The sequence below is a fragment of the Colius striatus genome, chromosome 30 (genome assembly GCF_028858725.1).
Source record: "Colius striatus isolate bColStr4 chromosome 30, bColStr4.1.hap1, whole genome shotgun sequence".
Taxonomy (NCBI): Eukaryota; Metazoa; Chordata; class Aves; order Coliiformes; family Coliidae; genus Colius; species Colius striatus.
Window position 1 is genome coordinate 192217 of NC_084788.1, and position 144179 is coordinate 336395.

The 144179-nt window shown below is 36.8% G+C and overlaps 1 protein-coding gene across 1 annotated transcript; it reads left to right on the plus strand.

Moving 5' to 3' along the window:
* The first annotated feature begins 7531 nt into the window (after positions 1-7531).
* On the plus strand, positions 7532-8187 carry CTXN3 (cortexin 3). Its single transcript, XM_010208230.2, has 2 exons — positions 7532-7543; positions 7781-8187. The coding sequence occupies exon 2, from the start codon at positions 7828-7830 to the stop codon at positions 8185-8187; it is 360 nt and encodes a 119-aa protein (XP_010206532.1). The 5' UTR covers positions 7532-7543; positions 7781-7827.
* Positions 8188-144179: the final 135992 nt, after the last annotated feature.

Here is a 144179-nt window from a genome sequence, read left to right on the forward strand (position 1 = left end):
TTGATAGCTCACCCTGCAAAGGACAGGTGCTGAGGGACCTCTGCATGGAGGTTTTTGTGTGACAGCCAGAGGAGGTGCTTTTCTATTTGACTGTCGAATCATAGAATGGTAGTAATTGGAAGGGCCCATTAGAGATGACCTAGTCCAACCCCTGTATAAAGCATGGAAAGATAGACTGTGCACAGGTTCCAGACAGACCACCCATTGAGTGCTTGATGTCTCTGGTTGTCCGCATGGGAGTCCTCAAAATGACCATCTCTGCACTGTGGTAATCTAGGTTGCAGCTTTGCATCATGTCTGTAAGCATGTTTTGTTGTATTTAATGCACAAAACCATGGTCCCAAACTCCACAACATTGACCCTGCCAAGCACAATGCAGTTGGCAGGGTGGGTTTATTTAATTTTTTTTTTTAAATAAGGGATGCTTCCAAGGGAAAATCCTCAAGGGACAGAGAAAGGAAGATAATTTTTGTGAGCTTCAACTCTATTGTCCATACCAGATGGCTTAAATATGAAATATGAGAGGAGAATAATATTCCATATACCTTTTTTTTTCAGTTGATGAAAATATGAGATATTTGAAAACTGAAGTTCCTTGTAAGAGATTAAAACAAACAACATGCCATCACCGCAAAATTGTCTGCAGCCTCTGTGTGTGTATGTGTATGCTTGTGTGTCTACTTGCTTTTATGTAGATACTCTCAGAAAAAACAGAAAGAACTTAAAATTTTTAAATCCAGCTGAGTGACATTCTAAAACTAACTGTTTTTCTCATGGGAAAAGAAAAACAGGAACCTTCTCGCTTCAGTTAGATATTTTCCATCAAAGTAAAAAGCAATTCTATGAAGGGCAGCTGATGAAACAAGTACAACTCTCAGGGACAAAAATCCCTAGATAGGTTCTGAAGTTAAGCAGTGAATCTTACTCACTATGTCCTCTCCCACTGCAAGGTCAGTTTACATTCTAAATAAAGAACACCATTGGTTTTCATATAATCAACTACAGTTTAAGAAGAGTACAGGATTAAGATATTTGACTGAAGACCACAAATTGTAATCGATATTCAGATTGACTGACAAAAGGAGTGTTAATTGGTGTTAAAAGTACAGATTACTGACAGCAATTGGTAGAGGAGAGAAACACTAGCAGATTCTAGGGGTGGTTTTGTAATTGTGTGGGAATACCCTGTGGGATTTTTTGGCTGCAGTTTTTGGTATTTTGTACACCTTTCTAATGTTAATGTTCTGCTACTGATGGTTTGAAAAGAGCTGCAAGACTGCTGTGTTCAGCCAAGCAGACTCCATGAAGCAGAACTGAAATGATATCCCCAATTTAAAAAAAATGACAGCAATGTCAGCTAATTATTTGTGGATTCTGGTGTAAAATTCTAAGCCTTCAAAAAGCAGCTTTTGAACTTGGATATTCATCTGTTGGCAGTCCCCAATCCTTTATGCTTAGAAATACAAGAGAGTGCACATAGCTACCTGTAACAGCTGCAGTGGGAAATGGGTCAAGTTCTCTTTCGACTAGATGAACGTATTTCTTTCACAGAAATTGTCCAATTTTCTTTTTAAATTTAACAAAGCTATAACTTTTATAGGGCTTATACCTGGCTAATATTGTCTGTTATGTCACAAGTACTAACGTTGAGCTTAAAAGTAGGCAATAATTAAATGAACATATACTGATTATATTGTTCTATACTCTCTTTTTACTTTCTGGAAAGCATATTACAGTAGATCTTTAACTGATGACAGGAAGGTTAGTGTAAAATCCATCTCTTGTCATTTTGAGCTGCAAATATTAGGTTTTTTGGCTTTGTGATTGTTAAGAGAACAAATTTTAAGCTTGCTGATTTGTGTAGAGTCCAACCTGTAAGGACTTCAGCCATGCTATTAGTTTTAAAAGCTTTAGCATTTTTGGTTGTCTTTTTACTACTCTGCATTTAAGATGTTCACCGTGGGGAAAGGTTGCAATACTGATGCCTGTATATCTGTACACCCTCTTTTAAAAAGAAGAGTGAAAACAATCTGCTGTGTGGACATTACAAACCTGGATAGCATAAATATATTGATGTGTCATAACTTTGTACTGTCAATATTCACAAATAGTATCTCATAAAGCAGCAATTACTTTAGTAAGTGCAGTGAGTAATTCAAGCCTTTTTAGAATAACTTGGAGCTTCTTTTGTGGATAAATGATTCTCATTCATCTTATATAGAGAAATCAAAAGTATTATGTGCACACCTTAACACACTGAAGGTGAGCTTGCATTTTAGACATTCAATCATGCATTAAGTAAAAGTGAGGTGGATAGTGTTGGAGAGGGTCTACAGAAACAAGAACAGATCCCTTTCTATCATTATTTTATTGCTAAAATTGATCCCATCATCTTGCTTTGACAATGTCATCAGCTGATGGGCACAGGAAAGGGCTCTTTATGCACACAAAGATCTATCCTTAAAAGATGTTGAGAAATGATGAGGATATGTACCTGCAGGGGAAGGGCAATGCAGGATTGATATCAGATTTGTAGGAAGAAAAGAATGAATTACAAGTGAAAAGGACATTGTTCATATATGCATTTAGACTGTGCAGCAAACAACAGTACAGGATACGGTATGATGGAACGTGAGACACATTTAGGTACAAGAGAATGGTGTGTGTAATTAAGTCTGTTAGCCTGGTACTTTTTGTCATTGTTTTGTCTGTTTAAGGTAGACTGAAAATGTCAACCACAGCAACTGAGCTATGAGTGAATGGAAATGTATTTGCTCAAATACTTTGTATACAGATGTTTGAGCCTGAAGAAACTTGCCATGTGTTTTTGTAGCTAAGGAAGTGAGTAATCAGTGAAACTAGTATGGGTGGTATAGGAAAGTCATGCACATGGTCTTGGCACAACTGTGTGCTTGCTACATTCCATGAGATATTTCATAATGGAAAACTGATTGCTCCACTAATATAAGATACTTGCATATCAGGCACAGGTAGCAAAGCACCCAGTGAAGTCACAGCGCCTTACAGATTAGGCCAGTCCATCTCTAGTGGAAAAGAAGTGTAAAAGAAGGTGTTGACTTGAGAGAAGAAAACATCCAGTTTAATGTGCTTAAATGTCTTGATGGTTAATTTCTTAGTGTATTTACTGCTTAATTATAATTTTTATTGAATAAATTTTACTAGGCCGAAAGTGTAAGGGGGCAAGACAGTAACCAAGTCAGCGGAACCACACAGCTAGCTGCAGTAGCAGGAAATTCAGCTTTGTGTCCAGTTAGCAAGGCTGCAAGCCCCTGTGACCCAAATGACTCTCTACTGGTCAGATTCATTCTTTGAAGTTGATTGTTTCAGAGGATTTTCTATTTGTTTTCTGATATTTCCACAGAACTTTGTGCAATTGTATAATCTGTCAAGAAATAACAATAAACAGATGCTGCTATATGGTGTTTCATGGTCAAAGTTTTTGATCAAAGTATTTGCTTTAAATCCATACATACATAGATTGTGTATGTCACAGTTTAGTCTGAATGCGTTAAATAGTTTCCTGAGTTACCAGTTAATCAGTGTTTTGAAAGATGAAAGGCCAATGATGCTAATCTGTGTGTGCTTCCAAGTGTATTGGAATAATTTACAGCAACCGAAGGTCAGCTCTAGAACTTCTGTCTCTTGTGCCATATTGCAGCTGCATGGATGGGATGATAAGCAAGTTTATGAAAAGGTAGGATACAGTAATTGGCAAAATGGATAAAAGTAAGATCCTACTTTGCAAACTGGGAAGTGATTTCCTACAGTCTCTTTGGCTGTGACAACTCACCAAGGTACAAGTCTTTCATGGTAAGAACATAAACATCTGGGTGTTGATACAAAATGCAATGTTTATTGTACATGGTGATAGAGAGAGGGCAGTTTAAATAACAGAACAAAGCCAAATTTAACTGTAAATATGTTGTTTCTAGAGGTGCAGATCTTAAAGCTGCTTTTTCTATTTGTTTTATTGTTCTCAAAGTAAGAAGCTTTAAACTGTGAGCCCTAAGAAAATCCTTTTAAATATACAACAATTTGCAGATAAAGTCAGCTTTAAAAAAAATGAAATGCTGGAAGCACAAAAAAAGATCAATCAAAGGTGCTTTCAACAAGTTTAACTCTTCTGAATCCTGGAAATGTATGTCTTTCATACATATATATAAATAGTTCTATCGAGTAATTAATCCAATGACATTTTATCTTAAAAAATCTTAATGACTTGACCAGGAAAGTTACCTTTTGGTGACATTTGACTGGACTCTATGCTCACAGTTCAGTTACAGGGCTGCAGGCATGCACTTGAAAGTACATGAAGGCTTATAGGGCTTAGGATGTGCCAGGGACTAAACTATCAATCTAATGCCAGCAATGCTAGCCAAGTTTTACCGTTTCTTTATTTCTTTATATACTTAGTATCTTAAACTGTAAACACCACCTCAGGGAGAGCTATAATGGATATGTGCTTGTCTGCAAAGAGAAACTATAACAACCACCTGATGTGGATAGAGTGATGTGCAATGGTGTACCCATTAGCAAAGGATTAGACACATCTGCAAGATCCCATTACAGAAAGTAATTGAAGGGGGCACCTTTGGACAAAAAAGAAAAAAAATCAGGGCTAATAATTTAAGTGTTCTGTTAGTTACAACTTTATCCAAGGTGTGGGAAAAGAAAGAAGCAGGTCTGTAAGTAGAGGAATCTAGTTACATCAGCAATTGTCTAACAACCTTGAGGCTTTTCCACCCATGCTATATCCTGGCTCAGCTCTTGGTGATTGGAACAAGCTGAAAAAGAATGTGTTCCAGTTGAGTTATTATCACAATTACCTGGTTTCTACCACTTATTTTATTATGATCTGCAATTTTTATTTATTTGTTTGGCTGCATGGATACCTTTGTCCTGAAAGGGCAATACCTATAGTATCCATCCCCCATGCTTGCATCTTTGCCTCTTGGTATCTGCATTAGAGTTGGATCCTTGAGCAGAAATCTCCTCCATGCCAAAGGGAAAAGCCTTTCTACCTCTCTTTGTAACTCCTCAGCACCTGCTTCGAGGCTCCTGTCCTCCCTGAGAGCTTTTGATCACTACTATTGATGCGGGATGGACTTCAGGCAGGCTGGAGGAACTCTTGCAAGGAGTGTAGATATTCTCAAAGAAGAAAACAGAATGTTGTCATGTGCAGTCTATATAGTCTCCTAGACAGGTAATGTTTCCACTTGGAAAGAGACTCTGATATACAGCACGAGCAGAGCTCTTATAACTCAAAAGGAAGTGATGGGCAGGAAGATGTGGGCTTGGGGACTCTGTTACAGTAGTTGCTCCAGGTGGATGACCAGAGGCTAGGAGCATGGAAGCCCACATTGCTGTAGCCAAGGTGCTTCCAAACCTAGTTACCTGTGTCTATAAATGCATCCAATTAATGTCTTTAGCTAGTTATCTTCTCAAGTACTCATGTGCTTGTATCAGTTGAGATGGTTAAGCATCATTCTGTCTCAAAAGAAATAGTTAATGATCTTATTTAAATTTCATCTTGCAAAAGAAGTGTGCCAAAGGCAGTAAAGGATGTGGTTATGCCAGGTATTGTGACTTTCTGTGGAGACAAGATGCCTGCCCCAAAAACCTTGCAACTGTTCAGTGTAATGAGCACAGTCAGAACGCTATCTAGAAGCCCAGCTTGGCCTCAGAAAAACATTCCTTTCAGCTTTGCAATATGATCTTAATATTTTACTGCATATAATCTATAGCATAAAAATTAGGCTTCTGAGTGTAAATGGCTGCTAACCATAAAATAATCGGACATCTCACTTGTTCCTAAAGTTGATAAACAGTGCTTACTGATACATAATGATTATCTAACTGTTCTCTGTATTATCCCCCTTAGGTGCCTACTCTGACCCCAAAAGGAGAATAATGAACTGCATTTGCTTATCATTGAGTGACTAGTCGCACATATCTGTTTAAAACCAAGTTTTTTCAAAACTGGAAAGATACCGTGTACAAAATGCTTTGTCTATTCTGAGTTTGACATTTAAAACCAGCATATCAAAAGCTGATCTTTCCTGACAGGAAAGTCTCCCACGGTTGCTAACTGTGTGCAGATAATGCTTAGAAAAATGTCAGGAAAAGCTTTCCTAAAACGCTCTAATGTGTGAGGCCAAGCATAGTTACTGTATTGTGTGAATTCAGTTTTAGGAAAGACTGCTAGGTGTGTATAATATGTGTATAGTTGAGGCCAGATGCTTATATAGCATTAAAAACTGTGACATAATGTGTGTGCTGAAGAGCTTTCTGAGGTCAGAGTACCACAGGTCTTTTAGATAGGTGCATGCCTACCTTTGGCCTTCACTGTAGCATCACTGCTGCAGTGACATATACACTTTGTCTCAGACTGTATGTTTCTCCTTTCTTCTTTATTATAACAAGATTATTTATTGCTAGAATTCATTATTTTCTTCACCAGCATCCCTCATCCTTCCCACCCATTTCACCCTCCCAAATTAAAAGAACTCAATCAGCTTTATTGAACCAATTGTTCATACAAATATATCATACTCTGTGAGACAGTTCTCTGCATCAGCTGGTAGCCAAGACACTCTTTCAAAAGACTGGAAGTTAACCTTTGTGATCTTTCTGTCCTTTCCATTACAGGCTAAATCAGGCAATTATAGCTGTGCACTTAAAACATTTTTGTTGCTTCCTCTATTCTGTTTAAAATACAGTTTTTAGACTAATCCTGGCAATATGCCTTCTTAATCCACTGATACCTATGAACTGTGGTTGCTGAGGCATGCTTATAAATCATTACTGATCCCATTTCAGTGATGGGATGTTTATAATCATGTGAAAGTTTCACCTGTGCATGCTATGTAACTACATTGTGTTCTTCTATTTCTTTTCCTTCCTCTTACCGTAAACACAATATGTTCAGCCAAGACAGTGTTGTTTTTCAAACAGTTTTGAAGCCCTTCTTTTCCTGAAGATGTTTTAGAGGTAATTTCAGTGGTGCTGATGATCAGGCCTAAACTGTGGCACTTCGGCAGTACCTGTCTCCTACTGGAAGGAATGTTCCTTGTGTCAGGGAGGAGGGAGTAATGGTGGGCAGATAACCCAGACAGGCAGCCAAGGGAGGAGATAGGCCAAGCAGGCAGTAGCATAGCATATGCTCAGATGTCTAGAAACAGCTAAGTTCAGTCCTAGATCCTGGCAAATCTCTTAATGTGGCAGAAATGGTGATATAAAAACAATTTTCTTGCTAACTGTAATGTTGATTCTGAGACTAAGTAAGACGAGGAAAAGTTTGTCCTTGAGCTAAATTACTACCTGACTTACTTCAGGCTGCCTTCCTAAATCTTCTCTCGTTTCATACACAAATTATTTATGCCTTTCCTTCATAAATGCTGCAGTTACAGGCACTGAATGGTTGATATTTCAGTGGACTACCTGCTGGAACAGTGTAATTAAACCCCTCTTTTTCCCCCTTGCAGGAGAGAAATGTTCTACCCCAGTCCAAATGACATAACAGGTAGGAAGAAGTTACTGCCAGCTCAGGAGCTAATGACGTTCTGTTTCTGTGGCTGAATTCTGCAATGCCAGTGGAATGGTACATTTCTATCGGGTCTTTTATATATGACACAGAGACAATCAAACCTGCTGTGAAGTTATTTTCCATCTTATTTTTCTCCATTAAGAGAAAGTTATATTGAAGTCAACAAACAAAAGGGCTATTCAGAGTTTACATTGCTTCTCCCTTTCCTTACAGATAGCAAAGTGCATCTAAATGGCTTCTACTATGACCTCAGAAAAGTGATGATGAAAAGAAGGCAACTGTTTCAGCTTCTCTGGGTGATGGATGGAGAGATAGTCACTGCCGCTTTGGTGCCATCTACGAACATGTCACCAAATTCTAGCGTGACCCTGGAACAGAAAACAATGTTTGCCTTTGTGATTTTATTATTTATTTTCTTGGGAATCCTCATTGTTTGCTGCTTCCGAATTCTTCTCAACCCCTACTGGAGTATGCCAACCTCAACCTGGGCTGATGGAATCAAAGGACTGGAGAAAGGCCAGTTTGACTATGTGGAGGCTGATTTAACACTGATCAAGAAAGAAAAATCCTGGAACATCTCTTTGTTTTGTTTCTGGCTTACATTTTTTCGAATCTTGTAGGAGTTGCAACATACAAATATACACACAATTAATTTGATTTTAATTAAAACCCAAAGCAAGCTAAATTTTTGAAAGTAGATTAGTGGGTGTCCTCACTGGGAAAATGATAAAAGCTGCATTAGCAATTGTAATCAGCAAGGTAATCTTTTCTTCAAAATGCACTGGAACAATATGGAGTCTGTGATTTCTATACAACCAGCTAAGATACACTAGAGCACATCTTCTCTTGTGTAGTCTTTTTACCATTAACAGGAGTCTATAGAGGAAGATGTCTTCCAAATGAGGTAAGAATTATGATGTGTATGCAATAAAGTATCATTTCAAGCTCTACATGACACTTCTTACTCATCTTTTGTGCTCTGAAGGCAAGTGGGAAATCTCATACCATAAGATAAAATTAAAAGAGCCAAGAAACTTCAGGAGAAAAAAAATACTCCATGATTTCCCCAGGAATTCAGTAAGATGTCCTTTCTTAGCCTTAAGCAGTGATTAAGCTACTTAATAGTAACAGATTACATTGTTGTGAATTACATGTGTAATGATTTTGTCCTATTTTAATCTTTTTTGTGCCAAAACTGATTTCTATTAAGATAGATTTTGCATTGTAATGTTAACAGCTTATGCAAACAAATTTCAGTCTTTCATGTGTTTCACAGAATCACAGAATCTTAAGGGTTGGAAGGGAATTTGAAAGATCTTCTAGCCCAACCCCCGTGCCAGAGCAGGGCCACCTAGAGTAGGTCACACAGGAATGTGTCCAGGTGGGTTTTGAATGTCTCCAGAGAAGGAAACTCCACAACCCATCTGGGCAGCCTGTTCCAGTGCTCCCTCACCCTCACAGTGAAGTTTTCCCTTGTGTTTCTTTGGAATGTCTTATGTTCTATACCCTGCACTTCTAGCATCCACTCAGTTTGTTTGGTATGTAGGTCACACTGCACTGTTTTTGTTTCCTGATTGGATGACTGAATCATTGATGCTAAGCATCGGTAAAGAATCACTACCCACTTTACCTATAGATGTCTTTGAATGTATTCAGGCAATGAAAGCTGATTACTAGAAGTCAATACAAAGAAAACTATCTGCATGATTGATCAGGGAGAGAAAGATTTAAAAGATGAGCATAAAATGTAGTAGAACTACTTAGAGTCCAAGTGGATGTTTGCAAGCATTGTTTAGCAGCACTGAAATACTACAGTGGTAACAACATTTGAAGTTCTGCCAGGAGGGAAAAGGCCACGCTCCTGAGCACAGAAGAGTCTTGAAAAAGGTCTTAGTTCTGCCAGGCTTCTTAAACATTTCATGGAGTGGGGAAAGGAAGGAGCATGCTGCCTGTTTTCAGGGAAAGACTTACATTTAGCTGTTTTGTTCATACTATAATAATGATGAGCATTGGGAAAGTTTTCCTTTGTGCTTCAGCTTGGAGCCCGTAAATGGAGAAACAAAGCCAGCCCCGTAGCTGGTACAGCTGGGGCTGTGCTGACTCATCCAAGCTGGGGTGGCACTTTGAGCTATTTATTTCCCTTTGCTGCTTGTCTTGTCTATCGGTTAAAGGTTGCAGCTATTTGTAGTAGAGACAGTGGAAGGAGGTGTGTCTTTGCATGCTGGCTGTCACAGTTCATGAGTGGGCAACCAGAGCTCCAAACACAGCTCCCTGACGAGTTCACAGAAGGAAGCTGGGCAGTGATCTGTCACTGCTGAAATAGGAGCACAGCTTGTGGCAAAGGTGATAACCTTTGAGATAAAGCAGGCAAGAGGGGACAGAAACACGACTACATTCTCCAGAAGCTGTGAGGTACTGGTCTTAGCTATATATCTACCAGTGCAAGGGCACCTAGGTCAAAACAAACCCAAACTTTCAGATAATTTCCTGACGGTAACAATAGTGTGGCACATAAAGGTTCCTGTCGTTGCACCAGCATTGCCTAAAGCAGTGTGTCATTATTTATAAAACAACAGTAACAGTGTTTCTCCCTCTGACCTGGGATTTCTTTCCTGTGTCTTGGTCTGTTTGTTTGATGACTGTACACATTTTATTTTAATACTTTTCTTCATAACTGCACCTCAAGATCGAGGTGCTGACTCTGGTCAAGAGATTGTAGCACAGTGGTCAAGTGTTTGAGACAAACTGATTTCTGTGTGGAATTTGGGAATTGCTAACTGAGGACTGTTTTGGAGACTTAGCCAGCCAGTATCTCTGGTATGTTTGGAAGCATTCCAAGGAGATATTTTTGTAAACCACTGGGATAAATCACTCTATTAAGAGGAATTTAATACTGCTGGGCAGTCACTTCAAGGCAACCTATCTGTGCATATTGCTAAATTAACTATAACAAAGATAGGAAATTCACACCAGCTCCCCCCACTGCAGCAGAGGCTTTCTCCTTCAAGCTCTCAAATTCTAAGTGAAGTTTTCTGAAGATGTGCTGGCAATAAAGTTTTGCTGTAGGTTAATTTTCCTTTGCTTGGAGAAATCAGACCAGACTTTGAATGGAAAGAGTGCTATTTCAGTCCACAAAGTAGGTTCTGGCACATGCCTGACAAGAGTATGTATTTACTGTGGAATGACCAGAAAGACTAATGAGACTGTAAAGAGAGAGTGTGCTCAGGCAGCTCTGAAGCACTCTGGTGTAAGCTTTTGTTTATTCTATTAGTTTGTCTTGAAAACCCTGTGTAATATTTAAAAACTCTTGTTAGAATCAAAATGTCTTGATGTAATTCAAGAAAATATACTCCTACATCCAATGGAGAAAGAAGGAACATGTGTAATTTTATTTAATAAATATTACATTTATGTCAGTTTGTCCAATCTAACTACGAGGATTTTAACTGAAAGAGATAAAGCAGTCATAAAGCTCTTTTTTGGTAAACACTGAGGAGTAAAGCAGTTTTACTCCAAAGAGTATTTCAAGACTTATATCTCAGTCATGACCCTTAAATGAAAGCAATGGCCTAACAGCACAGATTTGAGATGGAAGTTTGTTCTTAGCATCGTCTGGGGTGCACGTGAAAACATCCCTAAGGCTGCTTCTCCACTACAGTCACAGGTTTGAGTGCAACTTGCACAAATATGAACTACCTACCTTTAAAGCAGTTCAGGTGTCAGGAATAACACGGCCACATAAATCCACAGTTCTTCATTCTGCAAAACTCATAGAGGGGTTACTGCTGCCTATGCACGTGTGTATTGGGCCTGCAGTGAAATGTGTCTATCATTGCCATGCAACTAGCTGCATATGAGCTTTGTTTTAAAGGCAGGTGAAGTTGGGATCCAGCAGTACAGCTGTGCTAACTGGTAGAGAAAAAGGATTCATCAACTAACAGATACAGTTGGCAGTAGGGCAAACTTCTCCCTTGCCCAGAGAGGGGGTTTATAGAGTTGAACAGACTTAAAATGAAAGTCTCCAAGAAGAAAATTTTAGGTAAATAAGAGGAAACGTGAATACAAACTTGTCTTATTTTTACTTTCCATTCTGCCTTCTATGTACTCTCAGCAAATGCATTTCACTTGATTTTGACAAATTGGCCTGTGAAGTGTAGCTTAGTCAGCTTTCATAAGACATGCTCCTGGAATAAGGCCTGGAGGTGTCTGATATATGGTTATGTGGCCCCATATGCCTAATGGGATTGGTACACAGGGATTTTGCAGGTTTGGAGGTCTACACAGAGATACTAGAGCTACACACACGAAGTATGGTCGCATGGGACACTTTGAAGAAGTCTAGCTTAGGACTTGAAACCTCTGTTCTGATCTGTAGATTATTTGGCAGGAACCTATACTCAATTTGGTGCAAAGATCCACAAACTTTCCCATGTCAATGACCACTGAAAAGCAGTCCCTGGAACCCCAAGAACTGCAGAAGAGCAGCTGGAAACCTTTGATCTACAGGATGACTGGGTCTGTGACCATGACCTGAATATTCTCCAACACAAAAATTTCTTTTTTTTTTTCATTTTGGTTTATTGAAATATGCTTAATCTGTGAAATGTGAAAGTGTCTATTCATACTGATGTAGTTTGCATGAAAATAAAGGCCATATTTCACATCCTGTTTTCAGTGCATCGGGAGTTTAGCAGCAAGGTTTTATACTTTTTTAATGTATAGATTTGGTGTTATTTCATCAGCATTGATATGCAAGTCTGCCATGGCTGCTGTTCTTTTGTCAGCATCATGGTAAAAGCAGCTGACACAGCTTTTTTTTTTTTTTTTTCATTCTGGCCACACTTACTAATCCATCCCCATTATGTCCTTAGATGTCTGCACTGTTATCTTCATGGTCTAGAAGGAACAGTGAGGAGTGAAAGGTCTGTTTCAAAGCAGTGATGAAGGATTTGTGATTGTTGAAATCACTGTACATTAGTCAACAAGGTAGCAGAAAGTGCACCCTTTACTTCTGATACAAATGTAGAACACAGTAAGTCCTATCACATTTCTGCTTTGTATGAGCTTTGTTTTTTATTGTGGGAGAGAAATGACGAAGGCCAGAGTCAGAATGAACATCTAGGTATTAAAGGTCAGAGAGCGGAGAAAGGCTCACACATAATCCAAGCCCCTCATCTTTGTAATTCCACGGCTGTTGCTGTTGATCACTTCAGACTCTGGTGTAAATGAAAACAGACCTGAAGTTCTTTTATCTTCATTAAATCATAGAATCATACAATCATAGAATGATTTGGGTTGGAAGAGACCTTAAAGATCTAGATCTGGTTGCTCAAAACCCCATCCAGCCTGGTCTTTAACATTGCCAAGGATGGGACACCCATAGCCTCTTTGGGAAGCCCGTTCCAGTGCCTCACCACCCTCATAGTAGCGAAATTCTTTCTAATATCTACTCTAAATCTGTCCTCCTTCAGTTTGAGGCCATTTTCTCTTTTCCTATGACTACATACCCTTATAAAAAGTCTCTTCCCATCTTTCTTATAAGCCCTCTTTAGTTTCTGGAAAGCTGCTCTAAGGTCTCCCAGGAGCCTTCTTTTCTCCAAGCTGAACAATCCCCACACTCTCAGCCTGTCTTCATGAAAAAAAAATGCTCCAGATCCCTGATCATCTTAGCAGCCCTCCTCTGGGCTTACTACACAGCTCCATGGCCTTGTGGCATTAGTCACAGCACACTTGCAACAGAAAAAGAGACGTATTTGTGAAGTTTTTGCAGTTGGAGGGTCACGTTCTTAAGAGCTGATTCCCCATGTCTTTGGCTTGATGTAATTGACTGGATTACATTAAATTTATATCAGTGTAGCTAGGAACTGGGCTCCAGGTTTCTGAACACCTACAATTGCATCAAAGAGTTGGTAATGTTGCACAGATGTTTAATACATGTACAGTCAATTTTATTTTTTTATCAGCTAGGTTTTAGGAGTGGTATCATTGACTGTTAAGCTTTAACAGCTCCTGTAAATGCCAAAACATTATTATGGTCAGAACATGCTCTCACATGCTTTCTGATGTGACAGAATGTGTCTTTAGTCATAGTATCTGAGTGCTAGCCAAGAGGTGAGCCTCATAAAGCAGGCATGACATTTATCATTGATTTAATAATTTCTATTTTATATAAGTCTATTTTCGTTTAGGCTTTACAACTGGTTGAGATGTTTCTTGGTTTGTTTTGCTTTTACATTTGTTTACACTTTGGACAGCTTTTGGCAGAGACTTGAATATTGTCCTACTTCCTATAGATTTGAGGTTGTTGGAACATTTTCACTAATATCTTCTAACCATCGTGGATGAGTACAAAATATCTCGCTTGTGTAGAGTTTAACCATCTGTTAAAAAATTATCTTACCGATATATTCTGTATTATGTCTTTTATGATGAAAAGCAGACTACAAGGAATTTGATCAGAAAGGAGTACCCATAAAACATTACTGTGTATATGGCAGTTGTGGAAAATGAGATGCCTCCTTTGTTTACCATCTGGATTTCTTGGTGCCAGGAGACCGCATTACAGTCTACATTGCTACTTCTCTTCCTTAAACAATGATTAGCGTAAGGCATTTTAGTTATCTTCCTACTTTGTCAATTAAGGTTGTTTTTTTTTTTTCCCGTAGCTCTTCCTTTTGTTTGGGATTCCAGGCTTGGATGCCTCTGTCTGCTTGTTGCCAAAGCTTTACTTGTCCAAGAAAGGGTTATTTCCAGGTGTAATCAAGCAAAAAGACATACTGCAGTGGCCAAAGTAAACAAAATATACAATGAAAGAATTGCAGCAATCAGTCAGAGCTTTAAAATGATTGAAGAGTTGTGATATTAATCTATGTTTGCCATATTCCCATGACCTAGATCACAAGATACCTGGTCAAGAGTATTATTTTTAGTCACTGTAGCTCTTACTGTAAACATAGACCGATCACTTCCATTTGTTACTATTAACTTCAGAAGACAGCGTGACTGAGTTGCATACAAAAATGCAGCTTGTTCTCCTGAAGTACTGTAAAATGTTTACTCTACTTAGTAGCAATTATTGTAACCGTGTAAAGTTATTACAGGACGCAATGTTTTCAGCTTTTCTGCAGCTTCTCTCTTGCCCATATAGACAAAGGCTGTTATTATTACAGCAGGAGAATGCTTATGCATATAATAATTAAGATGAAAGTTTTGAGGTGACTACACTGTATAGTTTAGTGGAGTTAAATAGTAAGTACTCCTTGGTCCGTGGGTTGCTGGTTACAAAGTAGCAACAGACACAGAAATAATAAGCAATTTGCAAAATCCATCCTGAAGATTAAGATATAGATGGAGAAAGTTCTCACCTAAAACAAATGGATAATGTAGAAATACCATATGGAATGGTATAAGAAGATTGGGAAGTCTCTGGTGTGTTTAGAAAACAATTACTCAAACTGCTCATTGGTACTTTTATTAAAAATTATCATCTTGGGTGTGTAAGCATTCCCTTAGCTTCAGTGAGTTGAAACTAGCTTACATGTTTTGAAATATTTCTTGATCTGTTCAAACTCATATTTACCAATGAGTCTCAAATTTTCTGATTGCATAAATGCAAAAAAAAATCCAATGCATAATGTAAAGAAATAGTTAATCACATAAAACTAAACATGTGATAGTACTACCTGAAGCAGTCACTGCTATAACAAAATGTATAGAGCATGTTTTTTTCTAACAAGATAGCAAACAGTATATAGTCCTAATGTGAGCAAACACAGTAGCTGCTATCTCAGTACATCTACTTGAAATCTCTCCTTTGCCCTCTGTTGCAGCTTATGTTGGAAAACACAACCATACTCTGGAGTATAAACTGAAATATTTCTAGTGTCCATGATAGTTGTATATTTGAATGACTGTCAAGATATAAAATCAAGACTGAAACCCTGGAAAAGGTCTAGTCATTCTTTTTACAGAGCAAAAAATATGAGGTTATGCTAACATACAAAAGATGCATCAACACCAGAAATCAAGAAAGGATTTTATATATATATATATATCTATATATATCTATATCTATACGCACATTAGTGACAACATTAATGGAAGCTGTTGATAAACAAACAGATTCACAAGGGTTAAAAATGACAAAAGGAGGACTGGTGAGATCACATTGCTCAGGGCTTTGTCCAGATGGGTTTGCAATATGTCTTAAGACTTAGATCCCACTGCCCCTCTGGGTAACCCGTTCAAGTATTTGATCATCTTCAGGTAAAAAAAAAACAAAACAAAAACACAACAAAAAATCCCAAATCCTATTGGATTCTCATTATGAAAGTTGTCCACATCATCTCCTATCCTTCTATTGTTCACCTCTGCCTTTCCTGTGCTCTCCAGCAGGGTTGGCTTAGACAGCGTTTAGGTCTCACCTGAGCTTTCCCTCTGTTAGGCTGAACAAACTCCTCTCCTTTAGTTTCTCATCACTCATCAAGTGCTCCATCCCTCTGATCAGCTTGGAGTTTGCTGGACTTGCTCAGGTATATCGGTGCCTAGGGAGCCTCAAACTGGACACGGCTCACAGGACATGGTCTCTCTAGCGCAGAACAGATCCCTGAATGTGTTTGGCTTCTGTCACCACAAGGGCACACTGCTGACTCACGTTGTTTTCTTCATAGCAACACTGCAGTAATTCTCAAGTGCATTTTCTTACAATGTAAGAAAGACACTGGAAGCTCCACTCTGCTGTCACAAAGATTATTTTCTGGGAACTGTGCTTTGTGCAGACAAAATTAAATAGTAGGTGGATTTTTTTTTTTTATTTGAAATATTAATCTGTAAATTTTCAAATTAAAAATCCAGACAGATAGCTGTAGGTAAACTAATTTATTATTTTTTCTCATTGTGGAGAAGCACAGCAAGACTTATTTGGTGATTCAGTAGCAACAATAGGAAAACAGATCTATTTCCTTTTTATTTATAGTTCCTTTCAAATCTTTCTTTCAGTCCCTGCCTATTCCAAAAATACAAACCAAACCGAACCAAACCAAAAACCCACAAAGGAATAAAACAGGAAAAAATAAAGTTTCTGCAATCAAATTCAGTGGCCACTTGAGCATGTAAAAACATTTATTTTCTTATCCTTGGTAGCTGAAAAAGGGAGGAGGACTGGTCTGCATTTTACTTCCTCTTCATAAAGCTATTTGGTAAATCCTTTAAAAATAGCTCAAGTACCTAACTATGCTACTTATTGTTAGACCTCATTACCTCTTCCTAAAACCCTCCTAGCATGTTTAGACCATTTTGACTCAAACAATATTAAAGCTACGAATGCCAAGGTATTATGTAGCAATTGATGGCAGAACTGATCTTTTCCACAGCAGACCAGGAGAGCCTTCCATGTAATGCTTTTATGAGTGTTGCCTGCAAACATTTTAATTTAAGGAGCTATAGCAAGGATTAACAACAAATCATAGATGCTGCTGACATGCAAATCCACTTAGAAATAATCATGAAGCTGTCCCCCTCTGCCTCCCCAGCAAAGACATGTTTCAAATGCTGGATATACCAGAAATCGTTTGGACAGGTTTTCTGGGTTTATTTTTCTGTATACAGGATTTGGGCTTTCAGCACTTTCACTCTGCTTATAGTGTTTAGATTACATGCACCCAGGTAAAAGCTGTCTCTTTCTGCTATTTTTATTTCAAAGGATTGGAATAGGAGGGGAAGGGAAAGAAGTGCGTGTTCCTTAAATCCTTTCTCAGTTCAAGAATAAGACTGATGGAAGGTGTCTCAATTAGGACTCACCTTCTTGTTCATTAGTTCTGAAAATCCATGATTTCTCTGGAAAAGGAATTTTTAAATCTGTAAACCCTCCCTCTCTGTGGGATCATGACACAGGAAGGTCAACAAGCTAAGCAAATATCCTAAGAGAGGGTGGCCTGCTCGAGCTGTGGACCTCTGACTAATTTTATTATTTTGCTAATTGCTATTATTGATTCGAACCACTGGACAACTTTCATTGATTTCAGGTTCCAAATTTAAGACAAATGTGCAAAATTTGTATTTTGATTTTGCTTATTCCAGGGCTACATCTGATTTTCACTGATACAGTTATGTTATGAATAAAGAAAGTTCACAAAAGATGAATGTTGTGTGGATACAGTTGAATGTTCTCAGCTTTATGTTTTTAGGGTTGAACTCCCATCTGAGTGAGCATGTGCAGAGGTGGGGAGTACCTAAGTTACTTAGCAGAAGATATTTAGCAAACTAACTGTTAGCTGACTCCTGCTTGCTACAGATTCAAGAGCAGAGCTAGACATGCTGGAAACTACAGATATGAAAATCATAGCATGTACAAAACTTAAGAGGGAGTCTAAGAGAGTACTATGCTTCTTTCAGATAGGATTGCCTGTGTTCTAAAAAATGGTCAAGGGTTGGTCTTTGTAGCGACAAAATGTTGATAATGCTGAAGGGTTTTTGTATGGTAGGGCTGTTAGTGTGCTTCCTGTCGGGGTTATTGCAGAGATGTGAGCACTGATATTCTGTTCTATTTGTTCACACATCTGTTCCTTTGAATTGTGTACAATAAATGAAAATTGAACTTCACAAACATCCTTCTGTGCTTAATGGTAGAATCAAGGTCAGTACAAGCTGTTGGCCTACAACAGCAACTGAGAACCTGATAATTGAAACTAAGATTTTTTTACATAAATTGTAAACAATTAAGCATTACTGTTAAGGCAAAAAAAAACCCCACCCTTTTTCAACTTTCAATAATGGATCAAGTAATCTCTTTTGCATCTTGATAACTGCAAAGAATCAATTATTTGATTGCCTGTTTGTACCAGCTCCATAAAAAATAAACTACAAACTTGTACATAGACCTATCAATGCATGGTATCAATGCAGTACAAACTGCCAACTGAATGCAGAGCACACCAGAAGCAGCATGAAACAGTAGGAAAAACATTCTTGGAGATAAATGTAAACTTATTTCGACATGTGCATGTATGAATGTGAAAGACAAGAGACACATAAAAACACACATGCCCTGAAAAACAGTGAGTATTACAGATGTGAAAGGGCAGGGAACAAAACAATCTGACAGATCACAGAGAATTACAGACTTTGGATGAAACACTGACTTAAAAAAATGTGAACCATTTGCTTTAGCTAACCTAAGACTGCAGGAACTTACAGTTGATTTTGACATTTCATTGCAAATCCGATAGGCTCTGAAGATAAAGTATAATTCTGAAAAAGAAGATATTTCTACTTTATTCTCTGTTAATGGGATTCTTCTACATGTGATGGAATCTATTTCAGCCTATTCATTTGTATCTTTTATTTTGAAGACAAAAACCCCATCATTTGTGGAAATTGCTCCTGTTCTTGGGTAACATATGATAAGCAACTCAGTTCAGGGTATGGCATGTTTTTCTTAACACTATCCTGAAACATCACCCTTGTTTATCTTTTCCGGTTAGCTGTGCTGAATTGCAAGATGCCATTCATTTCAAGATAAATAAATTCTACTGTAATAATTCTGTTTGTAAAACACGGGGCAGATCAAAAGTATTCTATAGCATCAGCCATAATGAACCACTTCAGGTGGCTCAGATGTTCTAGTAACAGCTTGAACATGAAGGATAGTATTCAGCTAGCCCTGGGTTTTGTGCTGATGGACTTACCTGGCAGAAGGAGACTCTCTGCCCCTTTGCCGTAAAGTCGATACCACATTAGATGAGTCTAACTGATGATACAGTTTGTAGAAAATTTTATGGATGACTTCTCATAAAAATAAAGCTAAATTTATCAGAGGGAATTCAGGAGAGAAGGATGATAGATTGATAATGGAAAAACTAGACCTTTTTTTCACAATGTATCGATAATCTTTATTAATATCCCAAAAGGCACTTGCACACTGTAAGCAAGGGAATAGCTGCCATATTTTGTGTGTACTTTTATGAACATTGATTTGATTACTGTATCTGAAACCAAAGTAATAAATGTGTCTTTAACTAAAGTAAAATACCATTTACTGAAATGCTTCCTCCCTCCCACTAGAAATGTGATTAAAATTGTCTACAACATACTGCAGTCCTTGAAGTCCTTACTATAATTTTCCTGTGGGTATTAAATATTTCCACACCCCACTATTGATGGTATTCAGGCAGCTACTTTGAATTGTTTTGTACACCCAGTAATCTGCTTTTTCGTACTTTTAAAAAAATTGCAAATAATACAGATCTTTTGATGTTGGTGCTAATTTGGAAAACAAGGTGTAAAAATAAGAAACCTTCAGTGTATCTGATTCATTTCAGTACATCACATGATGTTGTTAGTTTATGTTTTTCCCTTCTGCATATAATGATAGTATTTAACATCTGTGACATACATACTTGGATATGCTAGACATATGCATTATAATTAAATTATGTAAAATCTAAACTGAAATGAACACTGAGGTCCAGTGTTTTTTATGTAATTAAACTTTATGTTTATAATATTGTGTAAGAGTTGGAAAATATAAGCACAAGCTTTAAATTAAGTTGCCCAACTTTTACTCTTCATAGTGCTAGATTTCAAGACTGTGTGTTTACAAATTGTTCTGATTGAGGGACTATAATTGGGACTGGAACAGACTTTGAAAAACTAAATAGTCACCCATAACATATGTGAATCTACTGCAGCTATACTCTGAAATCTTTCAGTTGACTTCTGAGGATCTGCTGACCTCACTTGGTGTAAATGTCAAAGCTCTTCTCAGACACTGTATTTTCATGATTGATTCCAATTCTTCTTGCCATGAGAACTGCTTTCTTGTTCTTCCTGTCTATACAATAAATTCCCCAAGTACGGAATTTTTTAAAGAAATCTAGATTTAACCTTTGGAATTAGAAGTGGATTAAGACATATGTGCTTGCATCTCTGCTTTTCCACAACAGTTAAGGGCTCTCCCAGATCCATGTTTAGTGCTCACAACAGTTTGGGCTGGACCTGAAATGGAAAATAGTGTTGATTTAAGGCTTTCTCTGCACTTCTCTAATAGTGGGATCAACTGATGTCTCATTTGATGCACAACAGTGCAGCTACATTGCCTCAGTTTCTCTACGGCTCTCTACATCCCCAAGGAACAATTTTGTCTGTCAGAAGCAGTTGGAACAGCTTATGCAATACTGTGTCAACTGTGCCTTGCTGCCAGGCACACATCTTCCTGTTGAGGCTATGAGGAAAGTGGCTAAAGCCCATACGCCCTCTTAATCCTTCCCTGCCAGGGAAATGCCACAGTGAAGTGGTGAATCAAACATGTCAAGCCTGCATCAGTCCCAGGAGGCCCAGAGCTGCTCATAGCTTAGCACTAGCACTGCTAGCAAAAGGATGAGCGTGAAAACGTGGCCTAGAGAATGGGAGGAAAGACCTGCAGGAACAAGTTAGAATTAGTCATACAACAGGAGAGCAGAACAACCAGGAGGACAGAGCAGGCATGGAACTCCTGGTGCTGACCTCTGGAGAAAGAAGCACAGCACTCTTCTACAGAAAACAGCTTCTGTGCATTTATTTCATCAATTTTTCTTGCCATTCATTTCCTGTAATCTGAGTTCATGCTGGTATTTTTATTGTCTTTTTAAGCTTAATTGAGGATAAGATAAAGTCTTTAAGGGGGAACCTTGGCCTAAGTGTCAAGGCAGCAGACGTCTGCTTCCAGGATGACTGCATCATATATGTATACTCTTACAGTTCTCCTTGTTTTTCAGCCTCTCCTTGTGAAATATGAAACTGATGATGGTACATCTGAACTGTAAGTATGAGACATTTAACATTCACATTTAGACTGGTTTTTTTCTGCCAGTCATTGACATTTACGAGACTAAAGTTCAGCCTTTTGTGAGCCAAAGATTCCATATTTAAACCCAAATGGTTACCGTACAGTGATTTCAATGGAAACACTACATTTGGCTCAATTTATGATTCACTTAAAGGCTGTAATAATGAATTGGACAAAAAAAGGACTAGACATACCAGTGGAAACTGGTGCAATTACTTGCTAGTGTAACTATGACCTAAATCACTCTTGGCAATACACTAGTTGTGGAAGGCATGTAGGAAAAAGTCTTTGGCTCATGCAGATTAGTTTGGCCACTCTTCCTGGCACTACTGCTCATGCACTGATGGTAAAGCTAGCTTAGCTTAATGAATTAAAGTATTTCCTTGTAAACAGTGATGATAATCATGTTTATAATATTTCAGAAACACACATTTCTATTAATGAGATGCTGGCCAGTTAGGCTTAGGTATAGATGCATGACAGTGTGCAAAACAGATTTCTGTGTATTGACAGCAGCCTGATTAATTTGAAACTGTACATTTGCTGGGTGCAAAAGTTAATGAGCACCGCAATATTATCACATGTCACTCACTGATTTGATGGACTGTATTGAATCTCCCTGGAGCAGGACAGCCCTTTGCTCAGAGTAGCTTTCAGGAAAAGGGTTAAGTCTCTGGCATGGTCCCCTCTGAGGGCAAATAAATCTGTCATGTGGGATAGGCTGAACAGAAAAAAGGAAGAAGGGTTCTTTTCCCACTCATGATCCACAGAGCAATACTGGTAAATCAAATCTTGCAATTATGCTAGAAGGATGAACACAAATAGGATGACACATTGGATGAATGATGTGTCTTACTAACAAGTAATGTGTTTCACATCTTGGAAAATGACAGATACAATCCAAAAAGACCACACCATTATTTTCAGAAAAACTACAATGGAAAGACAGAGAAAAAGAACAAGGATGAAAGAAAAGATAAACAATCAGTTTTACACATATTCACAGAAGTGTGCAACATGACCAAATCTGACATGTACACAAACAAGAGAGAAGGTGGGGTTAGAGAAAGTACATCTTCAGCACAAAGTCATCACAAGAAAACGTGTGGTTACACTGAGAGATTACCCTCATCACAGCAAGCCACTTACTTTTCATTAACAGAGATCTGCCAGTGCCTCACCCCCATTTCAAACTCCACCCGCACTTGTGGAATAGAAGCTCAGCATCTGCAGCAGAGCTGGCTATCTATGATATGTTTGCCAAAAACTACACGTACTTTTTAATGTAAAATAGGCCATTTTAGAAAGAACAATGATTGCTTTCTATTTCTTTGAATATGTCCTTTCAGAGGAGGAGCCATTTCCCCCTGTTTTTTGTAAAAGAATTTAAGCAAACCAAGAACTCTTTAGAGTATATACTGAGTTTTAAAATGAAAAATCAATAAAGCTGCTAGATCTTTCTCAAACCATGCAAAGTTATCTGAAAAGGGTGTTATGAGAGTTGCCTGCATGGAAGCAGCTTCTGGCACATCCCAGCTGTTTGCAGTAAGTGATGGTTGAGGAACTGATGGAAGGAGATGCTCAAGACTGTCTGTGTTGTGATATTTGTTAAGCTGTTTAATAAATGAGCTCTTTTATAAAAGAGACTGTTATTTCATCTGAAGTATCACATCTTGGCAGCAGCTTGTCAGAAAAGTGTTAAAAGACATGCCCAATTGGTATATGGGGGGTTTCTAACCAGAGACTCTGTTCATCTCCAGGGTAAGATACAGTTATATCAGCTGGGTGGAAGGAGGAAGAGACTTGTGTGGATGAAAGGACCAATCATCTGACTGTTTCACCTTGAGTGAAGTTCTCTAGAGCTCCAAGTGTTGCTGTGTAAACACTGTATGGGTTTGTAAGGAAACCTGAGAGAAGGGAGTAAGATGTTGGTATGTAAACTAAGTGGCATGAGAGTAACTGGGCTCACCTCAACTGCAGCAGTAGGCCCTGAGTGACTGAAGACTGTGACTCACAGTCTTGTTTTCCAGCTAGGACAACTGCAGATGTTTCTGATTCTTAGCAAAGCAGCTTTAGTCCTTGTTAGATGGAGGGAAGAATAAGATCCCCACCCCCTGCCCCAAATGGGTGAATGGATTGATAGAATGAAACATGGGTGGCACGGATTGATAGCTGAATGCAAAGTGAAATCTCTAGTATTCTGAGGCACTGTGGTGGGAAAATTAGCACCTTCATCTACTTTTATGGAAATCTGTTCAGGGTTGTGAGCTTTGCACAGGATGATGATGGACTGAAACTCTGTGGAGAGAGATAATCCTGCTTGTGGTACAGATCAGTTGTCAGGATCTGCAAGTCATCCAGCAGCCTGCCTGTGAGCTCTCTGCCTGCTGGATTGGCACTGATAAAGTAAGATTAATGTGTTAGTCTGCCAGACTGAGTCGCCCACAGACAAGATGGGTAGGTGACCCCAGAGGTGGTACTGACCACTCCTCTTTTTTGTTTTCTTTTCTTTGTTTTAACTACTCCTCCCTCCCACAAGGGGAAGCTTAACAAGGAATGAAGAAGTGCATATAAACATGGGATTGCCCACTCAAAGTAGGCAGCTGATGAGGAAAAAATATTCTTTTGGCATACTTGCTGCTTATAAAGGAGAGTCTTCCTGAGAAATGCAGAACTGGTCTAAAATGGATTCTTTTTTTCCTTTCTCTTTTTCTCCCTATTCTTCATTGCATCAGCAAAAGAAGTATAGACTCCAGGAGAAATGATAGTCCTGAATTTGTAGCAGCTTAAGGATGATGAAGGTTCCAGCAAATTGTGCCTTGTGTTGGAGACTGGTTGAGGTTAAGCAGCTCTTGGAAGAAAAAGTTGTGGGATGGGACATTAAGGTATGGCAAGATTTGCATGAAGTTGAGGCACTTTCTAGGGAGAGTCCAGAACAGCGCCACCAGGGGAATGGAGCATCTGTCTTAGAGGAAAGGCTGCGGGGCTTGGGGCTTTTTAGCCTGGAGGAGACTGAGGGGGGACCTTGTTAACACTTACAGATATTTAAAAGATCTACGTCAAGGAGATGGGGCAACACATTTTTTTCTGTAGTGTCCAGTGATAGGACTAGGGGTAATGAACAAAAGCTGCAACACAAAAAGTTCCACTTAAACATAAGGAAAAGCTGTTTTACTGTACGGATGAGGGAACCCTGGCACAGGCTGCCCAGGGAGGATGTGGAGTCTCCTTCTGTGTAAGTTTTTGTAACCCATCTGGACAGGTTCCTGTGCAAGCTGGTCTAGGTGGACCTGCTTTATCAGGGGAGTTGCACTAGATGATCTTTAGAGATCCTTTTCAACCCCTACCATTCTGTGAATCTATGAACATGAGCAGTGAATGTATGAAGGTACTTACTAAGCTGAATGTGTATGTGATGTGGTATATACTCCTGTAAGTAGAACATTTTTGTTCTGTCTGGAGACTATAAAGTTTCCTGTACTTGTGTACAGGTGATATACTGTGATTGATTTTATGTATACATCTGTGTGTTCATGCATGTGTACATATGTATGCATATATACACTGAGGCCATGCAGTGGAACAAGGTTGTAGCCTCCTGTTACAAGCTCTGCTGTGCTTTAACTATAGCTAAGGCTAATACACTACTTGCTGGACTGGGACTAGAATTTGGTTGTTCGTTTGCTTGAATTTAGGTTATTTTGCCTCAAACTTGTGTGATGTGCTTCACACTTAATTTACAAGTGGCTAAAAGCCAATTTTATTGTCCCTTTGCAGATCATCTCAATTATTTATGACTTTCATCAATAGTGAGTCTATTCTGTCATGTTTGCAATGAATCCTTGTTTCCTCTATGTGAGGAGTATTCTCTTTTATACAATGATTTTGCAAGAGCTCATCTCAAATTACCAGAGCTAGACAGTTTCTAGAGGTGATGATTTAAAGAGATCTTTTTTGGAACACATAACTGTGATGCAGAGGTCAGAGTAATAAACTTCACAGGAAAGAACATAGGAGAAAAGACTGACTGATTCCCCATTGAGCTGTGAATATTTGCTAACCAGATTATTCAGTGAAAATTATCTTTAGAGAACAGTGCATGTAACACTGGTTTTAGGGGTGGTACTCCTGCTAAGGCTTTTTATCAGAAGTGTTCACAGAGGTTTTCACTCGACCCCGTTCAACATTGCTTTCTACACTCGTCCCTGCTCCATTTTAAATGGAGAAAATTTCTGTTAGGTGGTGTATTACAACTTCTCTCATTTTAATCTCGTCTTTAAATAGCTTTTGTGGTCCGACTCCTTCAAGCACTGTCTTGTTGCCTGTCTTCAGACAACTTCCTTCAGCTATTGTTTAGCTTTTATTAAAATTCTATAAAATTTCCTCTTTATGTTTCAAACATTTGTGGAAATTTTCTACTTTTCTTACCATTGAGTCCTTACCTAACTAAAAAATGTTTCCTTTTCCAGCTTTCCTCGAGTTGAAAACTAAGGGAGAAAGAATTTAACAGGGTATCTTTTTTATTCACAAAGATGTTAAAAACTTATATAATTAGAGATCACATGCACATTCTACTGAACAAAGTTGGAAGTCACTTGAAGAGAGCTTTAAGCAAGATATATTGACAAAGATGGCAGAAGATATATCAGAATGATTTAAATGAGCACAAAGAGTATTTTAAAAGAATGTATCTTTCCCTCCATGTACTTATTTTATTTAATGAACTATTAGTAGTAGCTGTCTGTCCTTTTTTTAGGGGTGAACTTTCTATTTCATGAATTCTGCACGACCTACTCTAGGTGGTCCTGCTCTATCAGGGAGGTTGGACTAGATGATCCTTCCAACCCTTAAGATTCTGTGACTCTGTGAATACACTGTATATGGGCCTTTTGCTAGGTATAAATTCTATCATCAAATCTCTACATAAAATTTACAAGACTTTTTCCTGCAGTTTGTAATAAATTAGCTAAATCTTGAATAAGTAAAACTGCAGAAGAAAATGATCCTTCTGTTGAGACATCAAGACATTGATACTTACAGACATGGTTTAGTGGTAGACTTGACAGTGTGAGGCTAGTGGTTGGATTTGATGATCTTAAAGGTCTTTTCCCACCAAAATGACTCTATGATTCTCCGAATAGGCAGAATTTTTGGCATATATGTATGCACATATGCTCAATAATGGTTCTTTTTTCACCTTGAAACCAGTACAGTTGTCTATCAAACAAAATTATTTCAGTCTTAGTGTGTCTAACTTTCCCTTTCAGAATTTGTAGTTTACTAGTAGTTTTGCCATATAGATGGAAGTGGTGTGTGTGAGAGTATGTGTGTGCTAAGTAACCTTCCTCTCTTCCATAGCATGAAACTAAAATGAAGAGCCAAAGCAGTATAGAATGAACCATGTTAGTATGGTTCTCTAGAGAGCTTGGTGCTTTGAAAAGGTGTGTTTATTTTTCATAAATATACTTGTTAGTGAATTGAAAGAGCAATGAATCTCTAGAGGTGTATCTGAATGATAGCTGTACTAATATTATTCAGTAGTGAAGACTGATGTACTAAATTTATGTAGCTGTTATCAGTCACTAGGAGCTGTTAAAATTTTTATTGGAACTCTGTTCATATGCAAAACTTTGCCCACTAATAAAATTACTCTGACAAAGTTTTTTCTTAGGTTAAAAAAGCACTAATATTAATAGTATAAAAGCAGATGATAAATGTTTACCTGTTGCAAAGAAATTGTGAACTTGCCATTGTGAGCTCACTCTCAGTTTAACTGCTTGATGTAAGTGATTGTGAAAACCTTTGTAACACAATGGCAAAGTCAGAACAAGAGGAAGGAGGTAAGTGTTGCTTTTATCCTTTGTGAAAGAAAACTTTCTTCTTTTCTACCACTAGACTTCATTAGTTTTATTGCTTATAGATTCTTTGTAATAATTTAGGAAAATTGTCTGTCAAAGCAGGCAATTAAATAGACATACTTCTTTACCTATAATCTGTATAAAAAAGCTGTTTGTTTTCAGGTAAGATTGTAGATTTTGTTTAACTGGAGTAAAAAGAAGCCTGTGTGTGAGGAACCATGGGATCCCTGTGTTTTAGGCAGGTCAGGAAGGCAACATGACTGAAGGACTTGCTGATCTACACACTAAATGTTCAAGTAAATTATATAAATTGCCCAAGTTTCATTTGTCTTCTGCTTTAAAAATGACCTTCAGTCTGGTTGCCTTGAAGCTGGAGGGAGAAGCCTTTAATAAGGGAGAACAATATAATAGAGCTTAACAATGTATAAGTCAATGAAACATTAATTTCTTAAAATGCAAAAAACTTTTCCTCTGAAAGCCAACCAAAAAGGGGTGGAAAAGGGTGGGAACCAAGACAATGTTGTATTCTTAGAATTTCCTATGAAGACATGGAAAAACACCATGCCCAGCACACATACTTGCCAGAAATCTCTCTTTGGACAGAAAGATAGAAAAAAAGTTGTTTGTTAAGCTAAGACATTGCTTAACCAAGGTTTCACAACCAAAATTACTCCTTGCTATTTGGAAAGTTATTAAGTTTTAACTGAACATATTTGACTATTGTGGAAACCTAAGCTAAGAAACTGCAATTATGTCATCTGTCTCCCTTGATTTTTAAAACCAGTTTTAAGTTTTCAATGAAATTCAAAATGGGACCCACATCTTGAAGATAACTTTCCACAGAAAGAGAAGGTAGAAAAGAGAGAATGTGTTAATTAGGACATCTCATTGAACAACACATTAACTTGAGTTCTTTTCTATGAGGCCAATCAACAAGCCAAGGACACTAATCATAGGTACGTGGATCAGACACAGACGTAGATAAAGTAGCTCTGTCCTCAATTACTGTCTTTTGCATCCATGGAACAGAACTGGTTGGAGAAAAAAGAGACAGCAAATGCTGATGGGCAATAGAAGAGCTATGAGTTGGAATTGTTGTGGTGCAAGCAAAGAGGAGATGAGATGAAATCAAGACTCGTTTAGTTCTGTTGCCTGAAAGATGCATCTGTTGAACACAAGATTCTGTGTGTAACAACAAACTTATAGAGGGCTTTATAGGTTTCATCTCTAACTCCACTGTTGGGAGAGAAAAGAACTTTGAGTATCAATTTAGAGTCCCTTTTGGCCTATTTAATCTCAGTAACTTCTGAATTCCCCCTGTACTCAGCACTAGTGAGGCTGTACCTTGAATACTTTGTTCAGTCTGGGCCCCTCACTACAAGAAGGACATTGAGGTGCTGGAGAGTGTCAGAGATGGGCAATGGAGATGGTAAAGGGTCTGGAGAACAAGTCTTATGAGAAGCGGCTGAGGAAGCTGGTGGTGTTTAGCCTAGAGAAGAGAAAGTTGAGATGAGACTTGACCATACTCTACAGCTACCTGAAAGGTTGTAACAAAGTGGGGCTCAGCCTCTTCTCTCTAGTATATGAATGATAGGACGTGAGGGAATGGGCTCAAGTTGCACCAGAGGAGATATAGTTTGGACATTAGGAAGAACTTTTTCACCAAGAGGGTTATTAAGCATTGAAATGGGCTGCCCAGGAAGGTGGTGGAGTCATCATCCCTGGAGATATACAAAACATGTATAGAGGAGTTGCTGAGGGATATGGCCTAGTTTACTGACAGGCTTGGCAGTGCGAGGTTAGTGGGTGGAATTGATGATCATAAGGGTCTTTTCCAACTGTAATGATTCTGTAATTCTGTGATTCTAACTACAGCCCATGAGTTCTCAGGGGGAGCCTCCAAATTCCTCAGTGAGAATATAGTCAACAGTGCTGGGAAAAAAAATCTTAGAAAATAATGAGTTGGGCTCATGATAGAAATGCTACATTGGCTTTTATTTTTACAAGTTCTTTGATAAAATGCATACTCTCCTTCTGGATCATAGGGGAGGAGAAGCAAGAAAATCAAGACTTTAGATCAGCCTTACAGTTCTTGTGAGTAGAGCTCAGCAGTTTCTAAAACCTTCCTCTGCTTAAGAATTGAAATGCTGTTTGCATTCTAGATACTAGAAAGAACTCAAATCTGGGTGTCTCTCTCCTCTCTCCCCCTTTTCAGTTATTCACAGCTGACATAAGGACTCAGAAAAGTCCTTTGATTTTCACATGTAAAGAACTATGCACTTCTGCTTCTCCTGCAAAAGACAAAAAGCTGCAGAACTCTGACCCAGAGCTCAAGCCTCACTGAATTAGCGTGATCACACTTTAGAGTCTATATATTGTGGCTTTAACACAGATTTTTACATAATCCTTTGTTACCTACACAATAAAGTTGATGAAAGTCAGCAGAAATACCACAGACTACAGCAGCATATTGTGCTGTCTATAGGTGGGCCAGAGACTTGTGTATACCAGAGATATTGAAATGTTAGACTATTTCCTTGAGCTTTTCCTTACTAGAGAAGAAATAGACAGTAGTTCACAACTAATCCATAATTAGTCCATGTTACTAGTGCTCATAATGAAAATCTGTTCCATATTTTCATGTACCAAGGAGAAATCTCCTATCTGATGCCATAGTAACTACTCATTGCTTTGCCTCCTTTGAAGGAAGATTTGCATTCACTTTCATTTTGCTGTTATCCTAAGTAGCAACTAAAATGAATTAGAAAGTTCTTTGGTCCTGATTCTTATCTCCCCTGTAACAGTGCAAACTAAGAGCAAGTCAAGAAATTAATTGATTGATTAATTAGAGAAATTTAATTAATTTATCAGGAAAAAAACCTAAACCTAAAGTTTACAGCTCTAAGCAGCACATGTTGACAGACAAAATTTGGATAAGTTACCATTCTTGAGATAGAAGAGTTTGACTGCTTTAATATTCTGGACTTAAAACTGCAGAGGCTGAGAACAGATTCACTGTCAGGTCAGCTGGGTTTACATCTCTGTGTGCCATTTTTCCTTAAAGGAACTGAGCAAACAGCTACTCATGATGCCCTCCACCTAGCATCTGATCACAATCCTTTTGACTTCTTTTTCTGCTTCTGGAATACTTAAAAGTAGAGCCTCCAGGGAAGATAATAAGACTGTTCATCTACTTCTACCATATTTACACTCTTCAGATGATTTTTTGATTTTCCTGTAACATTTTTTTTTTGGCTTGTTGAGATAAATTTTGCATATATCTTGACTTTTGTTGTAGAGTATAACTTAGGCATGTAAGCAAAATTATAGAATCATAGTATCATAGAATGGTAGGGATTGGAAGGGAATTGATGGAAGATTTCATCACTACTACTTTAGAGATTGTACAGTCCAACCCCCCTACAGAAGTAGGTTCACCTAGATCAGATGGCATAGGAACATGTCCAGGTGGGTCTTGAAAACCTCCAAGGAAGGAGGAAAGATTTTACCCTGTCTCAGTTGTGTATGAAATATTCTATGTTTAGTCAGAGCAAGCAAAATAATCCAGATCTTATAGTATGCTGTAGCTTTGTAGCAGCTTTTACTGTAGTGATTCAAACACTAGAATTTTTGAAATAAATATGTTTATAAGCTGAAACATAAGTTTACAGAGCCTTTAGAAATGCTTAAAGAGGTTTGAAAGATGCTTCTAGGCTCAAAATGCCTTTTATGGTTACAACCTTGGGTTTAGAGTTCACTTCCTTGTCTTTCGTGACCCACAGATGGTGCCAGCATATCACGCATAACCATCTTGTGTCAGAACTAGAATCATTATCAGCCCAGGTGTTTTTCATCCCAAATCCCTGATAAACAGGAGGGTGTATCAATGTGCTGTTCAGATAGCATTGTCTTAATGAAAACTGATAAAATGGACTGTGAATAGGGGATGTTGCTTTGGGCATTTGGTATCTATTTTGGAGCATGTATAGCCAGCACAGTAATCAGCTCAGTGGCAGAGGAGTAAAGTGATGTAAGAGAATATTCCTAAAGCAAAATTCAACTTCCTTTCAGTATTGTGGAGGTAAAGCTGTAGTATACCTACAGACCATTTGGTACAGACCACATACACCATTGTGATCAAAACCCACAGACAAACTTGGAATAACACTGTGTAGCATAAAAGGTGCCAAAGGAAAGCGGGCATAATGAATATTGAAAGCTCTGTAGCTGCTGATGTGCCATGAAAAACAGGACTTATCTTCTCACAAAAAAAGCCACAATAATGGGATTCTAGTGTGCTGAATTGATGGAAGATTTCATCACTACGTTCAGTGGGAAGAAAGAATTATATTGTGGTCTGTTTGAGTACCTTCATTTACTTGAAAAGATGTTCAGTGGTGCTCAGGTGCTCTAAGCAGACATGAGAAAAATTCTGAGGGGAATCTGAACTTGCAATCTGAAGTAGAAACATTATGACTTTAACGTGACTTTGTAAGTTACTGCCTCACTTCAGCAGAGTATAAGGACATACTGAAGTCCTCTGTTGCAAGCAGGGCAGCTAAGTTAAAGGATACATCTTGATCAATGTCAAAAAGGTTAGACACTGGTTTTGACTTATCTGTGGATTTTGAGTGATGTTACTGAATTCATGATGAATGAGTGAACCTACGGGAATGTGGATTTTGAATCAAAATGTTACTGGATTCACAGCCACCCCCTCCCTTTAGAGAACAAAGGATCTATGCACTCTTACTGCTCTACATTGTTTAACTTCAAAGCTATGAATTTGTCAATCTGCTTGTTTATTAAATGTCAAAAAGTGCATCATTGAATAGTCTTCTAACACGCTATCACTTCAGATTCTTGACAAAAAAAATGGAAGTGTGGGAAGACAGTTTATTTCTCACAATTCACCTTTGTGTTTTGGTGATATCAATGTAGATCCACCATAGAATTTGTATTTTGGAACACGAGGTTTTTGCAAGCTATAATCAATATCAAAATGTTAGGAACCCAGTGCTTCTGTAGGGTGTGTAACATTTCTTGATTTTTCAATAACCTATATTTTTACTGATGACTTATGAAACACGGAAATCAGTTAAACTTTCTGGGAACGTGGAAGAATTTGAACCCAAACAGATCCAGGAGGACAGATATCTGTACATCTTTGCAAATGCAAGCTTTGAATTTACAGCTTGTGATCAAATCTAATTGTATAGAAAGACATTCCTTTCCAAATTTTGCTTCCATATAGGCATTGCATTACTGAAAGTAGACTGGGAATCTTCGTTCACCTGAAACAAAACATGGCACTGTGTCCTAGTTCTCCATTGCAACACAAACACTACTTACTTCTTTTACTGGTTACTTGGGTCATGTTAAACACAGTTGTGATAGCTTTTTTTTTTTTTATCTTCTCAAAAACCACAAATTTACGTTCTTTTCTGATGGTAGATTGTTTGCTTATAATTTGTCCCAGAAATAGGAGAGTAAGAAATCTAACGGATAGCCAAGATTTTGAGTTGAAGTTCTCTTCAACTGCAATCACATAATTTTAAAAAATGTGTTCAGGAAACCCAGGTCTGAGCTAGTTTTGAATGTTAAGAAAAGGTTTTTCAAAGCAGAATATATATATAAAAATACCCTCCAGTGCTATGCAAAATTAACCTATATCTACATTATTATTTTGAAGGTGATATATCAGGCTTGTGAAAACTGTTTTATCTTGGGAACAGATATATTACTTTCTTATTCAAAGATATTTTGAGGACATTCAAATAAGATATTAATATGCTGCAGATCAACAACGGAATCAAGTGGGAAGACATGTGGTTATGATCAGCCAAAATGAGGCATTACTCATTAAATTTTCAATCCTACGTATGCTGTCCCTGAAAGAAAATAGTATGATACTGAAGTTCAATGTCTTCACTAGCTTGGCAATCTATGAGGGAGTGTGGATTGAGTCATGACAGTTCTTCGTATTGTTATGAAAACTTAAAACATTTCTAAAGAAATATTTTCCTTCATGAAAATTTATGTTCCCTCATTTTATTCTGTGGGGGTACAATCACTTCTGGCATAATTTTCCATGGGTTAAACCATAAATAAATCTTGTTCCGGAGTCAATTTGGCAATTGGCCTTTGCCTGACTTTTGGGGTACCTGTTTGGAGTTATATTTCTAACTCATCACACCTTTTCTCCTAACACTTTTCTGCAAGGCTTGCTCCACAGAGGTAATGTGTGGGAGTTTCTATTCACTCTTTTGATTCAGTTCTGCTACATAGAACAGAAGCTGCTTTTTATTACTCAGCTAGAAAAAAAATACCTTTTTAGTTGGCCTGGTTGTTATTACCTTGTCCTGTGCAATGCATGAGAGGATGGAGAGGAGCTGAGACGTCTGCCGTATTGAAAGCCATAGCCTGAATTGTGATTCTTTCCTGTTTATAAACAGATGGGAGGTAGCTTCTGCCCAGACTCATGTGGTAAATATTCATATAAATTGCCTAGTATACTTCTTTTAAACTAATAGTCTTATCACCCATTGTGGACAATTGACCATAAGTGTAAAAATTACAGTATCCTGAGAGATATGAAGCAAAGTGTTCACTTCCAAGCTAAATGTTTAATTGTTAAGAGCTTGAATACCTTTTGGATGCTTGACAGTTGCTGGCTCTCCTTAGGTGGCTGTTAAGACATAAGAAGCTATTATAAGAGTCTAAAATAGCAATGACATTGGAAACAAAGGTGGATTGTTAACCAGACATGTCTGGTTATAAGTGCATTTGAAAGCCTGTGGGAGCTCTAGTTCCAGTGGGGACAAGCTGTACCTGCAAGGACAACAATGGCACAGGCACCAGAAAACAAAAAAAAAAAGCACAGGTCAGAGACCAAGAGAAAGTGACTATAAAATAATTGCCTCCTGTCATTTGCAGAGTATTTCTCTTAGTGTGTCACTAGCAAGGCATTGTGTATGTAATACGCCACTGTCTGTAATGTCACATAAGGAAATATGGTTAATGATATGAGAGGGCATCCTATTAGCTTTTTGTTACAGAAAACCCAAGAGAGAAAGGATTATATCAGACATCTGCCAAGTGCATAATAATAATAATGCATTGTGTATAAAATCAGTTCCTCTTAAACAGTTGGTGAGTCGTAATTCCACTGGGAATTGACATGCTGTGAGGATGGAAGCACTAACAGAGTACTTTTTTCAAAGAATCCATCTGTTGCACATATTTAAAAATAGAATTAAAATAAAATAGGTATTTTTTACGATTGTTTGGCTTGCAGTTGTGGCAGTGGAAAAGAACATTGATTTCATTCTTTGAAATATCTTGTTTTTCTAGAAACAGACTATGAGGCTGCTCAGCTCTTTAAGGGCTTTTTCCAAAACACATAAAGAATTGACACAATATTTATCATTTACTTCACTGGGATAAGGCTTCTGTGGCTAAAACTGTACCATTCTGGGACAAAAAATGTAGAGTACTATTAAAATGTGTAAGAAGAAAATACAATACTCTTTATAATTATCCCTTCAAACCTGAAATTACATTTCACATTTTACTCTTCTTTTGCAGAAGGCAAGAAAAAACCTCATTAAAACAGTTTATATAAGAAGATTCCAGTTCAAGAGTTTGTTAAATGAATTCAACTGAGAGAGGAAATCACATTCACAATGGTAGAAAAAAATTGAAATAGAAGTAAAAATATCTATTGCAAATGATACAGAAAAGTATTTTAAGGTAAAAAAAGGAAAAACCAAAATGAAGCTTTTCTGGATTAATCATATCAACTTCTGTTTTACTTTGCTGTAAGTGTTATAGAAGATTTTTTTTTTTAATGTTGGCATTTTATGGATGTACTAAGGTGCTGTTCTCTCCGTGTCAAGAAGCCACTTATCAATCCCACCTGGATGTCTGAGAATCATGTATTTCTTACAATTGCACGTAGATGTTTGTTTCAAGCAGAAGATGTAAGAAGGCCTTTAACTATTTGCCAGCAGTTCTGTGCTAACTGTTACAATATTAAGCAATTGTGATTTCAGTACCTTTCAGCCTTTCTGGCTAATTTTGGACTATGCTATGATCTGTCTTTCAGTTCATTTATTTCAAAATACTCAAACCAGATCCAAAAAAACTGTCAGACTTGTAGCTTGTCTCCCCTTCCTTGTGCATATGGAAGGCTCTGCCCTTGTAGATTAACAATGAGCATTTGTTGGAGGACCATTTATCACTGAACAGACGTTGCTTTCAGATTTATACCTGTATAAATGAATTCAAACTCTAAGTCCCTAAAATTTGGTTCAGCAGAGGCAGAGTTATAATGGACTCCCAGTTATTTGTTTAATAGATGGAAGCATTTTGCTTTTATGATTTTCTCGAGCTGTTTGTACTAGGGTGAAATGGTATATATTGCATATATTGTTTAGAAACTTATTTGAAAAGATAAATTCTTAGTCTCTTTAAGATTGAATGCTGTTATATTTGGGGAGGAGAAAAAGCGTGGTGAGAAGGTTTAGAATACGTTTCAATTTCTTCAGAGGAATGAAATACTTTCTCAGTCACCACAGTGGACAAGCTCAGTCATGTTTACACTGGCTACCACCAAATCCAATATATATGTAAGTTTCTGCAGTATTAGCTTAAGGGATGGTTTGAAAAATGTCTTTGGACTCGAAAAAAACCCAGTGGATCGTGGCTATGTGTTAGGGCATAAATATCTATATTCACACATATAAATTACATTTTAAAAAGTGCAGCTCAGATTTATGGGTAAATCATCCACTCACTGAATGGAAGAATGGGAATTTTCGTATCGCTTTCAAAGGAAGTAGAACCAAGTCTATCTAAATTAAGATGTCAGCTGTGTAATGAGCAGTTTATACAATAGGGTATGTGGGAGTCTGTAGGGGTAAGCAACACAAAAGGGTTAAACAATTTGGAATGGTAAACAAGTATGATTTTAATTATCAATTTGTTGAGACTGTGGGTAGATATTTTTTTGGTCTTGCATTCCTCCTTTTCTCTTCAGGCATTAGCCAATTTTCAAAGAGGCTATTGTTTAAGTTTATTTGTGATTCAGTTGCTGACGAAAGGAACACTGTATTTCTCTATTTTTGTGTTTATTTATACACTGTAAAAGCATATTTTCATCTTAGTTGTGGCATGCCAGGTCAGTTAAACAGGAATTTCAGGGCCTGCCTAGAGGTGGAAGGAAATAACGACCAATCATCATCCACTTGCTCTTGCAGCTAAATAGCACAGTTAGTACTGTGCTGTTGTTGGCAGCTACAAAAACAAAATCTCTCCCTCTCCCAAGCAATCCTTCCCCTAGAATGATCTAATTGTTTACTGCAATTAAATTCTTTTCCTAGAGCTTCCAGTAAGCTTCTCGAAGTCCAGGTCTTATCCAGCTTCCTTATGTGACCTAATGTAATGACGTATATCTTCTCTCTTGAAAAATCTTGTCATTTACACCAGAATACAAACAGAAAGGAAACACTTGGAAAACCTCCTTCCAGGTTTAAAGATTGGTTCCTTTAGAAACTTTGAATGGTGGACTTCATCTAGGTTTCAGGGAAAGTACTAGATGACTTTCTTCAAGCTTGATCTAAACTATAGGCTCAGATTCTCTAAGGTTCTGTAGTTAATTCCCAGATTATTTTAAGTGCAATTCAGGTAAGTAGGTATTTGTCAATTCTTGTAACTTTTTACCACATTATATTTAGTATGATAGAACATTGTAAAACTTCATGCCTTTAACCTGAGGTCTGTTTGAAGGGAGGAGAATGATTTTCACTGCATAGACTACTACAACATCTGCCATGTTTATGTGAGGAAAATTAGAGAGTTCCGAGTTATGGCTTTAAGCAGACCTTGCTGTTTACAAGCATTTAGAATTTTGCTTCTGTCCATCCACCTCCATGTGTTGAGTGATGCCTACCTAAAGGAAGTGTTTCACATGTAATGTAATTTCTGGCTTCATAGCAGTCTTTTGCAATAGCTGAAATAGCTTACAATTAATTTTCTTAGTACCTCTTCCTTTATAGAAGGTTCTCCATAATATGTAGTATATGCTTCTGAGAGAGAAAAACATTTACATACCCTGGGTAAAGGAATTTAAGAGTTTCCAAGGTGCTGCCTAGACCTTAGTTGAGAGAGAAAATTCTGTCTAAATCTGATCTGCTGTCTTCCTACAGACTGTAAGATATCAGTAGATCCAAAACTGGGAATTTACATTTAGATGAGCACTAAGGGCATTTTGATTACAGCAAAAGACTGAGGTTTAAGGGATGACTTACAGCTTCTCAAACTTTGAGGTGTCATTCAGACCGGTCTGAGAGAAATATTATACAATGTACTAAAGCAGTTTGAGTATACACTGTGCAGATTCAAGATTAATAGGGAAACATGTTGATTTATTTTAATAAAATACAAAATAAAATATGTTTTGCCTTTCCCAGGAGCATAAGAAAAAATCAACAAAGTTGTTTTTCAGAGAAAGTGTCATTTTTGCAGTAATTCCACTGGGGGAAATAAATAGAAGAGGGTACATATCAGAGGAAAAATGCTGAGTATTCCTAGGATTAAGAAGTGTTCAACAAATTTGTTAATGTCATGTTTAAATGAGCAACATTGTAGAGTTGCAACTAAATTAACACAAGCAAAACCAAAAAGCAACATCCTAGGAGCTGTGGACTGTGTTTTTACTCCCTTCTGAACAGATGCTGCATTTAGTTTTCTGCTGCCAACAACAACAATAAATCAAACCACTAAACAGCTTAAGTAAGCCATAGAAAATCTTCAGCAAAGTTTTTGTAAGATTATAGTCTTTAAAATTCTCAATAAGCAAGTGCTTCATAAGGATAGAATAAATTAACACAACCATTATCTGTGTAATGATTATAGATTGATAAGATTTGTGTTTGAAAGAGGAAGCAAGTTAAAACATGCAAGTCTCTGCTGGAACAATAAACTGCTAACAAACATTTGTGTGATGTAGTAAAGTGTTTGCTTACAGGGCATTTTTCTAAAGCCGCATGGTCCTTGTACACCCAGAAGACCATGGGAAACATTTCATGCACTCATGTCAATGCCATTCTATTGTCTTCAGATCTCCTTACAGTCCACAAACAGAGGAAAAATCTTTAAAAGTTATAGGATATTTTTCCCCATTATCTCACTGGAGTAGTAAAAAATATCCAAGAAAGACCTCTAAACCCAAGGGCAGAAAACTCTTGGGAATAATTCTGAAATATCTCTTCAAATGCCTGGACTTTCTGAAAGCTTTTCTGATTCACTGGGCACCAAACAGCTGTACCCTGCATGAAAGTTAGGCCAACAAAGACAAATTATTGAGGCCTCTATATTCTCCGACCCTTTGATTCATTTGAGATATCTTAAGTCTTTATCTGAGCCTGCAATTTTAGATCTGAGCTTTTAATTGATTGAGTCCTTTCTCATTGGTTATTGTTTTATGCATAGGCAAGAAAACCTTAGCTCATGTATGTGAATATGAAATATCACCTTAGTGTCCTATCACTCATCATCTTTTAATTTGGCATCTGATCTTTTTAATAATTAGGAAATAGTATCCTAGGTACCTGGAGTGATCAAGCTACTCAACAATGGGGAAAAAAATCGTTTGAGACTCTCTTTGGACTGCAAATGCTGCTCATCATATAATGACAGTAAGTGGCTATACCTCTCATTCGATCTAAATTGAGTCAGCTTGGTATTAGCTTGGACAACCAATTTGGGGAAACTGTGGAGTTTTTCTGTGGAAAGATTCAGGATCAAATGGAGACTGGTATGATTGTTTCAGATTTTGAGAGTTTATGTTACCTAAGGGTGAAATGTATTCATAAATTTAAAAAAGGCCTAGACTGAATTTTCCTTTTGGATAAGCAATTGACTGTTGCAAGTAGCCATAAAGGATAGTCTTCAACTTTCAAGCTGGATATGCTAAGTCAGTGTTTGTAATTGTTGGAAATATTTTAAATTTTATAAAGTTTTTGAAATTTCAAGGAATTATGAGTAAATTTTGACAGTAGTAATTATGCACATATCAGCCAAAAAATTTGTTCAAGTATTTTTAATTTTCCCGGCATATAAAGTGACTTCTCTTTAAACACAGGATGGATAAACCAAGATTTGCTGCATTTTTGGACCTCATGCTACGTTCACAGAGATAAGCAATGGTATCAGTAGTCAACTTCTAAAAGCAAGTTCCCTCACTTAAACCCATGTGGTACTGACACAACATCTTTATCCTTTGTCAGTCTGCTCTTCTCTGACATGGATAATAAGTTAAGGCTGATGATCATGCTACAGTAGTAGTTAATGTGAAGGAGAAAAAATAATGTTTGACATAATGACATATGTTCAGTATATAACTTCTGAAAAGTCATGTGTCTTGCTTTACACTTCACAGCCTGTAACTTATTTAAAAATCACCTTCTGGCATGTCTTCTCTGCTTTCTCACAATTTGAAAATGAATACTCTCTTTTGAGGGCAGTCATTGCTCACATCCTTCACGTTTCTGCCTGAAATAAAATAACGTCCTGCCCTGTAAACAAAATCTGCACAAATGAATCATTCTCATGGGAAAAATTCAAATTGGACAGCTTTGTGACAACCAGACCACTGAAGGTTATGGGAAATCTAGCTTTTAATATGTCACTAAAATTTTACCTCTAGACTCTTGCAGCTCTGGAGCTGACATAGGTCTATTGACTCCCAGAGAACAGAATTGGTTGAAACAGATAAAATTCTCAATTTTCCTTACAGCGTAATATACCGTTTTAATCAGCTTTTGGTGCATGGTTCCTCTTTTAGACTAGTGGAAGAACTTCCATTTTTCTGTTTGCTGCGTTTAGAATTTGTAGGTCTGGAAGACCAGCATTTTCCTTTTTCTATTCATTTTAACCACTACATTCTCCTTCCCACAGTGTCAAAACCAGATGCTTCTTGGTGGTTGGATCTCCTTGTGTGAAACTTGCTCCTTATGGAGAGAGAAAATAAATATTGGAGTATAAAATAACAATGGTTTTCATCGAGACATGTCTTTGCTTTCCACATGTAAACAAGAAAGTGCCAGGCCCAGCAGGTCTGCTATAGGTTCTTTACATAACCTATGTGGTTTTAGAAAGGTTTTGTTTGCTTTACCAAAAGAGATTCTAGTAATTAGTTGTGTGACAACATTTCAGAGTGGCCTTCAAATTTTTTCCCTCATGCTTTCTTACTCTCACAATTTTCTTCTGTGTTTCAATTGCATGGTTTACTTGTGTGGTCTTCTAACGATGGTGTGTTGTCTGTGTTTAACAGCAATCATCACCACATTTTCCACAGTTTTGCTCTATTCCATACTGCTTAGCAGAGGAAATATGCACTCAGGGCACGCTGATGATTCGATAGGCTGCAAAGGCAATGTATGTCTTTATTAAGGTCAATATATCTCCGATTCCCATTACCTATTTAAAATGGAATGTAGCACACCAATAAAGTGGCATCTATTTTTCTCTAGATGTTAGACAATATGTGATAGATCTTACCCTTCACACAATGGCATCAGAACAATATGAGTAGCCCTGAACAGGAGATTTCTTTCAACAACAAGAAGAAATTATATAGCTTTTATGGGATTTTTTCTGTTTTCTGTTGAATATGAAATAACTTTTCATTTTTTTTTCCACTCACTGTTTTTGTTATAACACTTGAGTTTGCAGTTTGGACTGTAAAGTTTATTTTGAAGCCTGAAATTCAAGAAAATTAGTTATGAATGAAAATTAATTAAGTGAAAATGAATTTGTTTCATTTTCAGAAATGAAATCCTTGGAGAAAAATACTCTTCAATGAATCCTCCTAGAGAGTTCAGAGATTAGTGCCTATACAGTGGCTGTTGTATTTGTGTAGTTCAGAGTGGCTATTCAAAGGTGAGTGAAAATGAACACACAAGAAAAATAGTGGAAAGAAATTTAATTCCTTTTGGGCACAGAGTTACTTGTTTGAAAGCAGCAAAAGAAATATGTCAGTCCTAGTTTATTGCCTTGCCTTTCTGGACATCTGAAAATATAAGCCCTATTCACTTTCCGGTATTAAAATAGGCTGAATTCTCCTTCAGGTCAACTGTCTGTCATCAGGAAGTGGGGTAGGGAACTGGAAAAAAAAAATTACAATATCTGATCAAAAGTTCAATTTCTTTGATTCTTTTTGCCCATCTTTTTCTTCTGTTGTTATTCACTCTCTTGTATGTCCTTCCCTGACAACTATCTGCTTATTCATTGCTCATTTGAAACACTGAAATTAAAAAGCTTATGTTAGAAATGTCTTACTTCACACTGTTACTTGACAAACATATTTAAAAATATGAAGTTCAAAGGTAACACAATCTACCATACAAAATGAAGAAGTCAAGTAATTTAACAGTGCAAATTAGGCTTTCAGAGTGGAAAACTGAGTATGTCAATAAAATATAAACACTGCTCTGGTACATGATACTAAAGTAACACAATGAATAAATGAAATATGCTTTTCTCTATAAAAATAATTTCTTTAACTACTTATGAAACTTTGCTATAACTAACAATAGAAATTAACTGCATTATTTTAGGCAACAATGCTAAACTCTGGTGTTTTAGAAACTGAAGTCTGGTGTGTCCCAGACACATTAATACAAGGGAAATCTAAGTAAAATAATTTGGTTTTCACCTTATAAAGGCATTACAACACCAGTAGAAGAAAACCCACCTTAAATGCAGATGCTAAATACAACATGGCAACAAAGAAAAACTTCATCTGTCTAGTGGACCGGTAGATTTCATTTAAAGCCTGTGGAAAGTAAACAAGGCATTTCACTGAAATTAATTTGCTTTAGACCAGTCTATTATAAACTAGTTCTCTTTACAATTCTGAATGATGATTTTCATATATACTACTGGAGACTGCCACATTTTGTAGTGGTGGTTCAAAATTCTCTAACAAAAATATTCAGAAACTCACCATTGCAACACAGTGTGATGGATGCTGTAAACAGCTAGTTTTGTGTTTAATTATGTTATGCAAAGGTAATGAATTAGATAATACATGCAGATTGCCTAGAACATTTAATTTTGCAGAACTATACTACTTGTTCAATCGTGCTCAAGGGAGGTTCTTCTCCCCTTCTACTCTGCCCTGGTGAGGCCTCATCTGGAGTCCTGTGTCCAGTCTGGGCTCCTCAGCTCAAGGACAGAGAACTTCTGGAGAGAGTCCAGCACAGGGCCACCAAGATGATCAGGGGACTGGAACATCTTTCATATGAGCTGCAGGAACTGGAGCTGTTTAGTCTGGAGAAGAGGAGACTGAGGGGAGATCTTATTAACATTTACAAATATCTAAAGGGTGGGTGTCAGGAGGTTGGAGCATCCCTTTTTTCTATGGTATCTAGCAATAGGACAAGGGGTAATGGGATGACGCTGTAACACAAAAAGTTCTACTTAAACGTAAGAAAAAACTATTTCACCGTGAGAGTGACAGAGTAGTGGAACAGGCTGCACAGAGGGGTTGTGGAGTCTCCTTCCTTGGAGGTCTTCAAGACCTGCCTGGACATGGTCCTTACAATCTGACCTAGGTGAACCTACTTCTACAGGGGGATTGGACTAGATGATCTCTAAAGGTCTCTTCCAACCCCTACCATTCTATAATTCTATGAAGTTCATCACATGATACCACAGCCTAAGGCTACTACAGATTCACAGTGGATGCATCTTCTTTTTTGTTCTAGGTAGCAGTAAACTAATGTCATTTCTTGTGTAGACCTGCCATATAGCAGCCTATCCCTAGACCCTTGCTTAGCATAAATTTTAGTTAATTGAATCGGTGGGATTAAGGTATGAGAGTGCCAAATCAGGCAAATCCAGGAAATGAGTCCATCTCTAAATCCCTGACTTATTGCTATAACAGGGTTTTTTTTGTGTGTACAGGGGTGTTCAGACAGATGTTTGGTGTTTAAGAGATTTTTAAAGTTATTATTATTGCCCTGGTTGACATATGCAGAAATAATGGATTCTTTTTATTATAAAGTAATATCCATCAGTTAAGTATTTTTGCAGTTGATGCAGTTATGCACTGCAGATGAAGTCTGAAGTCTACATAATGACATTCTTCTGGTGCTTCCAGAACAGGTGAAAATTCCTCCTTCATAGTTCATAGTACTTGCCAAAAAATAATCCTATCATATGATTTCTAAAAGTTGCAAAGAGTCTTTAGCTACTATGAAGCAATGCTAAATTTCAAGTCATCAGGTTCTGTAAGAATGTCATTTATAATTGACATGTAAATATGGAACAAATGTAAGTGTGTCAGTGTAATTAAGTACAAGTAAGTGTAAAATGTCATTATCTCACATTAGCTGTTAATTTACAGTTTAGTTTGCTAGGAACATTTTCTCAAAAATTAATGACTTAATTTTGTATTCCAGCCAATTCTTAATAATTAACTAAGCAGCAGAGGAAAAATACTTTTCAGAGATGCTTGAAAGTGGTGGATCTACTCCAAAAATTAGGTCCTTGCTCCTGTTACTAGATCAAAATGCAAGCATTCAAAAACACGTGACAAAACATGTCCTTGTTGTATAGTCCTTTGGACTAGATTGTTGTTGCAGTTTTGTGTGCTGATTGTGTTACCACTTGACTGCATTTTGGTTAAGTGTATGAGAAGGATGGAGGAATGACATGGCTGTGAAAGACAGCAGCAGAAACTAATATTTCAGAAATGTTTCTGTGTCCTCCTTCTGGCCAGTTCTTACCATATGAGCGACCTTTAGAAACAGGCAAGTAAGGGAACAGGGAACAAGTTCTGCCAGTCTAGATGTGAAACAGTAGTTGGCCATTATCTACAGATTATCTTTTAAAATGTTTCTACTTTTAAGCATTTTTCAATACCATAATGTTTGTGATAAGGTATCCGATCTGCTATTATATGTGGTCTAATATGTCACTCATATTTGTCTGAATACAATTTATCTGCTAAAAATGGTTCATGATGTGTTTTAAAAAACATAGATGAGAAAAAAGCAAAGAGAGAAGATTACATAAAATAAAACTTGATGAACTAGATAAAACCTTTCAGACCTCTATGGACAACACAGGAAAGTCAGAGAGAAATTCTGGTGGACAGAAGAAGGACAAACAGTACATTTTGAGAAAAGAAAGGAATTATCTTGGGAGTTACAAGCCAATCAGTGTAGTTGTCCAGAAATACACTGGAAAGACATGAATCAACTTGCAAATATTTAGAGAATAATAAATATCTGAACAATAGTCAACACACTTGTAGCAAAGAAAACATCATATCCAGTGCTTTTATTAGACAGAATATCTATCAAAGAGAGTAGGAGAAATTCTGCCTTGATTTCAGCATGAATTTTAGCAGTTCTATGTGGAATTTTCCTGGTAAACTAAGGAGATAAGATTTCATGAAATTGCATTACCTTATCAGGTTCATGGGGATATATAGAAGATTAGGGCCAATCTAGACAATGGGAAGACAATCTGGTCTTTCCCAGGGCCTGCTCACATTTTTACTAACTGCTGTAATGACAGACAAGTGTATTTATGATCTGTAAACAACAAGGAGCTATGGGGACTCACTGACATGTAGTGTCAGTAAGTCAGAGATTCATGACAAAGTTTTCTAAAATCAGGTAGGGGAAATTCATAAAATATAAGCTGTGCATAATGTAATATTATAACTAGGAATCACCTCTGCAAAATGAAAAATAACTGCATGGAAAAAAAGAATCCGTAAGATGTAGTGGATTATAAAACAGATATAAGTAAAGATATAAAATGCTACAACTTTTTTGCTCTGGCAATACCTTGGGTAGGTAGAATGTCCAGCTTAAGATATTGTATAAAGAGCTTGACATAGAGTAGATTTTAGAGTGATTGTGTCAGCAGGGATTTGAAGTACACATTTTTTAAGAAATTGAGTATTCCTAGCCCAGGCAAGAGAAAGAAGATAAGGGATGTAAATCTCTCTGTGACTATGAAGATTGTGGAATTAAAGAAAAACAATGAGATGACCATAGTCAGGTCTCCACTAACTGAAGTAATTAGGGATGTAGATACCTTAAAGAGCTGAAATATCTGGATAATATGAATACTATGTGATACACACAGTGCATCAACACTCAGTTCCCCAAGCCCTTCTTAGTTGCTTTAATGCAATTCCCAGAACTCTAATGTTGGTGGGACATATTGGCTCAAATGAAAGGCAATAAAATTGCAGAGACTATTCAAGTGCCATTCACTATCTCCTGAAATCACATTTTTGTAATCTAGATCAGTGGGGAACACAGAAGAGACTTTCTCAGATCTTCCAGTCTTCTTGTCTTGGGTGTTATTTAAAAGTCATTAAGTTCTGAGTTGATTTTGTAGGTAGTTTGTGTTCATATGGATGGCCTCCCAAACTAGTAAACCCTATGTATTTGAAACTGACACTTCATTAGAATGACTATGGAGTGATTGTCAGCTAAACACCCCAAAATCGACTGGAAATGTCCCTATCTACATGCCTTGCCTGTGTTGCCTATCTCAAGCTGCCAGACCATTTGTCTGGGAACCTATACCATTACCACTAGAAATAAAATTCTTAGCTTTGACATAATTAGTAGGATAAGAAAAGCCTTTTATCTTCATATCTTATTTTCAGAGTACTCTCTGAAAAATAAACACTACTAGTATGTGCATCTTCCAATCATACTTTTTTCTTGCTCTTCTGTTGAGGGTATAATTCACCATGATATAATAGCAGCATTTGTCCTTTGCTTCCAAATATAGATATTTTCTATTTGTCTATATAAAGAGAATGGTTCTCTGACAGTAAGAGCTGATCAACAAAAAAATCTGCCTTATTATTGGTAAGAAATTTAGCAACAGTCCCAAAACAATATATGTCTAAATCTCAACAGAAACACTAATAGTGTATGGTTCTTCATTAAAAAAGAAGTATGTTCCATCTCAACATACAACACTCACTATTTTATTAGACTACTTTGTAATATTAAGTGAAATACCTTTAAGAATTTAAAGTATCAGTGTGAAGAGTTTTAAGCATATTTTGTCAACATCTTTATCAGCCTTTGATTTTGTAAATAATCCTGCAAACTGACTAACTTTATTCCACTCTGCACATGGTTTCTTCACTGAAACATATTGTTTCCCAAAATTGAATAATAAATGACAAAACCTTGACAGCATGGTTAACAATGTGCACATTTTACCAATGAGAGTATTTCTGTGTCGTCTTGACATAATGAAAACTTATTCACCATATTCTACTCACATCCAAGCAGAAATGTTAGAGAAGGACTTTTCTCCAAATTATTCTACCTCAGTCCACAGAATGATCTGTAGTTTTAGCACTCAGCATTTCTTCTTATTATTTCAAGCTTTTTTTTTCAATGTAGATGGTTTTTTAAGATAGAACTTTAAAATAAAATTACAGTGCTTAAGAATTATTTGGCAATTATTCAAAATAGGAGAGAATGCTTCTCACAAATTGCCTTGTGTATATTCCAGGTTCTACTTCACTAGCTGAACTATGAAACAGCATCAAGGAACACAAACCATATAAATTAGAACTTGGAAAAACTTAAAAGATGGATTGAAAGTTTAATCAGTAATCATCCACTGCTGATAGATCTACAGCCAGTGAAAGATCTATTTTCTCTTTCTGCTAATGCAGATTAGTCCATTCTAAGCTCTTGCAAACCTTTTGATCAGTACTGTGCATTGGGACTTTCAGTGTATGCCTTACTTTGCCACTATAGATTAAAACATGACTAACTGTGAATTTGCTTCAGGTTTTGGTATATCCAGGAGGTCTTCATAATTAATTTAATTCATTCTTTGTTCCACCAGCCATTGAATTGTGAATACTATACTATTGACCTAAGTCTAGTCTGATTGCCTTAGAGAGAATCAGAGAGGCTCTCTCTTTTTGGCGTAAGTGCGCTTAAAAGGGCTAAGAAGACTATTTCACTGTTATGAACTCTCAGCTGGTCACTGCACAGCACAGATAGTTATGAAATTCCTTAGTGATGTAAGGTCTATTAAGAAATGTTTTCACTAGTCTTAAGACTTTTTATGACTTGGTTTATGCATGTTTTTTCAAACGTTTCTTGATTTGCTGACTCTGGGATATTATTTCTGTCCAGTACTGGTAGAGAAATATGTCCTGCATTTGCTGAATCTACTTTATGAATCAGAGGTTTGAATAGTTCAGGGCATGACTTGAACATCTCAAGCTTTGTATGTTTCAAACTGAGAATCAGAGTAGGCATATTGCTAGCTAGTTGATGAGAAGTTTATTTTATGATTTTATGAATATATATGCTTAAAATATAGAGACAACTTAATAACATAAACTCAAAAATTTATCTGTGAAAAACAGAAGTCTTTCAATTTATCTTAGTTTTAAAGAAAAACAAAGTTAATGGATATCATGTGTTCCTGTTGAGGGCTGGAGAACCTCTCGTATGAACAAAGTCTGAGAAAATTGCAGTTGTTTGGTCTGGAGAAGGTCTGGGGAGGCCTTTCAAAATATAAAGAGCATTTCTGAGAAAGATAGAGAATTTTTAGCAAGGTCTTTAGTGACAAGACAAGGTGCAATGGTTTTAAATTGAGAGCGTAGATTTGGATTGGACATAAGAAAGACCTTCTTTGTGACAAGGGTGGTGAAACACTGGAAAGGGTTGTCCATAGAAGTTATGGATGCCCCATCACTGGACATGTTCAATATTGGGTTGGATGGGGCTTTGAGCACTCTGGTGTAGTGAAAAATGTCTCTGTCCATGGCATGGGACTTCAAACTAGATGATCTTTGAAGGTCCCTTCCAACCCAGAGCATTCTGTGATTCTGTAATTCCATCTCCTAGCAAGCTATGAAAGTCTCAGTTTAAATATCTATGCATATTATTAATTTATTTTTCTATATATAACACTTGCATTTATCTAGATCTAAGAAAATCAACTTGTACATATTGAAGTTACTAATAAAAATGAAATAATACAAAAGGATTGCATATGTTCCCAGAAAATAATTCTGCAACATTTAATGCATAACTAATTAAAAAACGTCCATGTTCATATTTCTTCAGAAAGATATTGTAACAAGGATGATTTCCTCTCTATTTCTGGGAAAAAGCTGTGAGCTCCTAGATAGAATTTATATCCAGGAGGCATTTTGAAGGTTTAAAAACCCCAGTATTGAAATCTTTAGTCTCACCGGAGGAAGAAACTTTAGACACTGGCATAAGATTAGTAGCTAGCACTCTTTAGATATGCTTTTGGCCAGGCTATGCTCTTGGTCCATGAGTCTGACAATAGTTGTGGCTTGGAAACTGATTCTTGCTAGGGGTGATGCCCTTCATGATGCGTTCTTGTTAGCAGTGCTAATTTCTTTGCATTTAGCAGATGGGGGGGAGTCAACTAAAACTAGATATGGCAATGGAAGAAGATTGGTTCCTGGCCTTCCTGGATTCTGAAATTATGTGTGAGCATAGTGAGACTCACTGTGAGATTGTCCAAGTGAACTAGAGGAAAATTCTATTTTTTTTCTATAAGTTCTTTTAGTTTAGCATAACTCTTCAGGAACCTTACTTTTGAGGTTCTCTTTTAAAAAATTGACAATAGGAGTCTATCATATGTCTTTCAAGTTTGCTATTTTTACCTTATGGTCACATAACATTTGAGTGTCCTCCTGCTTTTGAAAGCAGTATGTTATTAGAATATAAGAAATCCCAACCTACTTAACTAGTGTCAGGATTGCAATTTCAATGTTAACTTCAGAGAAGAGATTTGCCAGGTTGGATGTGAATGCCCAACAGTAGCCTTAGCTACAACTGCTGGAATCACTTAATATATACTAACAGGAGATAAAATATTTTAGATTGTGAGCAAATTTAATTTTGTTTGTGTCTTAATCAGGTTGTAGTAATTGGGGTCAGCAGCACTGTTTTCTTATAAACTGTCAGCACCATCATGTAGCAGTTGCTGTTCTTAACAGTGGAGTATCAGACATTGTGCATGTTTGTAGTACTGTATAAATAAAAAGCAGTTCTTATAAGACTGATTGCAAACACATATGTGACATGGCACTTCTTACCCAAATCTAACACTCTCCTTATATAGTACTGTTTAGGAAACAAGCTTAACATTTCAAATAAACGAGATCTTGCTGGACTAATACACATGCTCTGTGTGTGCTGCAGAACATAGCAGCACTTGGCATATGAGGTAGAAAATATTACAAAAAATTAACAGTTTAGAAAGGTTTGCTTTGATTACTAACATACAATCAAACTAACAAAAGTCACATCTGATGTCAAGTCCATATAATTTTGCCAGATAAACTTAGATCTACTAATCTGCTACTAGTCTACTCATTCAATGAAGACTTATTCAATAATGCCTGACAAGTTTCAATGAAGGCTCTGTAGCAAAGAGCAGCTGAACCTTCTCTTCTGAAAATACTGGAAAATTGAGATTGTCTTGGTGATCAGTCAGCTACAAACTCTCATTGAATAATAATTTATATTTGTTTTTCTTTCATTAGTTAGTATTGTAAAATATGCAATAGTGTGTTATTCCTTTTCCTAAAGGAAGCCTGTTCTCTGATTGTGGAGTTACTCAGGCAACTGTTTGCTCCCCTTCTTCTCTTCTAGCAATGTTGCAGTTCCAAAACATGAGTTATCATAAAATCCTAAGGCTTCACTATATATCTTGCTCTATGGCAAAGTATCAGACAAGCTGCATCTGACCCAGTGCTATCGGTTGTCTTGTGTCCAGCCCAAGCAGCTCCAGAAATAGCATTACCACTAATAAAGCAAAGTTATCCTAAGCACTTTACATGGAGTGATTTCTTTTTTCTAAAGTGTAATTAATTTGGTTGTTAATTTCCTTTTACATCAACATTATAATTACATTATAATTATAAAAGCCACCTTTAAATTTATTAATTACAGCATGTGTGTATATGTAGACTGTTTTACAATGGATGTATAGACAGCTGTATATTCTTTGTGTAAACAAGGCTATCTATTATACAAGGACATTTGTTCAAAAAGCTAAGAAAAACTCCTTCAAGAGAATATATTTTGACAAGAAACAGCAAATCACCACTGGGTGCCACTGTTCTTCCTTGCCAGCTATCTTGTCTATCACCGCAGAACAAGGAAGGACATGATCCAAGGCCTAATCAGTGGCAAAGCTCACAAACACTTCAAGAACACGTGATGAGAATCTAAAAGAACACAGCCCTTCAACAGAGATGTGTCTGTTGTGTAACTATTATAAAATATGGTACTTGGTTGTACAACAAAAATCTCTGGAATTGTATTCCACTGCTGTACACAGATTTTGAGAATATCAGCTTCTAAGAGATAAGTTGGCAAGCATTTGGCATGTAAAAAACCCCATTCATGCACTGGTCCTGAATTCCAGAGAAAGCAGTAACAAATATTCTGCTCACTTCAGCAGAGACATGATAAGACTCTTAGAAACTGGTTCTTCATTCATATGTGTAGTGAAGCTATAGTTTTTATTTCAGAGCATTCACAAAAAGCTCTAATTCTGTTTTCTACTCCTTCTAAGCTGCATTATTTGACATATAACAACACTACCCTTGCCTAAAAGGAGGATGTACGCTGGCTGCAATTTAGTGATGCTGGCATTATTCTTCTCTTGGCTTCTTTCTCCAATGGTAATACTGTTGATTTATGAAAGACTCAGAGTACTTAGATAAGCTCTTTCCTGGCACTGTGCCTTCCCTTTCTCTGTGCCCTGGGTCATGAAAGGGAAAGGGACAACATTGTCCTAAGTTTTTAAAATCAGGTTAATAGTAAATGCCTTTGGCGTTTTAGAGGTCTTTTCTGAATCCATATGTTACACAATATTATCTAAATAGTACAGCAAAGCTAGAAATACAATGTTCAGAAGAACCTTAAGTAACTAAGGAATGTAAGGTCAGACTTGTAAAAGTATTAAAATGTCTAAGAATCCAAACAGTAAGGTTTTTAAATGTTTTAAGATCAGTGGGAGGTAGATGCATCGAGAAATTCCTTGGCATTGGCATGTTCAGCCTTGGGTATCCTTTGTATCCGAAGAAATTATCTGTCTTGAGCTGGATACATAAACATCTACAACAGACACACGAAGGAGCCATCACCTTAAAATGGGTTCACAGAAGTCAATAAACCTGGTAGAAGGTTGCTTAAATTCAGCTTTGGAAGACACTGATAAAAGATCAAAAGTAGGTGGATGCCTCAACCCACTATAAAGCAAGGTATTATTCTCGTACAACAAATGTTCTTATTGCTGGCCTACGTTTCAGCATCTAACTGAACTTGATGTAATTGCATAATAAGAAAATCAGCTGAAAAAGACATCTTCCATGCTCTCCTCTGTCCTGTCTCCCCTGCTTGTGGAGGTCTAGAGCCAACAGTCTCGTGACATTGAGTGTTTGAGTAGTTTTGCATATTCCTGCCAGAAACATGGGGACACTAGAGTTAAAAGGGAAGTGTAAGGGATTTTGAAATTCTCAGTAGCATCATGATGTTGGACACAGCCATTCCATTCCATTCCATTCCATTCCATTCCATTCCATTCCATTCCATTCCATTCATTTTTAGAATCTAAGATACTTTTTCAACTTAGTCTTTGGCACATAAAATATGGTTTAAGCTTTCAAAGATTAAATAAAAAATGTATTTTAGTGTACAATTCCTATTAAAATCTGTATCTGAGGAGTGTTTGTGGATTGCAATGTTTGTGTTTAATAAGATTTTATAAAAGGGAATGCACTTCCTTTGTATTTAATTGCCTTCTTTTTGTTATTCTTCAATTATTTAATAATGAAATGTATAGGAGCTAGGTTAGTCCTTGCACTATAACACTATCTAAAGGCTCAGCTGTGTTAATGTCATTAGCATGATTCCATTTACAAGAGTCCTCATCTCTTCTCTTGAATGGAATAATAGATGTGTTATGTGAAACTGATTCACTTAAAATGTGGGAAGAAAGCAGCAATTGTAAGGCAAGGAAAAAAAAAAAAGCATTGTTCTAGGTTTATAGAGCCAAAAAAACTCTCATGAAACTATACATAATAGAGCTCATGTAAATAAGGTTAAACACTTTATAAGCTGTTTATTCTCTAAGAGTAAACTATGCTAGTGAGAAGGAGACAAAAAAGATAAGTCTTTCAAACTGCAGAAAAAAACTGTATAAAAACGATCTTCTGTGCTTAAACTTAAAGTGAACAGGAACAAAGTAGGTATTGTGGAAATTTTATGACAGTAAATAACCTGTAACATCTTTTCAGTTACTTAGATAATTTAGTTAAACATTTATTTTAAAATATAGATTTTGTGCCTGGATTTTCATGAAAAAATATTCCTTTATTTAGGTGTTTTAGTTAGGCATAGTTGTTTGGATGTTTTTTAATTAAAAAAAGAGAAACCATCTGTGAGCAATTTAATCTGAAGGGATATTTGTTAAGTATTAATGTATTTAAATACATAGCATTTCCAGTTGGAGCCAGGGAGAACCACTTGTCTTCGCCTTGCAATCCTTGGTGTCACTTGAACTGCTCATGTGACAACATTCTAATATGAAAAGAGACAATAGACATTGTTGGTTTCACATATTAATAAATAAGAACCACAGTGTGTGCAAACAAAGGCTGCTTCCTGGAACATTGTGTCACAAGATTCCCAGGGTCAATCCTGACTGCTTTACTCCTATGAGAAGCTCTGTTGAAATCAATGAGCTCCATTCTCCTCACATTAATTTTGCACCACTGTAGAGACATTACTGTTACGTAGTCCCAAATTCTGAACTCAGTTTTGTTAGCGTAATTCAGATCAGAGATGACCTACTGATCTGAGATTTACATAGAGTGTTACCCTTGAGCTCCCTAAAAAGGTTGATGTGGGCAGGGAAAATGGGCCTGGCTGCCATTGCGCATCCTTACAAAGCTGTAATTAGATAGCAAAATCTGTGTAAGTCACCACAGAAGTGGTGAGAGAACAGCTCTTGAGGATTTTAAGCAAGTGTCCCATTTTTTCCACTGAGCAGAGAAAGAATAAGTACTATGTGACTGTGTCTGTGGGGCTTATAACCCTTGAGTTTTTTGTCTAAACTCAAATTCAAGTTACACTAGATTATTTTGCTTTCTTGCTTATGTGCTTTTGGGTGCCTCTCTTGTGAAAGGGCTCAATTACTTTTTGGTTTACTAATTAATAAAAGATAAAATGCTATCATATAAAAAGACAGACAATCAAAAGCAGGACAAATCATTAGAAACAACAGTTTGTCTAAGGTTTATAACCTCTCCTGATACTTGTTACTTTCTAAACATTTCTAATATTTATTCTCCAGGATGCTAATATGCACATCTAAGTGTGTGGATTTTTAACAAAAAAATTGTTGAAAGGAACATCTTTGATAGCATGCCTATTATCTAGGAAAACCTACTACATAAAACCTGGATAATCAGGTTTTGTTGAAGTTGTGGAGTTGGACTAGATGAATTTTGAAGGTTCCTTCCAACACAAACAATTCTGAAATTGGGGCATATGTTTATATGTGTATGATACCATACTGAAAACAGCTTTTAAAGCCTCCTGTGTTCTTCTCTCCATTACTCATTCATACAGCTTGGCTCTTTGTTATAGCACTACCTCCTAACTTTCTTACGTTATTTGAGTATGAATCTAGTACAAGGTGGAGCATTGCCTCATGAGATATTTCCTACCTAAAAGAAATTTGCTGAGAAAAGTAGTTGGAGCCCTAATCTTGCTGGACAACTTGAGGGAAAAGAAAAACCCAAAGGGGGATATCTTTTTGAGAGTACATTTTACCAGGAAAAACGAAGCCTGGAGTAAATCAAGTCCTAGTCCTGAAGTCCTTCAGAAGTTTTATACTCACAAAACTCTGACAAATCTATAGTAGACTTTGTAACTAAAATAAATCATGCTATTGTAGACAACTGGAACTGACTGACCAGTACTTGTTAATTAGTTGATTTGTTGTGTTCACTCTTTGTTAACATTAAAGTTTATAAAAATGTCCAGACAATCAAACTAAAAGTGTTTGTTTTTTGAAGTATGTTACTAATAATTCACCACTAGTTGGGGCAAGAGTAAGAGAAATGGGTTCTTACCAAGATTCTTATCTTCCTTCAAAATGACTAAAAGATTTTCCTTTTTCTGCTTTCTTTCCAGCCTGTCTCTAATGGATCTGAGCAGGTTGTTCAAGTTCCAAGAAATTCTGTTGCCCTTGAGAGCCTAGGAAAGTATATCCAAGAAGATTTGTTTCCTTTTGCTCTTTAACCATTGTCAAACAGTCAAGATTAATACTAAGAAAACTAGCAGTGGAATCTTCCTTACCTCTGATTTTATCATGAATTGGGACCTGTCTGTGTAGGCATCAGACTCCTGAACTTAACCAAGGCCCTGGTACGAGGTAACAGATAAAATGCAATACTATCTACAGGTGTGAATGCACATAATTCCTTAAAGCTTATCAATATGCCCACATACACAAATATCATCAGTATGACAACTGTATTTTTATCTAGTTCTGCTTGTCTACTGTGTCTTTTTCTTTGAAAAAGTTTCAGATTCTTGCTAATGCAAATTAATACAAATACAAAGAAAAGAACACTGTGTTTTCACTAGTAACTTGAGAATCGCTTGATTTATGAGTTGTTCAATTGATTTTTGCTCTGAATTAAGTTGACTACTCTTTTTATGTCAGTGCAAACAATGATGAAATTCAAGGTCAAGCCCACATTAACATTTGAGTAGAATCATCTGTTTATCCTCTTTTGCTGATTTCATGATGTAATTTTATTTTTAAAGAAAATAAAGATAGCTGTAGCAATGACAATATTCCCATTTCAACCAGACTAGATTTGTAGATTTGTTTTGCATCTTTCCAGGTGATTATGGAAACCTTAAAAGTATAGATCAGATAGATTTTTAATTAAAAATTAGTGGGAACATCTTTGAGACTTCATTAACTTGTATAATGACTCCAGAATATTTGATAGAAACTAGATTTGTGCTTGGCTGTGGCAACAGCCTATTTAGGCCAGTGCCCATTTATACTGTTTTCCCTCTATTTCTTTGTGAGTTCAGGTCTACAAAGGCAATAGGGTATTTCAGCTGGTGCATTTCTAAGGGATTATTGTGCTTGATGGGTGGTTAAACATCATTTGATGCATGCAATGATTGCCCAAATATGCACTATCTATTGTGTTTTGGTGTTTAAATAGAACACTGGATCTAATGAGAGTAAGTTTGTTTGAAGTGAGGTAGTCTTAGCAGCAGTGTTTATATGTAAAAGTACATAAACACTATTATTTCTGTTGAGCTAAACGTGAAATTCCTTCTCTACTGCTGGTTTTGCCTGAGCATGCGCTTAACTTTTCTGTCATACTCAGATAATCACAGGATCACAAAATAATTATTATTAGTGACAGAGAAACATATTAGGTAAGTCCTGTGGTGACCAACATAGCAGCACTGACACAGTAATCTCTTATAATAAATGTAATCATACAGCTAATGTAAGTAATTGGAACTTTCTGTCTCTATGTCCATTTAATTCTGCCTGAACGCAGGCTTAAGTTTTGTGTTAGACCCGCGTGATCAGAGAATACCAAAATCAGAATTATAAGTGGTAGAAAAACCTATTATGTAAGTCTCCCAGGGAGCAGCAGGGCATCACTGACAGAGTAATCTCTCATGATAAATGCAGTTATACAACTATTCTTAGTAAGTGGGACTTTCTTCAAATATGTTACTTCTGAGGCCATTTGAATCTGATGTCACTGCAGAAGAATTGTTCTGCAGCACGACTTCGGCTTTGTTAGTGAGGAAGGAACACGTACACTGGTACAGCAGTGCTGTATTTGTAGCAGCATATGGGCTTAAAGAGAATGGCAAAGATATAACAAATCAGCTTTTGTTCTTGTTTTTCCAGGCAGGATGTTTGCCTCTGCTAACTAATTACATAACCGATGGCTTTGCTTAGTCTTAAATGTCACGCTCTTGGTGGTATGAATGGTGCACACAGATACGCTTGTGCCTTCAACACACAATATGGTTTGTGTTTCCCTCTCTTTTCCTGTGGATTTTTGGAGTAGGACAAATAATTTATAGTGTCATCCGTCTGAAACTGAAGTGATGTGTGGGCTATATCTTCATTGGAAACTAATGACAGGTAAAATGACTGCCAGTTAGTCCATATGAAGCAACGGAACACGCAGCAACAGAACCACACAGAAATACATTATATTGATTTCATGCCCCACAAAGATATTGGCCTGTCTGTGGCTATGGTCAGTAGAACAAGCAGATTATCTCAGGATTCCTAAAACAATAAATCATTGTATTATTCCACACATTCCTGCAGAAGATGATGGACTAGCCTGCCTGCCAAATCAAGAGATTAAAGAAACAAACGCTCTAGAGCAGAATGTCTCTGCTCTCAACTGCCAAATGTATCTGAAATCCTGCTGTGGAATGCCAGTTATGGATGGTCCAGCGCAGTTTATCTGGGAATCACAAGAGCAATGGAGTCTTGCTTTTCTCAGTACAGAGGGTCACAACAGGTAGACAGAGAAAAGCATGTTGCTGTTTTCCTTCTTGCTGAAAAATGCCTGGCTGGAGACAAACAAAAGGCTAACCTGACTCTCAGGCTGTGTTTTAACTGACTGAATCTAGACCTGTGACCAGATTTTCAGTGTATTTTCTGTGGTGATCTGTTCTTCCCTAAACAACTGACAGCTATTAAACTTTTAGACAGCAAATATCTGATTGTACCTCTGCCAAATGGCTGCTAATAACAGAACCATATCTGCTTGGTGTTTCTAGTATCAATTATGGAAGAGATCTCCTGGTTACAAGGAGAGGCAAGGGAAAAACTTCTCTTAAGTGGAGATATATGACAAACCTTTTTATATGTTCACATTGACCAGACTATCAGGAAAAGGTAGATCTGTATAATGACACCTTATCCCTTACTGTTATCTCTGGCCTTTTCATCACCTCTGTGCATTGCCAACTTTTTTGCTTGACCTTGTTACCAGTTCCTAATACCCTGACATAACACTTTACAGTCTGAAGTTTCTCTGTGAGGGTGGTGTCCTCATATCAAACCAATGCCAAACCTGGACTCTTATACAATCCTCCTTTATGTGAAAAAACAGATTAATCGTTTTTTTACTGAGGCTGAAGTATGTGTTTTATTCTACTTAATACCAGACAGAAGAGTACAAGCAGGGAAACTAATAGCTAGAGATAAGACTGAAAACGGTGCAGTGCCATATGAAGTTTAGCTCTCTACTGCCAAGGCAAAGCAGGTTACAGTGCAGCAAGATGTGAGAAACATATGTTTAGGATCATGTTCTTGCCTAAGCTTATGAAAGGGTTGACAGGAAAATCAGGTATCAGGTTTTGTGACTGTAGTGTCTGCACATTTTCATTGTGATTATCTCTCATTATCTATGTTCAGGAAAGGTAATTTGAGGTCTGCCCTAGACCTCAGGGCATGGTGGCTAGGTTAACACAGATCATTTTAAGGTAAAAGGCTGCAGTAAAGACAGAATGATAAAAATATCCATCCATCCTCATAACACCTGCAATAACTAAATGACACTTCACTATGTGCAGTAAGCTGTTGATTACTCTCAGTCTCATGTGTGCTACACAATAGCAAATGAACCATACTAACAGAATTTCTAAGGGAATTTTAGAAAAGAAAGTGAATTAGAATAAAGACAGAACGCTAGGATTTACACACACATATCTTACTGAAATCAACAACATCTACAAATAGTAAGGATCATAGTCTTTCATTGGTCGGAAAGACAACCTAGAGCATAACATCCTAGAATCACAGATGCTTAATATATGGTGATTTAGCACTAATTTCAGAATACCACCTTTTTTTGCTTGCACTGGCCAACTTCCATCACATACATTGTGTGTTTCTAAGGTATCACACTCTAGATGTGTTAAAGTGTACACAAATGGCTTAAACATGGACTAAAATACAAGTCACAACATCCAAGTCACAGTGTAGAATGATAAGAACCTACCTGATCCAAACAGATAAGTTTAGTGAGTGAATCAAACATGATTTGATAGTAATAAATAAACAAACAAACAAAACCTCCCAAAGTAGTAAATAAACAAACAAGGTTTCTGAATTTTAAGAAAACAGGAAATCTGAGTACAGATTTTCCTAGACTGAAAAAAAGACTAGTCCATTGAGAACCTGATTACTACAACCCTACCTACCATTAGCTGCCTGAAAGGTAGATATTAGAGTTTCTGTTATCTAGATAGGTTTCATCTCCAGTTCATGGAAAGATACAGATGGAACCAGAGGTCTGTTAATCTTATTCTGCTTTCAGAATCTAGGAAGTGTCTTTGCTGATTACATCAGAGAAAGAATCTGATTTTCAAAACAGGTAGCAGCTGCTCATATTGGTCAAGTTAAGTAAGAAGAATCCCATACTCAGATTCCAAAACTCGAAATAGCAAAAGACAGACAAATAGTGCTTTAATACCTGCAATAAGAATACAGAGGGGGAGATCAAGTATTTTATGACCTGCAAAAAAATGCTTGCAATATTTCAGGCAGAGTATGCAGGTTAATATACTAAGCAGTTACACACTGGAGGAATGTATCTCTAGGTTGGCTGATAAAAAGTAAAACCTAACAAAATGTGTGATACAAATCTGTTCCTTTGAATCTGTTATACTAGCTTTTGACCGCTGGCGTCTTCTGGCCTGATGCAAGTTTAAGAAAGGATGTGTTTAGTGTCCAAGATAAGACATGACCTTGATTCCCTGTGGGTAAATTAGTGCACTGCAGGTAGATCTAAGTCAGAGATACAGTATACTTTAGAACATCATGCAAATTTGCCATTGTCACCATTAAAAAATCTTCATAAGAAATGTTTTCCATAATGCAGACCCTAAAGAGATTTTCATTCCTAAAAGATAACATTTAAAATACAACCAAGATGACCATGGAAGAAGAATATTTAGCAAAGAAGGTGTGAAGGTAATATAAATAACACATACTGTAATAAAAAAGCCTTGCATTTGAAAACAATCCTTGTGGAGAAAGATACACTGAAGATATTTTCTTGACCGCATTGGTTTCTAGATGCTGACATTTGGGATTCCTGATTTGGACATCCACTTGAAGTGATAGAAATTTTATTATGCCTCTCAAAGCCATAACTCAAAGGCTAGAAGCTACTAAAATGATTTCTACAATGATTTTTTGGCTTTCTCAGACTCTAGCCAAAACACAGTTAATATTCAGTTATTAATGGAATTAATGGAAACTGTGCCTAGCATGACAGCTTTTGATTAGATTGTGCTTCATCCTCTTTAAATTTGAAGTATTTTAACCTAAAATTTCTAAGAAATTAAAAGCAGCTTTCTGAGGAAAGAAGACAAGGGGGAGGAGGTGAAGCAAATTATTTTTGCCTTTTTACTAAAGTAGACATAACATCTAAACTAGTTTGACTAACTTTACATACTTCTGTGTCTGGAAACACTTGTTTTATGCAGGGGTTCGACCAGTATTTTAAAAATTCTTTTATTATTTACACTGCCAGCACAGGTAGTTACTATTGTAACTCAACCCTGGATGATATTTGTGAACTCTGTATGGTTTAGCTGAGACTTGTATTTGTCTCAAAAGTCATCCACTCCTCCCCAGTGGTGTAACATTTCACAGTCTTATCTGAAGCTTTCTCTTTTTCTGATTTTAAGGACAGTACAGATCACATTTTTGTTGCCAATAATGAGGAAAATTATCAAAATTGGTTTATGGAATAAAAAGGAAATTGAAACATAAATGTTCTCCTTTGTTCTTTAGTTATTTGGCCCTTATTTAATACCTGAGGACATCTGCAGACTCATACCACTGTGCAGATCACAGAGGCTATCTATATCAAACTTACAGTAATGTCTCCAAAATTAAAGGAAAATTGGAACTGTGAGAGAGTGTACACTATTTCTGAGAAACTTAATATTTCATAGGCTAAGAAATGCCACGTTATGTATTTATTTATCTCTTTCCACATCAATTATTGTAATTATTCCAAATTAAAAAATTTTCTGAACCAGGACGTCGTTGATATGTTTGTCTTCTGGTTAGCACAAAGATTTATTTTAAGCTTAAGGAAACATGGAAATTGAATTCAGAATGGTGACTGAGCTTTTGTGAGTTAAAGCTCAGCTCCAGGAGACAAATACACTCTATGTCATAAACTTAATTAAATATTGCTAAAATCCTCTTACAGTAAAGGCAGATTAATTATCTTGGTTTTTCATTAGCCCTAAATCAAGTTCTACTTGGTTTATCCCAATAATAGACAAGTCAAAATCCCTGCAGAAGTCCCCTCTGAAGGTTGTATTGCCCAGGAATGTTTTGAAAAATAAAAATGGCAATTTAAAAATGAAATGCAGTATTATAACTTGTAATCAGGTGCCACAAAATTGAGGTCACCAGTCAACATGCTCAAGGCAGGGCTGTCACTTAAAGTGACCAAAACAAGCTGGAGGAATAGGCTGATGGGAATTTCAAGAAATTCAGCAGGAACTTAATGTGGGATTGAATAATGTCTTGCAGTGACACAGGCTGGGGACTGCCAGTCTGGGGATCTGTAGTGATGAAAAGGTCCTGGGTGTCCAGGCAGACACTAAACTGAGCATGAACCAGCAGTGTGCCCTTGGCAGGCACAAAAACCAACTGTGTCCTGGGCTGTCTGAACAGGAACACAGTCAGTCAATTAATAGATGAGATTCCTCACCTATTCATCTCTCATTAAGATCAGTGAGATACTGTGTTCTATTTTGGGCCTCCAGTATGGGAAAGACAAACAAACAGCTGCAAGTTTGGCAAGAGGACCACTGGGGCTGCAGGACTTGTCCCGTGAATGAAGGCTGAGAGACCAAGGCTGATTCAGGAGAAAGCATGGCTTGAAAGGCACCTAACAGCAGCCTTTGGTGCCTGAGAGATGCTACTGACAAGATGGATCTGGGCTTTTCTTAGTGGGGCATGGTAGGAGCATGAGCGGTAAGAAAGGTGAAGACTTGCTGATGAAGAGTGCCCTTCTACTAGAAGACCAGGCAAACAACAGCACAAGCTTCTCAAGGGGGTCATGCAGACTCCTCCCTCCTCAAAGGGTTGTGTATCCCAGCTAGATGAAGTCCTGAGTAACCTGGTTGGAGCATGGCTGTGAGCAGCACACTGAAACAGAGATCTCTGAAGCTTGCCTGAATTACCATATTAGCCTCTCATCCTGTGACCCTGTGATGTTTTTATTTCTTAAACACATAAATATTCCTAAATAAACAAAATGTTTAAATATATTTTATCAATATACTCTTTTTTTAATATCTCACAAGCTGTGTAGTAGAATATCCTAAGTAATTTATGATCTAGTTTTCTCTGTTGGTTACACTTAACGTCCTAGTTCACTTGAGTGATAAATGAAAGTAGCTTGGCACTGGCTGTGCAGGCTAAGAAACCCAAGGTTGTATTCTTGTTTTCTCTCCCCATCTTTCCTCCGATGTGAAGGTTTTATTAACTGCCTGACCTGCTGCTGTTATTTAATATGCACCAAAACAGTTTGGTGCAAGTCCCGTGTAAAAGGAAAATCACATTCACTGCAGCTTTTTATGGTTCATCAGACAAATCTGAGCCAAAAGAGCATGTTGCCTTTTCTGGCCCTGCTGTGTTCAGTGACACTGGGCCACCATTCATCAGCTCAAGCTGTCAGAACAAACTTACTAACTTCAGAGAAAATGAGTCTCACTGCTGACAACAGCCAGACCACATGCCTTACTAGGAAGCTGTTAATGGACTACTGGAAACTCTTAATAAAAAGGTGCAGAATCTGAAGCCAGATACTGAGTGGTCATGCAGGCAATCACATCACCAGTGGTGCCCTAAGCTGTCAAGTCTGAAACTCTCTAGTACAAACCAGTTTCATTGGGTTTTCATGAAAACATGATGTCTGATTTCTGCAGGCTCCTCAGAGGAAGAGGAAACTATTACAACACCTATTTTACAGCCAAAGCAGTGAGCAAGATCATCTCACTGGACCTGATAACTTCTTGCAAATAGTGGAAATTTTTTAAAATGACAAATGGGTATGTGCAAGATCTCTTTCAAAGCATTCCTCTCCACCAGACAGTACAGAGGGCTCTTGCCCTACCCCAGGGCACAGAAGGGCGTGAGGCTGTGTGCAACTGTGTGGCAGCAGCATTCTTGCTGCTCAGTGGTAGTCTGGTGAACCAGGCTGGTCTTGTGAGAATTACGAAGATATTCTGACAGATTTGCCAGGGATGTGATGACACATGTGGATGAAGTCACTATAGCAACTCACACAGATGGACACCTTAGTGTCTGACATGTGTTGTTCCCACAGCTCCTTGCTCCTCACCACCTGCTGTGGCAATGGAGCCAGCAAGGGAGGTCTGAGGATCTTTGCCACTTCTTGGCACCTCCTTCACCTCAGCATTGCTACTGCTTGGTGCTGCAGTTTCCACAAGAGTTGCCAGCTGTGAAAGGCCGTATCTGTTTTATTTTGTTTGCTCACTGTTTATGGTGTGCAGCCTGTTGTATTCTTATCCAAGGGTGCAGCTTGGCAGTAGAAGAGGCCACAGGCTCAGCTGGTCTTTTCTGGAAAGGACAAGAGGCTTCTGACAGAGCAAGGGGCTGAGCCCTCCCTGGAGGAACCTTCTGGAAGGTGATGACAAGTAAAGTGGAACAGTATGAAAAAAATGACCAAGTGAGAAGTGAGCCCTTGGGGACAGCATAACTTGCCAACTCTTGGGAACCAGGAGGAAGCAGGTAGCCTGATTCCTCACAGGGGAGAGGAGATGCTGGGTGCCTGGCTGCAGCAGCACCAAAATGCTCCAACGTAGACAGCCCCTGAGCTCCTGGGCTTCAACCAGCTAGGAAGAAAGTACATGACCTGGAAGGCACAGTGAGAGGATGTTTACAGTCTTTGTACTTCTGTTTCCTCTCTGTTTCACAGTCTATGTGTGAGTGGGAGGTGCTCGGCCTACAGGTGAGATGGGACAATCCAGTGTGAGGCCAGGGCCAGGCACCTTCCCTCTCAGTTTGACTTCAACCACAAACAAGCTGCATCACAAGATATAAAAGGCTACAGGAAAAAAAACCATGACATCCACCATCAAGCAAATACAGAGCAGGAAGTGTATCTCTTGCAGGTTATGTGTACAGCAAGTTTTCATTTAAATACAGAAGCCCAGATTTAGAAACTATGTGGAGCTGATATCACATGAACAGTAAAACAGTGAAAAACAGTGAAAATTTGCATGAATACCCACGAGCAAGTTAAAAAATGTACAAGCCTTTGTGTGAGCAGCATGGGTGAGCAGAAGCATCCTGTTGGTCTCCAACAGCAGCATCTCTAGGCCAAAATCTGTACAGTGATGACATAGTTAAAAATTAACAAATATAAAACTGCATTGTCCTACATCTGGGAAGGAACAATTCCTTGCACCAGTACAGGCTGGGAGTTGTACTGCTGAAGAGCAGCTCTGCAGAGAGAGACCTGAGAGTCTTGATTGATAATAAACTAAATATGAGCCAGCAATGTGCCCTTGTGGCCAAGACGACCAATGGCATCCTGGGATGCATCAAGAAGAGTGTGGCCAGCAGGTCAAGCGAGGTTCTTTTCCCCCTCTACTCTGCCCTGGTGAGGCCTCTTCTGATGTTCTGTGTCCAGTTCTGGGCTTCTCAGCTCAAGAGGGACAGGGAACTTCTGGAGAGAGACCAGCACAGAGCCACCAAGATGATCAGGGGACTGGAACATATTTCATATGAGGAAAGGCTGCAGGAACTGGGGCTGTTTAGTCTAGAAAAGAGGAAACTGATTAACATTTACAAATATCTACAAGGTGGATGTCAGGAGATTGGGACATCCTTTTTTGCTATTGTAGCTAGCAATAGGACAAGGGATAATGGGATGAAGCTGGAACACAAAAAGTTCCATTTAAAAACAAGAAAAACTATTTCACTGTTCAGGTGACAGAGCAGTGGAACAGGCTGCCCAGAGGGGTTGTGGAGTCTCCTTCCTTGGAGGTCTTCAAGATCCACCTGGACATGTTCCTATGCGATCTGATCTAGGTGAACCTGCTTCTGCAGGGGGATTGGCCTAGATGATGTCTAAAGGTCCCTTCCAACCCCTACCATTCTATGATTCTATGATAAAACAAATCCTAAGGTTAAAGAATAACACACGAGAATCCTAAAAAATGAGGTTTGGTATGGAGAAAATTATAGTTTGCATTTGTGAAGTGAGTCTACAGACAACTGAGCACCAGAAACGTATGCTCTGCAGCTGCAAAAAATCTTAATCCTGAGCATGAACAGAGGAATCTGTGCTTGTACCTCATCTGACAGCATATTTCATGAACTAATGGAGAGCTGCTTTTACAGCCAACTAATTCTAGCAAAAACCCATTGCTGCCATGTTTAACTTCAAAGATGCCCAGTGACAATCTGTGTAGTTGCAAGCAATTAACATATCCTCTGCGCAATGTTAATCGCTCATGTCACCAATGGCTGTAGTACTGACTCTAAAGGAAAGCTTGAAAATCAGGTTTTTATAGGATGCACCATAGAATTTGGGGGTGAGGAGCAGAAATCAACTCAAATGCAATGCTTAGCAGTTAAATAAACCTTAATTTTTAATGAAAGTGTATCTGGGGAAAGAGGATGTATATTATATTAGTTCATTCTGCATGAAAGCCTCATTTCTGGTTTGGATTAATAGGAAGTGATTTCAATGGATTTTGAAAGAAAATAAACATCCTGAATGCAGTTGTAAATTTATTTCTTTCCTTTTAAAAAATTATTTGCAGAAAGTCAATGTATTATATTTTTAGCCTGCCAGCTCTAATAAGACAGAGCTCTAAGACCAGCTGTCAGAAAGAGTATTTGGAAACAACTACCACCAATGCAGAATCTTTCAAAGAGTAATATATGCTAGAAACTAGCTATGTTTCAGGACAGTTTAAAAAAACCAAGATCCCAAGTTTTCAGGACCCCAAGAACTGTAAACAAACCTTGTCTACAGTAGCTAAAGTAAAGAGATTTGTGCCAAATCCTTTTTGCCTAAGATACATGTAGTCGTTTAAGGACAGTATTGCAAAAACTAAATATTTGTCTTCCTTGAGACTAGCTATGTAGTATTTCCTGCTGAACGTTTGCACAAAGAATATAAAGATCCAATATTAACTGGAAAATGGTCTAACATTAATCCAACACATGCAGCTTTTCAACTCAGGAAAATTCTTTTAAAATGTTAACCTAATACTTCATAGCTGCAGATGCAACTACTTACTAAAGTTCAAAGAGACACTAAATTAAACATTAAAAAGAAAAGAAAAAAAGAAACTTTGCTTTAAGCAGGGCCCACAACCTGGGAAAGAGCAGCAGGCCACATTTGAGAACAGATTAATTTATCCTTAGCTAATTACCCTGTAAGGTTCAACTAATCTGCCAGCGTCACTAACGGTCAAGACATATCACAATGGAATGTTCTGTCTGTTTGATAAACTCATTCACTGAACACGTTGATTTCTGGCTGTACATGTACAATCAAATCTAGCCAGTCAACTTATTCAGATAATTTTCTGTTATTTTATTATGGCTTATTATTTTCAATCTCCTTTTTGCTTCATTCTTTTTAGTTTGAGGAGTCTGATGGTCAAGACCAGTATGTTCTAGTTCTTACTCTGATGCTTGTTATTTGTATAGTTTCAGCAGCTCTGGCTTCAATTTTCCCATCTGTAAAACGGGAATACTATTTACAAGTCTCTGAGGATCTTTTAAAGTATAAAGTAGTTCCCACAGTGAAAACTACACACAATGCAAAGGACATAAAACTGCAATAGTCAAGAAATACACTGTGTTCATTTAATTATAATGTGCCATGGCAAGCATACAGTTTAATTTTCGTCTGGAATATGTACAGACATAAAAGTCATCATTACATTTTTGTCTTTTCAGTATATGAAGAGATTAAGAGAACTGAAAATTTCATGGAAAGTATTTGAAGATCATATAAATTTCCTTTAAAAAAAAATACTCAATAATCTGCATGTAAATATAAAAAATGTTGATGTAATTAAAGCTATTATAATTACAGTAGGCCTTTTCTTGACGTTAACTATGAATAAATCACGCTTTTGCTAAGACAACAGCTTTTTGCAGAATCAGAGCTTGTTTTCCTTGATGTCAACCAGTCACTACTGCTGACATTAACAAGAACCAAATCAAGTCCTTTATACAGAAAACTTAACAGAACTTTAGTTACAATTTGGAGCCAGCTTGCTTTGAATTGAGGTACACAATTAATTTTAGCTGGAATATTATTTCATAGAAAAGCTAGTCATTAGATTCAGAGAAACATAAAGCCTTTTGAGTTTAATTTCTGTTTATGTTAATAAGGTAAAAATGAAAAAAGATTTCTCTAAAGCCTGAGATAGAATATATTTTGGTACCTGAAGAATATGAATGGGTAATGTACTCTTTTTTAGGAGTATAATAAAACTAGAAAATAAACATGCTTCTCACTGTGAGCATACAAAGTAGTACAGCAAAAAGATTACAGCAAAAAGGATACTTTAGAGAACTGACTTAATCATGTCAGTTGGAGAGTCTGAGAAGAGACATAGGAATGCAACTTCCATTAACTAATGTCATGACTACACATACAGAAAACACATGCACATGAGATAGAGTTTGACAGAGATGTTTGTTTACTTCAGCAGCCTTTGGCTGTAAAGGGGGAGATGGAAAATATTTCCATATCGTTAAAAGCACTTCAGTGGTTATAAAAGAATTTCCTCCACCACTTCCTCCTTTCTTCATTTTTTTTTTTAACAAAACTTTCCCATAGATAACAATGTAGTACAGCATGGGGTTAGAAGAGATCTCAAGAGAGGTTAAGTTTCTGGCCTATCATCCCCCCTAGGTTTTCAACAAATGCATGTTTAATATGTCATGAGGATGTGTGATATTAAATCTGGCAGTGCAAAGTCTTTAAAATGTGCTGTATTGGAAAACTGTAATACCATCAGATTCGGAGATTATATATTTCTCCAAAACTGGCATAAAAGAATCAAGAGAATAATTGTGTATTCAACTGACTGCATTCCATGAAATATGACATTTAAAGAAAACCAGCTAATTACTGTGAGGTGAAGTCCTTTCAGGCTGCATCGTTTTAAGCTTGGAGGAATGCCATGGAAATCAATCTAATAACTTGAGAGTCATATGGTGTAGAAAAGAACAGAATTCAGTACATGAAGTCCTTTTTTTGCATTTCTGCAGAGACATCTATTTATAGCCCCATCTTCACCCAGAAACCCTGGGTGATGACTATCATTTTAGTCATCAATACCACAAAGTAAATAATTTTCCTCAAGAAATGCAACATTGTCTCCAAAGCTGAAAAGACAGTACAGTTAAAATATTCAAATATTTAGAGTTTTATGCATGAGTACAAAGAAGAAAACCCACAAAACCCCCACAAAACCAAAATCTGTCTTCTTTGTAAGTATAGTAAAATCTTCAGGAAGAAAAATAGCTTTTCACAACTGAGTTAAAAATAAACAGGAACAAAAGCCAAGAAGCAGATACATCATATTGGCTGTAGATATCCTCACCAGATAGATCACCTAGAAGTACTGGAAATTTCAGAACAAAGTAGATGTTGTACAATAAAATGGTGACAGCAATACTATGTGCTGATACTCCTTTTTCAGTCTGAAAACAACCTTAACAGCTGGCATTTGAAAGTTCACGTCCCTGAGTGCTGCAGATATTTCTGAAACCTTAGGCTACATCACAGCAATTTTACAGTATTTTTCATTTCTTGGTCTATAAGTGTTTTGCATATCTGTTATTATATTTGCTTTATGCAGAGCAAATATTACACCCAAAATCTCAGTGACAGAAAGGTTTAGGTTGTCAAACCAGCAGCGCCAATGCCACCTTTAGAGGATGATCTCCTTAGTTATGTTCACACATATTCTCCCAACAAGAAAAAAGTCAGACACTTTCTCTTCCCTCCAAGCATTTGTATCACTGTATCACTCTCCAAGTACAGTCATTTTGTAGTTCATGTAGTCACATCACCAGTGTGATGTCTTTTCAGCTTCCCCACTGACAAAATATACACCAGAAAGAAGCTAGATTTAAAAAATATTCTCCATACAAATTTACTTTCCTTGAAATATTGCTTATTTTTGAAATTTTAATTGCTCTGTGGCTGTTGTAATGGTAAGGGTGTATGTATACCTCCTGTTTTTCTGCTTTGACAGCATTTGTTCATAGAATCACAGATTCACAGAATAGCAGGGTTTGGAAGGGACCTCTAGAGATCATCTCATCCAAATCCCTGCAGAAGCAGGTTCACCTAGATCAAGTCACACAGGAACATGTCCAGGTGGATTTGGAAAACTTCCAGAGGAGACTCTACAACTGCCCTGGGCAGCCTGTTCTGGTGCTCACTCACTCTAAAGAAATCTTCCTTCATGTTCAAGTGGAACTTCCAGTTCCAGCTGTGATCTTGTTGGGATTGTGGAGGCATTTTGGGATGTTTCTGATGACTACTGTGTTGCAATGAGGGGATACAGGTTTTTAGGAAAGACAGGAAGGGAAGAGGAGGGAGATTTGTCCTTTATGCTAGCAAACACCTGGAGTGTATGGAGCTCTGGTTGGAGGCAGAAAAGACATTGATGGAGTGTTTATGGATTAGGACTAAAGAGAAGAAAAGCAAAGGTGGAAGTATAGGGAAAGTTATGCTTGATCAACTTGATAAATTATATGATGAAGTGACTAGCTTGGTAGATGAGGAGAGAGGACTTTATTAAAGTCTTTTACACTTTCCTCTCTAAGATGCCCATAGGCAAACTGTTGGTATACTGGCTGGATGACCAGCAGACAATGAGGTGAATAGAAAGCTGCCTCAATGGCTGGGCCCATAGTGTGATGATCAGCAGCACAAAACCTAATTGGAGGCCAGTAACTAGTGCTGTGTCACAGGAGTCATTCTGGGACCAGACCTGTTTAGCATCTTCATTAATGAGCTGGATGACAGGGCAGAGCATACCTACAGCAAGTTTGCAGATGATGGCAAACAAGGAGGCGTGACTGATACGCCAGGCGGTCATGCTGCCATCTACAGGAACCTTGACAGTCTGGAGATATGGGCTGACAAGGACCTCATGAACTTCAACCAAGAGAAGTGAGAAGTCCTGCATCTGGGGAAGAGCAAACCATGCTTAGGCTACCCAGCTGTAAAGCAGCTTGGCATTAAAGGGCCTGGAATTCAACCTGGTCCAGGTTGAACATGAGCCATCAATGGACTCCTGCTGCAGAGAAGAAGACTGGTATCCTCAGTTGCATTAGGCAAAGTATTCCTAGGAAGCTGAGGGAGGTGACCAGCTTTACTCAGCACTGGTACACCTGAGTAATGTGTCCAATTCTGGACTCCTCAGTACACAAGAGACATGGACATATTGGAGAGAGCTCAACAAAAGGTCACAAGAATAGTTAGGGGACAGATGTACTTCACATATAAGCAGCTGAGGCTGTTTAGCCTGCAGAAGGGAAGACTCAGGGGATTCTTGTTAACATATATAGATACTGGAAAGGAGAGTGCAAAGAAGACAGTAAAGTTCATTTCATAGGTCCCCAGTGGCAGAATCAGAGGTGATGGGCTTTGAGTTACACACAAGAGGCTCTGTATGAATATTGGGAAACATTGTTTTACTGTGAGGGCAACAAAGAATTGGAATGTATTGCCCAGCCCAGGGAAGCTGTGGAATAGAGATTTTCCATAATCATCTACACATAGTCCTGGGAAAATGACTCTAGGTGGCCTTGCTGGAGCAGAAGTGTTGGAAAAGAAAAGCTTTAGAGGTCCCTGCCAATGTCAACAATTCTGTGTTTCTGTGAGACTTGACCAATGCTTTTAAAGAGTAGATAAATTCTCTGTATTACAGACTGTCATGACTGCTGCTTGCTAGTGGAAGAATGACCATCAAAATTAGTATTTTGGCTTGGGGCAGTAGAGTGAAGAGTGAAGCAGTAATAAAGAGAATCCTCTTGTACCCACCTACGGTACATATTGGTTTGGTTCACAAGTGGCTCTGGTATGCACAAACCCCAGCTTCTTTTCAGAGGGCCCTAAACGGTAAGCTGTGCTCAGGGTGCACCCCAGACTGTAACTGGGACACACAAATTCAAAGCAACAACTGTGGATCTTTGTGCAGCTTTGGTCTGTACTTGTAATGTGAATATTAAGTTCAGAGGAGGAGAGAAAATTTAGCCTAAAGTAAAACATAGAAACCTCATCATGTGTTGACGTTGGGGGTTTCAGCAGCTCCTTTGAGTTGGTGTTTGACTTACGTTGCACTAATTTTTTTGCTAACTTAGACATAGCAGAGATACCAATGATTATGGCTAATCTGTCTAGTGGTATGGTAATACTATTCGATAAAAATAGATGAGAGTTGTAACTGGGATTAAAAGTTTGGCTTAAATTATGGTGAGAGTCTTTTGTGACATTTCAGAACACATTGTGCAAAGTTCTTGCCTTTATGTTGCTGGAGGCTAGTGTTGGCTGGTTTAGTGTATTCTTAAAAGCAGAATAGCATTGTTTCATGACATTACAGGAGAATAATAGCATTTAGTTAGCCTCTGGAACCACCATGCATTCTGTTGATATTCTATTTTGAATATCTAAATCAATTTAAAAATCAAACATGGATTCTGTTGATACTATATCTTGTCTATCTAAGACAATTTAAAAATCAAACAACAGTATTATGTAATGTGCACTTTATAACATTATCGTCTGTTTATTGAAATTCTCAGCTGACCTTGTATGCGTAAGCAGTTACTTTGTAACTGGTCTAGAGAGAGCTTTTAGATGAAGCTTTCATGAAATTCTCAGGGGCTATGTCTTCATTTCTGCATTAATTCTGCTGATCTGCCACTGAGCTTGGACATTTATGGTCTGTCATATTGCAAAGCTGTGTAGAAGTCACTATATCCTCAATAGTATTGTCATCACTTTGTCAGGACAAAAAATGGCTGCATTTCAACATATCACAGGTTCATTTAACTCAGTGTCCTACTTTCAGTAGTCGTAAGTGGAGATATTTGGGAAAAGTATAGCAGCATACTGTAGCTTTACTTCTCCAATATTTCCTAGCTGGCAGTGATAGTCAGCTGAGGTGTCAATTGTTCAAATGCACTATGAAAGGTGATATATTTTCATTTAATAGATATTTTCTGTCAATTTATCTAATCTCTTTTAGACAACATTTTTGAGGGTGATACACAACATCCTGTGACAATGTGTTCTACAGCTTAACTGCATGCTGTGTAAAAAAACCCACCTACTTATTTTTGACTGAGTACTTAATAATTGCATTTAATGGACATTAATTCTTGTACTAGGAAAGAGAGTGAAATTAAATTAAATAGTAACTAAATAAAATTTTTATTAATTTAATTAAAATTAAATAATAATCCTCTTTGCTTTTTCTGTTTAATGCATGGCTTTATAGTCTTTAATTATATCCATCCTCAGTCATTTGTTTTCCAAGCTATCTGCACAGGAAAACTAGTCCACCTCTTCAGTTTATTATATGTTTTTAAGATGAGTAACATCTTAAAATCTTAAGAAATGCACACAATATCCAAACTGTAGGTATGGTAATACTGCATTACATACGGTAAACCAGTGAGATTTTCTGTCCTGTGACCTGCTTTGTTTTTCTGTTATCCTCAACTGTTGTCATGTTTCTACAGAACTAGATAAACTATCATAAGCTTAAAATGCCAATCCTTGTTATTAAAATGGCAATGATTGTTATTACTCAACTTGTAGTCATTTGCTGTACCTGTAAATTTGGGATTGCCCTTTTTTTTTTTCTTCCCCCTATGCTTCTCTTTGCTTTTGTCTACATGGCATTTCCTCAGCTGTTTTATTGCCCGGTCACCCTTTTCCTTCTCAACTTCCTTATAGCTTATTTTCACTGTCCTGAATAACTGTAGTTTAAAGAGAAAACTTTGTCACGTCACTGTCACTCAGATAATTTATTAACATGCTGAACAGTCTGTCCCATGTCATTCGGACATATTCCTCTTCTTCATAGGAGTATGAACTGCTGGTAGCTGTTTACCACTTTAGGGTGGGATATTTCCCTATTATTATGAGCTCTCAGCAGGGAAGATACACTGTGCAATTGTGTCTCAACACTGTGCAATTTACACAATGATATCCTTGCAAACTGAGTGGTTACCAAACCTAGTGAAAGTTGCACATGGTCCCAAACTGAGATTAGTTCTTAGTTTAGATAATCCTTGTAATGCCTATGAATCGTAAAGGAAAATGTACAAGAGCTGAGGCCTTATCTTGTCACCATAATCTGTCATACAGTCAGTATAATGACTCTGGGAATCAGGTCCGCCTACAAAGACTGGCATACTTCAAACAAGTGTTTAGTACCAAACATACTTTGAAGTTTAATCATGGCCATAAACAGTTATTGCTTTCTTTACTGTGTATGTGTTCAAAGATCACATATTGTGTATGAAATGCCATGGCACTGTGTGAAAGGACTGAGACGTTTGTTTTTTTTTTTTACCTCACATTTTAATCTCATCTATATCCTGAAAAGATATCCAGCCTTAATAGGGTATACTAATTTATTTTCCACTACTATAGCCTTTACAAGTAGAAAGTTACCTTCTCATGTAGAAACTTTCAAATGATCCTAGAAATAAAAAGAATAGTATGAGACTGCAGTAGATAAGGAAGACAGGAGATTCAAGGAAGAAGTGATCGTTATGCAATAGTGAGTTAGATACTTTAGAAAACTTTAAAAATTTAAGTAGTCCAGATGAATTGCAATCACATAAACAATGAATGTTTAGACCATTGAATAATTATTTTTAAAGTTTGCTTTCAAAATTGTATTGCACTAACACGGAAAAGAATAGTTTAAACTCAACACAAGAACTGCAAAAAGCTGTTTTCTCTCATACTACCTGATGTATACACTTAAAAAATAGGACTCTTTAAAGGTCAAGTTCCATTTAAATATAAGAAAAAGCTGTTTCACTATGAGGGTGATGGAACACCGGAACAGGCTGCCCAGGGAGGTTTTGGAGTCTACTTCCTTGGAGGTCTTCAAGACCTGCTTGGGCATGTTCCTGTGTGATCTGATCTTAGGTTGACCTGCTTCTGCAGAGGGATTGTACTGGATAATCTCTAAAAGTCCCTTCCAACCCTACCGTTCTATGATTCTATGTGTACAGTGGAACTATGTTTTCAACTTGAACTAATTATTGAAACTCTTCTTACCATTTATTCAGCTCTGGTGTGGTAAATAACTGAATTATTTATTAAACATAAAAGTAGAACAGAAATCTAAATTTTGTAAGATTTTAATAAAATAGCATGTGAGGCTAGAGAGGGTCTGAAGTCATATTGGTTGTTGCAACATAGTAGTTTGCCAAGTCATGTTATATAACCTTTACAAGGTATGTCTTTACTTGTCTCACCTATATTTGGCAATCCTTAGGTAGAAAACAAATAATACTTCAAACTTAGTCTTCAGTCCTTCAAAAGGACTAGAGAATTTTCTCTCTTATAAAGATGGGAGAATTTTCACACTGAATTTTGCAGAATCAAAGCTGACTGAGTCCTGAAATATCTTTAAGAGAGTACCTTCAGAACTGGTTCTGATCTTGCTTGTAAAAGATAGAAGCAAACCCATTAAAATCAAGTGGCACCTGTAAATATATGGTTGTTAAAATTATAGAATATATTTTGATGGTGAAAAGTAGATTTTAGTTTCTTCATTCACTGTGTCCAAATGAGAAAATATAGTTATTTTTCTCCTATGTGAATGCTTTATATCTTAGCTGCTACCTTTTAATCATAGTTTCATATTTGCTTTTTTCCTTTAAAGTTTAGTAGTTATTATATCTGTAATAAAAATCTAACTTTTTTTTAGTATACAAGAAGTTAGGATTGAAAAATTTAGTTGTTTTTTATTTGTAATCTACAGTTACTGGGTTTTTTTTTGTTCTTAGCTAAAATTTAATATAAAGACTGAGGCAAACTGACTATATGACTGCATGCCAGATAAAATTGATTTTTTTCCCCGTTATAGTCCATATTCTGAATTTTCACAGAATCACAGATTTTCTGTTTCTTCACAGTTGTTCACACACTCTGCTGCTCATGATGTGCACCACTGATGAAATCATCAAACAACATAAACATTTTTTAAACTAAACTTAATGGCTGATAAACCCAAGCCACTAATGACATTGAGATAATATGATGGTAGCACACATTTTAAAAATTCTGTCAAATAGAAACTCCTAAATGAAAAGCTTTAAATTCAGCATGGCAGGGCTTTAAAATACAAACTATAGAGGTTGTCTCTGTTGTCCTCCTGAAAGGCAGGTAGCTACCTCCTTTCATTTCCATGGGGTATGCATTCAGAAGATAAAGTATGCCATTCTCAGATAACAAAGGTAAGACATTTTTCACAGAATTTCTTACTTCAGAGAGATGAGAATGTTCTGACTGAGAAGAATGACATTTTCATGTGCTTGTGGGTTGTACCTGCATGGTCTTTTGTCACACCTAAAATTCCTTTCAGGTCTGAGGGCAAACTCCTTTTCTCTTTTACAAGGAAATGAACTTCGTATTCTTCACTGAATGTTGAATAAGGAGAACTGTAAGAGGATCCTCAGAGTTGTGGAGGTTAAAAATGACTGGATTTACCTCAGAATGGTGTCAAAATTGTCTCCTGAAAAATGCTTCAAAGAGGTTCACTGTGTGTCTATTGCTGTTGTGTTACCCTGCAGTGCCTTTTTGACTTAACTGTCATTGTGTTCCTTAATACATTGTACAAGAGACAGGTCAAGAATATTAGTCATAAAAGAGAAGCATAGGAAAATACAGAATTTTAACTGAGCATAAGCATGGGAGAAGTTCACACAGACAGACTAATGTGAAACTGAAACAAAATGTCTTTGTCTCAGCGAACTTCCAGATTTGCTAGTACGACTTTCAGCAGTGTCAAAAAGTCTCAGACTCCTCTATTGCTGTGCTCTGTCATGTCTGTCCTGCAGGGTGGAAAGCTTAGGCTTCCAACACTAGCTTTCAGAGAAACAAGTGTTCTTTACATCCAGAAGCTTTTCTGTTTTCTAGATCTCTAGAGACCTGGATACTGCTTCAGTGCTCTATAAATAACTGTTTTCTTATTTTTTTCTTAAATTTATTAGCAACACTTGTGGAAATGGATAGGGTAATTAGATGAAGATCTCAGGTTCTTAGCAACTTGTTTTTCAAAACCACTCGTCTATGAAGGTGGTTAAGTTTCTCTGATGTGCTTATTTATATTTCTTATTGATTGGTGGGAAGGAAGAGGACTTCTAGCCACTAATTCAAGCAACAGTATGTGAAACTTTTGCCATTCAATTTAGTTTCAACTTACAAATACATTGTTTTGTTTCCCTTAGCACATTTATGTAAAAGAAATTTTAGATTTGTTTTCATGCTTTGTGTAAATGATGTTTATGCCATGCCTTTCCTCTTCTTTAAAGAGTATAGCTAGTGCACATAACACATTGCTGATCTTGTAACTTTATAGAGTAGTCAAGTTTCTGAACACCAAATACTGGAAGCCGTGATGGACAGAATTGCCCATCTCATTAATGTCCAAACGGAGAGACTCCAGAATGCCGAGAGATGGCCTGAAATTTTGGATATCAATTTATAAACCGATTTCAGTGGCAGCCAAAAGAAACCTGCTGAGCAGGAAGTAAAAATTGTTCAGTGGACTACTTTGGAAAAAGGGATATATTTCTTTTAGAACAGAAGGCCATTGAAACTGTGCCAAGTAGAAGGCTGACTGTTGCAGTATTTTGTGTACTTTAGTAACAGTATGAGTTTGGAGGGTGCTGAGTGCAGGATTGTATGTGAAGAATGCAAATATAGGCTTTTCTCAGACTAAAAAAAATTAGATTGAACCAGACACCCTGAAATAACTTTTTTTTGTGTCCATGGATGAAGTCTGTAAAATTTGGTTCTCTAATTTAAGTAGGTTGTAGTAAATGACTTTGGTTCTACATAGCCACAGGCAAGGTTGAAAAGTATTACTTTGACATGCTATGACGGTATTAAGGAGAATAAAGACCAGAGGGAATATAAAAACTGAGTTTTCAAAGTCCTTTAGTTATTAGCCTGCTCTGATCAGGAACACTTAGAAGCCAGCAGTTAGAGCTGTTGCTTGATCTGTAATGTTCTTACTGAAAAGGTTTTCAATTTTTTTGGCTCTAGTTGCCTTGGCCTGTAGTGCAGCTCTGTAGCTTTCCTACCATCTATTTGTTTTTAACATAGAGCCATGCTGGGAAAGACCATTTTCTCTTAAATGATCTCTTCAAAGGACTCTCATGCAAAACTAAGGGGACCCTTATATTTGCTATTGCTTGATGAGGTTCATATGATGGTCTTTTGTGCAATTAGTAAATTGATGTTTCCTTCTGGTTCTTTGCGTGTTTCTCTGAGTGGTTTGGTTTTTTTTTTTTTTTATTATTATTAGAGTCTTCTAATTTAATTTGAAGAGACGTATGTGTAGTGCACAAGGTCACTTTCTGTCTGGACTGACACAATATATGCAAATACTTTCAAAATAGATGAATCCTTTCTCAAGTCCAAAATATACATACTCCTGGTGGAAGGGAAGCCTATAAGTGATCAGCATGTTTTTAAGAAATTTTGTGTAATTTACATTAATTACTAAATTCCACTAGGATTTTTCTGGAGATAAAATATTGTTACTTTTATATTGATGTAAGTAGACAATGACAATGTTATATCCAACACAATATCCATCTCAAATGCTGAACTGGCCTCCCTTTGTTGTGCTGAAACCTACAGCCTTATCTCCATAAGCTTTTTACAGAAGACAGCTCATATAGCAGCCTTCAAGCTGTCAGAAGAACAACATTGGGAGGAAAAGCAAAGTTTCAGTTTGTAGCAAGCTTACTGGAGAAAAAAAGAATTTAGTGCTAAGGTTTCCGATTTCAAGTTATGGATGCGTGCTTTTATTGTGTCTCTCACATCCCCTTATATGACAGAGCTTTCTTAAGAAATACTGTTTGTTTTCAACTGTGCCCCGTGTCTCATTAAATATAAAGAGCTACAATGCTTTAACAAGGAAATTCCTAAGAATCTGGTTTGGCTGTCAAAATGTTCCCAAGCCATTTCTGTGTTGCTTGAAGACAGAGTCATGCTATTGTGAAACACAACAGTTACACATACTTGTTGCACTGCTAACATTTCAGTTTAGACAAATTCAGTTTAGAGGGGCTGTGAAGCACACAGCTTTCCCCAGCCCTTAGCCCTTCATCATTTGACACAGCAGGTATTGCAAATTCAAATTAATCAGTGCAATAAGTATGCACCTGTCTACTAGTGGGTGCTTGAGGCTCTAAACTATGAATACTTGAATGCTTCAGAGTTACTACTGGCAGCTTCTACTTGGAAAATTTTGCGGAGTTGTAAATTAGACAAAAGCCAAGCCTGAGCTATCAGATTATATATTTTCCTGTAGTGTGTGTATATCACTATGATGTCTGTTGCATATGGCATAGATGTTTAGTAAGATGATTCTTTTATGATTCTTTTGCAAACATTGGTCAGAAAAGTTTTTTGCCGTATTGAAGAGAGGGAAGCTGTGGGAAGGCACTGATCTGAATGTTCTGTCCTGCATCTTTACTACCCATTTGACTGAATTAAAACAGAGTCTTACCATTATATTAAACAGTCAGTGAGACCAGTTAGCCCAGTCTGCAATGCAACCTCACTTGGATATGAGGCTTTTATAGAAAGAAAAAAAAGGTAGGATCTCTGACAGTATCAACATAATGAAAAAAAAAGTATTCTTATAGTATGTAATTGGACCACAGATTACAATGACTATCTTTCTTTAACCAGCACCACAGCTGAGTAAACAGGGAGAAAACTGAAGAGCAGGAAATCTTTATCAAGTAATAGCTTTAGCCAGTTTAGTTCTGCCACTTCAAGGAAGGAAGATGATGTGAGAGAGGAGTTGGCCACCTATAGCTGCCACAGATTTTGAAACAAAATTAATCTCTAAGCAGTTATAGTGACACCTGCGCTATTAAGGTCATTTATATGTGGCTGCATATACGATATATATTGATTTACATAAATGTGGGAAATTCACCTATGGAAGGGACAAGCCTCACTTTACACTGAAAAGCTAGAACTTAGTGGCATGTGATGGGGAGAAGATCTCAAAACAGGATGGTGAATACTTATGACCTTTACAAGTTCTTACTTTTGAACACTTGATTTTTTTGTTTAATAATCAAAATAAAAAAATAACCAATCAGAAGACCACAGCTAATTAAGGTATTTTTTTGTGCGTCACTAAACACAAAGGAATTCTGAGTTTTCAAAGGTCCCTTTGTGGGTACTTGTGGTTGTTCCAAACTGTAGGAAGAGAAGTCGGAGTTAACATAATTTAAGTGATTTAATATGCATAGCATATGTGTGGGCAACTACTTCCTAGTGGTCACAAGGATGTCTTCTTTGCTGGATAATCCTACCTCTCAGGCAGGTTCTTACAGTGTTACTACAATATCTGATCTTTACCCTTTCTCCATAATTCTGACTCCAGCATTAATTTTTCTGTAAAGTTTCTCCTTGACAGTTACTCTGTAGTAGTGACGAATCTATGGAACAAATTAACAGCAAGAAAATCATAGGAGCCAACCTGAAAAACTTCTGAGATTTAAGGAAAGAGCTTGACTCAGTTCCCTTTCAAATATTAGGACTCTTTTGCTGATTTCACTGGAAGACAATTTGTCACCTGGAAGAGATCATTAGCAATTTCGTTTCTCAAAAGATCCCCAGTTATTGAATATGGACACTAGGACTCTTCTCTTATTTTATCTCTCCATTTTTATTTGATAGCCTAACCATAGTTGCCTAAGTCCTGTTGTATGATTAGTTAAAAAGATATGAATGCTTGAGTAGGGATTTTTAATAGTGTTATACTAAATGCTAATTGGATTGGAACCTATTGCAAGTCAAAATATGTTCAACTTAAAAATATCTTTTGGTATGTAGCCATAGTGCATGCTGCTGTGACTTTTCCATCGTTGACTAAAGTGCGAGGTTAACATTTTTGTTACTTGAGACAATCATAACTTTGCCCTTTTGATCACTGTGACAAATAGCCAATATCATCTTTACTCCAGAAAAGAGTTTATGCATGTATGTTATCTGAAGAATGCAAGTTGCATCAAATTAAACCATTTACATTCTTAAAGTGCTACATATGCTAAAGTCCTTTACTGGATTGTGCTGTGGTTATTAGTTTTGATCTCTGATAACCTAAAGGAAGAATGAAAGTCTGTATCCCACATCCATTCTATAAAAGTATCCAATAAACTACCAGCACTCTTGCTTTTGAACCTCTTTGTCTTTGCTGCTATTTCTCTGTCAGAAACAAGAGGTTCCTTAGTCTCAAAGAAAAGAGGAATATATCAGATCAAAGCCCTTCTTGTCCTGTGATAGTATTCTTAAACTCTGTCATTGTCACAAATTATCACATACCTTCATCTGCAGCAGTGCTTTCAATATGGAAATGATTGTGTTCACATTTTTGGCAATGGTCACTAGTACAGGAATCTGAAACAAAATTGTGAAGGAAATGGTAGTTTCTGTACCCTTCACCTCAATTCCCCATGACACAGTGTGATTAAAGACAGGCTTAAATGCAGAAACAGTAATGCCTTTATGAAGATCTGAAGAAATTGTTCTACACATATATGCTTAAGGGATTTGCTAAATAACATTAATATTAGTTTATGTTTTCCTGCTGACACAAGACCATTCTATGATGGTTCTTTGCCACGGCAGAACATTGCAATCTTCCCAATACTCTGTATGATACTGTATAATAAGACTCATCACATCTTAACAGAACTCAAATGTATTTTTTAATAAGCTATATTAATAGTAAAATCTGAGTGTAACAGGCAGGCTACCTTAGACACAACCTCAGCCAAGTAGTTTAGATTGTGTTTATCATTCTCATGAGGAACTAGACTCAATTTCTTTGAGACTTAACAAATTTGTAAATGTCATGTAGGTGGGAAAGGGTTACAAAGACAGTTGATATATAACCCTTCTGCTCTGAAAAAATTAATCATTCTGAAAGAATTAGGTGAGGCTAGTAGAACTTGTTTGTCTGCAAAGTATCATCAGCATTACCTGACTTGTTACTTTCCTTGTTGGACACAGACAAGCAGAATGTACATAGTTATGCAACAACCTTTGCCAGTGACCTGACACTGTCTGGTTTGGTTTTTTGTTGTTGTTGTTGGCTTTTTGGTTTGGTTCCTCTTTTTTTCAGCTGAAAAAAGACTAGATTTTTTTAACCTATACCATTAATGTAATTGTACCAACTCATAGAGAGTCTTCATGTCTTTTGCCCTTTGACTAATTAATGTGGTATTCTAGCAGTGGTCTGTGAGTATGGGATGGTTTTGGTGAAAATGGGAAATGAAAATAAAACCCCACTCTGAGGCTGGTGATAGGTTATTAGGAGCAGAAGAGATGAATTTATAGTCATTTCCTTTCATTCTTACTGTTACAATAAATATGGAAACATACTGTAAACTCCAACAATATTATAGATTAAAGCATATGTAAATAGGTTCTCTTTTTTTCTCCTGACTCTTCTTAGTTATTGGATTATTTCACAGAATCACAGAATGGTAGGGATTGGAAGGCACTTTTAGAGACCATCTAGTCCAACCCCCCTGCTCAAGCAGGTCCACCTAAATCAGGTCACAAAGGAACATGTCCAGTAGGCTTGTGAAAACCTCCAGAGAAGGAGGCTGCACACCTTCCCTGGGCAGCCTATGCCAGGGCTCCCACACCCTTACAGTAAAGTAGCTTTTTCTTATGTTTAAATGGAACTTTTTGTGTTCCAGCTTCTTTCCATTATCCCTAGTCTTATCACTTGTCACTACAGAAAAAAGCGTTGCCCCATTATCTTAAAAAACACCTTTTAAACACTTACAAGTATTAATAAGATCCTGCCTCAGTTTTCTCTTCTCCAGGCTGAACAGTCCCAGATCCCGCAGCCTTTCAATTTCAATTGGATAATATTTTGTTCAGTAAAGCAGTTCAATGGCTCTTTGCTGTCAAAACAAAACAGATTCAGCACCTATGTCCCCCAAAAAGTTGTAGGTATCTCATTCAGGCTTGTCTTTGTATGTTAACAGTTGGAGGTTTTGCCATGGAAGACCTTCTAAAAGAGTTTCAGTTAACTTGTGCTCAACTTGTATCACTTGTCAAGTAGTACAAAGAATACATATGAAGTAGTATAAAAACGTAAGAAACACAAAGACGCTCATCAGCACAAGAAGCTTTAAAAGTGAAACCTTCTAATGATGCCACAGTATTGATGTGGAATGACTGACTTACATGTTAGATGCTTTAAAATAGTATCCAAAACGTTTTGCTAAGGTGGAAAAAGATTATACTTCGTGACCTGTAGGCTACAACTCTGTTTAAATCATGGCAGTAAAGAAGAGCTAAGTTGAGTGTTAACAGTATGAAGGACTTGATTCTCATTCACTACCTTTTGGGATGTGTATAATTCCACAATGAATTCAGTGGGAATTTTTCTGTTTGTAAAGAGCTGTAGAAGTGGCCCAAATATGTTGCTGTTTTAACACAGTAGACAAAATTTTGGAAAGTAAGAAATATAAAGTATTTGCAAAGGTGCATTGAGTATTTCCATATGCAATATTGATATTATTATTAGATATTATTATATGTTAGATGTCATCTTATTATGTAAAAATCTTACTGTCAGTTACATTCCCACTCAACATTATTCTTTATTCCAACCATTTCTATTTACATTGTCATTTAATGACGTATTAGCTTTTTTGCCGCTTAATGACTATTTTGCTAGTGATTGACGTTTGCCCAAACAAATCATGGTTTCTCCAAAAGTATGTAGCTTCTACACTGTGAAATCTCTAAAATCAATGCCGGGTTCAATATACTGCATGGTTCGGACTTTGCTTTGCCTCCTCATTCTCTCTCCCTCTCTACTCTTGCAAACAAAACAGCTATCCTAAAACTGCATTAATGTAATCTGATATCTTCCTGCAAAAACTTCCTGTGGAAACAAATGTTTATATTATATCAGTGAAGTGGGAAAAATGAGATAATTTTCTGAGAAAACATGTATTTGTAAGTGCCAATAACCAAACAGACCTCTAACCCTTGCAACATAAATGTCTCAGTCTATATTGTGTTCCAGCTTTAAGCAAGATTTCTGCTGAAGGGCATTCCAGCGTTGCTTAGGGAAGACCCTTGGTCTGAGTAGGTGATCTGATGAAGTGTACGGAGGATCATCCAACCTAGACTCTGCTGAATTGGCTAATAAGTTCCTGGGAAGGACATTTTGCATACCAAACCTTTCCAATTCAAGGTTAAGAAACAATTAGTTCAAGTTGAAGTAGCTTGTTTTGCACAATGAAAGAGGGTCATGCAGATGCCGTTCAGGGAAACAGAACTAAACCTGTTTTGTTTCACACACTTTGATTCAACCACACATGCATATTATGCTGATTTTGACTAGCATAGGTTTTATTTTCTTGACAATAGCTAGTATGGAGCTATGTTTTGGATTTGTGCTGAAAACAGTGTTGACAACTGTCATGATTTGACATTAAGCTGTTTCTGGCAATGAGAAAGGGGCTGTAAAGATGGCTCCTATAAGAAGTGACCTCAAACTCTCCCCAGCTCTGAGTTGGACCCACTTGTGGGGCTGAATCAATTAGGCACCTCCATGATCACTTTTTAAGAAGCAGCCAGAAGAAGAGTGTTCTTCCTGTTCCTTCTTGTTCTGTCCTTCCTTCTTTTCCGGCTGGTGGTGGTACAAGGAGTTGGGAGAGAGAAACAACCATGGAATCATAGAATTGTAGGGGTTGAAAGGGACCTTACAGACTCCCAGGTCAGTGAGGAGAGAGAGGAGGAGGTGTGCTGGAGCAGAGACTCCCCTGCATCCTGAAGAGAGGATTGATGAAGCAGACATTTGTTTTTACTTCTTAAAAGAACCTTTGCCAGGGGCAGTGACTATGCCCAGAGGGGGCCATGTCCCATGGGAAGGGATCCTGTATTTGCAGAAGCCATAACTACTGGGAAGAACCCACACCAGAGAAGTTCATTAAGAACTGTGTCCTGTATTGAAGCAGGGTAAAAATGAGAGGAGTTGACTTCCTCTGAGAAGACAGAAGTGGCAGAGCCCATCTGTGAGAGACTGACCACATTCCCCATTTCCTGCCCCCCTGAGCCGTTGAGGGGGGAGGAGGTAGAGATATCGGGAGCAGTGAGCTGGGCCCGGGAAGAAAGGAGGGATGGGGGAGGGAGATCTTAACTGCTGGTTATAATGTTCTCATCATCCTACTCTCTTTTTGCTTTTTGTTCTGCTTCTTGTAGGTAGTAGAATAGACTTTTCTACTTTCCTCTCTTAGTTGAGTACTGGAGTCTGTTTTACCCAGAACCATAATTAGCAGTGAGCCTTTCCTGCCCTTGTCTTAATCCACAACATCCTTGGTTATCAGTTTTCTTCCCCTTTTTCTGAGGCCTTTGCCATCCTAACGACAGTGGGGGTGGATGGATAGCAGTGAGCAAGAGACTGTCATGGTGCTCCATTGCTGGGTGGGCAAAATTATGACAACACAGGGATGTGTTAGCTATTGCCAAGTAGTGCTTCCACAGCACCAAGGCCTTTTCCACTTCTCACACCACCCTGCCAGTGAGGGGGATGGGTGTATACAAGAAGTTGCGAGAGGCTACAGCTGGGACAGCTGACTCCAGTTGACCAAAGGGGTATTCCATAGCACATAACCTCAACATGGGAAATTAGCATGAAGGTTGGCAAGGAGGATTGTTGGTCAGGGACTGGCTGGGCATTGGTTGTTTAGTGATGAGCAACTGTTTACATTTGCATTTCTCATCTGTTGTGGGGTTTATTTTTCTCTTTCTTTGCTTTGGATGTTCTTCCAATTTTTCCTTACAAGTTATTACTATTGTTATTTTCATTGTCATTGAAAATAATTTTATGATGAAACTGGTTTTATCTCAACCCATGAGTTTTCTCACTTTTACTCTTCTGATTCTCTTTCTTGTCCCACTGGGAGGGAGCAGCTGTGTGGTGCTTACTTGCCAGCTGGGGTTGAACTACAACCCATGTTTAAATGTGTCCTCATTCATTTCAGGAAGTTACAAAACTATCTAGACTCATACATGCATCAATCAAGCAAAAGCATTTCAGACTAATAAGCTACTGATTTCAAGACTTGGACCTACATAAGAATTTAAAGGAATATACATATTTGTGTAACTAGTCACCTTTTGACAGTCTTATGCAGGCCTGAACACGTTGACAAATTTCTGGGTTATTTGTCTTCCAAACAAAAGTGAAGACAGCTCCCATAGTACCCTTAAAGTGTGTTTCGTAGCTGTTGGAGTTTTACCTTAAGAAATATCATGTGTTGTTTGGTTTTAATGCTTTAATGCTGGAAGAGACCTTGAAAGATCATCTAGCCCAACCCTCCTGCCAGAGTGGGACCACCTAGAGTAGGTCACACAGGAACTCATCCAGATGGGTTTTGAATGTCTCCAGAGAAGGAGACTTTGTGTATTATAAAAACTCCAACTGTGACATAAGTATACTATTTTCTTTTGCATGGTTGATGTTTAAGCTAAAAAGTTTGTTTTAGTGAGATGAGCTTTTGCAGGGTACACACAAAATTTCTGCTCTTCATGTATTTAATGGTCAGCCAGTGGCCAAGCCAGTGTTCCCATGTATTTATTTTCATTATTGTTTTGTGTGGTATTGTGCCAGCAGTGATTCTAGACTGAGTCAGCAGGTGCCACAAATACAAAATAGTGGTGAAATAGTGGTGAAAGGGGGAAGAAAAGACTTTCCAGGACTCAGGATAGATTAAAAAGACTTTCTACCTTTCTTTCACCTGCTTATCAGAGGGTCTTTTGCTTTAAACAGATACACCTTCAGAAGCCTCAGAAAAGATATTTTTTCCTAAGTGGAGCATTTAATTAGGAAAGAAACAAATGAAAGTATCTATTAAAAAGTCTTTGCAATATGGATCTATATTTCTATTTCCTATTATGGTAAATTCTTAGCTAATAAAGTAATCATGAAAACATAGTATACTCCAACTCTTGAATCAAACTGCATAAGTAGACACACAGTGCTGCTCTTCATAATTGCTTATTTTACTTATCTTACTTTCATCAGAATCTAACCAGACTCATCAGGTAGCTTTTAAGGACAAGACAAATAGAAAGCAGAGTACATGGTTTAGGTTTTACATTTTGTTTTTGTCTGAAAGCTTTAATAGCATTGATGTTGAGCTAAAATTAAACTGTAATGTTTTTATCTTTCTTGTTTTAGATTAACAGTAGGCATCTTGAATTTAGTTTTATTTGCATAATTTCTTTATTACTTTAAAGAACTTAAAAATTGAGAAAGAAAGAGAAAAAACTCAAAGTCAAAGCAGGAATCTGAATGGGCTAAAAATTTCCCATATAGTTCCCCTATTTTCCACTGAAAATGTTTACTTACAATGTAAAATAGAGATGATATTTCTAGTATGTATTACAATTCTCAATGAAGAGGAAAATATATAATAAAGACAGTTGTTTATAATGTGACAGTTCTAACACATACATCTTCTTTGATTTCTGTTTTCATCTGACACACTTATGTAAAGGCTACCTCACCTAAACAAGCCACCAATTAATGTCTTATATTAATTAGTTTTTAATTGAAATATAATTCTGAGTCATCTTTAGAATGTTAATAGCAACAGTATTTATATTCTTTTTTTTACTCTTTTTCACAAAACATCTTACAAGATAATGCATAATTACAGGTTCCTGGAAACCTTTATATTTTATCACTCTTTTTTTTGTTCATCGGTAGAATGGTGATATCAAAGATTAAACAAGACATCATTGTGAAATTCCTGTATGATGAGAACAAGTCCTAACGAAATGTCTGTGAACTGTTCTTTAGGATTTCCTCATTATAGCAAACCTTTTTGAATGTAAGAACAAAAGAAGCCATGAAAATATCTTCCATGATAAGAGTGACAAAAATGACCTCACAGTAATTCTGTAGGTTGGAGAAAGGCCTCTCAGTTATCTCTTGTATGCACACTCTCTACAAGTAGACTCTTTTTGATGAGTCGAGCCTACAATTAGACTCTAATTTGATGTCAATTTACCACAGAAACTTCTTATTGATTTGTTGTGCCCAATTTCCAGTAAATTGCATCTTCATTTGGGTGACAGCTTATATTTGAGTGAAACTTTATACAGAGGAGGAGCATAATGATTAATAATTTTAAATTAGACTTTAAGAATTTAAAAGGGAGATTTACATCTTCTATTCCATCATTTTTTAAAATGGACCAGTTTAATTTTAAAGTTTATAAGACTCCCTTCTAACAAATGAGGGGAATCTTACAAATCAGTTGTTGATCATCAGGCTAAAAAAATCTAGAGATTGGTTTTTGTCCTTGTTTTCTTGATTTGCATTCTTAAGGAGCACTGGCCTGTTGAGAATATGCCACAAAACCACTTCATTTGTCAGAAACTGACTTTGAATATTTAAATGTGTTTTGATTAGTTATGAGAATGTAGTCCACAAAGCAGATAAGAGAAGTGATACAGTTCTTAGCTAAGGCTTCAGTTTTTGGCATGCTTAATAAGATATGACTGGTCCTGATAGCCAAGTGGAAACAAACTTTATTAAAAAAAAAAAAGAAATCAAGCCAAACAAGCAAAAAAAACTCCTGTGTGTTTCTGTGACTGAAATTTAAGCAGATATGAGAAAGGATTCTACTGTATTTGAGCTATTTGTTTTGGCTACTATTACAGAAAATATTTCAGTGGTGAAATCAAAAGTTAAGTACAAGTGGTAGGAAGTTGCAAAGGTGAAATGTGTAAGGCATGGCTAGATATCAGGGGTTTACAATAGCAGCGATTATTTCTGTTCACAACTTTGATGTGTTGTACAATAGTAATATGTAAAAGATGAATTTTAGAGTTTTATGTGACAAATTTTTCAGATTGCGATAGTACACTTTTACAGGAGTGAGTTTCATTTAGAAGTATAAATGAAGGCATATAATCAATTTGAACAATAGAGTATTATATGTTGCTTTTTCTAGACTAACATTTCTTTTGAGTTTCTCACATTAAAGCAGTTTGGAAAGCAACTGAAATAATTTGTATATGGCCAGTACATCTTATTGCAACTTTGGAACAAAGCAAGCAAATTTTTTGATGCTACTACTTCTCTGTAGTTTACATAGTGGACATGTAGCAGCACTACTTCTTTATAGTTTTGTGTCCAAACCAGTCCAGGGTTTAATCAACATCAATTTAACTGTCAAAATGTTGAAATATGAAAAATGCTATGAACATATTTCAAATCTTTGCTTTTATTATATAATATGAGCACAGATAGTAGGATTTTCTTCTAACATGGCCAATCCATATGCAGAGTGCCAACTGAGCTAAGGCACTTGATATTTAATATTTGCCCGTGTAGATTTTTCAGAGTAAATGGATGAAGTTTAATTTCTTTTCTTTCTTTTTTTTTGTTTTTTTGGACATGAGACATGTCACATTCAAAATTGTGGCCCAATATATGAGAATAGGAAAGGAATAAGGATAATCAGATCACAAGACTTTGGAAAGTGCTAGGATGTTAAGTTGCAGCATAGCACTGCCATTTCAAGAATGGACCGCCTCTGAACAGCTTACTTTTAACTACAATATAGTGTAGCACTGTTTTGTGACCTTGCTGCCCCTTAAAACTCCACTCAGAGTTTGTTAGTGGGTCACATTGCATGTAGCTCTGTTGAAATGAGGCCAATGTTTATTTTTGGAGATGATTTAGCTAGCTGATGAGCTGAAAAGCCATGTTTGGGAGTCTTGCTCTCAGTGTGAGAAATGTATCAAGCTTACATGACAAAGTAATTTAAAAAAATAAATGGCATTCAGAGGTCACTCTTTCAGGAGAAATTCCTTTCTATGCTTTGACATGCAAAATGGTACCTTGTGAGGTGCATGTCAATTATTTAAAACCTTAGAAGAAGGAAAGGTTTTCCACTGAAACTGACTTACTAGTTGCTTTTAATGGGAAGTGTGTATCTTTAACAGTCTAATAAGTTTTGCATTTGACCTAATTCTGACCATTATGGCCAGCATTTCTGTAGTGTATATAGTAGCTTTTCAACACGAAAGTTTTGCAGATCTTCCAACAAAAGAATGAGAGAACACATCTCTCTGAGGTACTCTCCCTGAGGTACTATTGAGAATAATTAGATGTTACCATGCAGATATTACATTTCCTGTGACATTTTTCTTTCAAATTCTAGACCCATTGGGTATTCTAGTTTGCCTACAGACTAATAAGATCTTTGTGATGCTAACTATTTTATGATGAGCAAACCAAGGAAAATTAAGAAAAGTCTGTAGAGACATAATTGTAAATAACCACAGTAAAAGCTGTCAATTCATAACCGTCTCACAAATATTAGTTCAAGTGCATTATCATTTAAAATATATTTTGATGCATTCCTTCATATAATTTTCACATGGACTAAATGAAACTGAGATTCTTGTCTATTCCAGTGCTGATATTAGCATAGCTACACTGACAAGAATTTCAACTTCAACTTTTCATTTGGAAATGACATACTGGACACAATTTTGTTTAGAATGCCATGTTTGTCTCCTAATGAGATTATTTCCTATTATTTTTTTTTAAATAAACCAAAACCCAAAATAAAAGTTGTGAATTTTACAGAATTTAAACACACATATTACTGTATCAAAATGTGGCTGGCTGGAGATTGAGTACTGAAACATTTCAAACACCAAACATTTTGTAATTAAAGAAATATACAATGAAATAATTCCCAAGATTCACTCATTGTCTATTTTTCCTGGCTTACATATTCTACATGTGAAACTCATTAACCTAAATATTCTTGGCTTTATTCAGAACTGGCTTTGTCAACAGCCACTAACTGCAAGAGTTGGTTAATAAGTATTTACCACAGAGAACTTTGCTTACATAGAAAAATGTGGCATATGAAAATATAATTTAGTTAGTCAAACGAACCTAGTATTTATCATACCCTATGTTTAGTATACAAATCATATCTAAAACATTTTTATTGTGTATTATAGTTATAAGGTTTTGTTCTTTAATGTGTTTTATTCCATTATTCACTAACAACTGCCTTTCAGATTTGTGTAAAATAATATTCCACTTCTTACAGGTGACACTTGAGAACTACACATTTCCTTCATTTCCCTAGACAGTGTCAGAGAAAATAAGCTCTCAAGCCATTCATTATTGCTAATTCTAATTTGGACCACAGCAATACGTTTTAGGCAGCACCTAGCAACATAATGTTTAGATCTGTTGACTAAATTCCTTCTACATTTACACGAGTAGGAAAAAAAAATAAAGAACTGCAAATGAATTTTAAGTGTTCAATGTTTGTGCTACTTCTACTTCAGCCTATAAATGAGCACAAGAGTTTATTTTACTTAATATAAAAGAGAATCTCACAGGCTTTTCATCGAATAGAGATTCTTCATGTGTGTCCCTATTTTTTACTATTTTATGTACTGTTAGCCATAGAGAAGTTCTGCATTTCAGATCATCCATCAACTGGACACTCTGCAACTAAATATCCCTGAAACCATGTAAAATACCTTCAAATTTGTTCCTTGTTTTTAATTTATTTTCTTGATTGCTCTAGTGCATCATGAGATCTAAATAGAATTAATTCTTCTGCACTTCTTTTCAGATCAGGAAATCTCATTTCTACTTATATACTAAGCTTTCTTCTTTGGACGTAGACTGTTACAGAGCAGCTCTCTAAGAGAGGACCACAATCTTGACAGTCAGAAAGATTCTTGTAGAAGCATCACTGTTTCTAGGAATGGAATAGAAACTTTTTTCCTTACTAAATAACATCCACTCCATTCACAGAATAATTTGGAGGAAATGTGATAGAATTCGTTTCTTCAGACATCTTTTTCCATAGGATAATCTACCAAAAAGGTACACTAGATTAAGCTTGTTTTGATGACTGATAAAAGAAAAGGATGATTCTGAATGATTTTGAATTTCAAAGGCTATAACTTAAACTGGATAATGGTAGTAGCAGAGAGACCCTGTTCTTCAGTCAAAGAAAGTAGAAGTTATATTTATATTAAGATATTTGCTTGTATAGAATTATTGCTTGCCTGCTATCAGTGAGCCTGTTTGCTGTGAAAGAAGATAAGGAATTGCCAGCCATGCAGGTATCCCAAGTATAATACAAAACAATTCAAGACAAAGGACCAGCCAGAGGAGTCAGGCGCAGGGGAGGAAAAGTCTGTGTAAATACAGGACTGGGATAGAAGCCCACAAACGAAATTTTAGAGGAAAATTAATCAGGTTACAAAACCTACATTGAACTGGAGAAAACAGAAGCAAAATTAAAAACAGTATTAAAAGAATCTGAAGGAAGACCAGGAATTTTAATTTGTTGAGCAAAATGAGACATGTCCTGTCCTTGACTGGAATTCAGCATTCCTCTCCAGGTGTAACATTCTCTGATATTATTACCTGAGGCTGTTGTATGTGGAATTTATAAACCAGCTAAGAATTCTATCTTATTACCATAGTAAATTCGAATTTAACTGAGAGCTAGGAATCACCTGCTTGTTGCATTTTTTCTTTTTATTTAGACTTTTCCAGTTTAAAGTTAATTAAATTTTTAAATATTATTTTTATAGACAATATCTAGTCCTGTTGATGACTTTCCACAGTGGAATTTCCCTTCAATTCAGATGTAGAATATAGGATTTCCCATATTCCACCTACAAATTTCTTGGTAATCTGTTGATTCCAGATGTGCAAGTAAAAGCTGAAATTGAGAGTGCTTTATTTTGGGCATGAAACCAGTGTGCTTTTCCAAATTTAGACAGAAACTTTTGGCCTCTGTTCATTATCATGGTTGGAGGACAGGGATAAGAGTGAACAATGTTGCCTAACTATGTGCATCATAACAGTGAGACTTAGATGGAGAGTTAGAATTCATTAAGGTACTGCAGAATTTGTTTCTGATTTGTCAGTGCTGTTGGCTTAAAAATTTTTTTTCACTCATGAATAATATTATTGAGTTGTTGTGAATTGACACTGGTGAGGCCATGTCTCAAATACCTTGTTCAGTTTTGGCCCATTCACTACAAGAAATACATCAAAGTGCTGCTTGTCCTGAGATGGACAACCAAATTGATGATGAGTCTAGAGAACAAGTGTAGTGAGGAGCATCTGAGGGGACGTTTATCACAGAGAAGAGGAGACTAAGGGGTATGATTGCTCTCTACAACTACCTGAAAAGAGGTTGTAGTGAGGTAAAGGGTCAGTGCCTTTTCCCAAGGAACAACTGTTAGGAAAAGAGGAAACAGCCTCAATTTGCTCCACGGGACATTTAGATTGGAGATTAGGAAGAACTTCTTCACTTGAGAGGGTTGCTAAAACCTGGCACAGGCTGCCCAGGAGAGGTAGTGGAGTCACCATCCCTGAAGATATTTAAAAGACACGTAGCTGGGGTGCTGAGGGACATGGTTTAGTGGTGGGCTTGACAGTGTTAAGTTAGTGGTTGGACTTGATGATCTTAAAGGTATTTTCAAAACAATTTCATGATTCTATGAGTGTTCATTTGGGGAAATATGAAGTAGAGCACACTAGGGAATAGATTATATGCACGATAAAAACATAAAATTGTATGCATCTGTATGCAATTCTGTAATTGGAGACTGTTTTAGTATATTTCCAAGCAGTAGGAAGCAATCCAACAGTTGCTGACCTAGAGTGTCTAAATGAAATCTTCTTCTATAGCAGAACATTAACATTATAGCCTTTTTCCTAGGAAAGCTTGTGCTGCCCAGAGTTGTGAAGGCCACCATGCTTTGTCTGAATACATTTGTTGTCAATGCACAATATTAGGTGATACTGTATCTATGCCAAAATTTCTTTTTTAAAAAATTGCATTTTTAGAATGCAGGATTTTGATAAAATAATCAATTTCATAGTTCAGAAGTTGGTTTGGAATCATTCAATGCAAGCAGTTTGTCTTCATACATGACAAATGCACATCTTTGACAAAAGACGAAAACTGGAGTTCTTCCTACAAATTCTCTTAATAGTTCTCAGAGAGACCAAAGGTCTATGGAATAAAAAAATAGTGGTGTTAATCTCTTTGATGTCGCAGGATTAACATGAGCTACAATTAAAAGATTTAAGAATAACATTACTCTTATCAGATGTGTAAGACATTGCATCTGGCAGGCCTATAATGTGTACTAGTTTTTCCCAAGGCTTTCTTCATCTCTGATGATAAGTGTTCTGTCTCACTTGTTGCCCTATAAACATTAATGTATGTTCTTATCTTTTTTTTTTTTCGGTTTTTATCAATTTAGCATTCATTTCATGTCTTTCTGACTTTTTAAAGAATCTGCAATGTACCAAAAGCTGAGAATATAGTTCCACATGTACAGTTCAAGCAGGAAATTGACCTCACCATCCTGTGGCTAGAAAAGCTCTGTGATGGAAAGCAAACCCCTAGAGGTCAGTATAGTCATAGTAACATTAGCACAGAGAAATCTAAGTTTAAGAAATGCTAAAAATAAAATAAGCTAATGGTAGAAATGAGTTTACACTTAGATTATGATCTGTCCTTAAGTGACCCCTCTGAAGTCATGTTGAATGTCACTAATAATTCTTGCTTGTACAAGACACCATCGTACATCAGTACACAATGTCAAAAGGTTACCAAAGTAGAACTGGAGCTTTGAGCTTTGGTGGTCTTTGTAGGCAAGAGACAGGAATGGGATGAATTAATCAGCTTGGAGGTGGAGTGTCTCCAAGGATAGTCTAGCTTGTGCAGTGAGCAATGAGGAGCATGCCAGGCCTTGTAAGGTAAGAAGTATAGTATAGAGGAAATCAGTAGCTGAGGTGAGAGCAAGCTGGCCATGGACAGGAAACCAACCAGAAAATAAGCTAAAACCAAACTGTGTTTGTCACAGTTACTTGGACAAGGTGACAAACATTGCTAAACATAATAGACCTGCTACCCCTGCTAAATGGTTGAAACCTTTATATTAGAGACAGCTACAGAACAGACACTGTGTTTTGTCTATGTATTGCAAACAATGTCTCAAAAGAAGCTTTCTCATACACTGAATGGAAACAGACCACTCGGAAACTCATTCTGAAAGAGAAGGGCAAAATGCACTCCTAATATTCATAACAAATGCTATAGCAAAGGTAAAGTAAGCACTAAATGATCCATCTAGAATAAAGAATATATTTCCTAGTATAAACTGAATTGTTCATAATATTTTACTTTAATTTATAAACATTCCACATTAGATATGGTTGGGAAGCAGTTAATGATATGGCTGTGCACTAATCTCACATACGTTGATGGAATCAAGGCCTATAATACCTACATTCAGTAATTGTATTAAAACCCAGATGAGTTCACTACCAATCAGTTCACCATGACATGAAACAGAAGCAACTTTCCAAATGTCACAGAGGCTGTATCTAATTATGCAGCAGATGATTTGGATTTCTGGTTTTTATAAGGTTCAATAAAGTTCCACAACATGGTTGTATTTGTCCCCATGGAAATGTGCTATAATTTGTGAGCCAAGAGAACAAAGCATGTGGCACAAGGGTGCTGGGGCTTTCCTATCCTAGTGTTCATGCTTCACAGACTATGTAAAACTCATATAATTCATATTGAGCATATTTTTAAAAATGGGTTTAAGGCATTTAATAAGTATGTCCTTCATCAACAATCTGTAATGATTTTTTTCGTGGTGATAAATGACAGAATATGCAGACAGTTAGGGCTTCACTCAAATGCCTCAGTAAAACTCTCTCCTGTCATTTTAGTCACTGGAGAGTTTGCATAAGCCTGTCAGATCTGATACCCCAAGAAAACAAGGAAGACTTATGCCTTTTAACATTTGCATATGAATGCTATGTGGGAAATCCTAGGGCACCTCAAATGTCACTAAATGCCATTTAGGCAACTGAATCAAGCTTTCACTTTTCATGTGTTCACTTAACACTGATGCCCACTGGCAGTATATGAAATAATTCATTTTTATCCCTTTTGTTGGTATGGACACAGTCTTACCTCATTACAGTAGTTCTTTGTGTTAACTTCATTGAGTTTTCAACACTACTTTTGAAAACAAGGAAAATTCCAAAACAAATTGTATAAGAGTTTAGATAACAATGGCTTCAAAAGAGAGCATTAATCAAGACCTGGCCCCTGGTGCCTGAATAACTTTCAAAAGGAGACAAATACTGTTTGTTTTGCTTTTTTTTTTCCTCAGCTCAGACTGTCCAAACTAAAGTTAAGCCTGAAGTAACATGAAGGTAAAAAAAAAAGTTAAGTTGTTTTTTACCATGTGTCCCATCCTCCCTGCCCCCAAAAAGAAAGGGAAGAAAAATAACTTCTGTAATATGCACAGTCAAAAAGAGTAAGGCCCATACAAGACCTCATCCTCAGCTTTAGAATTGGGTAATGATTTCTAGATAACTGTGATGGTCCAGTGCATGATACTGAATTTATTCAGAGAGATTTTTAAACCACAAAATTTTAAAATAACCTAATGTCCACTGTTGGAAAGATGATGTGGGAAATATATTTGAAAGGAAACTTTTGGTATACTGAAACTTGCTATCCTCATTCCCATTTTCGGGACTGAAGTAATCTGTTCCTGATAGAACCTCAATATGATGTCACTAAGAGATGATCGACATCTAAACTAGGGAATAAACAGCTAGAAAAGAGGGAATTGGTTAGACTGAAACATTAGTATTGCAGGGTTATATTTTTAGAGAATAGATTTTGTCGATGAAATTGTAAAAAGACATTAATGATTCAGTTCATTTATGAATATCTTCTTCCTTTTTTACTCTACAAACAAATGTTTGTTTGGAGTATTATATAAACCATTTGATGGAAACTGTTATATATTCCCCTTCCCTACACAAAGAGCTGTAGGTTTGAGAAGGAAAAAATAACCTGCTGTAATAGCATTCTAAAAGAATAACTCAACAACTGAGTAATTCACCTTTTTTGGGGGGGGAGGGGAGGTGTGGGTTGAAGGTTTTTTGCCAAGACATTTAAACAGGGAAACAGTGATTATCATTTTAGATCCTCTAGCTGGGTTGCCTGGAATGAACGAAAGAAAAAAATTAATTCAGTATTTCGGTTATGAAAGAGTTAGGAAAATCTTTGTGAGTATCTGCTACTAGATCAATGCTATACATTGCTATCTAATATATTACAGAGTGCACTCTGAGAATTTATATATACAAAATAAAAATACATGTAATTTTTTGGCAATGTAATATATGCATTTGTAAAAAATCGCGAACTTTTCACTGATACTTAAAAATCATAGGCAGAGCTCTCTCTCTTTACCAGAAACACAACCTTAGTTTTGTTTCTCCTGAAAGCTAGAATCGTATTGGTTTTGCTTTCTCTATTTTTCCTGATAACTATTATTGTACATACTAATTTTTATATCTATTTAGTTATTATTGCCCCATTCCACCAGGAGATGATTTAGACAAAAGCATGCAACTACAATGGCAACAGAAAGTGATTCCAATAAACCACAAATTTCAATTTGTTCATAGATCCATCTGACTGAGGCAGAAGCCAATCTGCTCACCACATGTGGATAAACTGTGCCCTAAGCAGCAGTCTGTGTACACTTTATTTAAGTCCTGATTTTTCCCAGGTGATTTTGTCTTTACATCAACTCATCTTCTTAGTGAGTAGGATCTGATTACACAGATTGGGAGGAAATGCAAGCAGACAACTTTTCTGTCACATTTATCCATGGGTAGCCAGCAAACTTACAGCCAACACCCAACAAGCTTTAGAATGCTCTTTGTTTTGTTTTTTTTTTTTTTTACACAGCTACATGAATACAATTTTGCATCTATGTAATTCTTGAAGAAATCCCCTTCTCCCGTGTGCCTGTCACGTGTTTTGCCTTTTACTATTTTGCAAGAGGTTTGCCCTCAAGAGAAGTAAATTAACTGAAAACAAATCAGCTGAAAACGGATGTAAGAAAACTTGGTTTGTTGCTTGCCCTGGTGAAGGTCAGTGACAATCACAGGGCCTGTGGGAATAGATTCCCAGGCAGGCCATTGGGTGACATTTCTTCTGTGCACTTCTTTCCCACAGTTTAAGGAGCTCATGGAATCACTGGGAATGTTGTAGTTATCTCTTCTGTGTCTTGGGTCATGTCCTCTGAGCCTTAAAAGAAAACCATTTCTGACTGTCATAGGTTATTTCATTAGAATACTTGTGTCTCTTACAAACTGAGAGGGTGGATTTACTGGTTCATACAGTATGATCCAGCAAACATGTGACTGTGGCAAAGCGCCAAGAGGATTTTCAGAAGCACCTGCTGCTCCTGCCACTTTTCCTGAGCTTGTGACCTCCGCTGTGACAAGGAGACAGCTGAGTGACTCCTGGTCTGTTTATCCTTAGCATTTGTTCTGCTTTCATCCCAGCTTGTTTTTAGTTAGATCACATAAAAAGCGAGGGGCCTTCATTATTGGGAATCTGTGTTTGCTGTGGTTTTCCTGCAATTTCTGCAGTACTCCTCTATGTGAGCAGAGCATTGGCCTTATCGGGCAGGCTCTCTTTCTCAATGTTTTTCTCTACACTGTGGAAGATTGGAAAATCTGACAGAATGGTGTCAGTGATTCACAGACACTTTTCTCTATCTTCTTAGCACTGATGATTCTACTTAGACAGAAACATGAGAATTTCAGAAATCCCCTATTGGTCATTTTTCGTGTCACTTTACTAAAGCCACAGTTATTGGAGGGAGACAAAGGAAGAAATCAAGACAGAAGAATTTTCTATTTACTCTCAAATACAGATGTGTTTAATGCAAGTGCATGTTCATAATGTTAGTTTGCTCTAAACTCTTTTTGTTCTTTAGAAAGGATAGAACTCACCCAAATGAATAGCTGGTGAATAATGAAATATTTGGTGAAACAAAATAGTTGGTGAATAATATATATTTAGAAATACAATTATTGTACCTATGATGTTATACAAATGTGAGACAGGGCAAAATTTCTAGGTAAGATAGCATCTTTTATTAGACCAGCTAGTAGTAAAACTTGTAGGCACACAAGCCTTTCTCCATATTTGAAACTACAGTCTTACTTGAGTTCTTTCCTGCTGCAATATCCATGAACTGCCCTTCAGCCATGCAGATGTTCCTTGAATTTTACAATATTTATGTTTCACCTAACTCTGTTGTTTACTTTCCATGCAATGATTGGTTCTGTACAGCCATATCGGTTTCTTCTGCAAAAGGTGTACTTTATTAAGTTATATAGTCAAAAATAAAGCCCAGAAGTTGTGTTATAACCACTTGGTTATAACCTGTCTCAGGCCAGTTTTTGTTTGCTGGATTTCTTCTTGTGACATCTACAGAGTTAACTGATATTAGAAATTACTTCCTCTCAGGAGAAGGGCATTCTTTTAACACTTTTGGGTAGAAAATTCTCAGCTCTTCATCTTTTTAATACATGATGTAGGTATCTACCTGGACAGAAAATTCAGGTTTTTGTAGAGGACAAATTGTTTAGCTCAGAGTGTTGTAAGAATACGGGCAAGCCAAATGGTTCCCTCAGTCCCTGAACTAGACTACTGGATGGTCCTGTAAATTATTTTTTTCCCCTGACAGTTTGCTTTTTGCTGAGTTACTCTGTTCTGCTTTATACCTGTTTCAAGACAGAAGTTCTCTGCACTGGCTAAAGGCTAAAAAGTATTAGTTACACTGTTACAATGACATCTATCTACTCAGTTGTGGTTGAACTAAGAGAAAACAGGTGAGGGTGTATGAAATACAAAAATCTTGAGCTTCCCATTCCTTAGATTCTTGTAGAGTAGATGAAATGTTACAGCCCTGATTCTTTCTGAAGAAAACTTCATTCTGTTTTTCCAATTTTTGTAGGAACTCTCCCAGAGGAAAAGCGTGGGTTGCATTAAACTCCATCTACCACAGCTGTGATAAGCATCTTGCAGACACTCATGGTACAGAACAGGAGCTGGGGACTAAGGCCTTAGGGAATGCATTTGAAATGCTGCCAATTTAACCACTCGCCTCCTACTTCAGAATTAAACTGCAATCTTCTCAATCAAGGAGCTGGATAGTCTGACAGTGCAGTAAAATGTGATACAGAAAAGGAGTGTTGCCATGATATGAAGCTGATGAATCCATAATTATTAGAGTATTTGTTTTGCACAGGGTAGGGAATATTTTTGCTTACTTCATAGTGATGCTCTTACATAGGAACAGAGGGACTAGTGACAGCTTTTGAGTCAACTGATGCCGTAATTCTCAGCCACTGAAGAAAGCTAAAAGCACTGAATTCCAGCGTTTAGGTATTGGTTTCCACCAAGGGGTGGGATGAGCAGTAAGGAATAGAGATAGAATGACAGTTCTGAACTTTAGACAGAAGACACAAGTCTCCTCCTTTCAAATAAGTATTTTCTTTAGAAAAAAAAACAAACCCCGAACCAATCCAGACCTCTCTTTGTATTTACCAGTGAAATACTGTTTCAAAAATCCATAATGTGTTGAAGTATCTGTTACTCTAGGTTCTAGGGAAGTGGGGCTTAGAAATGTTGCTTTTCAAGAACTCCAAAGTTATTGTGGAAGTCTTTCTGTCTTTGTTTTCTGGTGTTGAAAAGGAACCAGAAAGTAACTGCTTCACAGAAGTCCAAAGTCCATAATTTGGGTAGGCGTTGCAGCAGTTTGGAGATTTAGTTAACACATACTCAAAAACTTGAGAGTCGATTTAGAAATTTGACAAAGATAGAAACTTTAAAGATTTCTGGTATTTCCTAAGTTTAGCTGAAGCAGGAATTTAATTTTTTTTAATATCTGTCCCCCTTTTTCCAAAGATAAAGGCAACAAACTTAACTTTCTTGTATTTGAGTTTTAAATTAACTGTATCCTCAGAACATCTTCTTGTTCACGTAGGCTTTCACTTCAAAAGACTTACTACTCTTTTACAAATTCAGTTCAAATATAGACAATATTCTCAATTATGTAAATATATAATCAGACAAATATTCTTTCAGAAAATAAGAAAAATAATAATAAAAATTACTGCTTTTATTTGCTCTAGACTAAATTGTAAAAAAATAAATTAGTGGAAAGTAATGAAGCAATTCATTTCAAAGAAAGAGAAAAGGAGATAATGTGGATATAAAATTGGCAAAAGAGGAAATGGGTAGAAATCCCCAGTTCTGTTTATCATTTAAACAGGCAATAATGAATTTTTCTGCTAGGACATTTTAGATCTAGAAGTGTCATGTGAAAATGTGAACATTTTCACTGATTTTAAAGAAAGAACTGTAGGACTTTTATGTCGTTTAGGTGTCTTGATACCTTCTCATCCACTTTGGTGAAGAAAGAACAGGCAGACAGACATCATTCTTTTAAGCAAAACCAGGCTGTGACCAAAGTAGGTGAATGTGGCTCTTGGCCTGTGATAACCATGACAAATAATAAGGGGAAAGCTGACAGAATCATACTCTGACTCACCAGGGCAGAGTAAAAGGGGCTCATAACCTCTCCCGACCTGCTGCCCACACTCTTCTTAATGCATCCCAGGATGCCATTGGCCTTCTTGGCAGTGAAAGCACATTGTTGGCTCATGTTTAGTTTCAGGTTGGTCAAGCAGGATTTCCCCTTGGTGAATCTATGTTAACTTTCTCTGATATCCATCCTCCTTTGTGTGGATAGATAAACACATTCCTTCATGTGTTTAGAGATGACATCCAGGATGAGTTCCATCACCTTTCCAGGGATGGAGGTGAGGCTGACCAGCCTGTAGTTTCCTGGATCCTCCTTCCTGCCCCTTTTGAAGGCTGGAGTGACATTTGCCTTTCTCCAGTCCTCAGGCACCTCACCTGTCCTCCATGATTGTTCAAAAATGACGGAGGGAGGCTTAGCAATGACATTAGTCATCTCCTTCAGCACTCTTGGGTGCATCCCATTTGGAAATGGGATGCTAATAAGCTTAATAATGTGTTAATAAGATCTTAGGATAAAAAGATAAATCTTCTGGACCTACTGAGTGAATTGGAAGGTACTGCAGATGTCTGCAGGTATCTAGGGTATCTGCCTCAAGACCAGACATAAGAAAAATATTTGTGTTATTAGCAAAAATGATTATTCTTAGTGTAAAAGTTTCCAAAGCACCAAAGATTTAAGTAATGACTGTTTGGCCAAACTCTCCTGGGAACAGCTTTTTATATGGAAATGAAAAAATAAGATGGCAGCAGATGACAGTAAACAAACACAAATGCTCTTAAAATATAGTTGGAAATCACATCTTTCCATTTTATATTTGAAAGTACCCAAACAATACTACTCCTGATGCTCAAATTATACCCTCGGTAGAGGTGATAAAGTATAATTATTTTTTAAATGGAGCTTCATATTACCAAATTACATTTTAAAACTAGGATGTTTATCCACAATTATTCAGGAAAACAACATCCAAAAAATACCTACACTAGTCAAAACAGTTAAGCTAAATTTGAATGTCACAGGTAAAGTCCCATGTTGGTTACAGACAAAGACTTCAGCAAGACCACAATTACAAAAGATGGTGACTGTAAACTCTTTTTTTTTTCCTTCTGAGTTGTTGGAGAAGGAGGAGTAAGGACCTATCATTAAACTCACTAACAGTGAAGAGGAGGCTGAAAAGAACCCCAAACTTAAGGTAGTTAAAAATAAATTTTAAAAATGTTAAGGGACAACTCTTTCTTTATATACATGGAAAAAATATTTGTATTGTGGTAGCTAAAAATACATGATTTCTAAAGCATTGAGATTTCAACAAGAAGATCCTATTTTGAAGTGTCAAATCCTGAAGTCTTTACTCATTTTTCCCTGGAAATATATACACATTAATGCCTTAATGTGCCAAAGAGGTGAAAAGGTAGGAAAAAAAAAGAAAAAGGTAAAAAGTGAGGAGAGGGAGAGAGATCAAGATTTGGAGTGAAATTGCATAGATCTGTGACAGTTGTGTTACAGAATACCAAACTTCATTTACTTTGGGTGTTTCATAAATTTATTAAGTACAATGAAGAACAATTAAGTCAAAATAGCTATTCAGTGCTTTTAAAGGGCAGGCAGAAGACATTAGTCAGTGTTATCTCCCAGATTGGCACAAGAGTCTATGTGAGTGGAAAAACAATTAGTAATTTCTAAAGAATATTAACTTTCACTAAAAAAAGGAGAGCACAAGACAGGGAAGAAGTTTTAATCTCTAGTGATTTACAGGAAACATAATAGAGGGAAACAGAAAAGCCTATGTCCTTGGATCTGGATCTTGACAAGTATGATATGAAGATAAAAAAAAAAAACCAAACTCACAACAATTTGTTTTCCACTTCCTTAAACAGTGTTTATCAAGTCCTTTTCATCTGTTTACATGCACATATCCTACTAGACTCCAACCTACAGCAACTCATCCCCTGAATTTATGAAATTTTATACTCTCAAAACACACATTGTATTTGGCCATGGAGCTGCAAATGTACCAGGTGCATGACACATGATTAAGCTATCACACTTCATAACATAACTTTTGTATATATGAAAACCTATTATCTTAGAAAGGAAAAGGTGATAAGATTAAGTGTCCTTTGCAGAGGTCTAGGAAAGGTGGTTTTTTTCTCAGGTTATGCAGTGTTCTAGGACTTGGCCCTTGGTCTCAGATATTCAGAAAGTAATCCTTCCTCTTTGGTTTAACTATTGAATGTGAAAGTTTAAGACAATAGCTGAACAAAGGTGTTTAGTTTTGTATTCTCTTGAAGTGATGGAATGAGCCATCAATTTCAGAGCTCACAGAAAAGGTCTAAGGACTAATGCAGGTCACTGAATGATCGATGACATGGTAGATGCTGATGTGATTTGTGGTACACAATACTTGTTTGCTAAATTACAGCAGTGCATGTGGCATTCACACACACACACACATATACATATACATTTATACACACACATATAATCACATGTATGGATTATGGATATGGTTTATATAATCATACAGTTATATGTATACCAAAACATCCGGGTATATACATGTAAAAATGCATTCATTAAACCATATAATGAATGTCTTGTGTGATGTATTTGTATTATATATTTGTATTTTTAAAATACTCACATATACATATATATGTAACATCTTCAAATGTAAGGACAGAATTCAGTTGTTTTTTTTTCCATAAAACTTGTTTTATTCTAAGTGGAGTAGGACCTTTTCCTTATGTAAAGACTGAAGAATTTCTGAGTTGTGTGGGAAATAAATGTTTATTCAATGCAAATGTTAAGAACAAGATACGATGCTTAGGCCATCCATAGTTCTAATATGCAAGTTCTTACTGAATCTCTAAATGAAGTAAACATAGGCCCACCAACAGAGTCAGATTGGATTTTGGAGGATGTTCATTTCATGAATTCTTATACAGTAAAAAGGCTTATGAATGGAATGGAAAGACTTTCTGGAATACATTGTGTAATATTGTAAAAATTAAAGTTTGCAATGAGTTCAACTTTGCCACTAGTTATCTCTATTTCCCTCTTTGCAGATCCTTGACTAAACTGACAAGGGTGAAGGTGCAGTTTGCATGACAGTGCAATCACAGTGCTACCTGAGAAACTTCTCAAAAATTTTAATTGCGCTCCCCTTCCTGTATCTGTTATCAGCCTTTCAGGAATGCAAGCCATTGGTGAGCACCACCTTTCTCTGTGCCAAGAAGCTGCTTTCATTTGTTTACTGTGGAGAATGATGCAACTGATTGAAAATCTTCCTATTCCACTGTTTATACATACTGACTGTCTTATTCACTTTGTACTTTAAAAAGAATGCATTATTCATAATGATGCTTTCAAATCTGCATTAATCAGCATTTATATGATGAAGTATATGCAGCTGTGAGCGATTTTTCATTTAGCTTCAAAATAATCCGGCATTAGGCAATAGTTTAGAGGGGATAATTAACACAAGTTACAGATGATTTTGATCAAGATTATCTCTGTTAACAGCTAGTCAGTTTATTACACAATATATTTTCCTCCTGTAGTATGTTGGTTCCTTCTTTCTTTGCACCAGGTGCAGTAAAAGTAATAGAGAGTACTTGCGTGTGCTATAAATACAAAAAAACCCTCTACTTGTCTGTCTTTATTACTGTTCCCTTTTTGTCTTTTTCCCTAGCCATTACAGCCATGTTTAAACACATGTATGATCTATTTACAAGGCTACTCTGTGTTTTGTAGCATGTATTGTCTACGTTTCTTCTTCATGTCATGTTAGTGCAATGTGAGGCTAATGCGCGACTGAACACTTGGTATAACTGTGTGCTAGAATTAGTTTTGTTTTAGAACTATAGTAGGATAACTAAGCAAACATCCCATTATTTTTAAATGTTCCTTAGTTGTGAAGAGAGAAAAAAAACATCTGAGCTTCCAGGGAAAATGGTATTAGATTTTTATTTCAAAAACACATGAATGTATGCAGAGGACTGCTAGTGATCAGTATATTCAATTATGATCACAGATATTCATCTGAAGGAGGGGAAATCCTTTAAAGGCAAAAGCCACTTGATCAGATGATTCTCTGTTAAACATGACATCATTTGATAACTGTTAAATTATAATCTTCTTTCCCCAAATCTGAAAGCATAATAGAAATTACATATTTCAGGGATTTATCCATAAACGAATTCATGAAAAACACTTCAAACATACACTTGGTTCAGAAGACAGAGTATGCATTTTGAGGAAGTATCTTAGCTTCCCTTCTCTTCCTAACCTCTTGTCGAGACTGAATTTTTTGTTGTATTTCCAGTTAAAATATCACTCCATGATTTTACTTGCCAAATGCCAAGAATAACAACCTTGTATTCAGCATTTTAATTTAATTTCTATTGCTACTTTGAAAAGAGTACATTTTCATTTAATTGGACCGATACTTGCATGTAGCATATGCTTGTTTTTTACTAGTAGTATTCTTTTTGTTATGACTGGACAAAAGTCTTCTATTAATTTTTTCGGTTTCTCCCTGGAAAACTATTTGGGATTTGGTTTTGAGAATGTTTTCTGCATGTGAAAGCATCCCATTACCAAACTGGAGAACTTCGTGTAGGGAAGTGCTTGTTTAGTGCCTGAATTGTAGCTTAGGTAGCCACAGTGACTTTTCTATGGGTCAGACGTCCCAATTCACCACTCTTTGTGAAACCTGGTGACCTTGAGACCACCAGAATAAGAACTATAGATGAAAATGAAGTTGTATCTAGGAAAAAAAGTGGGATTATTCAACCTCTGAGTTATAAATGCCATGTAGAATACTGTAAGGCTTTCAAATTGAAAAATCTTGCTTTGGAGTTTTCCACCCTAAACTGGAGATTCTCACCAAGGAGAAACAGGGAAGGAGAGAAGTCTTTGCCCTGCCACTGCCACGTCAGCTCAGAGGTGATATGGTTACATTTTATTTCCAGCAGCACTGCTAAACAAGTGTAGTTGTGGAAGGATGAGTAAAAGTATCTTCATTTTGTTCCTTTACCTCCAGAACAGTCTGATAATCCTTTCAGTTGCATTCTACAGTCATCAAAGTAAATGTTAGTCTCACGTTTGTCAGAGAACATGCCAATCCCTGTTCCAGTGCTTAGCCTATTTAAGATGAGCTGTGAAGATGAAGAGTACTGGAGACATAACTAACAAACTTTTGATTCAAAAAGCAAGCCCATGTGAAATAGTTTAAAGAGAAGTAATACACACAGAAATCTGAAGCCTATTTTTTCAGAGACTTTTCAGAGCAAAACTCAGTAGTGAACACTACCAAGTCATACCTTAGGTTTCTGTGACTAGGACTTAATGATGACATCAAAGTTATATTAGATGTCTAATCTATGTACACAGATCTGCCCAGTTTGAACACTCATGTATGGTTTTTACCTTTCTCATAACTCATAAATGTATGAGGAAGAGGCAAGAACCCTGCCCTATTTTCCTTGAATTTCCTACTCTAGGGATCTTCAGAATTGCCAGAGCTCATTTTATTTTTGAGCTGGAGATGAATTCTTGTTTGGTTATAACTGTGGTACCACTTTTCCTTTCCCTTCCTCTGACATATATGAGTAGAGCCATTCAGTCATCTATAGATAGACTGGCCATGTGTCACTCAGGCATGACATAGCCTGCATTATGCTGTAAGCATGCAAATGAAAGAGCAGTTCTTGCCTGTGAGATCTAGTTGCTCCAGATGACCTATTCTAGATTAATTTTACTCTGCTCTTATTTTACCATTAGCTGGCTTCGTCATTCACAACACCTGACTCAAGCAAACAACACAGTTACATTCCTGGCCCCAAACCTGAGAAGATGAAGTGAAAGAAGTAAGGGTAGCTGAGTTGCTAACACAGATCCAGATTACGTCTAGGAATCCATGCTTAGAACGTTACCACCTTTTTCAGCATTTTAGAGAGGTTAATCATTGTTGCTTTCTGATGGACCTGACATAGTGAATTGCCAACGTACAGAGTAGTGATTCCACTGCGAAGTGCTACTGCATGACAAATAATTAACATAAGGCTTATATTTTCAAGTGCTCAGTTTTGTCCAACTGAATGCATCTGTCGTTCCTTTTTCCTTTTTGTATTTTCAACTGGAAATTTTTCTTCCTTGAAGTGAGAGACAGAAATTTCTGGTAAAGTACCACTTCTTGTTTTGTGTGCAACAATTTTATCTGCTTTTCTAACCCATGCTTCATGAGCAATACTGAGTAAATGATCACATTTCTTTACAGTTCTGTCTGGACCACAGTGATAATGATCTTGTAATGATATCTCTTGCAAAACAGCTATTCTCCCTCTCTGAGGAATCTGCCATACAATCCAAATACATCTGCTGCATGATTAATAATGTTTGCTGCCTGGCCATAGATCCTACATTTTGGACTTACGCTCTCCTTACCATTGTTTTTTTGTTAACATACTTTGAGTAGTACTTGCTAAAATATTATTTTCTGGTTCTTACCATGTCTATTTGCCTTAGAATCTTCTTATAATACACCACTTCCATGACCTTAATTTTTTAGAAAAAGTAATCCACATGCTTCTTTTCTCTGTCTCCTTCTTTATACCACCTGCCTGTTGCACTTGGGGTCAGGAAGAGAATTGGGTTTGGTTTTAGACCTTAATTCCATTTCCAGTCAGCTCATTCTGTACCTTAAATAGTATTTTTACTTTTTTATCCTGCTATATCCCTGTTTTATACCACTCTTGATGGCTTTTAGCCCAGACAGTTCTCATTTTCAGTGACTTTTCTGTCAATAAAATGAAGTCAAATACAACCTTTACCATATAACAGCAGACATTTACCACAAAGACCTGCCCATTATCACTTCATGTTCAGTGTTTTCAGTGAAGTCTCTGTTTTCTGGAGTTAAATGCCAAATGGAAATGTAAACTTTTGTCCAATGTTCACAGTCATGAAGGAGAAGTTTGCAACATGACATGTTACTGTAGAAGCAGACAAGTCAGAAACGAAGTATAAAGAGTTTAAGTTTTTAAATACCTTTTCTTTTAATAACTCACTATTTCTGAAGGTAAGTGACAATACTGTGTCCTTGACAGAGGTTTCTGGAAGTCAGTTAGCAACCCAGCACAGCAAGTGGCTGTCTGTGACTGTTCTTGACACTGGTGCCTGTGGACTTCAAAGAATAAAATATCAAGGTATGTAAATATATCATACAGCCAAAGGTCTAGATTAAAAAAAAAAAAATCACAAAACAAACAAACCAAACACAAAATTGAAGTCTTATGAATGACAGTGCCCTTTTTCACTTCTTACACCTGAATGCTTGGTTAGAAAAGCAGCTGGGCCTCAGAAACATATCATGTACTTCCCTTCCCTTGCTCTTTATTAATGAAAATATTTGGATAAAAAGGGATCCTTGTTTCCCAATAGTTCATCCGCCTCTCCTGTTTATTCTCTACCTGGTGTCATAGTCCTCAGAGTTTTGGCAGTGTAATTATTTCCATAGCAGTCCTGCTGTGACGTCCTAAACAGAGGATTGCGATTTCAGATTTTTAATAAGTAGAAAAAGAAAGATGAATGCTTAAACAAATACTTTCTTGAAGTAAATATCCTTAGTAATGTACAATAAGGAAAGTAAAACAGAGGAAATCTCTAATATCCAGGCAGAACTCAACAAGATCAGTATAGCTTTTTCATACACTCCCAGAAGGAGTTCAGGAGTGCCTTTTGGCTTTATCCTCTGTAAGGGAGCTAGTTCTGTATTTTTGGGCATAAGAAAGCCCTTGGCAAAGTTTCAGACATGAATGAATTAGATTTTAATGACCTTTTTGTAGTGCTAAATGGCAGGATCCCACCTTAAATATAGGACTGGATTCAAAAAATAAATAGTGAAGAGAGAATTCCTTTCAGATGGAGACAGAGCAACGTGGGTATGAGGTGGACTAGGGAGAGCCACACAGTACTGCTGTTAGCATGTTTAGGGCTTGGGGCTTTGAAGAAACATCAGATGTGGTTCTAAGGAGGCCAAAATTACCGTAGTCTTGATGGTTATTATAACCTGCATTGTAGATCAGACATTTCTCTAAAACAGACAGGTGGATTAGACAAATTGGGTGGGTTAGTCAAGTACATAAATAATTGAGCTTGTAAGATTTTAATTAAAAGCACTATGAAGTCTATGAAGCAATTAGAGTTTGAAAACATGAATACAAACCTCCAGGTGTAGCTTACATACCTCAGATGAAAGTTTAAAAAATCACCAGGGGCCAGATTGTGCCATCAGTATTCCCATAGGTTAGTTGTTTATTCTCCAAGTAATTTCCTTGAAACTGAGCATGTTTAGAACTGCAAAATCTGTTGTAAATAGCTACCAGCAACTCACCAGGTGACAAATAAGAACCTTCTGAAAAATTATGCTTCTCACAACTGTGCTACAATTAAAATGAGGCTTTAAGCTAGGTGTGTTTTTACAATTGCCAGAATAATATTCCAGTGTTGGCTATCCAAGTCATAGCATCTCACATGACTTCATAGATAGGATGGTACAACTAAAGTCCTTGGGAAATCTGCATTTATTCCTGATTGAAGTTGTAACTTGCCTGAGACAAAACCATACTGAAATGAGAAGCCAGTTTTACCACCTGCAAAAAAGAGTGTACTGTTTTCCACAGAATGTGAACAATAACATGTTCTGCACTTTGGCAGATACAGTACAAACAGATTTTTTGAGATTTAGTTAGAAGAAGTAGTACACAGTTTAAAAATACTAATATTTTACATAGCATATTTCCAACTGTGATAATGTCTTTGTGAAATTCTTCTCACCAAAGCACTGAACAGCTTTCTCCAGGTGTACACATGAAATGTTATGAGTAATTATTTTCTTACTTATATAGAAGTAAAAGAAATCTACCAAGCAGCTGCTCTAAGGGAAAACCAGGTCATTGGTACTTAGTACCTTGCTGTGTGTATCCAGTCTCATATACATGTTATGCAGTATAAGGTCAATGTACTCTGCTACTATGACTACCCTCCAGAGTTCTAGCCAGCCTTGTATCAGAAACAAACTGGAAGCTTGCAATATTTGGGGATGTGACACATCTTGCTGGATGCAAGAGCTTCCAGAAACCCCTTCTGTACCACTCAGCCAAGGTTATTTACCTACCTGTATGGCTTCTTTTATTTCCATTTTAGAATTCAAAATGTAGACACTGGATAACTTATCTGCCATTGACAAACTGAATCTTAATTTTCTGAAAATAAGAACAAAAATAAAAGGTAGCCCATGAGTAGACTGAATAAACAATCTGCTACCATCCAGTTCAAGTAGCTTTTCAGGACTGCATTTGCATATCGTATACATATTACATGGACAAATTAGTAACACTATGATGTCTTTACTTATGCATGCCTGTAGCAAGTTATGTTATAATTTGCCCATATAGTGGTTTTGTATGCATATAGAATAATTACAATTATATTTACAAATTAAGTATGTATTCATGTACACATGTGGGATGACTGTATACACATTTTTTTTTAGGCTACATTTTTTTTTAAGTGTTCTTATTCCTTTACCTACCCAATTTGCATAAGTCTTCCTTGTGGGTGAGAGCTATTGTAGCCTGCAAATTACTTTGTTCTTAACTACACTACAAAACACGTTTGCTGGCATTTGTGTGTCTATCTATACAACAAATTGTATAATCTGGTGGTTTTAAAACATAGCTTCTCTTTGACACAATTTCTGTTCTCAATGTTTGGAGTGCAAAGCTCTCCATAGCTGAGAGATCCTCCAGTTTAACTATGGCAGCATGGTCTAGACAATCTGATATTTCCACAGCTTTTGGAGTAGTTTTCTGGTTGACATTGAATTCTGTGTTACTGTAAGTGAATTTACAATGGTTACCATTACTGGTTCTAAGTTACCTTACTTTTTCCCTACTCTATGCTAATCATGATCTTGTAGACTTATGCAAAGACAGAGAATTAAAAAAAAGGGAGAATTTAATGCTACTTTGGGGGCTTGGATTTGGGGGGGTGCTGTTGTTTGGGTTTTTTCTTTTTTTTCTGAGAAATTAATTTATTGGCATAAGATACTGTGTCAAGGCAAGGAGACAAGGGTAAAAATGATAGCTCAGGTGAATGCTGAAGTAACATTATCTTGTTTCCTCTGCTGTGTAGAAGAATCTGTTCCTTGTAGATCTATTACATAGTGGCAAGTTGCTTCTGAAGGTCTGTAGCCTGAAGCCATGGGGTAAATCCTTCTGTACAGCCACCTACCCTTGATGAGACATGTGTACATTTCCCTTACCAGCTCCTTGTAATGTGTGTTCCATATGCATAAGCAGTCTCCTAACAGTTTTCTGCTCAGGGAATGAGAGCAGACCAAGACTGGATGAAGCAGAGAGAAAAAGCTCAGCAGAAAGGGAAAAGTTACTGAGGTATTTGTGTAATGTATGAGGTTTATGAGACACATCTCAGACTGGCTGAAGCTTGAAAGAGAGAAGAGGTTGAGAGTGTAATAGCAGAATGATGATGAGGGAGCATTGTATTGGAGTGGGGTGACCGGTTGTGTGAAAAATTGATACAAGAAATGAAAATTAATGTATATGCCTTTCTGTGCACTTGTGTTAACTAGTGCACTTTGAGGAATTGCAGGTGCATGACCATCACTCATAGCATATAATCAAAGTCTACTGTGGAAGCTCTGGTATAATACTCCTTGAGGTTCTTTAGTTGAAGGAAATTTGGTAAAAAACTTGGTAGATATTTGTTCACAGTAACCAAATTATTAGACAGAAATAAATACTTCAAAGTACCTAGCATTTCAGAATAAGTCTTGAGAAACAGGATATGGGCTTTAGTGTGCTGAATAGGGAAAAACACTATGTTTATTTAGACAACATGAAAAACAAAAGAAAAATAAATTTCTCACAGTGCTGAGAATCCCTAAGGCTTTAAATCTTTCCACAATAACATGTTTGCAGGTGCAGGTGGAAAGGTCTCTCAGTAGGAGTCACAGAGTAGATTTTTCTTAACTAGGACAATGCAAGAACATATGTTTTAAAACTCTGAGAGGTTTCCATATGATTTTAAGGTAGTCCTAGTTTGGATTAAATTAGATAGCTTGCTACCACCAATTCCTATTTTAGCAAGTTTCATTTAACTCTTTGTTCGTCAAAGGTTAGACTTCAAAACTAGTGCTTATGTTTTATGTTAGGAGCTACCTTGAACACTTTGTAGATGTGTGGTTATATGTTGCAGGTTGACATGCTAATGATGTTTGAGCAAGGATAGTAGTTGCTGCAACCTGTACTTCAAGTGTGAAGCTGCATGGGGCCATTACAGGAATCAATGTCCCCCAGAGAGAAGATGCATACAGTTTCACCATTTTCCCTTCTACTGTGGAAGGAGGGGGTGCCATAGAAACTATTTTGTCACTTCTGCTACTTTCTGTGGTTTCTTTTACCTAGAACACTGGTCCTAGAACATTGTAATTCCAAAAATTTGCTATGTAAAGTGCTTCCCAAAAGTCTTGGTTATTGGGGATCTCCCTGCTCAGACTGGACTTCACAGGTTTCAGACTTTTATGAAGAGGTACGTTTCGTTTAGAACGCTTGCCACAATATTTCATCATTGCTACTGATTCCCAAAGTAGCTGTGTTACATTGGCCCTGTTTGAGAAATTTTTAAACTCTTTTGGGATAAAATGGCTACACCAATATCAAAGTACATCTGTTAAAAAAGAAAAAAATCTGGAAATCCTACACCTTTGTAATGGTAATAGACTCACTAAACTGCACTTTGTCTGCAGCTTCCATTGAGGAAACAGCTGAGAAGTGTGGAGTCAGGACAATTCAAAGAGTTTTCTGGAAGGCAGAATGGAGTGTTATATTTGGCAAGGCTGGAGGTTCTTTATTTTCTGACTGAAGAGTTAATCCCTGGATGAACAGAGGAGCTGTATTTAAAATCTACATTCCTATAACAGCCCGTCTGACAGATTGCTTTGGAATGTTTTATCTTTTTTTTTGCTTATCAAGGATCAATGATTAAAAAAAAAAGTCCAGAGGAACAGTATCTGAGAAACACATTAAAGGATGTGAAAGAAGAGAATTTATCTGGTGACAGATAGTGATGCGGTGAGTTTCTGACATTACTGTATTTTTTAGGCAGCTCCTCTTTTCTCAGCTTCAGGAAGCTGAGAGAGGAGCATATTGTGGCTGTCTTAGAAATACAGTCCCCATTCTGTAATAGATGGGTTACTTTCATGTCTTTCTTCTCCTTCATTACTTTTGTCTTTTGTGAATCACTCTTACTATAATTTTCTTCTGAGCATAACTGCATGGCAAAAAAAAAAAAAAAGTTTGGGTCTAAAAATCAGAAGAATGTAGAGCTTTATGACTCCAGGTTTATTCTCTTTCATTTTGAGAAGAGAAACTTTATGTTAAATTAGACAGATAAGAGAAAATCAAGGATATTACATTTTTAGAATTTGCTGAGATCCTTTCACAGGCAACAATTTCGTTTCTAGGAGACACGAATGTGATTTTTTTTTCAAGTTGTTACCAAGTGTAATCATCTTATTTATTATGTTTACCATAGGAAATAAATAGTAGCCCTATTTGGACCTTCAAACTTTCTCAAAAAAAGTATTCTTTGAATAAACTAGAAATCAATATAGAACAACTGTGGCCTAGTTAATGAAATATTTTCATTGGTTTCAGTGAAAATTCAAGTGAGGTATTAAGGACAAGTCCTAATAAGTTCTTAGCATGAGTTCTGTCTGATTTCCTTTATATTTAAAGTGCTTAACTGAAACTGACTTGGATAGTAACTCATGGTTCTGATCAGAAGAAGAGTAAAATATATTCTTGCCTATCAGTTTGCAACATTTTATTTTGAGGCATTGTTGGAAAAGCAATGTAGATATTTATGTCTCAGTATTTGTAGTCTGATCTGGAGCCCTTAAGCCAGTGTATAGCCTCTTTAAGCTTCTTTGTATCATCAGATTTTGAAAGAGCAAGAGATAACAAAAAAACGTGTATTTCCAAACATATCCAATGTGGCCAAGATATTTACTGTGTCTTAACATACATAATATATCCAAACTGGCAATATTATAAAACCATTAAATGCTGTCCTGACTGTGGAAACAGCAGTGATTGAAACTATTTTCCTTTAGTTTTTCCTTTCAGAAGTTTTCTGTCACAAATTAGCACTCTACATTTTCTTTTCTTCTTTGAGAGATAACTTCACAAATCAAGAAGCTGTATTTTAGATTTCTAGCAGTTTGATGCTATAGTAGTACTGCCAGCAGAATTTTGTGTCTAAAATTTCAGTTTCGAATTTTAATTCTGTAAACCATATCTTATTTTTTTAATATAACATCAGGTAAAATTGTAATCAGCTCAGTATCTTGTCTATTAATATAAGAGATAAATACAAATAGGTAAGCTAAATATTTTAATGAAAGTATTTTCTAGTATTAGCCTTAGTGCAGACCATATAATTTTTTATCACTGTGCTGAATTAGAATAAGAATAAGAATTAGAAAACAAATTGAAATTGTCTGTTTTCATTGGTCAAGATGAAAAGAAAATCAAATCATGTAGATAACAGTAGTTTTGACTAACAAAAGTAACAAACTGTAGAAATAACTGTTCAATTTCTTATATATATTTTGTTACTAAATATGAAAGACACAGCCTTTTTTAGGTCTTATGAAAAAGGTATTCTGCAATCTTCTGAAGCATGCTTGCTGAAATTAAGCAACTAAATCATTGTTAAAATTGGTGTATATTTTACTGAGTAACTTTAGAAGTTTTGCTTACAATTTCAATTAATTTTATTAGTTTGATTATTATTTAATTACCTAACCAGTCCAAACAATGTCAAGTGCAGTGCAGTCATGGAGCTAAACATTATTTTGATCTTTCAGAACCTCAGTATTACAATGATATAAACTCAATAGTTGAACCAAAATGTGATGCAGACAGGTCCAGGTCTCACCTGGGGAGTTCAGGGTTAGGATTTAGTTCAGTAGGAATAAAATCTGTTGGTATTGTTAAGAGTGACATTGCATTCATTGGTTAAGGTAATTAAACAATAGTCAAACCAATCAAATGAATTGAAATTGTAAGCGAAGCTTCTGAAGTTACTCAGTCTTCTTCTGAAGAATATCCAAACTGATAGTGCTGGAGAACAACTAATGTTTCTATTATATCTGTGAAAAACAAGACACCAAATACATCTCAGCATCAAAAAGAGAATTCTTTACATCTCTCTTTAATTTGAACTCTAAATGGTTTTGGTCATGTTTATATAATAACACTCCGAAAATTTGTTCCACACCTTGGAATTCCAAGATGTAAAGAAATGCAAGAAATATTTATGAGAGAGTCACCACAGTAATAATTCTCTAATTTGCCTTAGAGGGGGAAAGGGCTCAGAGGCTATTAAACAGCTTTAGGAGAAAAAACAACTTTTCTGCATGTGACTGAAAGATTTTACCTCTTTAACGATTTTAAATGGAAAAAGGGTAGATTTAGGCTAGATATAAGGAGGAAATTGTTCACAATGAGAGTGGTACGACAATGGAACAAGTGGCAAGTTGTTTGTGCCGCATCATTGGATGTTCTGTGTCAAATTGGAGGGACTTTTGAGCAATCTAATCTATGGAAAGACACTGCCGCCCATGGCAAGGGGGTTGGAATATATTACCTCTAAAAATCCATTCTAACCTGAAGCCCTTCAATAGTTCTACTCTATGACAATTCTCTGCTGCTCCATTCACAAGATTGTAACCTGCTTCAGTAATGATTTCCTTTTTATTTACCTATAACTTTGACCTAGGAAACTGATCTGACCTGAAAAGTGTCAGACAAGTTACTGGTGTTAAGTAACAGGATGACTTGCCAAACTATGCTGCATAAAGATGCTTTTCTTATGTAATTAATTAGCTGTCTGAATAATGAGAAGGCTGAAACAATCAAGTCTTTACCAAGCACTATTAAACAATATGACAATGGGTCATATTTTCAATGTAAAATACCACCTGAACATTCCTTGTCTTTTAACAAAACTGACCACAGATCTCTAAACAAAGGAAAATGTTTATTGACCTTTTCCCTTGACCTCGGAGAATATTGAATTGCACAGTTCAAATAAAACATGGATTTTTTGTGTGTATGTGAGTGTGTTTGACATTGTACTGAAATGTGATATTACTCTAATCTTCTGCTTTTGCACGTGCTGCTTGTATGAGAAATGGCAGGCAAATAAGAAAATTTCTAGAATAATTTATTACTACGTATGTAAGCAGGAAGTGTTTCCCACATATGAGCACATGTATTTATCATAAAGATTCAGTGCTTACGGTGGGAACTCCAGGGAGTGAGACAGCTCATTCTGGCAGGGCCTGGAAAGTTTATAACATTGATCTTTATTTATCAAAAGTTTGTTGTCTCATGTACTGTGTGCTGAAATGTTCAATGTTTCCTATACAGAACCCTCCTTCAAATACTATGTTAGAAGGAATACTTTACGTAAACAGATAAAATGCACAAGCAATGTGCCACTCAAGTTGACTACAATATAGAGTTTTTTTCAGTCATTGTTAACAAAAACAAAGCATTACTGAACCACCTTGTTAAATCATAAACTAAAGCTTACTATTAATAAATTGTACAGTTAATTGCATGTAGAAATAAAAGTAAGAGGAAAATATCTGGTACACTGAAGGAAACTCTATTTCTGTAGAAGATCCTTGAAGAGATTGTCCCATATTTTCATGTGACTACCCTAGTAGCCTGTGAATTAAATAAAGAAGCAGTAATCTCAATTATGTTTTCTTCTTGTGGTTTGGATTTCCTGGTTTTAGCTTCCCCAAGAATTTTCATTCCTGCTTTAACTGAGTAAAAGATGCGACAGACTAAATGTATTAACAGACTAAATGTATTAACAGTCTTGTGGATTATCCACTCCTAACATAAACTGTAATTTGACATTTATTTTGGGGGTTCATAGGACATGTAGTTGTAGCACTAACTAGTTCTACCAGCTTCACAACATTCTTGTCCCCAGATACCAGCATGAAGCTGCTTTAAAGAGCCACAAAATCAGAACTGGTTTATTTTCAATTTTCCTGAGGTAAGGAAAAAAACAAAGTTGTTTTAAAATAATAAAGAAATTAAAAACTTTAGAGATTTGAAGTCCCAACCAATGAAAAAGCCTCATAAAACTTACTATGACAACCTAAGGGCCCCTTTTTTCTAGAGGATTCAGATATATCAGGGCAGGGGAACAGAGAAAAATTGTGTTACTGCTATTGCCTTAGGTGTTTAAATCCCTTTAAAAATCTGGCCTTCAATCACGTGTACTGTACTTAGCCATCTCAACACTGATTTTATAATCTATATTTTTTTTTCCTGAAGTTCTTTGGGATATATAATTGCTGTGAATCTTGTATTTATCACATTTCGTATGGATGTGAAGTTCAACATTTGTCATTGTTTGAGGAGATAATAAATCATCCAAGATTCAAACTCATTCTGCAGTAAGCCCTAGAGATGCTTCAAGCCCTGTTCCAAATTCCTGTCATTGTCATCATAGTTGTTAGTTGTCTGCAGTAGCAATAGTAATCCGTCTTCACATACTTGGTATCAAAATATTCAGAGGCAAAACATTCAGATAAAAGGGAATTAGAGCTCTTCACATCCAGCTGGTGTAAGTTTAAATTCAGAAGTTTTCCAGCAGAAACCTACACTTACCAGTATTGGTTGCAATCTCTAAATAGTTTTTTTAACTTTTCTAAGAATACGAGTAACAAAGAGACTAGAGGAAAAGAAAATTTCTCACTTACACCAAGAGAAATTAAAATTAATCAGATGCTTTTAAAGTTTATTCTTAGGAAAAGCATGACTGAAGGGTTCTGTAGAGACCTCAATAGAGGGAAGAGAGTAGGGGAGAGAGAAACTGGGCTTTATTTGATTCTGGTGTCATCTACTCAAGTTTTACTGCACCATGAGGAGATAAAACAACTGGAACAAACTTCAGAGTAAAGTGAAGAGAAGATGTAGCGGCTGGTAGCATATTTTAAATCCAAAGCTATTCAGGTTTCTAAAATCTGGTTTAATTTTTTATTAAAAGTATGAAATGGCAGCAAAGTCAGGATAAATCTCATGGAAACTTCTGAGAACTGGAATTTCCTAAACTGAAATTACACAGTTTACCATGTAAAGTCAAATCAGCTAATGTCCACACAGTGCGCAGAAGGAAAAGATACAACAGTACATTTCCCAGCAATAAAGAGAACTTCTTCCTGCTTTGTTGTATCATTTAGAAGTATAAACCCAACAAGTTTCAAAGCCAAATCAGAAAATGGAGCCTTAATGATAAGTCTAATCATATAATTAGCGAGGTATGAATAACCTTGGATGAGGGAGACACAGTATCGGTTAAACTGAAAAGAGTCCAGCGATCACACTCATTAGAGAAAGTGCTGAAAAATAAACAGAAATACTATTTCAAAGTTACTAAGCAACTGCATGTAAAGAAAGAAACATCAAACTATGCATTTCTCTTTGGGAGTCTTGGCTATTGGACTGACTGCAAGATTATTGCTAAGCCGTAAATTAGCCTGGGAATTCTGTGTAGATATTTTCTTAATTTTAGTTTGTTATTTGGGTTTTTTTACATAATAAAATATTTTTGCTTTTTATTTTTGTCTAGAACACATTTTATTAACACTTAGTAAGTGTTTATAACATTAAAAAAGACAATCTAGGCAAACTGTGGTGGGATATTCCAATCAAGTTTGCAAATTCTTTACGGATGTTAAGATTACAAAACTACATGAGGAAACACAAGAGCCTCCCTGTAGTCAAATAAAAACAATAAATGGAAATAAAAATTAATGTTCTATTTTGCTCATACAGCATGGTGGGAGAAATCCTTGGGGAGAGAAGATATTTTTATATGCAAAGAGAAATTTCCATAAATCCATAATGGTGCTGTGTCTGACCCCTGTACAGAATGCCGATGAGTTGACCAAGAGCCTTACACATGCTACGAGTAGGTCAGAGTTGCAGTGTAAGCATTTTCCTTCTTCTTCCTCAGATGACTAATTGCCCCAGGCTACGCAGAGGTATGGTCATCAGCTGCTCAAGGGGGAGGACAGGGGAAGCATGTTACTTCTGACAAAGTAAAGATTTTGTATGAGCCTGTGGTATCAGGGAAGACTTGATTCTTATACAGTCTATTTTTCAGGGGCACAGTACAAAATATACTAAAATATGAAATCATATTAATATGTTGCAGTCTGTAAGGGTACCTTGTATCTTCATAGCAAGCAATTGTTTTTCCACAACAGTTTAAATGTAGTCTTTCTGCTATAGATTCCAGATAGTGCAAAGTTTCTCCTACAGACTCTACAGGCTCTCCTAGCGACTGATCTACAGTGTCTCCTAGACATCACTCATGACTATATTTAAGGCATTTTTCCAGGTCTATACCTTCTGTAAGAACTGTGACTTATTTCATTTAATGAATCATTTAACCACAATATGCTGAAGAATGCTTAGGTAGACTTTGTATCATTTTAGGGCAGACAAAAGTGAGCTGTGTGAAGAAGCTCACTAATAAAAGAGACCAAACCACTGAATGGATCCCATTCACATGCCATGAGATGACATATCCATAATGCCCATTGTCCCCTCTGGACTTTGAGGCTGCTGGTACTGTACAAAGTCAAATTCAGACTTGGTAGCAAAAACACATAATTGATTTTCTGCTAGAGAAATCTGGTGTGACTGAAACTTCTTTGTTAAACAAATCATAGCAGTTTTGATCTAATTTTGGGGGGTTTTTTTGTAAAATTAAAACTAAGAAAATATTTTAAAAATATCCAAAGGTCCATTTTCATATTTTAAGTTTTATTGAAAATATCAAAACAATTATTTGCTTTTGGAATAATTTGCTTTGTGGAATTTCACAAGGATCTGAAGTAGTCCAAATAAAATATTTCATGTTTATAAAGGAATAATAATTATTTTTATCCAGTATGGTCTTTCCAGATATGTGAAAACACTCATGAGCTTGAAAACGAAGTTTCTGACAAGCCATAACTAAGCTTGTGATAGAAAACACAAATTCATTAGTTACAATAATTAGCAAGATTTAAAAACTTGCACTAAATAGTGAGTAACTTCAGTTAGTCACAGAACAAACACCCTGTAGTAATGTAAGATTTTAGCATATTCACAGGAAAGATATTACAGAATCAGCAAGTCTTCTGGAGTAATAAAGCATTATTTTCAAACTGTCATGAAATTATACACATGTAATGAAAAGCTATAACCTCCAACTTCATTTGATAGTTCTTGTACTGGTTTCAGTGGGAGTCTTGAGTAATTAATGCCCTCAAGGAAGTGAAATGTACAGAGCAATCAGATCTTTACTTTTCTATGTACTTTACAAACACAACCAAGCATCAAGATTCTTATTTGGTAGATAGAAAAGATTACAACTTGAGTCATGTTACACAGGCTGACAGGCAGTTATGAAGCTGGAGTAAAAGCCCCATTCTGACATTCCCTGAAAGCCCTGTCTTTCGTGTTTCCCATCAGAAGCTATCCATCTGTAGGAGAGCTGAGAAACTGTTCAAATCAGTCTCTGGTTTTTTTTGTACAGCATGCCTGTAAAAATCCCTAAGTGCAATATTTTAAATTTTTAGAACAACTGGATTATTGTTATTTATCAATTAGGTTCTGATGAAGCAAAGAGCTTGAGCATCACTGTTAAAGTTTTTTCTTCACTGAGCTTTTAGTCAGTTGCTTTTTTTGTGTGCATACCCTTTATTGTAAGAGTTTTCTGATGCAAAATAGAGTCTAAGCTGGTTGCACTGCCTACTTGAATACTAATTTTGTAGTTGTCTTTTTTCTTTATGGTTAGTTACCAGAAGTATGGGACTTCTTCAAAGCAGCACTATCATCCTGTGTACACAATATATCTGATGATGTGATCCTGTGAGGAATTTGGTACCCTTAAACATCGTTCCTTCTTTGGAGATAAAGAAGTAAGAATCTTCTTTGAGAACTTATATCAAAGAAATATTCTACTTCATGCAAAAACATTTGTTTTGTTTTGTTAAAGTTATTCCTGTGATTTAGAAAAAAAACGTATGAGGTTTTGAATATAATTGCCTCTACAATAGAGTCTAGTGCAATATTTGCTCTATTTAAGAAAATTTCAGCAAGGTAAGCTAAATGTCAAGTTAAAATACACAGTTCAAAAAACCCACAAAATAACCCCCTACATTTCTACAGTGCCCTTAGAAAACACAAGCTCCAACCAAGAAGGAAATTTAGAAAATATCTTTTAAATATATTCACAGGGAACTTAGCTTAAAAGTTAAGCTGCATCCTTCTGCAAGTCTACCACTACTTTATTTTACAGGTGTAAATATCTGATACATGATAGGAGGTTTTCTCTATCTATGATAAAGAATTATCCTGATTGTACTCTACTCGGCATCGCTTAGTTCCTTTTTTAAATATCTCTTTGACTCAGAAATGTTTCATGTGAAATAAGATTATCCCATATATACAGACATGTGAATGACTAGTTCCAACACTGGAAGAAAGAAAATCTCAAATGAAAATATTGCACAAACTGAAAAGGCTTTGGCAGTAGGTCTTTACTACAGCAATGTAGCTATGTATTTATTTTTTGGGAAAAAAGTGCTTTTTATCAATAACTGGCTTATGATTGAAGTGCTTTTCACATTAATTTCACTCCAAGTTGTTTACAAAGGAAACTTGCAAGAGCAAGTGTGAGTATGAGTGTTTTATCAGTGGCCTAGGCAATGAATTACTCATGACAACTATTTATCTTGAATTAAACATAATAAAATAGCACCATTTCCTAAGGATGTGTCCAAGGGGGTGTATGGGAAAGACAATTGAGACACACAAGCAAGTAAAAGAAATAGAGGTGCTTTAAGATTCCTTGAAACTTCAAGCTGTTGTCTCAGCTGAAAAACAAGCATTGTCATTAATATTAAAAAGCCATAGAAAAGGTTGTCTGATATTTCTGGGACTATGGAGAAAGCAAATGAAATCAGCCAAGGTCATTGTTTGTTACAATTGCAGCCATGCTGAGCCACTTTAGGGGTTTTTTTTGGTTTTTTTTTTTTTTTTAATTGACAGCTGTTGCATATCAGTGAAATTAAATCATGTTTCAGGCAGATACAGAGTGTAGGAATTTTCTAATTCAGATGAGTCATGCTGATATTTCTATCTTCTCTATGATCCAATCTCTGATTTTCATAATCACCATAATTTAAATACAGAGTAACATCTCTGTATATACCACACCAATGTGTAACTTCATGTAGATAATTTGAAATAAAGTGGTAATTACAGAAGTGAGTTAAATCTGCATGCTCACAAATTTTGCCATGTTTTAGAGATGTATATTCTAAAACTAATGACATGTCTGGCAATCTTCATGTGTGTTTTTTTTTAAGTTGTATGATCCTCTGAAGCAATCAGATTTATCAGATTTATTCTGGGTGGATTTAGTATCAGTCATTCACAGTCAAACTAAGATCAACAAAGAGACATGGTATAAAAAATAATGCACCTTTTCTTTTTAACTGTAAGGTTGATTTGGCTTTTTAAAAAAATTACATATTTCTATTTTAAAGCAGTTACTTTTTAAGTATTCAAGCTGGGAGAAAATTTGTCATGTAATGTAAAGAAGCCTCTATACTAATGACCACTTCCATATATCTCTTTAAAGCATAGCAAGGAGCTGTTTTAATTCCGTGTTGTTTTTGAGCCCTATTTGGGCAACAACAGAGGTAAATCCGGTTCCTTGGGTATATTAAAACAGATTCAGCATTTCCTTATTGTACGTGAATTAGGATTATTTCCTCAAGTAGCTTTCAAGTGACTTACTGCTTAAACTTGTTAATATTGCAGCAGTCTAGCAAGAATTTTGATACAGAGTAGAAGCCAAGGCAATAAACATGAAATGTTGTGTTGTTGGATAAGACAGCAACTTATTTGGGGTAGTTTTTGCTAAACACAATACATAGAACTAAAATATAAAAAGCATGATCAGGTAACATTTCACATTTTATTTACTTTCTATTTCTAAAAGCTGCTTTTCATGTGTAACTTTCCCAGATCCATAATGACAGTTTTTACAGGTATATATCACAAAAGAGAATATTGCCAACGTGAATTCTTCTGCAGAGAATTTTCCATACCTCTTTATGATGCAAAACCACATATTTGGCATCACTAGACCAAATATGATTAATCTCTAAACATCTACTTCCTTAAAAAACAAAATCCACACAAAAAATACCCCAAAACATGCATGTAATCAAAACTGTGCTTATTTTCCATTTCATGTGGATAGTAATGTGATACATGCTCTTAAATACATCCACAACCTTAGTTAAACCCTACAGTGCAGGCTCTTACTTTCCATCATTTCCCTTCTGACTGTGTTGACCGTAAGCCAAGTGAACAGAGAGAACCCCTATCTTGATATACACTGAAAGGTTCATTAAATATATCGCTTTTCCAGGATGGATTTATTCAATTTCAGAATAGCTTATGGAATATAATACTTCAGGAAGATTCTCTAAATTTTAATTATCTCTTTAATCTCAAGCCTTAATATACTGCAATATTTCTGAACGTAAACAGACTGAAAATTTGTTAGTAGGGAGAATACTGTATGACAAATTCTTGGGTAAAATTATTTACAGGAAGATAGGAAATGAGTCAGGAATGTCAGCAAAAAATAGCTATCTTACAGGCATCTGAAAAAAATGTCCAAAACACTTGTTTGGAGTTTTGTTGTTGTTGTGTTTTTTTTTTTTTTTCCAAATGCTGAAAGGAAAAGGAAATGTATTAGTAGGAGTTACAAATCACAAATTCCTGACTTCCTTCTTAGCTGCATACTGGCTTCGTGTTGAATTTTTACCTCTAGGCACCAGTGGGTAAAACATGCAAAGGAGAGGAATTGCTTGGGCTTATTCTGTATATTAAAGACTCCTCGATGCAAACACTGAATAGAACTTGAATAAGTAATTTGCTCTGCTTCTTAAAATCTTTGGAAATATCAATAGCAGAAAGGGTTTCTGAAAGGAGCTTTTCTTATGCTATGCGGAATGCATTTTCATATGCTAAGCAGAATGAGTTGCTATGTAGTGACTAGAGCTTTACATGCTAAGACGAATCCAAAAGGTTCATTCAAGGATAGTTACTTATTTATAGGTTTTACCTTGAAAAATAAAATGCAGAAAATAAGAGGAGGTAAAAGCATAGGAGTAGGTTTGAAGGCTCGAATTAAAAAATACAACTTTATACTCTTACATTTGCACTAAGGGAGGTATCAAGCCACACAACCACTAAGTAACATTGTTTAAACTTCAATATTTCAATGAAATTACTTTCTAGCTGAGAGAAAAAAAGATTGCAAGAACATCATCTGGTACATTCTTTTGGGATGACTTGCTATTCACATGTGGCTGTACATGAGATGAATGCCTTCCTGCATTCTCAACTCTCTCCCTATCTTTGGTATCCAAGAAATAAAAAAGAGTCTCTGAGTCTCTTGCTATGATCAAGTGGGAAATATTGCTTTCTAGTCAGAAATTTCAGGTGGATGAAGGATGGTAATCCCTTTGATGATGTATTCTTGTTCTGCTAAACAAGTGAGAGAAACTCTTAGTTGTAAGATGTAAGTTTTCAGACAACAAGTTGAGTGGGAGTGTCGATCTGCTTGAGGGCAGGAAGGCACTACTGAGTGATCTGGACAGGCTGAATTGATGGGCCAAGGCTTGAGGTTTAACAAGGGCCTGGGCCTGCACTTGGGCCACAACAATTCCATGCCACACTATAGGCCTGGGGAAGAGCAGCAGGAAATCTGCCCAGAGGAAAATCACCCAGGGGGTGTTGGTTGACAGCTGCCTGATTGTGAGCCAGCAATGTGCCCAGGTGGCCAAGAAGGCCAATGGAATCCTGGCCTGTATCAGAAACAGTGTGACCAGCAGGGCCAGGGAAGTGATTGTCATCTTATATTTGGTGCTAGTGAGGCCACACTTCAAATATTGTATTCAGTTTTGGGCCCCTCACTACAAGGACATGGAGGTGTTGGAGTGTGTCCAGGCACAAGAAACGAAGCTGGTGAGGGGTTTAGAGAACAAGTATTACGAGAAGCAGATGACAAAACTGGTGCTGTTTAGCCTGGAGAGAAGGAGACTGAGGGTATACATGATCACTCTCTACAACTACTTGACAGGATGATTGGTCTTTTCTCCGAAGTAACAAGTGGTAGGGCAACTGAGGAAAGGGCCTCAAGTTGTGCCAGCGATATTAGGGAAAAAAATGTGCACAGGAAGGATTGTCAAGCATTGCAACAGGCCTCCCATGGAAGTGGCGGAGTCACCATCCCTGGAGATATTTAAAAGATATATAGACCTGGCACTTACAGACATCGTAGTGTTACCTTTGCAGTTTGACTGAAGAATCTTTTCCAGCCTAAATGATTAATATGGGCAAGTTTTACTGGCAGGGTGGTGATAGAGTCATAACTGCCTGACAGAAAAGTTGGTCAGTTCCTCCATGTAGAGGAACTTTCTTACTGCAGAGAGCATCCGCTTTCAAGGCCTTTTCCCAGTTTTGGAAGATAGAAGGTGCATGGATCTTTTTAAATTAAACATTGTAACTAGCTTTAAAAACCCATCCCTTTAAGGGTAGTTAGATCCAGTTTGACATCTTTATTTCCATTTTACCAGGTCAGCATGTAACTCCACAGCCCACTTATTCATTCAGTTTAATCAATTGAGGGACATCTCTTTCTCTTAGCCCTAAAAGAGCACCTACATTCACAGCTCTAAATCATTATTCTCAACAAAGCAAGCTCTTTGAAAGGTGACGATTCCTTGACTGTTCCACTATCACGAGAAATGGATTAAGAAGTTAACTCACACACACTGTGAATGAATTGAGATGTATTTGGAAAAAGAAGGACATGTCAATCAAATCTCACTTACACAGGCCTTTTTCCCCAGAGTGCCTATTACATGCCTGTATTCCTCAGGTACATGTATGTGAATAGTGAAACAGCCATCGCAAACAACAGTCCAGGCCTTAAATAACAATATATGTCTATATACTACAAAAAAATCCCATACACAGATGAGTAATGGAAGTATGGGGATTTTTTTAGCACAGGCCTGCTTAGGTTAAATTACTAAAATTATATTTGCTGCTGGTCCCCAAAAGCAGCACCAATAATTGAGTTACATGCATATTTAGATCCAGAGCTGCTCTTGCCTAAAAATATCTCCAACTTTGACTGTGATAGAACAACTGCTCTCCATTGTGTGATGGTCTCACATTGTAATTTTTCAAAACAAGCAGCCAATTACCTAATGGATTCTCTGTACTCTTCTTAATTTATTTCAGTCTTCCCAAAACTGCAGAAAAGTAATTTAGTTACATAACCTATACTTTAGACAGTTTGCATCCTTTAGAAATATTATGCATTGAAAATAAGAACAGCTGTTCAGAACAGCTCAATGCCTTCTTTAGTAGTTTCCAGAATGGATGATGATCACAAAATGAATAGCCAGCCAGTACTGTTGTTCTATCATTTAATGTGACATCTTCTGTGTTATCTACTGCCCATCATTGAAATATTATTGTGCATATAGAAATATTAATTTCCTCCTAGATTTTCCTCTAGTAGCCTTATGATTTTAGGACTTCTTTTAATGTGATTTAATTACCTCCCAAGTTCCTGTATCTATTTGCTCTTGCAGGTTCTTAAAATGACTATTTCATCTTTGAAGGTTCTTCTCCCCATTTACTCTGCCCTGGTGAGGCCTCATCTGGAGTCCTGTGTCCAGTTCTGGGCTCCTCAGCTCAAGAGGGACAGGGAAGTGCTGGAGAGAGTCCAGCCCAGGGCCGCCAAGATGATCAGGGGACTGGAACATCTTTCATATGAGGAAAGGCTGCTGGAACTGGGGCTGTTTAGTCTGGGGAAGAGGAGATTGCGGGGAGATCTTATTAACACTTATAAATATCTAAAGGGTGGGTGTCAGGAGGTTGGGACTTTTTTCTATAGTAGATAGTAACAGGGCAAGGGGTAATGGGATGAAGCTGGAACACAAAAAAGTACCACTTAAACATAAGAAAAAACTATTTCACTGTGAGGGTGACGGAGCAGTGGAACAGGCTGCCCAGAGGGGTTGTGGAGTCTCCCTCTTTAGAGGTCTTCAAGACCAGCCTGGACATGTTCCTATGTGACTTGATCTAGGTGAATCTGCTTCTGCAGGGGGGTTGGACTATATGATCTCTAAAGGTCCATTCCAACCCCTACCATTCTATGATTCTAGGATTCTATGATACTATTAATGACCTGCTTTTGAGTCATTAATAACATCCTGTGAAGTTAGTTAGGCAGTTTGCCTAATAGGGTATGAGGAAGGAGGGTAGAAAAACATTAAACTTAAAGTTAATTGATAATTGACAGTTTTATAGTAATTAACAGGTAATTTTTTTCAGAATGATCATTGAAAAGTCAGATTCTTGACTTCAACTGCAACAGCTGGTCATCAAGTGTACTGCAAATCAGTTTTAAATTTAGGTTCCAGACTGCAAGAAATGCATAACATCTGAGAAAATGTGGCTTGGCCAACATTGCACACCATCTTATTATTCAAGGTAAAATTCAAGTATCATGGATATGAAACTGGAATTTTATCCCCAGAAATTTTTTTTATTGATTTGTTACCTACCTTCAGTTACATCCAATTAACTGATCTATGATTTTTAGGTCTTGGTACACCAAAGCATTTTTAGCTATTGATTGGTGAAAACCTAGAGTTTAATATGCATTTCTCTAAAGCTCCTTTGAAATTGGATAAGTTCCATCTATAATCATATGTCAATCTTAATTGCTATAGTGCCAGGCTTCTCTTTCCACCATTGAATTGAGCACATGTTGTGTTTTACCAGTTTAATTTAGAAAACAGAAAGCTGTTTAAGACAGCTGATCATTCCAACAACTGCATGCAGCTTAAAGATTGTGGTGTGGAGGGTGGGGAGAAGAGAGCTATACTGTAGTTTGAAAAATGTAAAGAAGCAGTAGTACAGTTTCTTGATTCATTTTTGCTTATTGTGGTGGAGTCTTTTAACATTATAGCAATATTTGAGGCCTTGGAGCAGGGCTGAGTTCTTATTCTGTTAAGCATTGTGCAAACAGTAAAAAACAGTCTGTTCACTGAAAGAAACTGCTCTAATCTGAGGCAATAGAATCATGAAGAGAAGACAAAAAGTCATAGCAATATTGTGATATCTAATAGTTAGGTAGCTATCTGTTGATTATCTTACTGTGTTTATTAGTTTCTGATTAGCTTAATTATAAACTTACATACTTCTGATTATTTAATTTCTATTTATTGCACCTTCCTGTTGATATATTATACCCATATCTGTGCAGAGTTTGTCAATATGGTAATGCACAAAGCAGCCCAGACTACATCGTCTGTGTTGCAGAGCACAGACCTTCTCTTGTCAGCAAGAACTGTCAAAGAAACTAAGCTGTTTTACAGACAACTAATTAAACATGTTTATCCATGCTTGTCACAAAAAATCTGAAAACATTGAGGGCAGGCTTAAAAGATTATCTTAATGAAACTAGTACTGTATGAGTTCTGCAATGTATGCTAAGAGTTAACTCTCATATTGCGGCAGCAGGTTGACTGGAGCATGTCAGTTTCATTTCTTGCACAAGGTAAATCAGGCAGATCTGTGCAACTGGTAGAAATGATAAAAAATAGAAGTGAAAATCTCATTGGTTCTTTTTGGACTTTTGTCCACTTAAGGAGAAAGCAAGTCTAGCAACATGATTTTTCCAAAAAATTAAAGCAGCAAAATAAAGAGAATCCATGATTCATGAAAGATGTAGCTTCAAGTTTTATTAAGCTTTCATTTTCTCTCAGGACTACAAGACATTGTGCTTGTGGAATTAAGATACTCTTGACTCAAAAAGAAAATTCAATACTCTTCTTGACCCCCTGCACTGGAAGTGGTTTGAATGGTATTTGTTCTCAGCAAGTAAGCACTGGGTTAATTGTGCCCCAGATTAGCAGAGTAAATCATCTGTTCTGGTTGAAAGTGCTTGGCTTTAGCCTGTAAATAACCGAGTGCATTTTCAACACACAATAATCTTGAATGGCATTAATTAATTCATGAGACATCACAGCTGAAGAAAATATGTCCTGTTGATTAAGTTCTTGGATAGGAATCAATGGTTTCTTTGCTTGCACGTATTAACTTTCTAAACATCATCACTCTGTGTTTCATTACAGAGAGCACAATAGATTGCGCACGGCTGAGTGAGATATGCCCAGGAAGCCAGCCACTTAGGAGTAATATACAGTCCTCCATGGATCAAGTTGTCCTTCTGGCATTCTGCAGAAAGGGAGAGAAGGACATACTTGAAGGCCTTGATTCACAACTGACATTGATTCCAACCTCTCTTTCACATAGCATGAAATTAGTATGACAGGCTGGGTGGTTTTGGGTTTAGAATATGTGCTAACATGATAAACTGACAGGCAAGATGATCAAACCCATTGAAGGAGATAAGAAGATGTGGTTTTGGTAGTTTTAAGGAAATCATATGTCTTGACAAAGACTTTTTTCACTGAAAAATGGGAGATTTTTGAAACTGAACTAGAAATGAGTTGTCCTTTTTTTTTTCCTTCTCTCTTTTTTTTTCTTTCTATCTCATCCCATTATTCCTTTTCTCCCAGTGACAGCAACGTAATGTAGTATTTAAGGCTTTTTTCCCCTTCACCATTTCCATTAGAATCTTTTTCAAAGTGAGGAAAGTTTGGTGGAAGAAAAACAGATTACTTTTATTTTTCCCTTCAATTTTCATATTTTGTATAGTTTGAGAGTTACCTATTCTGCCCCACTGAGCTACAAAAGAGAAATAAAAAGGGAGAAAATCTAATTTACATTAGAATGAAAGTGTTCTGGAATGGAAATAATAAAATATTTTTACAAGAAACACTTCTCTTTTTGTTTTTTATTTTTTTGGACCACTCAAGTTACAGCAGGTCTGGAGTTTCCAGAATATAATGTGGGCATGAACATTGCAAAATCCTGAGGTCTTGACTCAAACTGGATGTTGCCTTCGTTTACAAAGAAGAGAACTGGCTCCTTGGTGGTGTCCCTAAACACGGTGATGACACGGGTAGGGACATCTGTCAAATAAGCTGTTATTGTGAAATTGCAGTGTGTCTGGGATGCTTCAAAGCTACTGGGTGTTCACCTACCACACTATCTTGTTCTCTTTGAATGAGTTACTTGAGTTTGCTTTTCTTCTCCTACTTCTTCTGTACCAAAAACTTATTTGCCTCATTTTTTCCCTGTTTTCCATGCTTTTCTGGAGAGGTTTTGTTCTGTAAGGAGAAAAACCTCAAATATTTCTGAAATAAAGATTAAATTGGTTGATAGTTACCATGCAGGAAACATGCCTGATGCACTGTACAAATCACCTGACCTGTGGCTACTGACCTCCTATTTGGTATAGACTTGGTGACAGAAACTTTAAAAGTTTATTCTAGCAATGCCTTCAAATGACCATGCAAGTGCTTGCAGGCTGTTCTCCAGAATGTCCTCTCTCAGTGCATCAGTGAGTTAAAGAGCAGGCTCCGTTGGAGCTGAGCAACAGCCTACCTTATGGTGGGTACAGTAAGCAGCAGACCCCAAGCACTAACACTACTTTAAAAAGGTAAGCATTTCAGGCAGATTCTTTCTTGAGACACTCTGCAAGCCTTGTATTCCATTTTTCACTATGTGTGTGTGTGTATGTGTCAAGTAAAAATCAGAAGTGTAAAGTAACTTTATATGTTTCTTAAAGTATTTAAAGTTCCCCTCCAAAGATTGCCATTCCTACAGTGTCCTACACAGCTTTCCATTTCCAGAGTTACAAACAGTTCTTTTACTTGATATTATTTGGTAGCTTGAATGGATACAGGGTTGAAAAGGTTTTTTTTTTCTCTAAGGGGAAGATGGATTCCTGATGTTCAGACTATGCACTGTTAAAAAGATAAATAGTGCTTCTCTTTTAACATCTTAATGAACTTACTGAAAAGCCCCCAATACCTTAAATCCACATTTCACATGTGTTGAACAGTTTTATGTTCCCTTAACATTTCTTTGAAGTCCTTAGATGCAAGAGATCATCACACAAATTTTTTAAAATCTCAAATGTTAAGAGCAGTTGCACGTCTGGCTCAAGGCATGTCGTAGAGAGCTGATATATGACATACCAGAGGGAAAACAAAATACCAGACCTTTGTCATAAATGCCACCTGTTTCAGAAACTGTCAGTCACAAGCCTTTTGAACTTCTCATTTTGTTACAGACATGACATTGAGAAAGAGGAAAGAGAGCTGGGGAACGACAGAAATGTTTCAAGGCAAAAACTCAAAAAACAACTGGAGTTTCCTTCCAGCCCAGGGAGTACACCAGAGACATCCCTGCCTGAAACAAAGCAGAGGGAGGAAGGGTGAAGTTTAATTTTGTGGTTTAAGGTCTACCTCAATTCCACATGGGTATTTATTATAGATCAGGTCTGAAGCATAGTTATTTCTGCATCAGCATGGATGAGACCAACTTGTTTCAACATTTGTGTCATAAAATAGTTTCACAGTTTCATAGATGAACTATTTCCACTTAATCTGTGAGATTTACAACAATTATGAAGGAACCCAAATTTCAGTCTAAGGCTCTTCGACACTGATTTTGGTGATACCTTAGAATACTGGGTGAGAAGTGAATATTTAACTCAAATTTTCAAAAGGTATGTCCTTACATTGTAATTTCGGGAAGTGAATTCCAAACTCCATAATTCCATCAGACCCACTGTTCAATAAAGTGAGATAAAGGCATTCATTTTTCATGATCTGTGTTCAGATGGGGTAATTATCTGTAAAAGGATATTAAAGAAATAGCTCCTCTGTGGTGTCAGTTTTGTGTCATGCTGTGGAATTCTAAGAACGTTCCAGCTTGAGAGCCATAAGCATAATTATCACTTACTCTTGATTTTTTCTGGAGCAAATTATTGGTATACTGGAAAACTTCTGAGATGGTTTTCTGTGCTCTCATTCTGGTTATATGGACAGAAAGGCATTTACTAGAGAGTTTTTTTATAAAAGTCCTTATGAGCTGAGAGGAATCTATGGATCTTCATGAACTGTGATGCTAGGATTCTGAGACAAGAAATAGGATTGATTTAACTGTTTTCATTGCTGCTGTCAATGTGCAAATAAGTTTTCTGACTGAAGACTGTCATATCAGTAAGTATATTGTATGGATATACTCATATCTTAATAAAATAAGAAATTTTATATTAAAGGAAAGTAAGAGTTGTTGGCAAGCTGAAGACAAGCAGCATTGGCTTGTTAGGATTATAATTCGTATTTATGTTATTAATGTTTCTGGTAAGAGCTTAAAATCCTTAAAACAGGTAGGAGGTACCTTCCTAATAACATATACATTACTGAGAAAAACTAAAATTATCATAGGAAACCACTTTTATTCTGGTACATGGTCCATTACTCTCATGTTTCTACAGACTTGAATTCAACTTCTGATATAAGCCCCAAGTGAACATGAATAAAATATTCTCAAAGTACTCAATACATCTCTGAACATCCACTGAACCTCAACTGGACTTGCTTGCCAATTTCCTATCAATAACTCCCTGTGAAAAGTGAGGACAGTTACACAGAAACAAGCTGAACTCTGAGAACCCTACAAAGGCAAATATTTAAGTGTATAAAGTGCTCTTTTTAGAAACTTGTTTCCTTTCCTGCTAAATCCTCTTAATCTTTTTTTTTTTTTTAATTGCTATATATTTATTGGATTCTGACAGAAAGTTGCAAAACATGCTTCTGATGATTGCATACATTCAAACACATTTTGATAACACTTGCCTTAAGCAATCACTGCTGTGAAAGCCATCTTTATGTAAAGGAGGTGAAAAAACCCTGTAAACTAAAACTGAGACAATGTTCTGTCATCTTCAGAAACACACAGTCAGTCAAACACTAATGCCAAGCATGCTAAAACAATGGAAAAACCTCAAGCATTATATGTAAGCATTCCAGTATCTTTCATCAATGGTTCTTGCAGCTTTGGACTCTTGTGACAAGATGCAAGACATCAATATTCTCCTTAACTCTAACAATAAAATCACTTGCCGCTAGTAACGTGTAATTTATTTTATCTGTTTTATGTGAAGGATAGATGTTTCCTTATGCATTAAAATATTCTAAAGGAGCAGTGCTGTGTCAACAAAAAACCTGATTGAAATAGTATCACAATCATACTGATCTGAAGAAAAGTCAGAAGTAAGGTATGTAGTGGTAGGTTTCTCTCCTGTATTTTATTTAGCCAGCTGGAAAAAGATTTCCACAGAATGTTCTGTCATCTAAACAGTTGGTTTGATTGGCTTAACAGGTCATCATTTCCTTTTTTTCTACAAGAAGATCATCATTCTCATATCATCTTACTGTAATAATTAGTATTGGCATCTGGTTCCCTCTGACAGTGGAAGGCATGAAAGAGGTTGCCAGATATGTCAAGAGGAAAAGATAGAGGGGAAGGAGCATAACAAAAATTACAATTCTCAGGAAAAGTTGGGGGAGTCACTAATATGACTAAAACAAGGAATTCCTTCACAAAATAAAGTTCAGTGGCCTATTTCTATAGTATTCATTATGACACTAGTGTGTCTCAAACAGAATACTTCCAGGGCACAGCAGATTCTGCTTGCAAAATCCATTAAAAAACATTATAAGAAAGCATGTGACCAGCCATCCAGTAATTTGAACGTGTGCCTCCTCTCTGCATGCTGGCACTGTCTCCTGTTCAAATTCAGTAGTGTAGAAGATTAAAGCTGTCGGTTACATATAAGGGTTAAGAACTCCAAAATTATTTATGATCTCTGTGCAGTCTCCAGGGAAAATAAGCAGACTGTTCCCTGCCAAAACACTCTTAAGCTGCCCTACAGTGAGGAGGTTACAGGAAAAGTACTAGAGTTAGACAAGGGGAGGAGGAATAGCAAAGGAATAAGTAAATGCAGCTGCCAGTATCTTACCTGCTATGTCTATTCTCCATTCTTACTTCAGTGTACCTCCTCTTTTCTTTCACGACATGTGCTGCACAATTGACTTAAATTGAACGTAAAGTTGACTTATTTAAAATTACAGACTATCAGTGTATCATCTGCTTCATATGGAGAGACTTGCATAGAATAATGAACATAAATAACTTAGAAATAATTGACTATGAAGAACATATATATATAATAATGAATGTTGCTCCTCTTTCAATTTGCATGTGCATTGCCAGGAATCTAGCCTGAGCTAATAGTCATAGTTTGCAAGTCCACTGATGATGGTTGAGGCAGTATTTTGTCACTCTAGTGACCTCCTGGAGAATAGTACTTATAAGACTCTAATTAAGGATTACAGTCTTTCAGTGTCTCAAAATCTGGGAATATAATTTGGTTTAATCTCTTATCATTTAGGTATTAACTAAAGGAAATTTTCTGGAATTATCACGGTCCACTTTCTTGCCAAAATATATTCATATCGTCTGCCTTCCCCTCCACCCCAGCAATTTTTGCAAAAATTTACCAGTCAGCAGAGGATTTTCAATAACTAACTTCTCTAAAGCTTTGTGAATGGTTTGTGGAGAGAACAGAAATTCCAGCTGAGGAAAAAACCCTTTGATTTGACTATGGATCTCCAGTTGAGGCAAACTGCTTATGTGCCCCAGCTGTGTGAAGCCTTCAGCTGGAAGAATACTTATCTTTTTAAACCTCAACATCAAGCATCAACCGTATTTCGTTCATCCTACTGCTTACTGAGCAGTTTGGTTTTCTCCAGCTGCTTTCAGATTGTGGTAAAGGTGAAGGTGATGAGAAAGGTTTGCAAGAGCTTAAGCTAACCTATATGCTTATTCATGTGATTCATAACATTCGGGTTAGCTCTTTGAAAACTCCTCGATAGGCATCGAAACTGCTGCATAAGAGCACATTCAGTAGGGGTCAACCCACCCTTGAACATGACAATGATGTTTTTCACTGCATAGCTTTTCCACTTTGGTGGTGAAGAGGCAGAGTTTTGTCAGAGCAGAAAGAGAGGAAAACAAGCCAAAGGGAGGGATGCACTATCCGGCCCAGGGAAGGGCTGTGACGACTTCACTTGAATAGCCTTTTCAAGCATAGCGTTGCATGTCCTCACTTGTGTAGCAATTTATATCTTGTTTGCATAAGGTGTGTGAATGAGATGCATCCTTCCTGTGAAACAGGAGCATTTCTGAACAGTTATGTAATAAAGGTATTTGTGTGCCTGTCTGCATATATAAAGCTGAAGGAGAAAGAGAATAAGTTCTGAAACTGTAGGAAACGTGAAAAAAAATAAAATTTCTCTATAAATCCAGGATAAATTTCTATGAATCTTTGACCAATACCATTCCATGTTATAAAATCTTGGGAATAGGAAATGCAGTCTAGAGCAAGTTTTGTGCAAACAACACAACTGTGACTTTGAACATCTTATGCAGCCCTTAGTACTGCTAAAATTGGATAAGCAGGGAAAGAATTTGATATCTCTGTACATTAGATTGGTTCCAAAACACACCTTAGTACATCTGTGAAGCACTTTTCTTCGTATTTCATTGTGTGTTTTAGGCAAATGAGCATCCACATGTAACAATTCATAAACAGGGAAAAAAAAAATTCTAACTGCCGCAGATTACCTAAAGAATCAGTTCTACCTAAACTCTGTAATTTGGCACAGTTTGGGTTAAAGTGGCTGTTCAAATGGCTCATTGAGGCTGGGTCATTACATTAGGAAATAACTGTTCTGGGAGGAAATTAATGAGTTGAAGGTGCAATCTAGCAAGGCCCAGGATGCCCGTATCAGTTCCAAGCCTATAGGCGGTTTCTTTATGGAACACATGTATTTTTGGCTAGGACTAAGACAGTGCCATAAGGAACTGTAGGAGGATAGCAGATTACAAGCCAGGATCTCAGAGAAAGTCAGAGGCAGGAAACAAGCAGTAGAAGAAGTCTATCTAGATCCAAAAGTCTGTCTGGAATGCCTCTGAAGTTAGGAACGGAGAAGACACAGAAGAAGAGCGAAAGCAAATATATTTTCAAATGCTATGATGCTTTTACTGTTTTCCCCATCCCTTCAGTGCTACTGGTAACAGCTTCACAAGATTTTTATTACTGTTTTTGTCAGGAAATGAACTGATGCAGTACTGCAGCATTCCTTTTTGCTTTTATTTCCAGTGCTGAGCACCAGTGTTAGCCCTGTTGCCCTTCAACATTTGGCTCCTCTTCCAGGCAATGCGGGATTTTCTAGTGTTTTTTGAATCCCCTTCCAGCATGGTTTCTTCTCTATGCGGGCCAGAAGTCCAAAGAAGATGGATAGCAGTTGACTGCACTGTGTCACTAGCCACTGACCAAACCTGCATAAGATTCAAACTAAGAGTAAATAAATACAGAAAAGCAACCACAAAAACATGATTAATACCATTCCTTCCAACACTTAAACAAGCTGGAAAAGAATCTTAGTGTTTCTTCTTTCCTCAAGGATGATCTGAGGATTTGTTTTTTAATGTAGTGTTTTAGTTTTGTAGTCCTGTAGTCAGATGACAGTAATTTCCCTGTATTCCCTGCCAATTTTTCCTACATATTTACTGTTCTGGAGTATATCATTTCTTGGCATTTCTTTCCACTAATTTTACCTGGTTGAAAGTGAGATGTCTTGAATAAATTCATCATCTAGATGACTTCTCTAATTGAAAGATTTCCCATCTATCTTGGATTTCAATCTTAAAGTGGCATGAATCATTCACTGGAGGTGCTTATCTCTCTCCATTAGTGTAGCATGAGAATAGACAAGTAATTTAAACTTGATGTTTAAATTTAGATGTCTAAAGTTAGAGGTGATAAATCCCACCCTTAGAGACTTTAACAGCAGCTCAAGTTACATATCTCTAATTTCCAAATGAAAACAGTTTATTAGTATTTCTGTTTGATGATGCCATATATTTGCAGATGAGAACAGAAAAAGCAAGCCATTTTTTTGTGTTCCCTGGAAGATTTTGACGGCATACATTTGTTACTGGTTTGGGGCAGTTTCTTGTAGAAGCAGAAGATGTTTTAATCTTTATTGGCACTGTTTTATAGATTGAATTTCTCAACAAAATTTAGCACACCTGAGTGCTGTGTTACAGAAGAGGACTTGTTTTCAATCATACCTAGAATGATTTCAAAATGCTAAATCTACAGCAGCTTAGTGTTGAAGAAGTATGCAGTTTGAGCTTTGGTTTGGACTCAGTTTTGCTGAAGTTGATTACAGGAGGGTGAGCCTAATTTATAAACCTATCATAATACTGTATTGTCAGCAATTCACATAAAGGTATTTATCAATGACTAATTGACTCGACTTTTTTCTTTTCCTGGTCAAAGTTAGCACCCTTCTGCCTATATAGGCAAGAGTTAAACAAACAAACATAACCTTTTTTTCCCCCAAAGCTCTATTTAATGGCAGTGGTCAGTTAGAGATGAATTATTGTGTTGAGTTCTGATACTCCTATGGAAGTGCACAGAAGCCTTGATTTTCACAGGAAAATCAATTCCTAGATACCTTTAACTGTCTTTGCAGGATCAGAGGATGCTCTTGAAAGGTCTGCTAGGAATGATTTTTCAATGTAACCCTCAAAGATAGCAGCAAATCTAGGAACAAAACCCCCTTATTCGCAATCTGATGTTTCAAATATTTTTTTTTCTGATTGCTAGGATTAGCTCTCTACCACAGAATTAGAGCAAATATAATTACAAACCATGAGTAGCTTGTGCCCTAAATGCAATGTGTATTCAAGGGTGTCCTGCATGCATAGATGAAATTCCCAGAGACATCAACAAAACAGTGTAATACTTGATTTTGTTTACCTCCACAGTTCACACATTTTCTTTTTCTGTAACTCATTAACTAGAGGTCTTTATTTCTTACCAATAATGAAAGAAAGCAAACATTATTTGATCATGACTTTGACTCATGACCTTGCTGAGGCAACAAAGCACAAGCTGAGGGCTATATACCTAAAATACATACTTAGACTGAAAGAAGAGAAAGCTTCACAGAGCTACCATGTCTCTTTAGAAAGAGATGGCAGATGAAATGACTACGGAAGAGCCTCACCAGTGAGCTCTGCCAAATAGTCTTTCAGACCATTGAAAGATTTGTTTGACATAGATTTCCCCACTTTTTATAAGGTGAGAGCAAGTGAAAGGCTGATTGCTTAGCTGATCCAGAGAGTGCAGTAATGTTATTCTTGCAGTTAGCAGAATGTTACCATTAGTTGACCCCTAAAAGTGCACTTAGTGAGAAGCACTATAACATTTAGGAAATGTGTCTCTTTACAAGTTTTGATTGTTTTTATTACTTCAGAGCTAGCTACCCTGTTCCTAAAGAGTGACTCCATCTGAGAAACTTGAGACAAGTCATAGCCAAGTGTCAAAGAATGCAAACAATATGACAGACAGTGTTGAAGTTTAATATTTACTTTATGTTTTAAAATAGAACATCTATTTCAGCATATGTAGTGTTTAGATGCCACAGAAAAGGCAGAGCACTTGTCTGAGAATGAGTGCATTATGCAGCTTTCCTTAACCTGTAGCTTTCCTCCTTCTGCTCTTCAGTTTCAATAAATTTCACAAGTAATTGTGTTTTCAGGTTATTTTACACATTGCCTTATACTTTTCAGAGTAATTTTTTTTTCCCCTTGTAATGTTATTGAGAGGAGAGGTAACTGGAGGACTTGCAGATTTGTATTAAAGTTAAATAGTATCTTGTTTATGTTTCCCATGACTGACTTATGGAATTTGGAAATGGGCCCAAATCAATAGAGTGAAATATATGCATTGTGTAAATATGGTCACTTTCCCCCCACAAAAAGAATTAAGCAGGAGGGCCTGGGATACTAGATAGGGTTCTTTTTGATATTTTGTACGTCAGTACCTCCTATAAAAAGGAAAGATAACTACATATGTGAACACTTTTATGGCCTGTTTTTCAGGAATGAGACTGCTACCAGGTAGTAGGTTTCTAGTTAATCTACTCGAGTATAGGTTTAGACATTCACTTTAGTATTTTATTATTCAAAATTTTGGCCACAGATATTCAGACACTGTTTTCTAAATCTGTACCTTTATCTTCCAGGCTGCAGTTCTGAATATGGATAGCTTAACCCTGCATTTCAAACTCCAGGTGATCCACAAGGTGCTGGCATTTCTACATTTTGCAGGGAGGCGAGGCTCCTATGCACTACTTAGGAGAGCTGTGTCTCAAAGGAATGGCCTTTGAGAAGATAATATGAGCATAAGCTTGAAAGAAAAGCTTAAGAGGGGAGCTTACGACTAATCTGATTCAGCCAGCTGATAGGTATGTCTCTCAAGATGATCAGTCTTCAATCCTTTCCTGGTGGTAGTAATCATTCAAGAAGCTTAGTTTTGATCTGCTAAACTCCTGGACCTATCATTTGCTCATGCTGGCTTCCCCATATGTATTCCTTAAGTTTCTATATGACCCCTCTGCTGCCTCTCATCTGTTAAGGATCTGTCTCCTTTCATGGTACTGTTGACAGTACCAGTGACAGTGACTGGATGTGTTTTAAAACAGCCAATGATAAGGAAAGGCCGCCTGGGCCTCACATTGTGAATAGTTCAACTGTGCTACCCATAACAATCTACGTCCTATGGCTATATATGCTAAACTGAAAGCTCCTGGATAGTCCTAATCCTCAGATGTGACAGGTTATTGTGACACTTGGCTTCCATTGGAAGTTCCAGTCATCTGCCTTTAAATTCCCAGAGCTCTTTCCTCTCAACCTCTCCAGGGACCTTGGGACTTTCTGAAGTTAGGCTGTGCATAATGTTTTAGCTCTGGGGAGGCACACAGTGGTTTCTAATTATGAAAAGATAGAACAAAATATAGTAGCAGAAAGTCATCTGACTAATTCTGAGGTTTTGTGTTGGGTCTAGATGGGAACAAAACCTGAAATTACTATCATATCTTGCACGTCAGCCTCTCCTCATCTTTTTATTAATTGAGTTTGTTCCAGCAATGACTAAAGAGTAAACATGAATGGGGCTTCACTTATCATTGTAAAAAGTTAAATATGTAGAAATGTATATTATTGCTTTCTTATAGTGTTTTATATCTAAAGTGCATCCAGTGGCTCTCTGAGGTGCATGGCAGACAGCAAGTTGGTAAGATGAGCAAGCATTCTGTTCTCTGCAAAACTGTTATTCTGGTAACATTGCACCTCCTAAACAGAGATATCTGAAAGCAATTTACCAGTGCACAAACCTGCATGTCCCTAAAAATGAAAGATCTTGTAATGGGGAAGCAAAATGATACAAAGATTGGGATAAACCTGAAATGACTAGAATAATAGTGTTCAACACTGGTCAGCATAATCCAAGTAAACTTGAAGTTTAAAAATGCTCAGCAATATCTTGTGTGATGCAGTCCTATAGAACCACCTTGTTCTATTAAGGCTTGATCAGTCTTCCTGGAAAGGAATCCTTCAACTGGAATAAAAAAATAGTGCACTTTTGCTCAGGAAAATTTTCACAATACTTGCTTCTACTTCTGCTGCACCTATTGGTCTGTAGGCTGATATGTCTATGTGGCCCTGTTCATGCACATGTAGTCAGAATTGACTCATGGTCCTTGAAAAGCAAAGAAGTTTCACAGGGAAAGAAGTGTTGATACTGGCAACTGGCTGCTAGAAAACCATCTGTCCGAGAGTGCAGGGCTCTAAGACAATCTTCTTGTTGTGGTTTGGCCCAGATAGCACAGCAGCACCACAACAGTCTCTCGCTTGGTGCTCCCATTCACTCTGACTCTCGTTAGGATGCCAGAGGCCCCAGTGAAATGGGAGGAAAAAGATAAGCAAGGTTGCTGTGGATTAAGACAAGGGCAGAGAGGGCTCACTGCCAGTTACAGTTCCGGGCAAAACAAACTCCAGTACTTGGCTTAGAGAGGAAAGCAGGAAAGTTTATTCTACAAGAAACAGAATGGAACAAAAGCAAAAACAGAGTAGGATGATAAGAACATTACAACCAGCACTTTAAGATCTCCCTCCCCCATCCCTCCTTTCTTCTCAGCTCATTGCTCTCACTGCTTCATTAAAGAAATGAAAATAAATCTCAGCTTCACGAGTTCTCTCTGTAGAATGCAGGTGAGTCTCTGCTACAGCACACCTCCTGCTCTCTTTCATCATTGACCTTGGAGTCTGCATGGTTATTTCTCTCACTATTCCTACTCTGTGCACCACCACCAGCTTAGAGAGGAAAGTAGAAGAAGGGATAGATAGAAGGAAGAAGAAGAAGGGATAGAAGAAGGAAGAAATAGGAAGAATATGGAGGAAGAAACCTCTTCTTCTGGCTTCTTCTTAAAAAGTGATCATGGAGGCATCTAATTGGCTCAGCCCCAGAAGTGGGTCTGGCTCAGAGCTGGGGAGAGTTGTGAGCAACTTCTTACAGAAGCATCTTTACAGCTTTACATCTTTACAGCTCCTTCCCCCTTACCAGAAATGGCTGTCATGTCAAACCATGACAATTGTTAAAAACATTTATCAAAATAGAAGTGTTGTTTCCAGCTCTCTCACTATTGGATATCATCTCAATAGTTTAATACTCTCAATATTACTACAACATGCAACTGCAAAAGATCTCAGCCTAAGGTACATTCTTTTGTCTCCCTCTGTAAATGTTTAATTACCGGCTCACAGCATAACTTCTAGTTGACACAAGCATGCACACATCCTGGTGTCAACATTTCCATTACCTTATAGTCATACAATATTTTATGAATGCTAAGTTAGAAGACTTTGAAATATTTTCTATCCAGGAAATTCGTTGTGCAGCATATTGTTACTTTCATGAAGACATTCAAAAATCCACACTGTTACAGTCTTTTAGTGCCTGATAATTAAAAAGCAATCTCATTATATGCTAAATATATTGATATGCATAAGAAAAACACAAAAAATCAAACTCTCAAAACTCGGTGATCCACTGCATAGCAATTGGATATAGAGAAAATATATTCCTGTATTACAAAATATAACAATGCATGGAAATATTTATCCTGCACTTACCTTACAAAATGTAAATCTAGGCTCCGCTGAAGCAGGTAAGATTTTATCAAGATATGTCAAGTAAATTTTTCACATTTGGATCACAGCAATACAGCAAAATCTAACTCAATATTCAAACACAGCATCATGCATACAAAATCTGCCTGTCACTTCTGCCTGACAGATATTTTTAAGTGTTTTGTTTGGATGTGTGATAGCTTGTTCAGTTTTTAACATTTTTAGTAGAAAACAAGTGAACTCATCATTCCAGAGGTGAAAAAAAAGTGAAAGTACTTATCAGTTCATGAACATGTGGAAAAGATGACATTATCTCTGACTTATTACCATTATAATCAACGTTTCTGTAGAGAGATAGTCTTCCGTGCAACAAAGTGTTTCAGCATACTCCAACTTTTTAGTACCAATCAGTTCTGTACCTGCTCACTAAGGTAGTGCAAATATATAAAAAAATTACAAGTTTATGTCACCTGAACGAAAATGACATAAATTAAACAGAAGCAGACCTCTCCCTTTGCTCTCAGGATTTCATTGATAGAACCTTACTCATACAACACTTAGTTTGACATTGTTCTACTGAAATTAATCAGTTATGCTATCAGTTACTCATGAGAGTTAGATTTATACTTTAAATTTTAAAACAGAATAAAACTAACATTTCAGTCCATCTCACAGTGAATGTTACACAAAAATCCCCAGGGTTTGTGTGATTCAGGTTTCTAACTTTTAACGATATAATTAATATTGGTTTTATCTAATTTCCATCAAAAGTTAATAAGTTGCACATTTTAAAGTCCATGGAAAATCTTCTATTCCCCAAAGTTCAAGCTCTAACAATAGCCTTCTGGCATTGACGACCTAAAAAGCAAATGACATCCGCTGGCTATTTTTTAATTATGGTTTTTGAATTGCTTACAGTTACACTTGAGGATATATTCCAGGCTCTAGTTTCTATTAATAGATGCCTGCTTTGAAAAGTGTAAAAATCTCTCCATCCTATCCAGCCTCTTTATACCTAAAACAGCAAGTCTCTTTCTTTTAGATAATCTACTCTGAACAAAACAAAACAAACTGCAGCTCTACTGTAATATATGTGGGATATCCCTGAGAATGCACAATGCATAGTTCTTGAAGTTTTGTGGAATCATTCGTGAACACTCAAGAAATGTGGAAGACTAATTAATTTGAAGAAGTAGTTCTGTTTTATGCTTTCATAAACTTCAGTATTTTGTAATCCTTCAGGAACAGGTTAGGTCCCGTTCAAAGGGATGTTTATCATAGCTATCTAAATGTCTTGAGATTAGACTAGACTGTAAATAACATAAAGTGATCTTTCTTACTAGACGTCTATTAATTTCCCTTTTGATCACTCGGAAACAATTCAAGTGCAATCAGAGTCTGAGCCAAAATCTTGAACTGTGGAGCTCTAGTGTTTACACAATATTTTGATAATGACTACTGCATTTCAGAAAGTTCTGACAAAAGCTCAACTTTAGTTTTACCTCTTAAGCTTTACTGAACTGATTGAATCAAAATAAGGGCCATAAGTAAGACTTTTCCCCAGTTTTGGGGCCACTAAGAATGTAACAGCTAGTCCATGTTACAGGATCTCAAGCAGGAAGAGAGATGATGAAGTACCTATTTCCCCATTTGCGTATCCAATAGAAAATGCCAGATATATTATGAAAAGTATGCAAACGTAAATGACAACAAAAATGTTTTAATCCTAAAAAAGCTGTGGAATTATGTCTTCGGGAAGTGCAATATTGCTACAATAAACACAGATATTTTAAAAAAACACGGTGCTTATTCATAAACTATTGTGATGTAAGTTATACTACTAAATGAATTGCTAGGAGGTATACTCTTAAGTCTTACCCTGTTTTTAAAAAAACGTCCTTGAAAAGTATATACTCACTGCAGACACAAACATTTACATGTTGCAACTCGTGGTGCAGATAAAAAAAATTCTGTAAAAACATATTATGTGTGTATTGACAAGTTGGATAAGAATATAAAGACCGATCCAGGAACATGTGTCTGCTACTTTTGGCATGGAATAAGCCCGACATTACACCTCCCCTGGCTAGATGGAAGATTGTCTAGATATGAAAAGGCTGAACACTAACAATGAAGCTTTCATATGAGGAGCTGGAGAACTATGTGGTGTGAGGGTAGGGCAGATAGAAACATCTGCTCAGATGAACTCTCTAAGGGCAGTTAAACTCCAAAAGCTAGTTAAACTAACTCCAAAGCTAGTTAAACACCAGATGAGGGTGAGCCAGTGAGAGTCTACTGTTGCAGGTTTATTAAAAAGTTAGACAAACATATATCACAAATGGAATTGGTGCAGTTTTTTTGTCTTAATGCAAAACAATAATTACACACCATCTCAAAATTTGTTTTCCTTCCTCCCCATCCAGCTAGTTGTTCACACAATCTTAGTCCACTGCACTTTTTTCTTGATCAGATTTGACTCTCTAGGTCCTCTTCAGCCACTGGAACTCTGGGCTGTAATAACTCTGCTGTGTCCTTTCAAGTGAGAAAAAAAATCAAGAAGAGACATGGATACATTGAACCTAGAGGCAAAGGTGGAATGCTTTGT

What these genes read in the sequence shown, in the direction of transcription:
- CTXN3 (XM_010208230.2), top strand. Translation starts at nt 7,828, where the DNA reads ATGATGAAAAGAAGGCAACTGTTTCAGCTTCTCTGGGTGATGGATGGA.